We start from the raw sequence: 144,179 nt of genomic DNA, 5'->3' as shown, positions 1-144,179 counted from the left end.
GCTTGTTTCCTCTTTCGTACCTGAGCGGTAACATCTGATTTCTGAGGCCCCTTCCTTTGGGGGACCTTTCCTGGACTACACCACCCCTTGGGGGCCTCACCTTGTCCTGGAATGTAGTCAGAGCCACAGGGCTGACAGGTCTTTCAGGGCCACCTTTTCCTAGAAGCACCCTTATCTCACTGAAGACAAGCCCCTGTCTTTTCCCCACATGGCCACAGTGCCTCGAAGCCAAGCCAGAGCTGGGGGGGGCGGGGCACAGCTGCTGTGTGGGGGGCAGCATTAATGGAGGCCCCTGTATTGCTCCCTCTCTCTGCATCCCCTTAGGTCAGAAGGCAAGGCCAGTGGCATCCCCTGGCTCAGGAGCTCCGACTGCCCTTGGGAGGGTCCCCAAATGGCACTGAGAGTTCCGGGAAGTAAGGCTTGCCTCCAAGGTGGACGACGCTAAGATTAAGGCAGGCCTCCGTCTGCTGTGCATTGCCAGATAAGGCACAGAGCCACTGTGGGCCTCTGCTTCTTCTTCTGCAAACTGCCAACTTTGTACGGTTGTTGTGTGGATGAAATGAGAGAACTTGGCGGGGGGGTACCCTGTACACAACAAGTGGCCCATAAATGCTCAGGTCCCTAGGCAGCCACCCAGCCCGGTGAGCGAGACCCAGATGCAGCCATACCTTGGGGTAGAGCACAGGGTAAAATCGATCCACATTCACATCTTCACACACCAGCTGCAGGGAGAAGGGAGGGGCTGAGGGGAGGGCCTCAGGGCCTCTGGGCCTCCCCGGCCACCATCTGGGGAGCACGGGAGCAGAAAGGAGAGGGAACAGCCAAGTTTGCAGCAGGACTGGGTGGGGGCTCATCATTGCTCAGGATGGGGTGCAGAGCACTGGGGTCTCCTATATCCAAAGATGCTCTAAAGTGACCCCAAAGCACATGGGCCGGGGACAGGAGCCCAGAACACACAGCAGCACGCCAATGACGTGGGACCTTGGAGGCAGGGCTGCGCACGCAGGGCAAGGACCTGGGGGCTAAAGATGACGGTGCACACGGGCAAAGCTGCAGCCAACTGTGCACCCACCTGGGGTGCCCAAACAGGTCTCACCTTTGCCATCTGGACCACATTGGGAAACTCAGTGAGGCAGGAGATGGGGATGACATCATGGTGTGTCCGGCACTTGGTCCTGGGAGGAGAAAGCCCACACTGAGGGGCTAGGCAGTGGGAAAGAGAGGTGGGAGCCCCTCCACACCAGGTAAGACTGGAGGGGACACACCCCGGGGAGGACCAGAGGTGATGATGGGCCCAGGCCTGGCCTGGGGACTAACTTGCTGAGCAACCTGAGGCAAATCCTTGCCCTCGCTGGGCTATAATCAGGACAGTGGGTAAAATGAGATGGGCTTTCAGACTGTAAGACCTCAGCCCTCCCTGCTGTTGCAGGTCCCCACACCCCACCCTCACCTGAGCAACAGCCGTAGATGCTCTTGGTCCCCGATGACATCATACTTGAGTGAGAAGACAAGGTGGCCCAGGGCAGTGTCCAGTGAGTAGTAATTGAAATGCTCCTGTGGTGGGAGGTGGGGGCCAGGAGAGAGGGTAGAGCTGAGCTCGAGGCTTCCAGAAACCAGACCAGAAAGCCAACTCCCTCCCGGATGGGGTCCTTCACCAAGCAGCAGGTGTCATGGCTAACGGCAGACTCTGCATCAGATAGGCCTGCATTCAAATCCCTACTCTGCCACCTGCCAGCTGGGGAGCCTAAGAAGGTCACCTCACCACTCTGTGCCTTAGTGTCCCACTCTGTAAAATGGGAAACCAACTACCTTGTAGGATGGTGGCAGGGACTGAAAGAGATAAACAGCCTAGTGTAGAGTAGGTGATCAATGAATGTTTGTAGTTACTTTGGCCATCTGGGCCCTCACCAAAGTCAGGACCACATTTGTACCTGCATACCTGCCTCCCAGCCCCTGCCCTTAGAGCTGGGAATACAGTAGGTGCTCAATAAAAATATTCTGACTGGTTGCTCAGCTTGTGGCTCTGTGGCCCCTGAAGCCAGGACCCATGAGAAACAGGAAGTGAAACATCTCACAAACACACTGGGCGGCTGGCCGGGCAGGTTCCCACCCTCCTGCCTCACCTGGAGGAGCCCCAGGGCTGGGAACAAATACTACAGAGGGCCCAAGGGGCAGCTGTGGCAGGAATGGTCCCCCCCAGAGAGGAGCCCAGGGCTGGCACCTCCGAATGGGGAAGTCCTGAAGTCAATGGCAGGCCAGGAGCGATAACTTATTCTACCCCTGCCCGGCCCTGGCTCCCTCTGCTGGCCCTGGGAGTGGGCCTGGCTCCCGGCCACACCCGCCCCAGGAGTCATCCTGGAAGTTAAGTCCTGTCAAATGGTGAACACCTGTGCTCAGAGGCCAGGAGGAGAAGGAGGCAGGGGCAAATCCACAGCTCGGGGGTGGTCTGAGTGGACCTGGAGCTGAGGGTTCCCCTGAGTACCCCCTGGGCACAGTGACCGAAATCCTCAAATGCTTGGCACCATCTGCAGATAGGAAATAGCAGGCACTTGGCAACAAGGACTGCACTGAGGTCCTCAAGTCCTTTGAGCTAGGAGCATGAACCCTCCCGGCGTGTCTTAATGGAATGTCAGCCAGGGCTAGTCCAATTCCCAGCTCGGTAACTGTGTGACCGTGACCAAGACATTTGACCTCTATGAGCCTCAGTTTCCTCTTCTGTAGAAACCAGGATGACCCTGATCTCACAGAGTAGCTATACAGATGTAGTAACAGCTGACACTGATTAAGGACTTACTCTGTGCCTGGCATGATTCTCTATGTGCTTTTCTGATCCTTTTTACAGATGAAGAAACAGGCCCAGGAAGGTTAAATAACTTGCCCAAGGTCACACCATCAATAAATGGAAGAGCCCAGACGCACACCCAGGCTGTGAGACTCCAGAGCCACACCCTTCCCCATCACCTGGGCTGTAAACTGGCAGAGATAGAGCACCTGGCGTGGGGCCTGCCAGCATGTGACCTCCCCTCCACCCCCCCAGTCTCACCTGCTAACTCTTGCCAGGGACACTACGGGATGACAGTGACAAGCTGTCACCGGGCAGGGGTTTGCATCGGACCACTGCACTCTTCTCCCAGCCCCAACCTCAAGCTACCCGAGGGCAGGGCCTGGTTTGTTCTGTTCGCTGCTGCATACTTGGTGCCTAGAACAGGGCTGGGCCCGTGGCTGGTGCTCATTATCTGCCAACCTTGACCGAGCACTTGCTTTAGGCCGGACACCATTCTAAACCCCTTATAAGCATCATTCTCATTAAAGTTTTGCAGCAACCCTGGGAGATGGGTGTCATCACCATCTCCGTTTTTATGGATGAAGAGCCAGAGGTGCAGGGAGCGTAAGTGACTTGCCCAATGTGTCATGTAGCAAGTGACAGAGCCAGTGGTAGAGCCTCTGCTGTTAACCACTATGTCATAACACTGCCTTTTGCAATGAACGTTTGTTGAATGAATGTGTGAACCCACCACCAATGTTCTGAGACCCGAGACTATCACCCAGCCCCAGCCAATGGGTTTGGCTGCCTCCCAGGCCCAGCCCCCATCACCAGTGGGCCACCCACCTTGCCAAGAAAGTGCTTCCGGTAGATGCGGGCTGTGGGGTTGCACTCAAGCTTCACCTTGGTCGTGGGTGATTGCAGCGGCTCTGTCTCCGGGATGCTGGTGATTTCGTGGTTGGTGCCTTCAATCCAGTAGCCCCCGAACTGGGGCAGCAGGATGAGGGGGAAAGGTCCTTCTCGCCCTAGGACCTGAAAGAGGACTCAGCTGAAAGCCACCCATGCTGCACCCTACCAGGGCTCCGGGACACCCCCCAATTCAGACCGGGTCACTTCTGCTATGGCTCAGGAGTGCTAGGGAATGAGCCAGAGTCTATGGGGGCCCCAGGCTTGCATCCACCCCCCTCCAGCAGACTTGCTCCGGCCCTCTTCCTCCTACTGCAGGCACAGACCCAGGCTGCATGGAACCCCGTGTTCCTGTTTCTGAGGATGAGGACTTGGGGGAAGGCAGAGTTGGGAGCATGACCTTGACCAAAAAGCTGGAACATTTGGATTAGAGGCCTAAGAGTTCACATGGGCTCTGAAGACGTGGGCCAGTAAGCTGAGGCTCCTGTGCCCACAGCAAGGCCTGCGGTCAGGCTCCTGGCAGGGAGGGGACCTGAGAGTCCAGACTCGCTTTGTGAGTGCTGCTGGGGGTCAGGGTGGGGGTGGGCTCAGGGGGTCCAGCCAGTTACCTCATGGACGCTTGGGTAGGGAATGTAGTCCTCCTCCGTCTACAAAACACAAACAGGGCAGAGACCCAGCTGGGGTGGGTGGGGTCTTCACTCTTTACTTACTTCCAGCCTCCCCAGAAGGCTCTATCGTTCAGCCAGCCACCTGGGCTGGGAGTGTGGGTAGGGCTGTGCCATCTCCCCAGGGCTTGCCTTGGGGTGACCCCACGAGGCAGGGGCTGAGGCAAACTTAGCTCACTGAGTGCTGGCAGCCTCTTCTGGGTCTCTTTCTGCCTGAGGAAAAGGAGGCTCATGGCCTCCCCAGAAGAAACCCTGGGACCAGTGGTTCTCAGCAGCATCAGAATGGCCTGGGGGGGGCTCCAAAAACACATATTGCTGTGCCCTACCCCCAGTTTCTCAGGGTCTGGCTGTAGCCCCAAAATATACAACCTTTTTTTTTTTTTTTTTTTTTTTTAAAGAATTTACATTCTAACAAGCTCCCAGGTAATGCTGACGCTCCTGGTCTGAGGACCACACCCTGAGAACCTCTGCTCTGGACAGAGTATCGGCATATGCAGAAGAACGGCCACTCCAACCTTCCCCTTAAAGCCCTGGGCTCACCTCTCCCTCCCCCGCCAGGCCCAGCCATCAGCCTTCTGGGATTGTTGAGATCCCAAATCAACCACAGAACCATATGCCTATTGGGAGAAGAAGTGCAACACTCGCCCCAAGAAAATCCTGAGTCTAAACAAGAACCTCCTCCCATCTCCTTCCATCCCTGCCTGCCGTCAAACTCCTCACAGCATGGTAGGGTGCAACCCAGCCACCCCCCTATCTCTCCCTCTCCTCCCTGGGGAGCCCCATCAGCCTTCCCAGGCAGAAGCTCCCTGTGTCCTGGGTTTGAGTTTTCCTGCAACTGATGATCACACCTGGGGAGGGAGTCCCCCCACCCCTTCCAGGTCCCAAGCCCTTTGGAGAGGCTGCTCAGGTAAGCAGCCACAGAAAGGTGAGCCAGGCCGTGGTTCCAACCTACCTTGAGGGGTGGTGGGAAGGAGCATCGTTGTTCATCCATCCTGCTTCCCTGCAAAGAGAAGGTGACATGTCCCATTGTGCCCCTCCCATACCTGCTGCCAGCGCTGCCACCCTATGGGAGCTTCACACTCCCAAGGAGGGGAAAGCCTGGCTACTTGGGGGTACTCCCAGGCCAGGGTGCTGGGTGGCTCGGTTGCTCGGGCCTCTGCAGGGTGGGCTGGGGACTCCGTGCGGGAATGCGTGTGCCGCTGGGACCTAGGGCAGGGGTGGCCTGCACACGTTAGTGTGTAAGTGTGGGGGGAGGCCATTGCATCTACACAGATGTGTGTATTTGAGGGGGGGGGACAGAGGGAAAGAGAGAGAAGGAGGGGAGAGGTGGAGACAGAAAGATAAAGAGAGGCTTTGGAGGGCACACCAACATCGACATCAGGGAAAGCTCCTGAGGTTTGCTCAAGCTGCCCCACCCTCTGCGCACCTCCCACACCTACCCATGCACAGACAGAGGCCTGGAAGACCAGGGCTGGGAGTGGAAGGGAGGTGGGCAGGGCTCAGGCAGAGGGGACAGGGCACATCCCCGGCTGAAGCACAGCCTCAGGTTGCCCTGTGCCCTGGCATCTGTCCCTCCTCCCATTCTACATGGGGACGCTACAGAGCCTGTGATGCCTCTTGGGGGATGGGAAATGTGTGTGTATGTGTGGATGTGTGTGTGGGGGGGATGGGAGAGTTGGATAAGGCACTGATCCCAGCCCTGCCAGGGACCTACACAGGGATGGGAGCAGGGGAGACACAAGTGGGGTCTGGGCCCAGGGTTGGACAGGGCACTCCCAGTCTCCATCCTCTTCTCTGACCCCCAGACCGAGAGTTCAGGACAATGAACTGCCACCACCTCCTCCCAGAATAGTCGGCTGAGGGCTCCTGGCCCGTCCTCAGTGAGGGGTAGGGCTAGAGATATAGCAAGGGCCCCCACCCCAGCCCAGCCCCCTCTGTAGCTCCCCAGAATGGGCAACAGAGCCAACCTCACCTGCATCTTCTCAATCATCTCAAACAGATCTGTGTTCTGCAACAGAGATGAAGGATGGCAGGTCAGTCCTCAGGGTTGGCCCAGCTGACCCTGCTATGCCCCCGCAGAGCCTCCACCCTCCCTTGCCCTCCTGGGCCCCCCAACTCTCACCAGTCACTATGGGCCTGTCTGAGCAGCAAGAGGGAGTGGAGAGGGCACTGTAGAAGGGAAATCTGGGCAGAGGACCAGCAGGGCTTGACCAACTGCTTCGTGAAGCCAGCCCAGGGCCCTCCCCAGGCAGCCACCCCACTCAGCCCCCTTCCCAGAGGCTGCTTTCTCAGACATAGACAGATGTGACCCTCAGGGAGAGACTCATCTCCCCCACCTCACTGCAAGTTTGGCAGTGCTAGGATCGGCCAAGTATCCCTGGTTCCTGCCCCAGAGATGGACGGCTGGGATCCTCAGGAAGGTCTGTGGTTCTATCCACCTCTCCTGGAAGAGCACCCTCCCCTGCAAGCAGTATGGGCTGGGGGGGGGGGGGGGGTTGGGGGAGAGAGCGTGGGATGCCCCATTGGCTCAACAGCGGTGCGTGAGTCCACATGCATCCCCTTACCCCTCCCGCTCCAGGCAGCCTCTCCCAAGGCTAGCCAGGGCACACACAGGGTTAATCGGGGCATCTGCCAGCTGTGCTTGGCAGCTCCGGCCTCTCTAGCGCCAACTCCCTACGAGCCTTCCTGGAAGGCGGCATCCTTGCCGGTTGGAGGGGCTGGGGGCTGGGCCTGGGAAGCCCCCAGGGTCTCCACAATTATGCCCCTCCCCCAGCACTTCCAAGGCCTCAACTCATTTGGCTCCTGCTGCCCAGTGGGGGCACCGCCTGAGCTCACACACATGTGCTCTGGGATTGTGCACCAGAAAACACATACTCTTTCTCCCTCTCTTGCTTGAACACACACAGCCTTGTACACCAATATTTAAACACACTCTCACTGTACCAAAGAAAGCAAACACACATAAACCGCCCCCCCCCACAAACCCAGGGGTGGGGGGAGTCTGTGCACACCAATTCTGAGCCTCAGAGCTATACACTAACACACAAATACACATGTCATTGTCCTAAATTACACAACAGCACACCCACTCACATCACACACAGGTCCATGTTCCTGTGCAGATGCGCACATTGAACATAAAGCTACACAAACTCTACAAAGTCACGTTCACATCTGCGTACCAAGAGACACAATAACACGCACTCACATGTTGGCAGCTCTGTTTCTGGAAACTTAACTGCAAAACCCCACTCCCCTGTACAAGCTCACCCTTCTCTAACAGAGTTACTCACCTCTGTCAACAGACATGACAGACCTGACCACAACATTAAGTGAGTTTTTGAGGGGGGAGAAGCACGCCGCAACTGTGGAAGTGGTTAATCAAGGATGAAGGGTAGAGGTCTGACCCTAACACACACACCCTTACACATGATGGGTACATCACATGTGCACACACACAGCTTGAAGACCACAAACCACAAACACCCCATGTGCACACTCGGAGGCCTGCCCACAGAGGCAAAACCCACCTTGCAAATGCACTACGAGAGTTCACGGGAGACACTGACCCAAGGACACCTACGGCCACACCCAACCCTCTGAGAGACAATCCCCCAGGCAGCGGCTACAGCAGAAAACACTGACACACCTGCAGTCCAGGTAGACAAATACACCTGTTAACTCCATATCCTGTACAACAGCAACACGGGGCTCTCTGCCTGGGCAGCACAAGGCCTCGGCCCAGCACAGTCCCAGCAGCGATGTGGGCGCATCAGTGGCCCCCAGAGCACCCGACTCAGGGTGACCTGAGGGGGCAATGGCCAGGAACAATGCCCCGGGAGTCAGAGCCACATCAGCACTGACACATGGTACTGTCACCCAGAGAGCACACACAGCAACAAGTGATGCCCACAGTTGCAGCCTCACAGACGCCCCCACACATGGAAGACCTGAGCTAAGTGGCCCGGAGCACCCCGCAGAGTTACAGGGCGACACTCAGCTCCCAGAGGGGTCCCGAGGCCATCAGAGGCACGGTGTCACCCCGCCACTCGGAGCCCGGCTCTAGGAAGAGCCCGAGGCCAGGGACCCCAGGGCAGGGCTGCGCCCCGGGCCGCCGAGCCGGTGTCAGCCCAGAAGCTCACACGCCCTCCATGGCGGAGCCTCGCACGCCGCCCTGGCTGGGGCAGAGCCCGCGCGGCCCCGAGGAAGTCGGGCTGAGCGGGCTCCGCGGGCGCCCGCGGCCAGGCCGCCCTCGCCCGGGTCCTCACCTGCCAGCTGGCCCCGGCGGGCAGCGAGCCCCTCCGCGGACGGCCGGGGGGCGCCGGGGGCCGCGGCTGCGCCATCCCGAGCCTGGCCCGGCCCGGCCCCCGCCCCGGCTGCGCTCCTGCCGGCCCGGCCGGCCCCCGCCCGCGCGCGCGCCCCAGCCCGGGCCCCGCAGCGCCGAGCTCCGCGCTCCCGGCCCCGGGCTCCCGGCGGCGCGCTGCCTGCGCTGGGCTCGCCGGGTCCCGTCCCGGAGGGGGCGGGGCGCCAGGTACGGGCGGCGCGGGGGCGTGGCCTCGGGGCCGGGGCGGGGACAGCGGAGGCCACGCCCCCGCGCGGCCCGGCCCGCGGCCCCGGACTCTGCGCCTGCGCGCTCCCGCCGTGAGGCTTCCGCGCTCGAGGCCCCCGGGAGCCCCCGGCTGTGCTCAGCGCGCCCCTACCCCCCTTCTCTATCTTCCCAGACTCTGGCTACCCCGCCTCAGGGCCTCAAGAACCAGGTTCTTGGGACGGGCTGCGAAGCTGAGCAGGAGGAGGAGAGGGTTACCCCGCAGACAGGGCTCTCCTGGAGCAGCTAGAATGTTGCACGCTTGGCCAGGATGACCTCTCCCCGCAATGCAGGAGGGAGTAGGAGAGTCAGCCCCCTGCTACGCAGTAGAAAACTGAAGAGGTGAAGTATCATGCTCAGGTTCACACAGCTAGGAAGGGCAGAAACTGGGAATGCAGGGAAAGGCCCCTCCCTCATCCCCCCCCCCCCCCCGCCCCCAATGCCTGCTGGTGGCTGGCCTGTCTCCTTCCTTACCCAGGTCCGATGCCGACCCCGGACCCTAACTGCCCCGACCCTGGGGGAGGGAGGGAACAGACGCTGCCAAGGACTTCAGGACCTGAGGCTTCTAGCACTGGCCTTGCTATAACTTGCTGAGTGGACTTGAGTGAGGCCCTGCCACCTCTGTAGGCTTCTTTCCCCATCTGTAAAATATAAGGCCCTGGGTGTTCCCACCTCTGCAGGCCCTTCCAGCTGACCCTGCATTGCCTCCGCCACTGTACAGTAGGAGCAGGGACCTCGGCACCCCTTCCCCAGACAGATAACTGGGAAAGCAGCAATTGCTTCCTGAGCTGTGTGTGGCCAAGTCAACACCAGCTGCTCTGGACCCTGCAGGGGCAGGGCTGCCCACCAACTCAGCGCACAATCTCTCTTCAGCTTCCCGGAGTAGCTGCCAGCAGCTGCCCACCACCCTCCATCTCCAGGGCCAAGGGCTCCTGAAAGGAAGGCACTGGGCCTTCTTTTCCTCCAGACCTGGCCCTGGGTCAGGCTGGAGCCCCAGGAGCCGGTGGGAACCCTGGAGATGTGTGTTCCAGACACGGTGTAGCTTTGTTTTTAATAATTAACAGCAGCAAATATTGATTTATGCAGGCACTTCCAGGCCTGAGCGCTTCCGGGCACCCATCAAAATGCAGCCAGAGAAACATCCATTCCCACACTGGGAGGAGGTGAGAACTGCTCGCATCACTGGAGACGTCTGTGTGACAGGCAGAGTAGCGAGTGTACACACATGTGCATGCAGCTGTATGTGTGTGACTCTGGGACCAGATGTGGCTGTGTGTGCACAGGCATCCTGTGTATCTGTATTCATGTTTGTGCACGTGTGTCTGTATATACATACGTGTGTACATATGCAAGTCTCTGAATACATTTGCAGACATGTGAGTGTGTCCATGGACACAGGTGTGGGTAGACTGTGCATGTACACATGTGCAGATTTCTGAATCCCTGAGTATAGAAATGCCTACAAGGGGGCCCTCAATACCTCAGTGTCTGTACAAATGTGGTTTTCCAATGAGAGGGGACTGTCCCTCCTGGATGTTCCATCCTGTCCTGGGAGTGTAACATTGCCCATACAGTTCAGCTTCCTGATTTCTACTTTCCAAAGTTAGTTTCATAGTCATTACCCAGCTAGAAGCTGGCAAGGTGGGTAGAGGAGGAACTGTCACCTCTGTTTTACAGATGAGGAAACTGAGGCCCAGAGAGGAGCAGGGACTTGCCCACTGGCACAGGGAGGTGACCTGCCTCCCAGATTGGCTGCATCAACATGATAAATGTGCACAGACTTAGGGGTGCTGGAGGAGGGGCGTGTCCTCAGCCCCACCACTGGTTTGCTGGGCATCCAGGGGGATCACTCAATCTGTCTGTAGTCTGGTTTCCTTCGCTGTCAAAGGAGGATGATCCACAGACAGGGTCTTGCTTCTGCTGGAGTGGGGGTGGGCTGTCAGGATGGAGTGGTTTGGAGCCCGCCGTCTGAGCTGTGTTGGCACAAATGGAGGCTTCTGGCCGACTGGGTGGAGGCCAGGAAGCCTGAGGGGAGGTGGCTCAGAGCTAACCCATGAAAGGCAGCCCCAGGCTGTCTAAGCAGGCAGGACTCAGGACAATGGGTTGTTCCAACCCTCATTTTCCTGATAGGAAGACTTATGACCAGGGAGGGGAAGCGATGGTCCAAGGGCACACAGCCCTTGATGAGAACCAAGAATTTCTCCTGTATGCCTCGGGGGAGATGGGCTGGGGGCCTCATGAACCTAGGTGCCCTCGAGTTGCTCCCTTCCTGCCAAGCCCCATGATCCACATGGCCCTGTCTTGGGCTTTTGTCCAGGCACAGAGCGCGGGAGAGGGTCTCAGGAACCTGCTGATGCTGCCCAAGGACATCCACATGGGACCCCCTTAGAGATGGTGGTCCCCCACAAGGATTATGGTCCCTGGCCATCTGCCTTCCCAGCTGAGGAGAGATACATGGCTCTTGCTTCAGGCCAGAGTGATGGAAAAGGAGCTTGGCCAGCCCTGCATCTCCTAATTCCTAGCTGTGTGGCCTTGGGGAAGCTTCTCTGAACATCTGGATCCTCATCTGGAGAATGCCTATCCCAAGGTTTGATGAAATGACCAAGAGGCATGATGTCTGTCTGTTAGAAACCAAAAAGTGTACTGCAAAAGTGAGGGCTTATTACCTTCTGTATCAGGGAGGCCACAAGGCCAGGCACTCTGGTCACACAGCCCGAGTTCCAGTCCCAGCCCCATCATATCCTAACCTGTGTGTCTTTAAGCAAGTAACTTAACTTCTCTGAGCCTTGATTTTTTTCATCTGCAAAATGGGACTAATGACGGTAGCTATCGCATAATACTTATAGTTTGAGGATGGAATGAAATAATGCCTGTAAAGCATTAGGTGCCCACCTGGCACATAATAAGTCTCAATAAATGCTGGTGGTTGTCACTAGTATTCTGCTAAGTTGTTCGGTTATTTATCTCTCACCTGGATTCTGGCTCCTGGAGGGTCTGTATCAGACTGATTCCTGGCCCCTCAGCACCCAGCACGGAGTCTGACCCAAATCAAATGCCAGGCAAATGTTTGATTCTAATGATCTTATTTATAGGGCTCTTACCTTGTGCCAGATATCATGCAAGGAATGTTTTACTGGCATTTTTTTTCATTTAAACCTCATGATAGCTCTGTGCTAGGTGCTCTCATTATACCTGGTTTACAGATGAGGAAGCTGATGGTGATGTTGATGATGAGGGTGATGAAGAATAGCTGTTTGGCCAATTTATTCGCAGCCATTCTATCCCCTCACCAACAGTGCTACAGACCCCAGACCAACCTACCCAGGGAGGAGGAGTGGTGTCCCATTGGGAGCTAAGCCCTAAGCATCATCTGCGTGAACGTTTTACCACTGTCCAGTGGTCCTTCTTAATGATCTCTCAGTCCCAGGGGTCTCCAGACCAGGGGCAATGGGGAGGGGGCACTGACCTTGGGGTAGCGCGAAGCAGGATGGGAGGGAACCAAGTCCACTCGTGGCAGGTCTAATGCCTGAGGGAAGCGCTGGTTCTGCCCATCACTCCTCCTGGAAGAGAGAAAGAGTCTGTGGTCAGGGAGAGCCCCAAGCTGGGAGGTCAGTGAGCTTGGGGAGAAAGAGAGGCTCTCAGAGCTGGGGGAGAGATTTCATGGTAGGAGAGGAGGGGCTTTGGGAGCAAGGTTGCCAAGCAGGCTCTCCTTTCCCAGAGATCAGAGATGTGGACAGGGTCTCTCCCCACATTCTCCACTGGGCACCCCCCAACACGTACTCCAGCCAAGAGGATATCCACAGCCCATTCTCAAGATGGGTAGACTGAGGCAGGGGGCAGTGAGAGTTGCTATCTAGAAGGCTGAGTCCTCTGACTTCTGTTTTTTTTTTTTTTTTTAAATTTTTATTTATTTATGATAGTCACACAGAGAGAGAGAGGGGGCAGAGACACAGGCAGAGGGAGAAGCAGGCTCCATGCACTAGGAGCCTGACGTGGGATTCGATCCGGGGTCTCCAGGATCGCGCCCTGGGCCAAAGGCAGGCACTAAACCTCTGCGCCACCCAGAGATCCCTGACTTCTGTTTTTAAGCAGGGTGCTGAACCTTTAAAAACCCTCCCTGAGCCTTCAGGGAGACAGCTGAGAGAACACTTGGCCTATTGCTGTTCTTAATGACAATAACAACAGCAGACACCCACTGGGCCTACTGTGTGCTGGGCCCTGTGCCAGCCCCTCTTTCCAGGCCTGAGGGCACAGACTCCTCACCACACTGGTATTCTCACTTAACAGATGAGGACTCAGAGGTATGCAGAGGTCACACAACTGGTCAGGGGCAGAACCAGCATCTCATGAAGCCTGACTCTTTGCCCACACCCACACCCCTCCCTGAGGAAAGGAAGCAGGTCTGGTGAGGGTGAAGTCAGCTCCCGTCACCCCAGAAAGCCTGCTGGGGAGGCCACCTCGAGGGTCAGGGAGAGGAAGTGCCCAGTGGCTCCTGGAACCCAGGAGCCTGGGGCCGGGCGAGCAGGCCTGGCTTCCGCCTGCTGCCTAGGGCCACCCTGACGTGGCTGCACCCCCGCCCCAGTCCCATCCACTGAGGCTGGTCCTGAGAGGGTGAGTCATTCAGGCCCACAGCGGCGGGCTTGAGTCAGGCGGAGCCGGGCCTGCCACACCCTGAAAGGAGAAGAGCCTTCGGAAACCTGGCCCAGAAAGGAGACCCCTTGCCCCCAGGACCCTCCGAGCCCCTATGCTGACTCCCCTCAGCCCAGCCTCTCCGGTAGGAGAAAGGGCCCAGAGGAGCCATCCACAGCCCTGCCGCAGGCACCTGATACCTCTCCGCCTCTCCGGGCTCCTGGCATCCTTAAAGTGGGGCCTACACTAAAAGCAGTGCTTGACCTAGAAAAATAGACATGGTGGCAGTGGCATTTCAAGCCGTGGCATCAGTGTGGCAGTGCGAGGAAGATATTCCCGGACACTTACCTGTTGTGTGACCCTGAGTTGGGGACACACCCCTCCCAGCCTCTGCTTCCAAAAAAACTCACAGAGCCTGGGCAGCCCGTAGGTATTTGCTCAGTGAATTCTTTGGTATTCATTCATTCCTGGTCAACTCTGGCTCCCCAAGTTAGGGTCTCAAGTATTTGTTGAACGGAGAAATGATTGAATGGATCAAGGAATGAATGAAGGTTGGCAGCAGAGAGGCACTGGAGGTTTGTGAGCAAGGGAATAGCCAAACTTAGGTCCCTGCAGGTTGCAAGGTGTGCTGACCTGGGGAGAGATGGGAGCCAGGGGAGTAGAGAGAGGCCCACAGACGTGGTCCAGGCAAATTCCACTGAGGTTGCCCTGAGGACTTTTTGTTGAGACCTGGGTCACGTGCCTGGAACTGTGTCAAGCATTTTTACACCCTCACTTCAGTGCTGGGAGATGAGAGTTATTTATAAAAATAATATCCCCATTTTTATAGATGGAGACACTGAAGCTCAGAGAGGTGAAGCCACTTCCCCCACCAGGTCAGTGCCAAAGCCTGAATTTAAAGTCCCCCCACCCCCGCCAGCCCTGGAGTGAGCAAGGCTAGTGCCAGCGGGGTGGAGAGCAGAGGCTGCCCAGGGGCAGGAAGTGCTGGGGTTGCAGCCCAGGTGAAGCTGGGTCCCCTTAGTGGTGGGGCCACGGGGACAGTGGTCTTGGGTGTGGCCCTGGCTGCCCGGTGGAGCTGTTCGGGTGGTGGTCTTCTATCTGCCCCCTCAGCCCCCAGGCTCGGACAGTGGCTGCTGCAGGTCAGTCTGGCAACAGCTCCCTAACACACTCCCTTTCCAGAACCTCTGGGTCTGAGCTTCTGCATGTCCGGGTACCCATCCCACACACAGGACTGTTCATGCTGGCACAGGACTAGGGAGGCCTCTCAAGGGAATTGGGAAATAGGGGTCTGACTTCTATCAGGGACCCTGCCCCAAGGCCCTCAACTCTCTAGTCCCTGGCTGGCTAGAGTAGGCCCCTCCTAGGCAGTACCCAGTCCCCTCCCCCTGCAAGGCGACTCCTCCACCTACAAGGTCATTGCGAGGCCCTAAAGGGCAGGGGACAAAGCAGGAATTGGAGGCTCTGGCCCTGCCTGCCCCCATCCATCCCAGCCCTAGGGAACAGAAGGATGGCAATCACAAAAGCCACAGCCAGCCTGCCTTGTATGATTTCACTTAATCATCACAGCAACCCAGGGAGGCAGGTGCCCCAAAACTGCCTGCTTTACACATGGGGCGACTGAAGCTGAGCAAGGTATGTTAACTTGCCCAAGGTCACACAGTGAAGGAGGCAGAGCAGGCACTGGAATCCAGGTTTGTCACTCCAGAGCCCAAGATCTGAACTTGGTAACATGGGCGGACCCAGCAGGTCCCATCTGAGAGGCAATGATAACAGTAATAGCAAGGACAGCCACCTCTGATACCGGATGGGCCCTGGGCAGCCTCTGCTCTAACTGCTTTGCTTGGATTCAGTCTCTCAAAGGAGGGCACTAAGACTCAGACAGGTTAAGCAACTTGTCCAAGGTCACGCTGACAGCAGGTGAAACGCAGAGGACCTGAACCCTCAACCATCTGGGTCTAGGTGCCCTAATGCCACAATCTCCTGACTCTGAGTAGATACTAGTTGCTCAATAAATACTTTGGCAGGGATGAGTAAACTCAGCCTGTCTCCTGCCCACCCCCCCCAGCCCAAGTCCTGTTGCCTTCCCTCCCCTTCTCAGCCTCCCGCATCTCATACCCATCTCACCCCCTTCTTTCTGGCTCCCCCATTCCCCTCCTGCCTCTGGCCTCTCCAGACCCCCACCAACTTGGCTGGTTCCCTCCCTCTTGTGAACTTGAACTTCTCCACTACCCCCGGCCCCCCACAGTCTCTGTCCCACCCTGGTCTCCTCCTGGTCTTCACCATTCTGTTCCCACGGGGTCTGTCCCTCCCCACTTCTCTGAAAACCTTCCTGACCCTATGGCCTGGCTCAGCTTAAAATGCTTCGGATTCTCTGCACACACAGCAGCTAGAGGGGTCCTGGGAGCGTGCTGGGACATGGGGAGCTCTCCCCTCTTTTCCCTTCACCCTGCTGTGACCAAAGTCCTATCTGCATATCACTCTACAGTCTATTGTCTCATCTGGGCACCACGGCAACTTCATGAAGTTGGATATTATTCACCTTTACTCCAGATAAGAAAAGTGAGGATCAGCGTGAGGTTAAGTGAGAAGTCCACGGTGCCACCAGGGAAAGGGCAGAGCAGAGGATGAACTCCAGCCCAAGGTTCTTCTACTACACACATCACAGCTGCTCTCAACCCAGTCAGTCTGGTTGCCTAACCTTGACCCCCAGTGGCCACCCCATGGCAGCCCTCCCCGGCTCCAGCAGCCACCACCAAGCATCTTCCCTAGGTCCAGCGCTCCAATCCTGCTCTGTCTGGCCTGAACACCTGCCTCCAGGTACAGGACACTTGTACACAGGAAAAGGTGTCAGTCAGAGAGGAGGTGACTTGCCCAAGGTCACACAGAAAGTCTGAGCCAAGCTGGCGTCTGGACCAGGCACATTCCAGGGTCACCTTCAGGCCCTGGAGGTATGTGGCCGCCAGCCAGCTGGCCCCAGCTCCCCACCCTCCCGGAGCACCCATCTCCCCCAGGGAAAGGGCATAGCAGGGGAGTGGGGGAGGGCCCCGGTGGCCCAGCTCCCGAGTGGGATGGGCCAGGCCGGAAGCCACTTGCTGACAGCTCCCAGGTTTCTTGGCAACTGTCAGTGCACCTCCTCCCATCCCTTATCTCCACATCGAGGTAACAATAATAATCTCACTGTCGTGAGTACAGCTCTTTGTACTTTTCAAAAGTGCTCTTTATCTGCTCACTCCTGGGAGTCTCACCGGAACTGGAGAGGGAGATAAGGCAGTCGCTAGGATCCCCAATTCCCAGAAGGATAAACTGAGGCTTAGAGAGGTTAAACCACCACCCTGGAGGTCTCCCAACAAGGCAGAGGCAGACCGGGGACCAGAAACTAGGCCTTCCCTCCATGAGGGGCTCCAGAGGCCGCACTGGGGCCCGGGGGCATCTCACAGTGTCTCCACCCACTGCCAAACTGCAGATCAGATGCCGGCATGGTGGAAGGAGATGGGTAAGGCTGAGGACAGTTGCCCGGGTGCCTTCCTGGGTTGCCAGCTGGAGAGTTGGTGGGAGGGTCTTGTCTTTTTCCCCCTCTGAAAATGACAGTCGATATACACCCTCATAAGGCTGCTGTGAGCCACGGAGTAAGCACTACAGAAGCGTTTGCTATTGTTATTTTCATCGTTAGCCACTCTCCTGGAGAACTCCACCCTCTCGGGGCACCAGTCAGTGGCTGGGCTGTCCTGTGGGTACGACTTGGCCCTGTGGCCCCCCAAAGATGGGTGCCCTGGGTGGATGGAGGTCCCCAGGGCGCTGTGGCCCCTGTGACTCTCCTAGCCGCATCTCCACACACACCCCCTTCCTGTCCTGCCCCCGTGGCCTTGTCCTAGCCTGGCTGGGCTGCCAGCAGTTTTCCAAAGAAGACACACTGTTTCACTGCTGAGCCTCTGCACAGGCTGTTTCCTCTGCTTGGGGGCTCCCTTTTCATTCTTTGCATCTTGGTAAAAACTATTCGTGCTTTAAAGTTGATTTATTTAAAGATTTTATTTATTTATTTGAGAGACAGAAAGAGCATGAGCAGGGGGAAGGGCAGAGGGAGAGGGAGAAGCAGGCTCCCCGCTGAGCAGGGAGCCTGACACGATATGGGGCTCCATCTCAGGACCCCAGGATCACGACCTGAGCCTAAGGTGGACGCTTAACCGACTGAGCCACCCAGGCGCCCCTAAAGTTCATTTTAAACGGGTGAAACCCTGGTGGCCAGAGCCGGTGACATATGGCCACCAAGGTAGAAAGCCTGTGACGGGGAGCAGGGCACTGGGCAGGTGCTGGACGGCACACACACACACACAAGTTGAGAAATTAGACTTGGGGGGCTGGGAAGGCAGAGCAGCTACTCAGCTAGCCAAAGAACATAGGGCTGAGAAGCACTTGTGGGGGGCTAGCTCAGGACAGGGCCTCGGGGGTCCAGACCAGCTGAGCGCTGGTCATCAGAGGCCAGGATCCCTTCAGTCTCCCTGGTCTCCATGAAAACAACTGGTTCTACCAACCTCATGACTCACGTGGGGGGCAGCAGAGGATACAGACCTCAAGGTGAAACATGGGTGCAGAGGGCCACGCCGGTGGGCCCTCACCCCCTAAGAGAGGCCCCTCTGGGTGGGGCTGGGGGGCTGCCTAGGTCTCCCAGCCATGGTATCAGGTCTGAGGGGACTCTAATCTCCTGAAACTGGAGACTAGAGGCTGCCCTGGGGCTGCCCCCTCCCTCGTGGACCACAGAGGCCCATTGTCTCCAGTGCTCAACCACCCGGCACTGCCGCTGCCCCCCCCACCACCACCACTTGCCCCTGGCTTGCCAAGGTGCCAGGGAAGGTGGCCAGGGCAGCCCGGCGAGCAAGTTTCTGAAGCCAGGCCCAGGGAGCCTGGCCCCCTCCCCCGCAAGGCCCACAGGGAGGGCAGGGACACAGACATGGTCACTCCTGGCTCTCCTTTCCCCAGGTGCCTCTGACCTCTACCAGGACTCCAGAGGGAACCTGGGGGTGGGGGAGCCACATGCTGTGAGGTCATATAGTCCTTACAACAACCCTGACAGGGCTGCCGTTATCAAGCACTGCAGAACGAGGAAGCCGAGGCTCAGTGAGGTTGCAAGATGGGCCAGGGGACCCACAACCACCACACAGTAGAGTTGGCAGGGCCACCCCACCCGGGAGGGGGAGGAGCAGCCCTCAGGCCCCAGGCTGGGCAGAGGGGCTGAGCAGGAAGGCAGCACTGGGGGCCCCCACCCTCACTCCACGCTGGCTGAGCGCCAAGACACCCGGATGCCGGAGCCGGGCCAGGTAGTGGCCTCCTGAGCAAACAACAGGTTGGCAGCCCCGAGAGGAGGTCATGGGACCGGCCCCCACCCGGGGGCATGGCACCTAGGGACTGGGCCTCCTATCCACCTGCTGTATGCCAGGGCCTGCCCTGCCCAGGTGGCTTAGAGCTCTGCTGTGGCCTAGGCCTGACCCCCACCCTCACGCTTCCCTGGAACCAACTCCTCCCTGAAATCGGCGTGGGGGGGAGGGAGTGACACTGAGATGACCTAGCCACGGGGCCTCTTCCCGCTGGGGTTAATGACAACGTGTGCTGACCCAGCCTCGTACTTTACAAACTGCCTTCTTCGTGCTAGGCCTTCCCAACAGCCTCCCAAGGCCCCTAAAGCAGATAACGTTATCTCTGTTCCACCTGGAAGAGAGCTGAGGCCAAGATGGGGATGGTGGCATGCCCGAGGCACGGCACCTGAAGCTCGAGCCCTCTGCTCCACTCCTTCCCCATGGGCAGGACAAGCCCCGCTGACCAGCCTGCCATAGGCCGCCAGCCCCAGCGCAGTGCCCAGGAGGTTGTGAGCAGGGCCCTTCCCAGCACCGCGGCCTGGGGCCCGATGCCACCTACCCCCCAGTCTCCGTCATTAACCTCATTGTCCTTCCCCGCCTCTGCAGCCCAGGGAGTCAGTCTCCCTTTCCCGAGGTCCACACATTCCTTCGCTCACACGCTCCATCAGCTACCCACTCCCCCACTGGCCCTCCTCTCTTACGCTTAGTCACTCATTCAGGGTTCACACCCTGCCGCCTGTTCTGGCCCAGACGGTGGTGTGGGGTGTTGGCATCTGAGCAGGGTGAGCCAGGCCTCCCCCACCTCCAAGCAGCCCCAGGGACACCCTCCCCCCTGCTCTCTAGCTGTTCTCGGCATTCCTTGGGTCCCAACGCCCAGACATGGAACCTTCCAGTGCTTAGACCTTGTGTAATTCATCCCTCTCCCTCTCTAGTTGAGAGGCTCACCAGGTATGGGCCCCAGGCCCAGCTGGTGAGCAGAAGTCCCTGCCAGGCCAAGGTAAAACCCCTCAGAGAGGGACAGGGTTGCCATCTCCTAACCACAAGTGACAAGGAGAAGCCCTGGCTCTGCCTCTAAATCACCACATGGCAGGATTAAGTCACCTCCAAGCAGATTCCACTGGAGACTGGGACTCTGCTTAGATGATGCTAAAGCCCAGCTCTGACATCCTCCAGGAGTCAGCTGAGAACCGGGTGCACCAGCAGCCGGTGGGCTCGCTCTGCCCCCGGGGCGGGGGGGTTGGGAAGGGGGCCTCTGGCTCCTTCGAGCTGCTTCTCTTCTCTGAGCCTGCTTCCTCATCTGCAACATGAAATAGTAAGACCTACTTCACCAGGTGGTTGTGTAGAATAAATCAGAGGTTACATGCACCATCTGACTAGCCTACAGCAGAGTATATAGTAACTGCTCACTAAATCACAGGCTCCTGCCCGGAGAGGCAGTGTAACATCACAGGGGTGGGCTCTGGAGCCAGCTCTGCCATGTAATGGCTGTGTGACCTTGGGCAAGTTACTTAACATCTCTGGGCCTCAATTTCCTAGTCTATATAATGGAGGTAACAACAATGCCTACCTCCAAAGGGCTGTCATGAGGACTGGGTCAGTTCATCCATGCAAAGTATATCAACATTAACCCTGAGCATTTCCTGGCCTTCCCTTCTCGGGAATCTATGCCTCTTGATGGCTCTAGGGTCCCTGTGGTGGGCGGCAGAGGCAGTGAGTAAATTCCCATGACTTTGAGGAAGTGGACTTTTTCTGGTCTGTTGGGGCACATGGATCGTTACCACTTCTCTGCAGGGGTTTTGGCCACTCCTGTTAACAAACGAAAACGTGTCTACTTTTTAGCCCAGCCACTCCATTTCTAGACATTTATACACAAATGCACAAAAATATATGAACAAATGGCATTCACTGCAGCAGCGTTCGCAATAGCCACCATCTGGAAGCCACCCCAACGTCCACTAAAAGGAGGCTGGATAAATGCATCAGGGCCCACGCAAACCATGGACTACCACACAGTGATCGCAAAGGAGGCCTCTTGTCCTGATGGAAAAAGGGGTTTGAGGCATATTGTTAAGTTACAAAAAGCAAGGTTGTACAACAGAAAGCTCACTTGTGAAAATTAAAATTCACATGGGTTATCTCCAGGCAGCAGGACCACAAGGAGCTCCTGCCTTCTACAGGATGTATTTTTCTGCATTGTGTGGAGTTTTACAATGAACACGTATTATTTTTGTAATCGAGACGGTGGGGGGGGTGGAGATTTCTTTAAGAAAATCTGAGCACTTACTATGAGTCAGCTGAGTAGCTGACTCTTAACCTTTCTCAATCATCTTGAGAAGGAGATATTCTTCACTCCTTATTCCGAGGAGGAGAAGCGCACCCTGAGGGAGGTTAAGCATCATGGCCAATGTCACTTAGCCAGGAGTGACAGTACTGGGCTGTGTCCCCGGTTCTGGCCAGCTCTGAAGCCCACGTTCTTTCCCCTACATTAAGCATTAGGCAACCTTCTCTGAGCGTCAGGGAAGAGAGAAGGCCGGAGAAAAGCACCCCAGGCAGCTGGGCACAGGGCCGTGCCCCGGGACCTCAGCTGTCATGTCCCGGGAGCCAGGCCAGCTGGGGTTAGTTAGCCAGTTCAGAGACAGGGCTGTCTGCCTCATTTGCAAATGCAAATGCAGGCCCGACTCCTAGCCTCAGCTCTATGCCCTGCGCTGCCCCAGGCTGGCAGGCTGGCAGGTGCCCAGCCCCACCACCGACCTTACCCCCAGAGGCTGCAGGGTCACTGGGCAGGTGTGCACACACGGCAAGGGGGTGGCTCTAAATAACTTTCCATGTTGATCCACCTGTTTCTGGAAGAATCTGTCATTAAAGGGTCACTTGCTACATCCTCCGTGACAGCCTGGAAAGGGGGCAAGCACATCCACGTGTGCCTGAGTTCAGATGGGCCACTGAACACATCTAGAAGTTCGATGGAGCTGAGTTCAAATCCTGACAATGCCGTACTCTAGCTGTGTGACCTGGGGCCAGTCACTTCACCTCTCTGGAGCCTGTTTCCTCAGCTGTGAAAGGGTGTTGATAAATCTTTCCTGCAGGGTTGCTGGGAGAATTCAGCGGGATAATGCATGTAGAAGTACTCCCTGAGCTAGAAGCCACCTTCCACGTGCAGGGTGCACGTGTGTGCAGGGGGCAGGCACACGGCCGTGCAAATGTGGAGTGAGCCACGGTCAATCCTGGCTGGATCCGAGCCTCCCCCTCCCCCTGCCACACACAATCAACAAGCGGGCGGGGCACACGTCTGACACTTTGCTAGTAGCCTGCTCAGGAGTTTCTGCAGCTCTGCCTGGTGGTACGAAAGGGTGTGTGTCTCTGCGGGGGAGGATGTAGATGGAGGCCTGGCAGGAACGTGAAATGTGGGTGGGAGAGAAAGCGTTCGTGTCTGGGCCGTGTGGGGGTTCGCATCCGAGCTCCGAGCGTGTTTGTATCTGTCGCGTCATCCGCCCGCCTGAAAGCCCTGGGTGGCTTCTCACCGCATGCAGGCCTCACGCGGCCCACGAGACCCCGCGCGCCTGGCCCACCTCCGGGCCTCTGCACGCAGCACACTCCCCACCTGTTACGCTCTCCCTGCCCCCCCATCGCTTCTCCCGTCATCCTGGAGCCCCCACTTCACGCTGGGTCTGGCTGCGCCCACCCTGACGGGCTTCCCCAGAGGCCTTGTCCGGGGCCTGGGCCGTTGTGGACTGACCAGTTTGCTTTGCACATGTCCCGCTGTGACCCAGATCGCTGTCAATCTCTCCTTCTAGAAATGGAGCTCCCTCAGGTGAGGACTGGATCTGTTTGGGGGCCTAGCACATAGTCGAGGGTCAGTTATGCTCTGCTCCAGGAGTGACTGTATGGACAGAACTCGGTTCATGACCAAGCTGTCTGGACATGAGCAAGTCCATATGCATAAGTATGGAAAGTGTGCGTGTGTGCGTGTGTGCGTGTGTGTGTGTGTGTGTGCATGTGCATAGGACAGGGTCATCTCAAAGCACTCTGGCCCTGTGGATGGGCCAGATCTGGGAAAGGCTGAGGCACTCTGTGGCCAGTGCCCAGACCCAGGGTGGCTGGGGTGAGAGAGAAAGTAAGCATAATTTCCCTTGCTCCCCTGCCACGAACCCCTCCCCAAACAGCCAGGCCCAGAGTCTCTGTGCCAGACCCCAGAATACTTCTGGGCGGGAGGGCAGCCAGGTGGGCACCAGGGCTCCACCCCTGCCAGCTCAGAGGACGTCCTGCTCACTCGGGGCCCAACCCAAGCCTGGTCTTGCATGCCGGCCCACAGTGCCCACCCGCTCCTCCAGACCTGCCTCTTGAGCAGCCGTTCTTGATCTGAGAGAAGGTAGGCCTCCATCGCCCCTGGCTGCTCAGCTGCCTTCCACCTGCTGCCAAGAGAGGATCTGGAATGTTCCAGATTTGGGGTAGGGCAAGGGATCTTGTTCCTGCTTCAAAGCCTTTACACTCACTCACTCACTCTGCCCTCTTTCTGGACTACCCTTCCCACGGCCAGCTCCTTCCCACTCAGGCCTTGAGAGACTCTCCCTGATACTCTTAGCAAAAGGGGGACCCTTTCCACCTGCCCCGTCACTCATTACCCATTACTCATATGAAATTACTTAATTTGTCAGCTCATTTTGCATCTGTCTCCTGCACTGGATGGTAACCTGCATGAGGCCAGATACCACGTCCACAAGATTTGCTGCTGTATCCCTAATTCTTAGACACGACCTGGCACATGGTAGGGACTCGATGAATGTTGAACGAACACATGGCTAACGGAAGCCATGAAAGAATTGTGAAGTGAAGACTGTCCCCATTTATAGGTGTGGGAACTGAGGGTCAGAGAGGTTAAGTCTCTAGCCCAAGATCATGCAGCCAACAGTCAAACCAGGTCAAGATTAGGGACTATCTGACTTTGCTAGAAACCCAGCACATCAGAGTGTTTTGTAGCCAATCTTCCCATTTTATAGGTAGGGAAACGAGCCTCAGAGAGTGAGGGTTTCTCCAGGTCACCTGGGCCCAGAATGTTTTGTCCCTCCCGGAGCATGTGGCTTGAATACTAATACCCCCACTGAACAAAGGAAGAAACCACGGATCAGTGACCAGAGGCACCGCAGGGGGTCACCCAGCCAGGACTCGGTGCAGGCCTGTCTGGCTACAGAAGCCAGTGTTCTCAGGCCAATGTGTCAGGTTGGTGCCCTTGGCCAGGGAGCATGCTCATGTGCAGCTCTCACCTCCCGGCAGTTGGTGAGCTTCCAGAGGGCAGAGTCTACCCAAATCTGCCCCTCTGTGGGGCCCAGCAGATAAGGACGACATGGCAATAACCACGATCGCTGGCTTTGCTCCAGGCCCGGCCCTGGTTTTCCACTTTGGCACACGTTATCTCATTTAATATGCACAATAATCTTTGAAGTAGGTGCTTTCGTTTTCTTCATTTTACAGGTGAAAAAAACAAGACCCAGAGAAGGGAACCTACGGTGTACCCAGCACTAGACGTCACAGCACAGAGCAGTTCCAGGAGCGGGAAGGAGAGTGGGTGATGGGGGTCCCAGCAGGCCTCTACCCAGTGGTGGTGGGGGGCAGACCCTGCAAGCCCCATAGGAAGTCCATTGGGGCTTGCAGCAACATGACCTGATGGCCACCCCTCCCACCTGCAGCTGCCAGGTCCAGTTCTGTCCTGTATCTGGCACATGCCATTACATGCTTTTCTCCTCCACATTGAAGCTGGGTCGCTTCCTCCAGGAAGCCCCCCCTGATAACTAGGTGTAGGGGATGAGTCCTCAGAACTCCCCACATCTTTGCAATTGACACTTATCCCCCCACTGGAACCACCTCTATTCTCATTTCCTGCTCTGGACGGGGAACTCTACAAGGGAAGTGGCCCTGTCTGTCATCTCCAGTGCCATGGGTCTGGCTGGCCCTCAGAGGGCATCCCCACACCAAATATTTGTTTGAACTAATTTGCTGAATGAATGAATGAATGACTATCTTGGGGAGGACCCTGAACTGAGGACAGCCTTTAGGGGATTTGGGAATATTAGAAGAGTCCCCTTGATAACCACTGCTCCTCCACCAAACCACCTCAATAGTGCTGAAAATTGTAGTACTAGAATCTTAATGAGTCTCTCTTTGGCTTAATGAGGCTTTTCTCTCAAAATGCAAATGTTCAGAGAGAGGGAAATCATCCACGGAGCACACACACTGGACTTCTTTCATTCTAAGACTCCCGTGGGGTAAGCAAGACAGCTCTCACTGTTGTGGACAATCTGAGATTCGGGGAGGCGGACTGGCAATTTCAAGGCCACACAGCAAGTAAGAGAAACTGAAGTTGGAATCTGAAGTCAAGTCTGCCTAAAAACAGAGCCCAAATCCTTCCATGCACCACCGACGAAGGGACCTGAGGCTGATCACTGCTGGGGATGTAGAGGCAGACAGAGCCCACCAGACTGAGAACCTCAGAGTCCTTAGGGACCCCCTCTGTCCCTTCACTGGGCCAAAGGCAGGCATGGGGGAATGAGCCAGAGATGGGGACTCACTGCCCAAGGTCACACAGGAAAACAGTGGCAGTCCCAGGACCAAAACCCATCTGGAGGGGATCTTCTCTTATCTCCGAAGCTAGAGGGGCTGTTTCCTGGAAGAGGGGGCCTCTCTGGTCTGGGGTCGCTCTCCCCCAGCTGCATCCTCCCCAGAAGGACATGGCCTTCCTTAGAAGGGGGCATTGCCTGGCCCCCTTCTATCTAGGAAGATAAAGCGCTTCGACACCTGTAAGAGTGAGCTGATCAGAGGGTAAACATGAGAAAGGGCTGGGGCAAGTAGCTGTTGAATCCAGAAACAACAGGCTGGTGGAGATATGATCCCTGTCCTTATCTCATCAAAGGGCCATTGTGGGCAATGGGAGGACCCAGAGGCTATATCTAGGCTTAGTCAGCTGGTTTTAAGTATGGAAGAATTTTTGATATCCAGCACTGGAATGGACTACATTGAGGGTAGTGAGCCTCCTGTCATGAGGAGTGAGCAAGGAAGAGCTAGCTAAGGAGCTGCTCAGAGGTCATGATGGTCTCAACCAGGGATGGAGGGCTTCAGGAGGTCTTGAAAATAAAAGTGCATTCTTCTCAGGAGACCCCCCAAAGCCTCATTCCGATCGATACTCAAAGAGATCATGTACCAAGACAAAGGTTCCTTGCTAAGAGGGAGATCATAGGACGGTATCTCAAAGGTCTCTTCCATCTTCAAAGATTCCAGAAGGCCCAAATTCTCTGATTCTAAGATATTACAAAGCCAGGAGTCTGAGACACAATCGTTCTGCACGTCAGTCACTGACATTACATCCATACCCCTACCAGGCAGTGCTCAATCTATCTCCTCCTGCAAACTACCTCTTCCTCTCTGCAAACCCACCCCGGCCTCGTTTTCCCTTGTTTCCCTCCACCAATATGGGCCTCCTCTCTGTCTCCAAGACACGCGAAGCTTGTTCCTGCCTCAGGGCCTTTGCACCTGCTGTTCCCTCTGTCAAGAATGCCTCCTTCCCGCAACTAACTCTTCCCACATCTCCAGCTCATCTTATTCTTCAGGTTTTGGCTCAAATGCTACCTCCTCAGAAAGCCCTTCCATCACTCCCTCGATCATCCTCCCTGCCGTACAGCACCGGGCGATATGCAAACTGGAGCTCAGCTGCTTAGGTTCAAATCTGAGTCTTGCCAAGAGACCTTGAACAGGCTACTTAACCCCTCTACTGCTTCAGTTTCCTCAGCCCTAAACCAGGGGCAGGAACCGTAGCTGCCTCATGAGGTGGTTGTGAGGATTAAAGATCCATCGATCTGTGGAAAGTGTTTTGGAACAGCCCCGCACACAGTAAGACCTAGGTAAGGATCAGCTCTTGGTAGCATGAACCCTTGCTTTAAAATTCAGCACCACCGGGATGCCTGGGTGGCTCAGTTGGTGGGCATGCGACTCTTGACCTCAGGGTTATGGGTTTGACGCCCACACTGGATGCAGAAATTGCCTAAAAATAAAATCCTTAAAATTCAGCACAACCGAGGTTCGTTTCTTATCTATTTATAGACTAGGTCTCCTCTAGTCCCCATTCTAAGGATGAGGAAATTGAGGTTCCAAGTGGTGAAGTTCTGGCCTCGCCAAGCTCTCTGAAGACGGAGACTGTGCCTGTCCCATTTTCTAATGAATCGGAGTCCCTAGAAATGTCCCTGGCATACAGTAGTTGCTCACTAGTTACTTGTGGCTGAATGAATAAATGACCACAACCTTATCGCTCTGAGGTTCTGTGTAGCCAGGAGCCCATGCGCCTAAGATTCTGTTTCAGCCTGCCTCTGCCCACCCTAGCCCCTACTGACCCCCAGCGCAGTCCCAGAAGTGGCTGCTGGGATGGGCAGGCTAACGAGCTGGGGATCAGCACCCATGCCTCCATCCACAGTGGGCCTCCCTCACCCAAGGGGGGCCGGGGCGATGAGGCAGGAGCTGCCTTGGCATGCCTTGGGGGAATCCCTGCCCAGAGGTATGGTGGCAGGTGTGGGCTCAGGAAGCAGCTGCTGGCTCCCCCATCCTGTGCTGTGCCAGCTGCCCGCCGGGGGCCTGCCCACCAGATGCATAATAGATGAGGAGGCCCAGCGGGCTGTGCCTGCCTGGCATTTCAGAGCCACTAATGAGGCCAGCCTCATGCTTCCTGCAGCAGCACACGGGCCCCCAGGGCTTCCAGCTCAGTGGTTACAGAGAGGAGCCACCTGAGGACAGGGGCCACCCACCCCAGCCCCACACGCAGCACACACAGCATCCAGGAGGGCAAGGGCTAAGGTTACGGGCTCAGGCTGACCACACCACCAGTCTTGGATCACCACTCACTGTGTGCCCCTGGGTCAGCCACGTCCCCTCCCTGAGCCTCAGTTTGCTCATCTCTAAAATGGGGAATGAATGTAATAGTCTCTAGCAGTCTCTAGTTTGTAAAGCTGGCATAAGGATGGGATGAATAATTCAGATGAAGAGCTCGGCCCAGGGTCCGAGACCCAGGAAAAGCTTCATGTATGGGAGTAACTGGTACCCTTACTGTCAACGGGAAATATCTGGGTACCAGATGGGCTTTCCTGGTGGGACACATGGGGCTGGGCAGTGACCCCTGTTTTCGGTGTGCTCATTCATCTCATTCCCCTCTCTTCCCTCACCCCATAATCAGAACTTTCCTCATTGCTATGGCTTCCTTGTCTGGCCAACGGCCCTTCCTTGACAGGAGAAAAGGCTGGATTCAAATCCAGCCCTCACCAGTTCTGCTCTGTCTTGGATCTTGTCTCCAAAATGGAGACACTAAGGCCAACCTACAAGACTATCATCACAACTGAGACCACCGTACGAAAGTGCCCGACACGACCCCTGGCACTTAATCCTTGCTGGGTCCTGCCTCCCCCTCCCAGGCTCCCAGCCTCAAGTCCTCTTCCAGAACCCCTCCCCTGCACAACTCTACCTAGCCATTCCCCCACGCTGGCACCGCTCCACCCCCCTTCCTCGACCCAGCATCTGAATCCCCCCTAAATGTCCAATCCTTGTGAGGTCTGCAGAACCAGAGTCACCACCTGTCCCACTAGCTCCTAATCCTGCCGCTGGGCCTCATCCTTTTTTGTTCTGAGCCTCTGCAATGCAGATGACCTGCTGCTCAGGGGCGGAGGGGTAGGGGAATCCAGCCATGATCACATCTGGCCTACACCAGGCCTTGCTGCTCCCCAAGCTAAGCCCCAACTTCTTAATCCTTTTTTAAAAAGGGGTGTAGGAAACCAAATCTCGGGCAGCCTGGGTGGCTCAGGGGTGTAGCGCCGCCTTCAGCCCAGGGCCTGATCCTGGAGACCTGGGATCAAGTCCCACGTCAGGCTCCCTGCATGGAGCCTGCTTCTCCCTCTGCCTGTGTCTCTGCCTCTCTCTCTCTCTCTGTGTGTTTCTCATGAATAAATAAATCAAATCTTAAAAAAAAAAAAAAGGAAACCAAATCTCCTCCAGGAAGCTCTCCCAGCCTACCTGACAAAGTTTCAACTGTTCTACCCTCTGGACCCATTTAGTTCAATTCACAGGCATTTATTAAGCATTTACTGGGCAGCTGTGTAAGACAGTGTGGAAGACAGAGAGACATGAGAAGAATGGAGCCCAACTTTTTGGTGACTCGTGCTAGAAAATGGGCCTAAGTCAAAAGTAACTCAAGGAACCCCTGCTTTCAAAGACCTCAGAGCCTGCCTTATACCACAGCGGTACATGGATACACTCGACTCAGAAATTCAACTCAACACTTACTGAGCATCAAGTGGGGCTCTGAGAGGGGAAGTGACCTGCCCAAAGTCACGCCACTATCATGTGGCAGAGGCAGATCCATGACTCCAGAAACGAGCACGAATGTGTGCTCTACAGGCATGATAAGCAAAGGGAGGTATTTTAAGGAGAGAAAGACAGAGCACGGGAATCGGGAAAGAAAACACTCAACGGACAGCAATAAAGGTAGGCTGGAGGCGTGGTGAGGGTTGTGGAGATGGGAGAGGAGGCCATGCCAAGGGGATGGGGAAATGTGAGCAAAGGTATGGAGATGGTGCTCTCAGGGGCCATAGTCCCTTTGATCAGAAATGCAGCTCACAAGAGAAGTGAGTTCCAGACTGGAAAGGACAAGTGGGTATAGGCCTCGAATCACAGACCAGGAAACCATAATTAATAATCAAAATGACTCCCATTAACAGAGCAGTAACTATGTGCCAGGTACAGGCTGGGAGCTAGGCAACTGGTTTAGAAGGGAGGGCCACTGGGGTTAGCACCTTGGACAGCATCTCCGGGGAGGAGGGCCTGGGGCAAGGCACTGTGGGTAATGGACAAATCCTGGTGATTCCAAAATCTTACTCCAGAAGTTTGTCAACTGAGGCCCAGAGAGGGGAAGGGACTGGCCTATAGTCACACAGCTGAAGTCCCCCGGGCCTTCATCGCTGAAGCTTCATTCAGGGCTCCCTAGAGTAGGCTTTCTGGGTCACCCCCTCCATCTTCAAGTCTTCCTTCAAGTGCTCAGACCCACCGTGTGGTCTGGAGGCCCTGGGACAAAGTGCATGAGACTCTGGGCTCTGCAGAGTCCGGAAGGTTTAGATTCAAATCCCAACTCTGCTCCCGAATAGCTGTATGACCTTGAGCAGGTCACTCACCCCAACTCTGTGCATCCCTGTTCTCATCTGTAATTAGAGATGACAGTCCCTAACTCAGGGATGTGGTAAGGATGACGTGAGATGATACAGTTCAGGCACCTAACAGTACCCGGTATGCAGCAGGTGCTTGACAAGTGGCAGGTCCTAGGAGATTATTAATAAAGTCCTTGAAGAAAAGGATGGCATCTTCCTCGACTTACCCACCTGTATCTCCCCTAGTCCACTCTGCTCTGGGCTTAGCCCATGGTCTTGCACTGGTGGAGGCTCAAACTGGGCACAGCAGCAGGAGATAAAGCCCAGAGAGGGGGAGAAACTGGCCCTAAGCTGCACAGAGAGCATCAAAGGAAGATAAAAGGGCAGGCCCTGAAGCTCAGCCTGGGCACCCATGTGCTTTGCACCCTAGGTGTGGCCTCCTAGAGGGGACAGCGCTGCAGCTGGTGAGGCGATGGTGCCAGACTGGGGTCGTCTAGTAGCTGGGGGGCATACTGTGGGCCCCGGGGACCCCGGGAAGCCCCCAGCAGGGGTGGGAAGCATGAGCTCTCCCGCTGGAGTTGAAGTGGCAGCAGGAGCAGCCAGCTGGGCCCGTGTGATGCTGGTGCTGGGGAAGCTGGGAGGTGCCCGCCTGCAGGGCATCGGGGGTGCTGTGAACCCGGAGGTGAGGCTGCACCTCCACTCACTGCTCTCGGTGTTGAGAAAGCTGTAGACACAGCTGCCCCCTCTTCCTCCAAAGAGAGGGAGGCCTCAGACTTCAGCAATGGGCTGCAGGAAGGGATCCTGAAGGCTACACATGGGGTGGAACTCGGGGACTTGGGGGTCAGCCAAAAGGCGAAGGGCACCCGCAGCCCCCCAGGGGCCATGATGTGGGAAGAGAGAGAGGAAGGAAGCACCTTCGGTGAGGGCGTACAGTATAACAGGCCCTATGTTTGCTTTTTAGGTGTTTCGGGTGTTTTGCAATTCTATACTCTGTCAAGTAGGTTTTTTCATCCCCATTTCACAGATGAGAACACCAAGGGTCAGAGAGGTTAGTGAATCACTAAGATCACGCAGGCACTGGGCCAAGCTAAGATTTAACCTGACTTGCCTGACTCCAAGCTGGAGCTCTAGAGAGAACTGGGGAAGACAGATGGGGGAAGAACCGGTAAGAGGGTCTGCCCACCCCATCACCTGGGGACGGCGGCTGAAAGACTGGTGGGGTCTGGTCTGTGACAGGGGGTGGTAATGATTTGGGAATGTCTGCAGCCAAGCAGCCCAGCCCCTCCTGAGAGCTCCCAGTACTCACCACACGCTCCGGCGAGGGGTGAAAGACTTGTCCACTCTGAAACAGAGCAAGACGGGCAGCAAATGAGGGGGCAGCCCTTTCTCAGCCAGCCTGGCACATCAGGGCAACCCCAACGACCCACCACCCATCCTGAGCGGGCTGCAGGAGGTATTGCCTCTTGGGGGCCCGATGCATTGTCACCATCCCCCAGAGGCTGCAGGGGGGGGCCGATATCAGGTTAGGGACGTGGGAAGGTGTAGAGTGAGACAGTAAGGAAAAAAGGTAGGAGCGGGGGCACAGGGATAGGGGAGCAGGGGCCCATTATGGGGTGCAGCAGAAGGGGGGTCACTGTGGGAGGTTTCGGAACAGGCGAAGTGGGACACTGACTACAGCAGCTTGGGGTCAGAGCAGGGACCTGCGGGTGCAGCAGAGGCCAGCTTAGAGTGTTTTCAGCCAGGATTAAAGGATGTGGGTGTTTACAGTTTATGGTAGGCAGGAAGAAATCAACCCTCCCACCCCCCCCACCCCCCGCCCGCCTTTCCTGGCAGCCTGCCTCCATCCCAGAGCGGGAGCTCACTCATATCCACCCAGGGGATCTGGGAGTAGATCGTGAGGACCCTCCTCTCCCACCCCGCCCCCAGCACACACCCACCCTGGCCCTCAAAGCAGAGCCAGAGGAAGGACGCAAGCCCTGGAGTTCAGGGGCCACCCCCAGGCTTCGTTTTCCCCAAATCCCTCCAAGTCCAGTGTCAGAGAGAGGGGGTGGACATAGTCCTCTGAGGGCACCTTGGGTTTGGGGTAGGAGCTGGAGAGAACTCCACTGTCCCGCCCAGCTGAGGGCCAAGAGGCTGGGCAGCTGTTGGGACAATAAACAAGTCTTGCCTCCTGCCCAGAGGCCAGAGGAGAGTGGGGAAGGGGCCCTGAACCAGACTCTGCCAGCTGGGGAGGCGGGGCTGGGGTGTCCTAGGGACTGCTGTGGACGCTGCAGACAAGGAAAGTGAGGCCAGAGAGGCCAGGGCTTGCCCTGCTCCTACAAGAAGCCAGCCCCACTCCCCCACCCCCTGGGCGGCCTCTCTGTGTCAGTGACCTGCGGTCTCAGGGCATACCCAGCCTCCTCCCATCACCTGGTGGCCGGCAGGGCCCCAGACAGGGAGGGAAGCCTGTCTCCCACCCCACCTGGCCCCTCTGCCAGGGTGCCTTTGGAGGGAGGGCAGTCAGCAATGGGTGGCCCCTTGACACAACCCCTGCACCTCAGAGAGCAGGTATTGTGCAGCAGCAGCAGCAGCAGCAGCACGACATGTGTGTGTGAGCTTCAACCGCTCTGCACCCCGAAGGTGAGTCCTGAGCACCCGGAGGCAGGGCCTAGTGCAAGGTGATCCAACTACCTGGCTGGCCAGGGCAGGGGCTCCCGCGCCCGTCTCTCTACCCAGCCTTCCTCGGACTGACCGAATGTCGGCCCAAGGCAAGAATCCCCCAGCCCTCCTCCTCTGCCCTCCTCGGCGGTGGACACTTGGGGTCGGGAGCGACAGTGGCCCCAAGATGGACCAGCCACCGCTCTGCCCTCCAGGCCCTAGGTCTCCAAGCCCAGGCAGCAAGCAGCCCGGGGGAGGGGGGGATTCTGAGAGTTGGGTGGCAGGAGACAGGGGCGCCCCGGAATTGGGGAGGTGGGCCTGGCCCGCGGCTGGCTTCTAGGTTCCCTCCCTGGAGGGGCCCAGCAGCTGCAGAGGCCGAGCGGGGGCTCCTGCCCGGCCTCCCCCGCCCCAGGAGCGCGCGCACCGGGCACGTGCAGAAGCGCCGCCCCGCGCCCCGCCCGGTGCCCCCGCGCCCCCCCGCGCCCCCGCCCGGTGCCCCCGCGCCCCCGCCCGCCCCCGCCCGGTGCCCCCGCGCCCCCGCCCGCCCCTACCCGCCGTAGGCTCCGAAGGTGAAGCTGCGCTTCCGGCCGCTCATGGTGCCGCCGCCGCCCGCCGCCCGCCTTCCCCGCGCCCGGGTCACCTTGGCAACTCGGGCCGCCCCGCCCCGCCCCGGCCACCAGCCCCGGGACCGTCCGCGCCCCCCCCACCCCGGGCCCGGGGCCAGCTGCCGGGGCGCCGCGCGCAGAAAGGGCCGCTTGTTCGCGCCGCCCGCGGCCGGGGGCGGGGGTTCGCGGGACTTTCCGAGCGGGGCCCCGGGGGCCTCCGTGGGTGAGGGGGGCCCGGGCTGCAGACCCTCTTCGGGGCGACACCCTGTCCCCCCCCCCCCCCCCGCCAGCCCCCTTGGCCAGGGGGAGCACGCAGCGGGCCGGGGCAAGAACTTGGGAACCAGGGTCAGAGTGGGCTGCTCCGTGGGCGAGTCCCTGCCCCCGCCCGTCCCTCAAAATTCTCATTTGTAAAATGGAACAATCCCCCCCACACACACACACACTCGCACACGCACACGCAGGCCCCTGGGGTGATGGCGTTGATCCATGCCGAGCGCTCAGCCCGGGCCTGGCACACAATAAACGCTCAATAAACGGCTGCTGCAAGAGTCTCTCCCTGTAAGTCAAAGCTCCTCTCTTCCGGCAAAGGGACACCCTGCTGTTGCCCACTCTCATCCCCCTCTCTGGGTGCCCCCACAGCCAGGTGAGGAAGCGGAGGAGCAGGGGCGCAGGAATGGAGGTGGCCCACCAGGTGCCCTGGCTCGGCAGCCTCCCCGGGAGGAGGGAGGAGGGAGTTGGAGGAGGAGGAACCGGGCTCTGAGTCCTAGAGCAGGGCACTCACTCGCTCACCCACACTCTGCCCCCCTCCTCCGCTTGCCGCTCACCCAGAGCTGACCCTCCAGTGTTCCACCCTACAGGAAGTCTCTCCCACCCCCAACTGAAGATGTGTCAGGAGACACAGGACCTTGGTCCTGCCCCTAGGTCACCCTCCCCCCGTCCAGAATGCCCACTCTGGCCCCCAAAGAGGAAGGGATTACCCCAGGGAGGCGCTCAGAGCAGTGAGGTTTTCTATGGCATTTTCTAAGGGAATGCACAGAGAACGGAGGCAGGGATGCAGTACGCTGGGGGCGGGGAGGACGACCGAGGGTACACCAGTAGGCCAGGGCGACAGGGCGGCCGGGATTCTTCCGAAGCCTTTCAGGAACTGTTCCACCTGGGCCCTGGGCCAGGGCTCGGCTAGCTCCAGCTTCCCCTGGGAAGTGAGTGTCTGGGTACCGACCTTCACAGTTCACCTCACACAGGCCGAGGGAGGTGATGCCCCGGTCTCCCCATTTCAGACATAAAGAAACCGAGACCTTGGCTCACAGCAATTACATCTCTCTTGGGGGGCCAGCCCCCAGCTCCCCTCCCCGCCTCTGCCCTGGACTCCTTCTCTCCACACACTTTGATGGGTGGAGCCCCTTGTTCCAAGGCTGAGCAGGGCAAGGGAGATCCCCTCCCTCAGGCCTAGAACCAACCCCTTGGTTTGGTTTTTAGAGGAGCGTCTGGCTCCCTCTTGGCAAGGTGCTACCCCGGGCTGGGTCCCTTCTGCGTGGGCAGGGCCAGAGATTCCTGGGTGGAGGGACCAGCCACGCCAGTGTAGGAAGCCCCCTCTTCACAGGGCACTCCAGGAGGCCCCCCGAGGGGCAAGCCCTAGATGCTGGCCTGAGGAGGGGAAAGTCTTCCTTTCCTCAATGATAGCAGCACATGGGTGCCCAGAGAGTTGGGAGAGATGGGGGACCAGGAGCTGGGCCTGGGCCGTGGTTGGGGGGAGGCATACGCAGCGCCAGGACTGGGACCCAAGGCTGCTGCACCCCTTTGGTCATGACACTCAGCCTCCTCAGTCTGTCTTTTCAGTGAGAATGATTCCTGAGTGGGCTCTCCATGTCCACTTGGCAGGGTGGCCAAGTAGTCTCCAATGTGCCAAGTTTCCCAGCCGGGCCTGGCCCCCAGGAGGCCCTGCTGGTGCTGGGACAGTGAGCCCTTGAGAGGGGCTGTGGGGGCTGCAGGATTCCCACCGAAGACAAAGAGCTCAGTGTGGGCTCTGGCCTCTCGAGTTCTGACCAGCTGCAGCTGCCTCACTGGCGAGAGGTGGGGGTGGGGGTCACAGTCCCTCTGCCGGGGATGTGCAGGACACTCCCTGGCCAGCTTCAGGTCCCTCAAGCAACTGCAGAATTTAAATGTGCTGTCTTAACCTGCAGGACCACTTCCAAGAATTTACCCTCTGCCACTTCACAGCAAGGAAGCCCGAAGATGGATGGATGGCCAGGGACAAAGGGACAGGGAGGCAGGTGCTTGTTTCTCCATCCTTCAACTCTCCCAGGGTTCAAGTCCCAGCTCCCCCACTTGTCGGCTGTGTGACCTTGGACAAGTCACTTAACCTTTCTGTGCCTCACTTTCTTCATCTGCAAAATGGGCTGATGACAAAAATAACAGTACCCAGCTCAAAGGGTTTTGCCAAAAATTAACTAAGTTAATAGTTATATAAGTACTGGGAATAGTCTTTGAAGAGCTAGTGCCTGTTGAGTAAAACACTTGCTGCAGCGTCACTGTTCACTAGTCTGAAGAACCTGAAGTCACTATTTTTGTAAAGGTGGTGAAGATTTATTAGTAGGAATTCCAAAAAAAACTGATGGCCATCCAGAGGGAACCGGATAAGTAAATTAAGGTCTATGTATTCCATGCAGTACCATGCAGCTGTTGGGAAGAATGGGGCAGATCTGTGTGTGGGCACGTGGGATGGCCTCCAAGACACACACACACACACACACACACACACACACACACACACACAGAAGCAGCGCAGTAAGGGTGTTGGTGCTGGACCAGGCTCTGACACTTCCTAGCTGTGTGACCCCAAACACATTATGTAACACCCCCCCAGACATCTGGTCTCCACTGAGAACTCAATACTCTGAGGGCAGCACAGAGCCAGTGCTCCCTGACTGAGACCGGAAGGACCTTCCACCTCTGGGGAGGGACAGAGCTCCCTTCTTCCTTTCCCTCCAGCCTCTCGCCTAGAAACCAGAGCCAGGCTCCCCCCTCCCCTCCAAGGTTCAGGCCTTCCCTCCAGGAGGAAGCTTCCACTTCTGGGCCTCCTAGATTTGCACCCAAGTTGTTCAAACAGGTGCCAGACTGTGCGAAGGAGGAGGGATGGGTGCAGGGGTGGAGGGTTGCAGAGCTCCCTTTCCAAGTCCACTCAGGGTTGACCTCTGGGAGTTCCACCTACCTGCTTCCACCTCCCACTTCTCAACCATCAGCAGAGAAATGTAAGGGAATAGGAAGAGGCAGCCTCCTGGGAAGATCTCTAGCCCAGGCTCCAGATGGAGCTGGCGGGGTCCATTCTTGTTTCCCATTCAGGCTATCTGCCTGGAACCTCCTGGGCAGGAGACAGCGCGGTCCTGGGCTTTCTGCCCAGCCAGGCAGCCTCCTGTGTGGCTCTGCATTAATCAGGTTTCCTCCCTCGGCCTCAGTTTGCTCATCTGTTAAAACACCCACTCTCACTTTGATGGGTTAAAGACATAATAATGGAAAAATGCACTTGCCTTGAGAGAATTCCATGGACTCAAGGCATCATTATCCTTAGCTCGAGGCTTTTCTAGCCAAGCCACCCCCACCCAATTCCAAGATGCTCTAAGCCCTGAACTCCCAGAGGAGTCTCCTGGGGGGTCCCCTGGTCCTGGGAAGAGAGAGAAGAGTGTGTGTGGCTTGGCTCACACCCTTTCTCCAAGCAGCTTCCCAGGGAGGTTTCTGACCCAGGCATCCTCTATCCTGGCTTTGTGACCCCGGTCTCATTCAATAGGTTCCTGAGACCCCTGCCTACTCAAAGTGTCCCCATCTGAGACTAGGAAAATCTGGCCTGGCCAGAATGACCAAAATAAATGCCTTCACACAGACCCCCACCATTGAGGATGTGTCCCTGTTCACCCTATGGACCATGTGCCTCGAGGGTCCTGAGAACAAAGTCCTTCTGGAAACACAGGCACACATGAAGGTACCCTTTCCTTTTCCTTCTTTCCTTCTTTCCTTCCTTTCTTAATTCCTTCCTTCCTTCCTTCCTTCCTTCCTTCCTTCCTTCCTTCCATTATTCAGCAAATACACATTGAGCACCTACTGTGTGAGTGACCCTGTTCAGGCACTAGTGATAGTGGATAAGCAAGACAGATAAGATCTGTGGTAAACCTGCATGCACCCCTGCACAGAAATTCCATGAGGTCACATATGCACTTGCCCTTGTACAATGCAAATTAGAGACATCTAACTCACACCTACACAGATCATATCAAGATCAAATGCACGCACATGTGCTAACATAAACATCAGTCTCTATATTGCCAAGCCCCCCCAAACACACACAAGTCAGTGTGCACTCACTTACTGACTATGGCTGCATTTGTATACACATGTGTGTGTTTGTGAACACACACCAATGACAACAGATTCATGCATAGATGTCGCAGGCCCACACACCCTTAGATCACATTCCGCTCGTGTGATATACAGACACACATGCACACAGCACACACACACACATAGTGTGCCCAGCTAACTATTGGGAAGAAATAGAGGTTGGAGAGAGAATGGCTTGCGGGGGGGGGGGGGGCGTGCAACTGCTGCATCCTCAAGGAGAAGGGAGGCTAAGGCCCCTCTCACACATTATAGGCTGGAATCCAGCCAGCCTCCTTCTCCTACCCCCCTGCTAAGGACATTTTCAGGAGCAGGGAGGCTGAACTGGAAGGGAGACTGCTTGATGCCCAGAGCTCCACCCAGGGCAGCTGGGCTGACTGAACCCTGTGCCAGGAGGAGACTTGGGTTGAGCAGCCCCCCCCAGCTCTGCCTAGCAAAACTCCTTCCCACTTGGGACTTCCACTGGTCCCAAGATGGGGGATAGGATGCCCTGATGATTCCCTAAAGTGCCAATCCTCCCCACCGAGCCAGTCTGGGGCTCTGTGAACCCCCCTTCACCTGGCCAAGGTCCCCACGATGACAGTGATTCTCAACAACGGTGGCTCTACCCCCTAAAGAGCGTTAGAGAAATACACAAGGGTGGCTTTGGTCTTTAGCAATTCATTCAGTGGGTAGCAGCCAGGAGAGCTTCGTCAGGAGACTCTCATCTAAAGAAAACCTGTCATGCGTCAAATATCCTTCCAAACATTCATGTGGGTGAAAACCCTGTTTATCTCAGCCTAGAACCTAAGTCCAGTTTACATATGTGTGTGTGTGTATGTGTGTGTGTTTGTGTGTGTGTGCGTTTAAGTAAGTTCTATGCCCAGGGTGGAGCCCAATGTAGGGCTTGAACTCATGGCCCTGAGATCAAGCGAGACCTGAGCTGAGATCAAGTCAGGCTAACTGACTGGACCACCCAGGTGCCCCTACATTTGAGTATTTTTAGTGTGGGTTTAATACATACTGGTCTTCCAAAGATGCAACTACTGAAGCCATTCCGAAATCAAGTATAGCGGTATTTTCTGCCCTTAAATGTAAATACGTATGCATATATTTACACACATGTCTATACCTATACACGCACACACATATATATACTTATCTATCTATATCTACGTCTATACATAAACAGGTGCAAGCATGTGGTTACTTCATTAGGTCCTGTGGTGTGATCATGCCAGAGGACTTATCTATGGAAGTGAGGGCTTTTACTTCTCTTAGGGTAGTATATTGTTTGGCTTTTGAATTAGGCGTGTAGGTAGGCTTATTATCTAGGAATACCATTGCAGGAAAATAAAGGACGCGCTTTTCAATCCTTTTCTAACCAAGCTGGGGTCCTCCGCGGTCCCGGGCGCCCCCAGCTGGCCATCGCAGGAACTGCAGGGCGAGCGCCCGGCGGCCTCCAGCACCAGGGACAGCGCCCCGGGCCCGCACCCGGGGAGCCTCTCCGGGGGCGAGGGGAGACCCTGCAGGCGCCCCGAGCAACGTCTGCGTCCTCGGCTCCGCAGTCGCCACCCCCCGCGCTCCTCGCTCCTCCCCTAGTGCGGAGGTGGCCCCCAGAGACTGCCCTCTCCCGTCCCCCTACCGCGAACCTCCGCGCCTCTCCCGGCCCCCAATGGCACACCTGCCCGCCACAATAGTGGCACCTGTGCCGCCGCCCACCGTGTTCCCGCCGCCCCCTCTCTCCCCGGGACCCGTTCTCTCCGTGTTCAGATCACAGGGCCGCACCTACGCGCCCTGGGACCTCCGGGATCCCCACAAAAGCCCCAGGTTATGCAAGACTTTTATGTCAGCGACGACTGATGGGGAAACTGAGGCTCGCAAACAGAGCGGAGCCGGCTTCTGACGCCCCCCCCCCAAGGCCTCAGCCCCCATCACACATGCATGCACCCCAGCTCAGCAAGAGCAGCGACTAGTCCCAGAGGCCCTGTACCAGGCGCTCTCATTGGTTCAGTCCTCATGAACACTCTGTAAATTAGGTGCAATTATCATCCCTCCGTTCACAGACCAGGAAACCGAGCCCCTGAGGGGCTTGCCCGAGGGTTAATAGAAGCAGAAGTCGACTGTAAAGACTCTCCGAAGTGTGAACTATGCTCTGAGTCACTCTCAGGAACGCTCCTGTCAAGAAGAAAGCCCTTCAAACACCACTTGCTGCCCTGCTGTGACACCCTTGGAGGCCCGAAAACCTCCGGTACCTCAGGGGTTGGGTGGGGTGGTTGCATGGAACCCCCATCCCTCACAGAATAACTCCTATCTCCCCATCCTCACAAAATTTAGCCTCACAAAGCATTTCCCCAAAGCACAGATTAGGTGCTTAATAAATACTCGCTGCTTGGCTGAAGTCCTGCCTTCCAGGAACCAGGTTTCTAAATGCAAAGCCACAACTGCCAGGGCACAGAGCCTGGACACGGAGCAGGGCAGCATGAGCCACGGGGTGGGGGACAGACATGAGAGCCAGAGAGTGGCTCCAGCCCAGTTCTGAGCTGTGCGACTCTAAGCCTCCCTTCTCACATCCAGAGAATGGAGATACACTAGCTGGTAGCTCACAGAGTGCTGATGCACAGTACAAGAGGTGATGCATACTTAGCACTGTGCCTTGTGCCCACAGAGGGCTTGCTAATGCCACTGTCAGCAGGGAGGGTCTTCTTTGGGACGTACAAAATACAGAAACCCCTGCTGAGTCATGTCCCCATTTCCACAGGGTAAATCAGGCTGCCACATACCCCATAGGCAAGTCTGTGGCTGGGTCAGGGGGCAGGAAGTGTGGGGAGAGGAAGCCATCCTACATGGAGGTGGGGGTTTAGGAATGTCTGGAGACCCACAACCTCACTGTCTCATCTCTGACCCTCAACTCCCCACCTCAGACTCCAGATCAGCTCCTGGTCTCCTCAGCATGGTAGGTACTCCATAAATGTTTAGTGAATGAATGAATGATGTCCTACGTTGGCTGCTGAGCAAGAAGAAAGATAAAATCAATTTTATTCCTACCCTATTACATATGGGAATTAACATTGGCATGGGTTGGATGGACCTGTGTTTGAACCCTCGCCTCTGTCACTTTCTGGTTTGTGACTTTGGGCCACATTCACAACCTCTTGAGACCTCATTTTCTCCATCTGTGAAAGAGATGGTAATGATAGTAAAAGTTCTTAATAGGGTCGTTCTTAGGATTCAGTGTAAAGTGCTCAGCCCTGGCATACAGCAGGCATTCAGGAAGTAGGAATTCTCTTTGGTACTGTTGCTGGACATGTGCTAGCACAGCCATACACTGAGTCATGAGACCCGTGCCCAAGGCCCAGCTCTGTCACTGGCTATGGCAGGTCTCTACCCTTCTGGGCCCAGTTTCCTTCTCTGTATAATGAGGGCTCTCCAAGGCACCTTCTGAGTCTGATATTCTGGGGCAGCCTGGCACATTGGCTGGAAGGTCTCTGGGGAACAGCTCTGTCCCTTGGCTTGGAGAAGGAAAGTACGTTCCCATGCAGGGAGGAAGGTGGGCATCACTGCAACTTGTCCTGTCCCCCCTTCCACGCATCTCAGAACAGAACCAGCCACCCCCCTCCAGACACTGCCCCCTGCCCTGCCCCTAATGCAGAGGTTGTCCTCGTACCACATGGGCTCTGGGCCTCGGGGGTCCCAGGATGGTGCAAGGGGCCCAGGGGGAGGAGAGATCTGGGTCTGGAGCACAGGACCAAAGTTAGCTGGGGCCCATCTCTTCGCCTCTCTAAACCTCAGTTTTTCTCGCCTGCCAAGCGGGGAGGTGAATAACAACCACCACCCGAGTTTTGCCAGCCCCAAGGGCTCTGGCGCGCATAAGAGGCAACCCAGATGTGGAAGCCCTTTGTGAATTGCTACCATCGGGCATAATCATAATAATTATTATCTGTAAAACAAGGGGGTTGGACCAGCTGATCCCATGGGCTCCTCTCCAGCTCTGATGCTGAGGATTTCTCGGTTTCCAAGCTGGGAATTTATGCAGACACAGGCCAGGAGAAGCCAGGGAGACACAGGCCAGGAGAAGCCAGGGTCTGTGGGCTTCTGCATACCCTGGAACCTCTGCAAAAGAATCTCCCCATTCATCCTCTTCTCCCAAGCCAGCCTGGGCGCTGAGGGAAGGTCACAGGGAAGGGGAGGAGGAGGTTCAGGGCCATGTCCTCAAAGTGAGGGGACAGCCCCAGAGTGTGAACCCCCTCTCCACCCCTGCCCAGAACTGCTGTCATTCCCTAAGGGCTCAGCCTCTTCCTCCTTACTGCACCCCTCCCCTAACCCCTTCTAATTCTGCATGCAGTAGGCCAAAGTGGTGAAAAGTGGAGTTAGCCCATAATTCAAATAGCTCCAGCCATGCACCAGCTGGTGACCTTGGGCAGGCCATTTAGCCTCTCTGAACCTCGATAGGTCTAATAACAGTTGTTCTGGGGATTCAATGAGATCCACGAGAAGGGCCTAGCATAGAGGCCCACATACTCAAGTACTCAATTAATGCCCCCCCGACCTGTGTTCTATCACTCAGCCTCTATTCTGCTTCTCCTTTGCCAGAACCCTCCAGGTGGTTGTTATGTTATCCCTGAGCTAGCCAGCTAGTTCCCAACAATGGGGCATGGGTATAGGGACAGGAGACAGGTCCCAGGTTTCTCTTGCCCATCAGAGGACCAGAAAAGGTCATACTGCCCCAGCCGGGGAAGTCTGGGGGCCTGCCTGGTGAGGGGGACAGGGGAAGGCTCTGCCGCAAGTGTCTGTCCAGTCCTGTTTCTCGGGGCTTAAGGTCCTGGGGAAGGGACATGTATGTACCTAGAGACGCTCCAGTATCTCAGGTGGAAGCAGGTGGTGAATGGGACAAGGCTGGAGCCCACATACACAGAGCTTTCAGCCCTGGTATCCACAGCCTGCTGCCAGGGCTGGCGGGAGGGCTTGCAGCAGTCTGCCAGGGGTGGATGGACTCTCTCTGGACCTCGAAGAGGCAGAAGGATGGGAAGCTTTCCACTACCAGTGGGCCTCGTCCTGGCAGTCTCCTGCAGGGAGATGACACACCCTATTTTGGGGGAATCAAGGCCCAGCAGTTCTGGCACTGAGCATTGCAAGCAGCAGAAAAGTTCCCAAGGTCACTTCCCATCAGCCACCTCCACCCCACCCTGAAAGCCCCGACTTAGAGGAGCGGGACCTTGGAGAAGGCTGACCTCCGAGCTGGGGTTCAGGGTATCTTTCCCTCACAGACTTGGGGCCAAGAACTCAGGAGCAGGGCAGAGGGCTGAACCCACAAGTCCCACCCTTCCACTTCCCACAACAGCCTAGCAGGCGTGTGGCCCCTGTGGCCTTGAGCAGGTCACAGCCTTTCCAGCCAGTGACCGGAAAATTCAGGAATCCATCCTCGTCCGCTGTCTACCCCAAGTCTTAGCAGCCCCAAATTCTCAGCAGAGCCTGGGGAACAAGTAGTTACAAGAAACAGCATGATTCCCCCAGAGACACAACACACCTGAGCCACATATAGTACCGTCACCAGCTAAGTCTGATCAGACCCACACTACAAAGGCAGAAACTGCATGCACCCATTCCACGGATGGAAAGAGAGGCTTGAAGAGCCCAGTGACCTGCCTGAGGTCACCTAACTAGTGGGGTGGCGTGAGAAGGGGGAAATAAGTCTCCTGATTTCCAGCACAGATGGCAGTCCCCTAGTTCCCTGAGCAGCCGGTGCCTCGGTCCTCTCGCCTGTCCTGCGAATAGAAGACGCTCCTTTGCACACATGAGGAAAAGGAGACTCAGGGAAACAGGCAAAGGAGCCTTTCTTCCATGGTGGGGCAGGGCAGAGAACCGTGCCAGGTTAGCTCCTCCTTCTGCACAGGTGAGCGGGTCCCCAAGGCCTGCCCACAGAGGGTTCAGCTGGTCCCTCTGATGGTCTCCCCACTGGCTTTCAGGGAAAGGCAAACTCCTCAGTTTGGCATTCGAGGCCGTCCAGGAGAGGACTCCAGCTGGTCCCTACACACACCTTGCACCAGAGCCAAGCCAGTGTCGAGATGCCCGCCTCTCACGCTGTCGCCAGCCACGCCACCAGAAGCACCCTCACTCCCCATCACCGCGCAGCTCGTAATCCCACGAAGAGCCCCCATTCCCCCTGTCTGCCGTGTGCCAGGCACTGGCCTCGTCGAGGAGGAAACCACCCATCTCCTGTGATCGCAATGCCAACTGCCTTGGGAATGTGAAGTTACGGGGAAGAAAATCGCCATGACCTCAAAACATTGAAGAAAAAGGCTTATTTTTTTTCTTTCGCGATAATAAAGCATTTGAAGTTTCTCAAATAGATTTTTCTTCATGTTTTTCTGCTGTTTGTTTTTCCTTCTATGCATTCCTATCTCTGAGTGCAGCTCTGTGTTTTGCAAAGCAGCCCCCGGCCATCATGTCTGATCTGCACAGACCGCACTCCCAGGTCGGCAGGCGAACGAGGGCGCATCATGCCTGTTCGATGGAGAAGGAGAAGAGTAAGTGGCTTCTCCAAAGTCATATCTCGGAGACTGGACTTGGATCCCTGACGACTCCCAGCCCATCTCCTTCTGGTCTCTGACAAATCCCCACCACAAGCTGCCTGCTGCCTTGGGTACTTGCCTCCGTGAGCCTCCCAAACCTTTGAAACACCCCCACCAGGCAAATAAAGTAGGGGATCCGCACTTTACAGATCAAGAAACGGAGGCTCAGAGATGATAGAATCATCTGCCCTAAATCGTACAGCTATTTCAGTGGCGAAGTCAAAATTTGAACTCAGGTCTTCTGCTTCCAAAAGGCTGCCCAGGGAGGGTGGCTCGTGTCGGCAGAGGTATGGACTAGGGGGTTGGGCACGTCACTTCACCTCCATGAGCCTCATTCCCTGCCCTGAGATGTGGCCCCAGTAACATCACACTGGGCTGTGGAAGGGACCAAATGATGCCACGCCCAGCTCATCCCTGTTGTCCCTGATGCCTGTCACAGTACAGAGACACACAATATGCTCAACAAATGCTTACCGAGTGTGCCACCAAGGTCCCTGCCATTGTACCAGCACACAGCATGAGCATCATAGGGACCCCTCTGTTTTGGGGAGTCTCTCCACTAGCACCCCTCTGCTTCTCCCTTCCTCCTCTCTGAGTCACTGCCTGTAAGTGCTAGTCTTCAGTCCTAAAAATAGAGCACATTTGGGGGCATAGAAATACCTGCAGATGTTACACTGCGTCAGCGCCCCCTGCCCTCAAGTCCCCCCTCTGATGACCCCAGGGTGGCCATTCGATGAAGTCCCAGGACTGATGGTCACTGCTTCACCTAGTGTGGACTTAGGGTTCTCAACCTGCTGGACATCCTTAGCCAGGAACCACGCTCCTTGCCCCATGATGTGCAGCAGAGCCAAACTTCCTTTCCTCATTGGCACAAGGGCTGCCACCTTACACCTCGCACTTGCTGGCCAGGCTGAGCTGCCTCCCAGAGCTGGAGATGGGCCCAGAGAAGGGAAATGATTTGCCTGTATTGCACAGCCAGGCCTGGACTCAGAACCAGCACTCTGGCAAGCCTAGGATGAATGCCCAAATGAGAATGGCAAAGCCCAGAGCCTCTCGCTGCCCCACTCTAGCATCTGTCAGCCCTGGAGACTTTATCAGAACCCACAGAAGCACCCCTCAGAAGCTGTTTCCCAGCAATACTAGCCTCACAGGGGGTACAGCCAGTACCGCCAGGATGCCAGGGCACAGCCTGGCGGAGGATCTCAGAGATTTCCCTCCCTTCACACCAGCTGGCCCCCAGCCTTGCTGGGAGGGCAAAGCAGAAACCAGGACTTGGTGAGGCCTCCTGGCAAAGTGGCAAAGGAAAGGGAACCCCGGGCTACTTGGGGCTGGGGGGTGTCCTGTGTGGGGAGGGGCCGGTGGAGCAGCACCTCCAGAGACCAGGGGGCAGCAGAGTGGAGAAGCTCCTGTGGCAGCCCCGCAGGTGGTGGGGGGAAGATGGGAGAGGAGGGTCCCGGGAGAGGGGTAACACCAGGCACTTTCCCAGGAGTCTCAGGGTCCACCGAGCTGGGTTCACGTGAAGCAGAACAAGGTGAGGCTTTGCTGGGGGAGGTCAGAGGGGCCTGTGCCACCTCCTCCCAGGGTGAGGAGGAGTTCACGTCCCACACGCAGGAAGCTGATGTAATGCACACGTGTGTGCACTTGTGGTGGCCTGGGTGTGGGTGGGTACAGGTGCATATCTGCCAGGTTAATTTTTAAAAAGGGCGTGGGGCTTTCTTGTGCTCTTTCCTGCATGTGGAGGGGTCACGCGTGTGCCCAGGAACTATCAGTTCAATGAGGGCTTCTGAGGAGGCTCTTCGTGTGGACCACGACCTCCACCTCTGTGCATCCCCGTACTGAGTGGTGTGCGCCTCATTGTCTGTAGCGGGGGTCTCGGCCTGCACGTGCCTGTGTGTGCCTGTGTTTGAGGCTCGGGGTTTTTGTGAGTCGAGCGGTGTTTTCGTCTGTGTCTGGCTGTGCACAGGTCTCGGCTGCTCTTGCAGCATGTGTGGCTGGCTGCTCGGCAGCCTCTGACAGCCAGGACAAAAGCCTCTCTAGACAGACAGGTGGTGTGGAAGACAGACCTGCCTCAGGAGTCCTCAAAGGGCCTCTGAGCTCTGGAACGTGGCAGCCAGGCAAGGGGTGCGGCCGGCGGAGACGGAGCTAAGGCAGGGGCTTCGGGCTCCCTTACTCCAGGCCTGGGCGGAGGCTGCGGGGTCCTGAGGCCTGAGCAGTAAAGATCTCCGAGCCAAGAAGGAGACACTGCGTTTCAAGAGGCCAAAGGAAGAATCCCTCTTGTCTCATAGCGTCATGGCAGGTGGAGGGTGCATAGAGCCAGGAGAGGGGTCTCCCTCGCCGGGGAAGAGGAGTGGCCTTTGCCCAAAGAAAGCTGAGTCCCAGGGTGGGAACTACCATCCTGGCTGTGGGAAGGGGCAGCAAAGCAAGCACGGGGCTCTGGGAGAGGAGGAAGGAAGGTCTGAGCTCTGGACCCTGAAGAGAGGTGGAGGGGTTCTCCTTAACCTGAGTCACCTTCCCCACCTCCACCCAGAGGCACCCTCACCTCCTCAAGCAGCTCAGGGAGCGGGTCACCTGTAGACGGCTCCACTTGTCACAGACCCCCCTCCCCACCCCACAAAGATCTACCTAGATCAGGGGTCCGAGAAGGGATGTTAGCCCCAGCAGAGGGCGGCCCCGTGACCTTGGGCAGTCCACGTAGCCCCTCTAAGCGTCAGTTTCCCCATCTGTGCAATGGAGAGCTCAGTGCGCGTGCACCTGCCCACGCACCCCACCTGAAATACTGTGCGTGGGGAAGGTGCTCATGCCACCTGGGGATTGATCCTTACCTAGGATCCTTTCTGAGGCTGTTCAGGCGCCCCTCCACTCCCCCGGACCCTCCACATGCAAGAGAGGAGCTCAGAGGGCGGCTGGGGCCCTGGATGGAGAAGCGGGGGGACCTCTGTGGCCAGCTGGGCAGGACCACCCCCACTCCCACGCGGCGGCTGCCCCCTCCCCATTCAGGGGCAACTTTGGCTGGTGTTTCCTCCCACTACTAGAAAACACCCGCACCCAAACAGACACACAGGAGGGAGACACCAGTGCCCCCAGCAGGGTGGCTAAGGGCCGGGCCCCAGCTCCCTTTTGGAAGAAAACACCACCTCCCGCTTCATTTCCCCTTTCTCTCCAGCTCTGTCCTGGCCCAGCTCCTCAGTGGCCCTTCCTGGTGGCCCCTGACTACCCGAGGGGGGGAATGACGCTCCAGGACAGACGCCAGTGCGCTGGGTGTGAGGGCTGGGCTGTCCTTCCCGACTCCACCCTCAGGCCTGTGTTGTGACCCCAACAAGGACTTGGGGGTCGCGCACAGGTTGGGGGGTCTAACCCCGGGGGGGCCGGCGCGGGCCTCCGGGGCTGGTGCGCGCGCGCGTGTGCGGGGCGCGGGGACCGCCCTGTGGACTCCCCCGGGGGCTCAGAGCCCGCGGAGCCCGGAGGGAGGCGGCGAGGGGCCCGGCTGCGTGACGCGAGAGCCCCGCTCGGCGCGGTGGGGGCGCGCTCCGTCCCCGTCCCCGTCCCCGTCCCCGTCCCCGTCCCCGTCCCCGGGGAAGCGAGGCCGTCGCCGCCTCTCGGCCGGGTCGCTGCCCCCAGGACCCCCGCGGCGTCCTCCGAGGCCCGGAGCGCCCGGGGCGGGGGGGGGGGTCCCTGCCCGGGGACGGGGACGCGCCCACCTCTCCGCGCCCAGGCGCCCCCGCCCGGGCCTGCGCGCAGGGGGAGGCACCCGCGCCCCCCAGCCCCGGCCCCGAGCGAGCCCCGCGGGGAAGGGGGTGCCCAGGGCTCGGCCCAGGCCTGCCCCCGCCCGCCGCCGCCCCCGCAGCCCCCGGGCGGGGCGGACTCACCGCGGGCCTGCGCCGGGCGTCTGGGCTCCGCGCTCCGGTGCCCGCGGCCGCCGCTGCAGCTCTGCCCGGACGCCGCTCCCGTTCGCCGCCGCCGCCGCCGCAGTTCGGGGGGGGGGGGGGCTCACGTGACCGCGGAGCGCTCCTTCCCGGCGCCGCTCCCCCCGCCACTGCGGAGCCCGGGCCGCGGGCGAGCGGGCGGGAGCGGCGGAGGCCCCCGCCCTGAGGCCCCCGCGCGCCCGCCCGTGCCCCCATTTCACAGGTGGGGAAACTGAGGACCAGCGCGCGCCAGGACGCGCCCCGGGCGAGGACCCAGCGGCCCGGCTATCAGCCTGCGCCCCAAGGGGAGGGAGACAGCTTCTGGGGCAACGGGGGGAGGGGGCGACGCGAAAGGTGGGGGACACGCCCCGGGCCCCCAGGGGCTCCGCGGACCCGCGGGGGCGGCGAGGAAGGAAAAGGCCTGAGCCCCGACTGCGCGCCCCCCCCCGCAGGGGCGCTTGCCGGGTCCTCGCAGGAGCAGGAGCCGCGTCGTGACCACCCCCCCCCCGCGGTCAGCGCCTCTGGACGTGCGCCCCGGGCTGCGGGCTGCGCCGCTGGCTCCCCACTCCCAGCCTAGCCTGGAACGGGGGCGGGGGTGGGGGTGGGGGTGGAGGGACAGCGGCGGGAAGCAGGAGGGTCAGGACAAGAGTCGAAAACCCAGGCCGGAGCCACGGGGATCCCTCCAGCCGGCCTGCTGAGGCCCAGAGAGGGGAAGAGATTTGCCCAAGGTCACACGCAAGCCAGGCGCGGCAGCTCCCCAGCCTCACCGAGGGGGACGCCCTGGGGGTCACACGTCTCCCTTCGTCTCCACGGGGCTCCTCTTCCAGGAGGAAGTGGCCGGGTGTCATCAGGGCCAGAGCTCTGGGCGACAATGGGTGAGGGTATGCTTGGTGGCCCCGTGACCATGTCCCAAGCCACATAGAACATTGATGTTAGAGGGGATCCTTGAGACCTCTGGATCTCACTCCTTTGCTCTAATAACTGGGGAAACAGTCTGCAAAAGAGGTAGAGACAAGCGTCCCATCTAACCAACCCTTGAGAATTAATGGATCAAGCCGGCGGGACCCTCTGAGGTCAGAGTCCAATTGGCCCACTTCACAGACAGGTTACGGAGGACTCAAGCCTCTATTCACTTATTCAGCTTATTTATTAAGCACCTGCTGTGCTCAACAAGGGACTGTCAGATCCGCCTCCCCACCCACCCCCACGCCCTCCCAAACCCCTTCCCAGGCCCCCACCATCCTTCCAGCCACCGGGACTGCATTTCATTAAGGAAAATATCTGGGACCTCAGCAACCCTTACATCAGCCTCTGCAGGAGACATGCGGACCCCTGAGTTTTCAGTGCCGTAGGGCCATGTTTCTCCAAGACTCTCACCCAACCAAGAAGAGCTTCAAATTAAGAGCTTCAAATTAATGGTGAATAACAGGATATGCCTCACCCTCATTCCACCTCCAGCCCCATCTGCAGATTCGAATAGGCAGAGGGGAAGTGTGGATCAGTTCTTTCCAGTCCTTGGGTCAAGTTCTCCCTCCTGCAAGCCCTCGCCAGCCATGGGTGGGAAAGAGGCCCCAGCCTAGGGCTCCTTAAACTCTGAACAGCATAGGAGTGGCCTGATACTGATGCAGAGGGTCTGATGAGCTCCTGCATTTTTTTTTTTTAAGATTTTATTTATTTATTCATGAGAGACACACACACAGAGGCAGAGACACAGGCAGAGGGAGAAGCAGGCTCCATGCAGGGAGCCCGACGCAGGACTCGATCCCGGGTCTCCAGGATCACACCCTGGGCCCAAGGCAGCGCTAAACTGCCGAGCCACCCGGGCTGCCCAGCTCCTGTATTTCTAATAAAGCTATGCGGTGTTGCTGGGCCACAGACTGACTACACTTCTGGCAACACTCTACAATGAGGTTGTCGGGCAGTCAGAAGACAACTGCTGGGACAAAGGCCAGAGGCCAGAAACCTGGAACATCGCCTGCTTACTCTGAGCCATCCCTCACGCCCCCAGCCCCAGGTGCAGGACCCCTTTATTTCCTGCCCAGCATTGGGCCTGGGCCTGGGTCCCCGGGGTATATAGTTGGTTCAAAGCTGTAATGAGAGAAAAGTTAAATGAGGTTGGTCAAGGCACTTCTGGGGATGGTGCAGAAGGGATTTTGTATAGTGCCAACTGCCCCAGACAGGTATGCTCATTAGGGCACTGGTCCTGGGAGATGCTTGGTGGAATAAAATCCCACTTGAGACAGGCTGGCTGAAAGCCTAACAGCCTTCTAGGGCAGCATGCACTCGGCTGGCTTGCCTACAGTAGGCCTGGGCTCACTCATCTCAGGAAGGACACACAAATTCCAGAGCTCCCGGAGGCACATCTCCTCGCATTCTCCTGCTTTTTTGTACGCTGGGCCAAATGGATCCTTGAATTCAATTCGGATCACAATCCCAGTGTCTTTTCCTGCTTCAAATACTTCCACAAAGAGCCCTCTACCCCGACCCCCCATGTTGGGAGGCAGAGACCACAGGCTCCCAACTCTGCCTAATGGTACCACTCCAGGCCGTGAGTGGACACAAAGGGGCCCCAACTGAACCAGAGCAAAAGGGGCAGGCAGAGGCAGCAGTGGCGCGAAAACACACAAAGCAAGCAATCACAGCTGTGACCTTTCATGGTCTGGACTAGCAGACTCCCAAGATCCCCAAGGGCCCAAGGTCCTACTGGCACTGGGGGACTGAACGTGCCCGACCCTGGCTGAGCAGGCCAAAGAACGAAGGCTCTTCCGTGCCAAGCCTCTCTAGTCCTTCTTTATAATCAAGGAGCTTTCGATTACAGCATTTTCCTCTTTACAGAAAACCTCAACGCAAGAGGCTTATAATCTCCAGTGTGTTCTGGGGGGCACCATTCTGAGACTGTCAGGGCTCCTGGGGTGAAGGCAACACGTGCCGTAGGGGGCTGGGCACGCAGCCTGGCATGGAGCCTAGGTACTGAAGGGAAGATTGGACAAAGGCCCCAGAGCTTTACTTCCCCTGGCCTATTTCAATCCAAACCACTCAGGACTGACCGCTCATGCATGGCTGCCTCTGGGCACAAGCCTTTTCTTTTTCAAACACTTAATACGTTGCAACCTAGCCACCACCCCTGCCCTCCCAAGTGCTGAAAAATGAAAGCTGGCTTCAAAAAATCTGACATCTAAGAAGCCTGGAGAATGAATATGTGGGTGGCACAACATTAGACTCAGAATAATGCACGAGGGAGTCCAAATATTGGGCAGCTGCCTCCTGAAAGAACTACTCTCTGTGCTCCCCTATCCTAAAATGCGCCCCCTAAAATGGGGATGGGGTGGCCCAGCAGAAGCAGGGGAAGAAAACTCAAAAGTGGCGGGTCCCCAAGGTCTGCTATCCATGAAGCACCGAGTAAGCTCTAGGAGGGGCTGGGGAACGAGAGGGTGGCCTGCAAGGGTGGCTGGTGGGATAGTTCCAGCCCAGAGAGAACAGACAGGCTGGGTGGAAGGCTGCTATGCTGATGCTAGGCTGCCCTGAGGGACTCAGTGTTGGGTTACAGAAGTCTTTGGATCATGAATGTGAACATAGCTAGGGAGTCCCTCTTTGTGGACAAAAGAGGCAAGCCCAAAAGTGGGGGCAGCCCTGGTCATACCAAAGCACTAGAAAGCTCTCTCAGGGGTCTTACTGTCACAGAAGAGCTTCTAGTGGATCCTGAGCTGTTCATTCATTTTTCCTAGCTGCAAACATTATCATGTGGCTACTGTGGCTACGATGAAGAATAAGGTGGCCAGAGCCCCTAGGAGCCTGGAGTCTGGTACTAACTAGGTTGATGCCTTTTCTGAGAGACTTGAGTGCTTTCTGATGCAGACCTAAGATCCAGCCCAGCTCTAACTCTGGCTCCCAGTAAGACAAAAATAAATGTTTCACTCTAGTTCTAGAATTTGAGATAGTCTGGCATAGTTTTCTCTCTCATCCAGAGAACCAGTGTGTGCTGCAGGTGGGAGAAGATGCGGCAAAAACCACAGGCAGAAACCAACCAAAGAGGTGACATCGCAGACTGATAAAAGGAAACGTCCTTAAAGGCGGCCGAGTTGGGGGATTTTCCAAAAGCACTGCCTAGCGCTTCCTCAAGGGGGTAGGTGGGTGTGGGAGTGGAGCCCAAGAGATGAGGCCCCAGTGTTTCCTTCCGCCTAGTTCATGTTTGACAACTTCTACACATCCAACTTCCTTTCAGAGAGAACACTTGGGCCCAAAGGGGAACATATCTGTCCAGGAACATAAAAAGAGCTCATAGCTGTTAAGTGTTCCCTTGGTTATAAACACAAATAAACCAGAGAATAATGGAGGGGAGGAGGGGAACCAAGATACAAGTGTGCAGAGGTCAATGTGCCAACTAGCAATGATTTAACCCAGGCCGTGGCTGCCTAGGCCTTCTGGTTGCCCTGGGGTGTGTCCCCCACTTCCTGAGGCCCAGGGCCTGCCTCCTCTGGCAGTGCTAACACAGACCTGGAAATCAAGCTGCCATTCCAGCTGCTGTCAGAAGCCTGGCTCCTGCTCTGGCTGAGATGATTTCACTCCACAGGCCCTGACCCAGGCAGTCCTAGCCAAGTCCTGGAAAAGCAGGGATGCCCCCAAGCCCCTTGGGTCTGTTGGGTGGGGGGGAAGGGTGGGACAGATGATGCCCTCTGAGATCAATACAGTAATTATGTTGGACAAGCTCTAAGAACTGACTTCAGGAAAATTCAGACAGCCTCTCATGAATGAGAAAGTGTGAAAACACAGTATGGGAAGAGCCAACATGTCACTTATGCCTGTGGGATGGCGGCCATTTGGCAGTAGGATCTGCCTCTTTGGGGATCATGATCTTGCCTCTCCTGGGTGGGTTACAGCAAAGGCTCGGGCAGTGACGGGAGGTCCCAGTTCTAAAGGTAGACCAGTGTCAACTACAAGAGGTCATACCACTCCTGGCTGGTCACCAGGAGATGAATGCTGCGACCTCCTTCTTCCCAAAATCTCATGAAGAGATACTTGAATCTTACATGAAGAAATGTCACCAAGTTGTCTGAAACGTATGCATTTTTTAAAAAGTGATGTGCTTTGGTTAGCAGTATGCTGTCCTAACGTGATACAACTGGTCCTGTGGTTTATTTGTTAGAGAAGGGGAAGCACAGAAATGCCGGTCTGACATACTCTACTCTTGAATAATATTTTTCACTAAAGTCTCAAGAGGTAAATAAAAAATGAAAAGCACGTGATGCTTCTGCATTGCACCGTGCTCCCCGGGGCCCACAGAGCTCGGCTTCTGGAGCTCATGGCACCTGTTCTTGATGATCCTGGCAATGACAATCAAAACATCGGCAGCTCCCCTCTAGGGCAGGACCTGCCCATCACAAAGCCATAAACCCTCAACACGCATTCTGAACGTGTTTCAAATACCTTTCAACATGACCCTGCAAACAAACGGAATCAAGGCAGCTTACGGTTTGGCCATTAGCTTCATTTTCCTTACCGGCCAACAGGAAAGATTTATGTAACAGGATGATTGAACACCTGTCCAGTCATGATTTTAGCTCTAAGGGTTTCCGGCATAAGGTGCACGCTAAAGTTCCGAGAGAAGGGGTGTGGGTGTGGTTCCATCACCCCTTTTGGGAGACTTGCAGGCAAGGTTCCACGGCGTTCCCTCACAAAGACTGGGGTTTTTCTAATTACAAAGAATGATGTAAAGCATTTTACCCCCAACGACACTTATTACTGCTTGATCTTTGCTGTGGGAGGGTAAACGAGGCAGCAAATACTACCGCCTCCTGAGAGACAAGGAAACTAAGACAAAGCAAAGTAACTTTGCTTAGTTACAAGGTAAATGGCAGAATTATCTGGAACCAGGTGACCTGACGTCTCAAACTTGCCATTTCAACACCCACCCACACACACATGTGCCATACTCAACAGCTGGCGAGCTCCTTAGCCCAATTAACTCAACAGCCAGACTTAAAATCCCCAGCAATATTGGTATCTGCACGATGTCTGGGATTTGGGGGCGGTGAACTGTTAGCCTTCAGGATCAGAGATGTGGCTGGTGACACAACGCTGTGCCTTGGAGATGGGTGTGGGCTCAGGGTGTTGGAAAAAGGGGGAGAATCTCCTTAAAATGAAAATGCTTTCTTGGACTGAACTCTGTTCCCAGTCCCCTGTAACACTGAGCAAACAGAACATTAAAATGCCAAAGAGAAAGGATGGGGTACTCCATGATTCCATAACAGGAAGGACAGGCTTTAACGCTCATTTCACTTCAGCAGCTTGTTTGGACAGAGATAAATCATCCCTCGGGCATTTGAAACAGGTTCTTCAGTACCAGCATCAGCTTCAAATATTAACCAGGGTCTGATCAACAAGGCCGTGACCGCACAGACCACTGCCTGGAAACTGAAGGTAACAAATGCACTCTGGCTTAGGATTTCGTGGAAATAAAGGGACACTCATTTCTTTTTAATTTTGCAGAAAGGTAAGAATAATTCTAAACAACAAGGTTTATTAATACACAGAAATATTTCCCCAGGGAATAATGATGTCCAAATGGCAGGCTGTATTTCAGGTAATGTCAACAAACTGTACCAGCAGGGCTGTAGTACACATGAGATCGGGCTTAAGGAGCGGTCAGAAATATAAGGGGGGGGGGGGGTGGAATTTGAGGCTTCATGTTCCCTTCCACCAAGAATCACTCGTGCATGGCATAAAAAATCTGATGGGAGTCTCTGTGCTTCAATGTGGTCACAGCCCGGACAACTGGTCTCCAAATACTTGTTAAGTACACAGGAAGAATTGGGTTTTACATTATACTTTGCACCTGTTTTCCCTGTGCCAAGTGAGGAGGGGGGCAATACAAGGACACTAACATGCATGTCTCTTGGTAACAATCTCTATTGTGGGTGGGAAAGAGGTCCCAGGACCCAGCCCAAGGTTTCTCAACCCCTAAGACCACAGGAATGGGGGAGGATGCAGGTCTTGTGTGTCTGGGGCCTGCGCTCCTACATTTCTTTTCATACAGAAGTCATCTCTACACCCAATGTGAGCCTGAAATCATGACTGTGAGATCGAGTCGCATGCTCTTCCAACAGAGCCAGCCAGGTGCCACCCTGAGCTCCTGCACTTCTCATAAAGCTTTGCAGCGCTGCTGCTGTGATGAGTAGTGCGGGTCGGATAAGGTAAGTTGTCAGGGCAGGAAGAAGACCGCCGTCTGCATGACTGCTGGCTCCTGCTGGACCTGGCCCACTCCCAATGCTGGGCAGAGTTAATAAAGGAGCCACTACAGCACAGAGTGGATTATTCATATTGAAAGACTCCCCAAAAGTCATATTTTGTATCATAGCATAAGGGGAAAAGACTCAAGTAATATATTTTAAAACTGTTATAAACAGCAAATTGGGGGAAAAATCATTTCTGGGGCTAGACATGTCTCTGTCAGTGTCCAGTAGGAACTTTTTCGGCTGAACAAGTTTCTTTGTAGGTTAAGGCAAACTGCTCTATGAAATATGAAGTGAACTCGCTCACAAGTCTTTACCTCGGGACAAGAATAAGTTGCTTGGTATTAAGTTTTATGCTGCAGCTTCACTTCTTTGGAGTGAAATAAAGGACGGAGACCTAAAACTCACAATTAGCTATCGGCAATCTCAACTGAGTGCCTTCCTTGTGCTGACCGACAAGGCGTTACCAGCTGGTTGCTAGGATGGCGTTCAAGGGTCCTGTGTGCGGCTCTCACTCTCCCACACAGGCTCATTAAACGCCCCCTGGCTCATCAGGGGGCACAGACTGGAGACATTGTAAACAGAGGGGAAACACAAGAAGTTGTAATTTTACCAAACAGCCACAATTATTCTCATAAATGGAGCTATTCACAAAAGGGATCTGCCAAGGTTACCAGTCCTCAAATTGAAACCTGCCACCCCCACACATTTGAGTTTAAATTTTCAGGGGGACAAACGGTGAGAGTATAGCACTGACCCCAAGGCTTTTTTAAAAAGTGTTTACAAGAGAGATGCCAGGAGTCAGCATCTCTGCCATAACATGTACATACTCATTAGAAAACAGTGAAACCAACTCATTTTAGGTTCCATTTAAAAGCACCCCAATAGTCTTAAGAATGTTGGATAAAATACACCTCCACATACTTTTCCTTCTTGTTGAAACAAAGCGATCTGAAAGCTCCTTTCTGGGCATTTCAGAAGAATGCTTTCAAAAAGAGAAGCGAGATCCAAGAAATGGTAGACTCAGAGGATGGGAAGAAATAACTTTTATAAAAACCTCATGTTATCCAAATGTACTTCAGTCCACTTTCCTCTTCTGATAAGGTGGTCAGATTTTTCGCAAGTGCAAGGAGTACTTGATTTCCTGATTCTGAATTAATAGCAAAACTGCATGAGAGGACTGTCACATGTAATACATGTTTGCCATCATTTTGGAATGCATGAAAGCCAAGGCACTGAACCCCAAACTGAGACACAATCCCTCGCTCCCTGGAAGAGACATGCAGGTGCCTCCTCTTGGACCCAACACTAAGAGAGACCATGGGACGGTGTGTAAGGAAGGGTACGCTGGAGCCAACACGGAGAGTCTAATCTGAAGACACTTTTCCACAATTACGGCAAGTTCTTCACTTTCATGCTTTATTGAAAGTAAAATATGAATCAAAGACAGGTATTGGTAAGCAGGTTATGTCTCTAAGAATTACTTTTTAGTTCAGAGCAGAATGTTGTCCCATCTACTGTGATACAAATCCTTTATGGACCAATGCATCTGTTATGAAACTCGAGCAAGGAAATATAACAGAACTTTATTCCCTCCCGTGACTATAAATCTCGTATGTAAACATGATTTACGGTTACTGCTACTAAACTGGTTCCATCTTCACTTGCCCCCCTCCCGCCCACCACCCTCCCTTAAATATAAAATTTGAAACATTTCCTTCAAGTCTGGTGTCCTTCAGTGCAATCTGCTTTATTTGACATAAGGCATTTGGGACAGTCACTTCGGAAATAGTTCTCCGCCTTTTTGGAAGAGTCACAGAATGGTTTGATTCTTAAATCCACCTTTTCGTTATTGTTAATGCCCTAACATGCCAAACTCCTCTCTTCCCTTCTGGTCATTTCTTTAGCAGTCAGCAATTGTTCAAGAGATTAATGTCCAAGTAGACCAGTACCTGGGAAAAGAAACACACGTGGAGGTACAGTTGGGAACCGAAAATTCCATTTGCCAAGAATGCATCATCAACAGGGAACATCCAACTTAATAAATGATCACAGCAGCCCCTTGACGTTGAAGGATAAAAAAAAATATCAGCAGACTCCAGGCTTTCAGCTAAATCACATTTCTGTTGAAAGCCATGTGTTTCCTACGTGGTATCTTCACACATGTTAATCAGATTCTATTGATGCTTTCATTTGATGGCCATTTTTCATAAAGAAATTTTTTGCTTTGTTTTTGTTTTAACCACATCAGGAGTTTCTTTGTAGTAGTAACGTGTAGACAACAAAGCTGCATTGAGAGGAGGGTTTTATTTAGGCCAGTAGCTTTGCTCACTCATTTGCTTTAGCAAATAACCCCTGGTATCTGATTCAAGCTCATTCCTTGGCAGAATCACCACCTGCCTCGGACCTCTGGAGTAGGCCAAAAAGAATCATGATGGCAACAGTTAAATCTGTAGATGTCAAAGGTCTGTATCTGATGAGTTAATAAGTATTGCTGCACCGAACTATAGTGGCCATGATGTGACAACACACCACTGTGTCTCCATCCAAAGTAATAATCCAAGAAATGCCTGCATTCTTAATAGATTAACGAAACCTTTTCATTGTACCAGATATAATTCAGCAAATTCCTTTCCTCTAATTCTTAACAGTGATAGACAATCTGTTTTCCGCTAAGATGGGACTGATTGAAGGAACTGGGAAAAGGTAAATGTAAATGTCAAAACGCCACTAGCTAATCCCTTAAACTCCCACCCCACCCCACCCACCAAATGAGAAAGGGAAAGTAAGACGGACATCTGGCAGTAGATACTTTGAACACACGGCCCTATCTGAGGCCTGAGTGCTGAAAAAGATAATGAAGAAGCTTGAATAAAAAATGCATTTAACTAAAATTAATTTCAGTCATGAGACTCAGATTGAATTAAATTTTAAAATCAAATTACAGCCTTCGCTTTAAGAGAAAATTACAGTAGGACTCTGACATTCATGAGCAAAACATGACAAATGTAACTTACCTTTAAACCCTTCTTCCGGCATACATACTAGAAAAAAAAAAAGAAGAAAAAGAGAAAAAATTCCAAAATGAAAAGACTGTTGGGATACACAACAGTAAGATCACTTCGATGTCTAAAGACAAATATTCACCCATAAGGATTACCTTTGAAGTTTTGGGTGAGAATAAACAGATGATGATTTTTATTTTTATCAAAGCAGCACACGTACCATCATTAAAAAAGTCCAAACACAGTAACTAGAGCCAGTTTTTGCAGGACACTGGGGAGGCCTGGAGAAAACCAGGCGACCCGTGTCCTTGAGAGCGGAGTCTCCGTTTCCTGCCATTTCCACATTCTAGAAGGAACCACTTGTGATTTGGATAGTGCTTTCTTCTGGTTTTTATTTCCAGATAATGTGTTGAGATGACCCTTGAACAACCTGGGGGTGGAGGCACTGATCCAGTGCATGGTTGGAAAGCTACAGAGCTTTGGACTTCCCTAAATTAACAACTAATACCCTACTGTTGACTGGAAGCTTTCCCAAAGATAGTCATTCATCACATATTTTCTATGTTGCACGTATTACAGACAGTATTATAACAATTTAGTAAACTAGAGGAAAAAAAAATGTTTCATTTTAAAGATTTGAGAGAGTGCAGACAAGGAGGGCGGGGGATAGAATCCTGAGCAGACACCCCACTGAGTACAGCTTCATCCCAGGACCCTGAGATGAAATTAAGAGACCCTTAACCAACTAAATCACCGAGGCACCCCAAGAAAAATATTATGAAGAAAATCATAAGAGAAAATACATTTACAGTGCTGTACGTGCACTTAAAGAAAAAAATCCATGTATGAGTGGACCTGCACAATTCAAAGCCATGTTGTTCAAGGGTCAACTGTACTGTTATCTCCTTACTTAGATGCTATCTAATGCCTTCCTCAAAGAAAAGTAAAAATCCAGTTCTTCTACCACGGCTTATATAAGACCTGCCCCCCAGACCATCTATCCTCCTGACAATTATATTCTCTGTTAAGCCAGTCAGGCTCCGATATTCACGTTGTTTTTATTCCATGAACAGTGCTGACAGTCGGGACTCTTTCGTGTGCCTTGGTTATATTTCCTGTCTGGTAGGGCTTGTCTCATCTTTCTGGAGTTTTTAACTGCTGCATTATTTATGTCTTCCATTTTCTCTGTACCATCTCCAAATCAATCATAAGCTCTTTTAAAGATGGGTAAACCTGCAGACAGCCATCCATCACTTCCACTTTGCCCCCATGGACATCCTCTGCCAAAGCCTGTGCCCCTGGCTTCGATCTGGACGTGGGGTGCTCACCTTGCCTACACAGAACTTCTCTTCTGGGATATCCCTTCACCGTCTCCTAGGGCATTTCCCCATGTTGGATCTCTATTAATTGGTTGAACCATTATAATCCATCTTGACTTACACTGTTGTTTAAGAGGAGCACACCCTTCCATAGTATCTTGGCAAATGGTGCATGGGAGAGAAATGTTTTGAGGCCTCACATGTGTTCTCGAAAACCCATCAAGTGTGAGGGTAAAACAAAGTTTATCTAGTTGTAGAATTCGAGACCGGAATTCAATGTTCCTAGAATTCTGTGGATAACAGCTTGAATCCACCAGTCTACCTTTTTATTCATCCTGTGAATGGGACTCTTTCCTTCACCTCTAAGGATGCTTTTAGGATCCTTGAATCCCTAGGTTTTCACTCACTACATCAGGCTCTCCATGTAATCGCTTTTTAATTTTGTGAATCCCTTTCGGTTCCCTGAATGTTCCTTCTATCTAGTTCCCTACCTAGGTGGTATCTCCGTATTATTTATAGTAATACTTAAACTTTCTTATGATTCCGGAATCAACTGCTTTCTCTGGGTTGCTTATTTTAATCTGCTGACAGACACCTTTCAGTTCTGTGCTCTCATTCCATGTCTGGTGGTCTGGAGCTGCCTGTTTCTAACGACTAATGTATGAGGACTATTCAGGGGGCACCAGAGGGCTTCCCTGAAAGGTACCTGCAGGATGAACCACTTAGAAAATTACCCGTCTGTAGGTGACTTTCTTCAATTGGCCAATATTCCCGAGTGGTATTTTCCTCCCTCCTGTGTATGAGGTAGAAGTGGCTGCCAGCATCTGAACAAAAAGCTAAGGGAGCTCTATCTGCTATTAACAGCCTCAATCTCACCTTTGTGGTTTAATTTGTTCAAAGAGCCGGGACACAGGTGTGACAGGAGCAGTGATTGTTGTCGTGGGAGGGGCGGTCTCACTACTTCTGGTCTCAGGCTCTGGAGTCTGAATTAACTTGGGTCCTTGCAGACCTTTTCCATCAGCAGACTTACCTGTACTTCAATTTCCTCAGGGCAGTTAATAATTACTCCTCTTTTCTCCGCTTTCCATTTCCCCCAATTGTTATAGGCCCATTTCTCTTTTTCTGAGCTTCTCTGATAAATGATGTAAGATATCAGGCTATCTATCAATATGTAGAACCTTTTTCAAAGTTAAAAGCTTAGTTAGATGTTAGCTGTTCTAACACATTAAGCAACACATTCCTCAAACATGTTTCTTTACCTTGCATGACGTCATCCATTGCAGCATAATCCGCAATTGGCTCATCAGCCTAGAAAGACAAAGGAAGACAATTCAAAACCTTAAGAAGTGGGAGCCTGGAGCAGGAGCATGCCAGACCCTCACACAGGTCGGACCTGAGTCAATGAGTATTTCACAATCAGACACAGATGTAAGCACTGTCTAGTAGAGAATGGGCTTCAAGCCACAGCCAGTGACGTCCAGGAATAACAGAGGATGCCCATCCCAACAATGACGCACTTGTAGACTCATCACCGCCCAAACTACACATTATCTGTGGCGTTGTTTTCCCACTCCTAAAAACACTTTTCGATGTGGATATGTTTAGATCAACAGAGATTATTTTTTTTTAATTTTTATTTATTTATGATAGTCAGAGAGAGAGAGAGAGAGAGAGAGAGAGGCAGAGACACAGGCAGAGGGAGAAGCAGGCTCCATGCACCGGGAGCCCGACATGCGATTTGATCCCGGGTCTCCAAGATCGCGCCCTGGGCCAAAGGCAGGCGCTAAACCGCTGCGCCACCTAGGGATCCCCCTCAACAGAGATTATTAAACTCAGATTGAATTATAGGAGCTAGGAAGCCAGTGGTGACAGTGAGTGAATTAGGTGGAAACCAAGTCAGGCCGGTCCCCTAAAAACAGGTTAGCTGAAAAAGACATTTTGTTCCCCCTTGCCACAAGAACAAAACACCCATTCCCCTTTCAGGACAGAAGTCAGCAGAGTCCAAGCTTATGGCAGGAGGAGCTGCATGGGCAAAGAGGCCAACAACCAGTGTTGGACTCTACCTGCCTGGTGGCACTGCAAATGCTTGCACTGATAAGAGCTGCTTGGAGAATTTTTGGACGTAGGGTCCTTAAGGACGGGGCAACTTTAGCCTTTATTTATTCATGAGAGAGAGGCAGAGACACAGGCAGAGGGAGAAGCAGGCTCCATGTGGGGAGCCCGATGTGGGACTCAATACCTGGTCCCCAGCATCATGCCCTGGGCTGAAGGATGCATTAAACCGCTGAGCCACAGGGGTGCCCCAACTTTGGGCTTTTAAAAGAATTCCATAGAACTTACAGTTGCCAAGAAAACCAAAAAATGAACACGGGGAGGGGGCAGGTTAGGAGGAGAGGGCATGGATGTGCTTCATTGAGGGGCCTAACTGGATCTGCCACCAGAACTGAGGGTCCAGGGTAGGAAAAGTACATATTGCAGTTCAAATACCTGACAAATATTCTACTGCATGGATGACACTGGAAGCAGTGTGAATTTGATGCAGTAATGTTTGGTACTTCAAAGTGGGGATATTTCTAGCCACCGAGAAACCAATGAGGCAGAGGGAAGCAGCGAAACGCAGCCCCTAATGCAGCCTGCTCAGTGACTCTTCTTTGATGACCTCTCGAAGCCCCTTTCTGAAACACTTCCCACAACTCCTAAATCTAGTCTACCTAAACCCTATTTCCATGCCTTGGACAAAAATCCTATTAAGACAACCAGAAGTATTTTGACTGCTGTAGCCAAACCTCGTGTCTAACATTTATTTCCTAGTTTGACTGGCCCGTACCACTGAGCCAAAGGAAGAAAGAGGATGCTTTAACAGAAGTATGGTTAAGTAATTCTGCTGATCCAGAAGTTTGGGTGGAGGCAACATCTATGAATTTTAACAAATATTATGAAAACCCCACAAGAACCAATGATATCTGGACCTCCTCTCAGTCTCTTGTGGCTCAGCCAGTGCTAGAATCCAGAGGCCAGCAGAAACTCCCGGCATTCACTCATTACCACACCCTGCCGAGGACTAGATGCGATCTTAACCAGCGTCAATAGCAGTCTACACATGCATGGTCTTCAAAACCTTGTAGAATTTCCTCATGTAAGGAGCCGTTACCTACCTTTAACAAAATGACAGATTCAGGAATGACACCAAGGGTTCCGAGAGTGGCACAGTCATCACTTAAAATTTTTCCATCAATCGACAGATTCTGGTCAAAAGGAGCAACTGAAAAGGCATGCATGATCTGTACCAATACAAAAGTAAGTTTGTATAAGGCAAAATACTGATATTTATACCCTATTTGAATAAATGAACACATGGGTTCTTTAAACAAAAAACAAGTCTTCAGAGTACAAAAGACACTACTCTCAGCACACTGGCAACGCTCCCATTGAGAGTTAAGGCCCCCCCCCGCCACCCCCCCCCAACAAAGGGAGTTAATCCCAGCCCCTGTGGCAACATCCTTAGGAGGTCTGGTAGAGAACAATTATACCCACAGAACCTTGGTTCAGCACCTTGCCACCTCCCCAAGAGTGGTGGTGTGGGCTGTCCAAGGAGCAGAAGGTGGACCAGGCTGTTATCTCCTCTGGTTCTAAGATTTGGACAAGGACATCACTATCATTCTCATCATGCCCAGATCCCACATTCTATTATCACGTCGAGTCCAACTTCTTTTATAAAACCATCTTTAAATTAACCAGAAGGACATTTGTTTTCTTCTTTCAGTCTTAATTCCGTCATCAAGCCTGGGCTATATAATTCAGACCTTGGGAACGCTGTAACTTCTCAGTCTTTTTTCCAGGAACCAAATAGGAATTAAGGGAAGGGACCATGTACCCTATTATAAAATGTCTTGCTTCATGTATTTTATTACATGTATGTTTTATTACCCCAATATCCATGATGTTGTAGGAAAACTATTCTAACTTTATACACGCCCTATTCCTCTACTCTTCAGAATGTCGAAGGATTAAGCAGCCCTGAGCCAACTGTGTGAATAATAGGGCTCAAGAGCTTTCCATGCTGAGAAGACTATGACCAAAAAAGTGACTTTAATGATGGCATACAGAAAAATAAGAACCAGGATAACAAACACTGGCCTCTCCTCCCTGTTAGGCGAAAATCTTAACCGGACTTCACAAAATGACATCAGCTCCCACGAAACAAACAGATGGATCTATGGCTAATGTGCATTGATATCAATGATCTGCCTGTGAATCCCTAAAGTATTTCAGCTGAGCAGTTAGTACTAACAGGACATTTCTACCTAAGCCAGGCCGTTGCAAAGGCATCAGGCAAAAGTAACCAGCCCCAGGTTATCAAATGGAACCTGGGAGGAAGAAAGAGTTTCAGTGGACGTGTCTAGTGCCAACTGAATGTGGGCAATGTCATAGCTATTGGACTGTGGGGACACTTTCCAAGTTTCTCCACATCACCTCTATGAGGCTGGATAAAGCAAATAATACCTCCAGACAGCACCCTCACTGTGGGGCTCATGCTCAGTACTTTATGTTTTGAGCATACATACAAGGGCATTTAATTTCTTTCAACAACTACTGAAGCTTTTATTAAGAGGCCACTATGAGTTGGAATGCTTTCCTCAGGCTGGAAATAGGAAAGTCAGGGAGTAAACCCACCCTGGAGGGGGTATAGACGGTAAGGGCAAACCATGTCATGGAGATGGTGACAGAGGAAGGCACCTGTCAGATCTGAGGAGGAGAAGAGGAAAGCATCAGTTCTACAGCTGAAGGCTGAGACAGGTTTGTAGCAGAGGTGCTACGAAAGATACACAAGTCTTCACAAGCAAGGGGAAAACGCTCTTTCAGAATGAGGTACATTAAAGGCCTGGAGGCTTTTGGTAATTCACAAACCATAAAAATGCCCAAGTATAATCACTATTACGTATGTGTGTCTGTGAAGTAGGGGCAGCATCCATGATCTATGGAGCACACCAGGAACGAGACCCGGTTCCCTAAAGGAGAGCAGCTTTGGCCTGCTTGCTATAATGCTGGGGAGCAGGGTGAGGGAGGCGGTGGAGGCTAAAATAAGGAAACACAGAGGCAGCAGCTTCAGCTGGGAGCCGTTTAACCTCGGTGCTAAAGTTTCCTCCTCCATAAGACGCGCATCAACACCCGCTCAAAACCTATCTTTGGGAAAATGAAATAATACAATTAAACACTGAACATCTGTGAAAGGAGATGAATCAATTGTACTTCCATTTACTTTACGGTAGAAGAGGTGGATGAATTAATAATCAGGCAAAGCAAGCGTCTTAAGGTTTTAAGCAACTGTAAATGGGCTTGTCTAGAATAAAACATTTACAATTTTATAAAGGTTGTCCTCTTATTAATTTGGAAATGCAATATCCCTGAGAGGAAAGGCTCCATCAAATATAAAAAGGGCATTACATACTTAAAAAAAAAAAAATCACCCACCACCGCTAACTGAGGGTCACAGGCATACTCAATGCTGGCTAGGCTGCCAGGTAAAAGGCCACATTTAGTGCAAGCATTCAAAGCTACCACTACTAAGAGGCGAGAGAAAATTGTATTGCATGATCCTTTGTATTGAGTCTGGATCGCAGTGACCTCAAAGCCTGGGCGAGGGGCGAGAGGAAGGACACTGAAAGGACCCATCCGAGAAGAGCACATCGGGGGTTTCCTTTGAGCTATTGCTTGCTTCTCATAGCAACTCGGAGCAGGTAACATGCTCCTACACAGAGGAGATTTCTGCTGACTTTTGATTTGTTCTTTAAAAATGGTAGCCCATAATAAAAGCAGAAAGCAGCACAGGCTTTTTGAATGTCTTTATCCACAGGGGCTCTTTTTGTAATTTAAAGGTTTTGAATGTTCGAGGTTTACCACTGACAGGCAAAAGGCCGGTGACAGAAACAAGCTTTCTCAGATGTAAAAGGTACAATAACAGAGTAAAGATATTATGCCAACACGTTTATTTTCAGAGCTACGGGTTCAACCAAGGGAAATACTGTTCCCAGGACAATCTGGAACATATAACACCCTCAAAGGAAGCCTGTACTTTTGCCTCAATTACAATGATAAATATCAGCAAGAAAAAAATGCAGAAACAGTAAACTATGCCACATGAAAGTAGCAAAGAGGGAAATTTGGTCAACTTTTTGGATATATATCAGTGCCTGAAACAGATTAGGAGCCAAATTTTCTTCATGGACATCTTGAACTTATCAGCCCCTCTTGCCTAGGTCTTGAGACATATCGTTGCCATGCTCGTTTATCCTATTCTACTTCAGTATTGATACCAAGGAATTAGAAAATCATGAAGCATTTTCATGATGCCTACACTGCATTCAGTGAACTGATGTGGAAACCAATGCTTGCTTTTGGGGGGGGGGGGTGGAGTATGGAGGTAAATAATCAAAAATGGGTATTTAAAAACACCATTTGGAGAACACCACTGCAAAGAGAGGTAAGGGTTCTATCAATCTTACCCCACTCCCAGTATAATCAATCAATCCAATAAAAATAAAATTCTATCAAGTAGATTTATCTGATACCAAAAATACTGTGACAATTCCAGACTCGTTGGAGTGAATAAACAACGAAGTCGCTGCCTTTTAATTCCCCTTACGTTTCACAGCACATCATGGTAATCAGCTTGATACCTATCAATTGGTCAAAGGAAAACACACAGCATGAGGACTGAGGGACCGACTATCCTGGAAACACATTGTGGGCAGCAAGTGCAAATGACTCTCAATGTTTCTCATGATTTGAAAGCTACTCAGAACTTGTGCAAGTTTTCAGAACTCAAATCACTTTCACCTTCACAGAAAGATTCTTGGCGATTTTGTGTGGTTTAAACAATTTTTTAAATTTTTTCAAGTAATCTCTACACTCAAAGGGCTTGAACTCACGCCTTGAGACCCAGAGTCGCATGCCCGGCACCCTTGATTCTTGGATATTTTTAAAACTTTCTAAAAGAAAGGGTTATTCCAATTTAGGGGCCCTGTAGGCATGATTGTGAAATCAAAAGAACCCCCTTTGAGTGGACTAATACCATGAGCAGACAGAGGTTAACACAGCCAACCGTGAAAGAAAACAGAGAGAAATACGTAAACATAGGGGAAAGCAAGAACTCATGAAGGTCCTCAGGGTCCAGAGCATATTTAAAACAAAAGTTGTATTTTCCTCACCTGAATTTTCAATTCTTTTAACGTTTGATTAGCAGAAACAAGAAGTGCTTTCTCACCACGAACTTTTCTATGTCGCATACTGCGCCGAATGACTTGCTTTTGATAGGCTATATAATTTTGATGGGTGATCTTTTGTCGCTTTGTTCCTCCATTGCTCTGTAATAAAAGATCCAAAACAAACAAAGCACTGAAATTACCCACTCTGTGACCCACGCAGCTAGTTCAACAGCTAAGTTCATTACGTAGGCAAAAGCAGTTTACTTACTGGTCTTGACCATTTGAAATCAGTGTCAACAAGGAGTAGAAACTTACTGGTGGTTTCATACTTAGCCAGCTCACACAAAATTGGAGGGGGAAAAAGTCAAGGGAGATACACCTCACTAAATGTATGCTCCAGGCTATCATTACAAAAAGACATTTAAAAGCAAAATGCCAAACCTGACCTTAAATCAGAAAAACATACATCTGGGGATCCCTGGGTGGCGCAGTGGTTTGGCGCCTGCCTTTGGCCCAGGGCGCGATCCTGGAGACCCGGGATCGAATCCCACATCAGGCTCCCGGTGCATGGAGCGTGCTTCTCCCTCCGCCTGTGTCTCTGCCTCTCTCTCTCTCTCTGTGACTATCATAAATAAATAAAAAAAAATTTAAAAAAAAAAGAAAAACATACATCTGATAAACTAAAGAACCTTTAAGATTATTAAATTTGATTTGTGAATCCTAAACTTGTATCAAAATCTCCTTCCCTTTTGAGAGTGGCATGGAAACTAAGTTTAAACAGCTGAGGACTTGAAAACAAAAGACAGTATTAATAAAGAATCAAACTTAGTTAACTAAAAACAGGATGGCATGTTGTTCCCTGACAGGATCACCAAGTAGCTTTGTCTGTGAAATCATGGAAAATACGAAACCTGAGACTAATCAAACATTTATATTCTGTTGCCAATGGACAGGAAATATAAAGAACAGAGAAATTAACACCAGTGATATAAGGAGGCAATCAGCTGAATCCAGGAAGTGGGACAATCTACAAAAAATGAAACAGATCTACTTAAATAACAAAGAGGAAAACAAAGGAGTTGAGGAGGTAGGACCAATATTCTAGATATAATAAACATATACTTTGGATGCTGGTTTGAAGGGAAAATATTTGTGATAGTTGCAAATATCTGAATATGGGTAATATAGAACACTGGGTTAGTTACAGGTTGATATAAGTATTTAGAAGTTAAAAGTCATGATGAATACCATTTACCCAAAGATATACAAAATGTACAGGTATACATGAGTACAGAATTCAAAATGTAGCAGGCTAAAAAAAATTATAGGTAAAGACTCAACTGTCTTCCTAAAATACTCCCATAAAGAGGTTCATTGTCAAGAGTCTTCTTTTAACCAGGCCAAGGAATGAGAGAAACAAGATTCTTTAAACAAATTTTTTTCCCCTGTTTTAATTAAATCTGGATGAGGTAACCCTCAGGCCATGGCTCTGTTCTTTGCAGTTGTCACTGAGTGTTAGCTGTGCATAAGGAGAGCGGTTTAGGGGTCATTATGGACACACATGCCACATCCTCATCACTAACAGGGCTCCAGAGATTTATAAAGCAGAGGAGGATCAGGAAGCAAGCACAGAAGAGCACTGGCTCAGGGTGACACCCGCTGGCTATTCACTGCACAAAGATAGGTTTGGCTTTGGCCCTAGGTATACAGAGGGTCGCAAATGGTTCTAATATTTGTTAAGAAAAAGTTGTGCAGAAGGGGGAATTAAAAATAAACAAAAAGGTATTATTATTTTCCTCAATCTCAATGGTTGAAAGGAAGCTGCAACTAATCCCACAATTAGGAAGGATAAAAATAGCTGCAACAAAACAAAATTGTACTGTAGACATACAAAACACAACCAAATGACAAATCCCTGGACATTAAGCAAGATATATGCTTTTTTAAAATGGCTCTTTAAACGGGTCTAAAAGCTTTTCCCAGAATTATTTTTTCAAAAAAAACAAACAAAACAAAAAATACCACATAGAATTTAAATCCAACTTATCTGACAAAAAACAGCTGACTGCTTTTAGATGGCTTTCAATTACCTAAGTGATATCCAACCCCGGGTGCATCATTAACCTGAATTGTAGAAAATGTCCAAGTCAAAGGGACTGGGTTGATCTAGCTTAGAAAAAAGGGGAGGGGGATTTGTTTCTCCCCATTAAGGATACACAGAGATGCACCATGTCCTATCATGGGGATTTAAAACAGCAATTGCAGTTACCACGCACTAAGATACTGTAACACGTTACAAAGATAATGTCAGGATGCTGAAGTTCTAAAAGGCATGACATTCTTCTGGGACCATCTCCTCTTCTAAAGGAAGGACACACTTCAGTTTTTATTTTGAGGACTAAAATATTTAAAACATTCCAGAGTATTTACAATATCCAAACAAGGAGAGAGAAGACAGAAGAAAATTATAATGTATATTTAAAAGAAATGCCAGCATAAAAAGCAATGTTTCCCAACATTCTCTGTCTTATTTGTAAATATGAAATCTGTTGTCATCCACAACTGAGAAAAGTAATTCCACATCCACTCTGTAAAAATTGCTGTGGTTATAACCACAATGAACAAAACTAGACATTCAAAAAAACTGGCTTCCCAAAAATCTAAATCACTTGAAAATATAAAGAGTGTTTTAAACAACTCAGGATGAAAAGCAAAGCTTGAAATAACAGAAGCTAAGGACAATGTGAACATTTACCAAGTTTACCAGAAGAACAAAAAATGAGTCACTGACAACGGACTTGGAAAAAAGATGAGATTTCCAAATGATTATTAAACCATACTTCCAAGAGATAATCATTGAAACAGTATCATACTGCCAGCCAAGCAATGCAAGAGAAGATGGATATGTTCATGAACCAACATGCCTATGATTATTTTTTTAAGATTTTATTTATTTATTCATGAGAGAGAGACAGACAGAGAGGCAGAGACACAGGCAGAGGGAAAAGCAGGCTACAAGCAGGGAGCCCGATGTGGAACCTGATCCCGGGTCTCCAGGATCACACCCTGGGCTGAAGGGAGCACCAAACCGCTGAGTCACTGGGGCTGCCCATGCCTATGATTTTAATGTAGCAACTAAAATGAGCAAACAAAAGAGTCTGTGGATCTGTGAATTGCAAGATGGATGGGCTGAGACAATGGGGACATGAGAAGAGTTGATGAAATACACGGTTAGAAGCTGACCACAAAAGATATGTTTCCAAACTCCAATCAAGAAATCAACTCAGGGGGATGCCGGGGTGGCTCAGCGGTTAAGCCTCTGCCTTCAACTCAAGCCCCAGGATCGAGTCCCACATTGGGACTCCTGCCTGGAGCCTAATTCTCCCTCTGTCTATGTCTCTCTCTCTCTGTGTGTGTGTGTGTCTCTCATGAATAAATAAATAATATCTTAAAAAAAAAAGAAATCTCAAAAACCATCCCCAAAAAACTGAAGACATACATCTTCAGTGGTCTGATTAAGCACAGTATTTATAACATGTCGTCAAAATTCGGTCTGCGTTACCGTAAAACGTATGGTTCTGCCTTATTGCTAAAGTAAAGGGGGAGTCCAGTGCTGCCCGCAGCACAAAGGAGACTGGAGTGGCTGGTCCTGGTCAGCAGGGTGATACACAAAGTGCTTGTTACTCTCCTTCCAGAGGTATTCACAGGGAGCATTTTAGGAGCTCCAAAAAGTCGGGAAATAAAAATATGGATACTTCTTTGTACCAGCTGGAAAACTACTAGTAACAAGTACATCACAGAGACCAAGGTTCAAGATAAGAGGGCTTTTCAGGCTTTCTTAAATGTTGAAAATTAAGTAACACGATCAGTATATACAGACAGCACAACAAACCCAGATAGTTCTGCCTCAGGCACAGAGACGGAGATAGCAGATGGCCCGTATAACACTTTTATTCCTTTAGGAAGAAAGTTAATCATAAAGTGACTACTGCATTTTAGCAGTAAATAAAGAAAATTGTCTCATCGGTTAAAACTACACTCTTTTTAGGACAGAAATTCGATGAAATTTAAAGTATCTATAGACACCCTGGAGGGACACCTGAGTATCTCAGTGGTTGAGCGGCTGCCTTCGGCTCAAGGCACCATCCCAGGATCTGTGATTGAGTCCCACACTGGGCTCCCTGTATGGAGCCTGCTTCTTCCTCTGCCTATGTCTCTGCCTCTCTATCTCTCATGAACAAGTAAATCTTAAAAAAAAGAACAACCCGGGCAGCCCAGTGGCTCATTGATTTAGTGTCACCTTCAGCCCAGGGCCTGATCCTGGGGTCCCAGGATAGAGTACCACGACCGACTCCCTGCACAGAGCCTGTTTCTCCCTCTGCCTGTGTCTCTGCCTGTGTGTGTGTGTGTCATGAATAAATAAATAAAATCTTAAAAAAAAAAAGGGACACCATCATCTGAGATGCTGAAACATATCTACACCATATATTAACCATATTCCCATGTTATTTCATGTTTTTAAGATACTTTTCTCCAATATCACTATGAATACACAGAATATAATCAAGCAACCAAATAGGAAAATCATTATAAAAATATTAACAAAATACACAGAAAATAGGCAATTTTAACAGAAAAAAATTTATCATGATGAAATACAAAAATACTAATGCTAAGCTGGTCATTTAACTGACACTTCAGAGACCCAGAATTCCCTTCTATAAACTCCATTAGTAAGATAACAATATATTTTGCTTGTAATGAGAAAACTAAGATAATTTTTTCATACTTCTATAATCCATGGCTGAACAATAAACCGAGATATACATGATTCTCATTTTAGTCTTCTTTTCCAGCTAAAGGACTAATCATTGTATTACACGTTAACCTAACTCAGTGGCAACAAATATATTAATTCTGGAATAATGCAGCTTATAGATGCTTGAGAGAAATCAAGGTTACAACTGTGTGCCATCAAAACGAAGGAAAGACTGGAAACAAAGAAAGGAGTGGAGAATCAAAAGTCCCACGGAAGGTACAGAGAGATGTCTAGGGACACAAAGTGGTTGATTTCAGAATGGCAGAAGGTAGGACAATGAAAAGCAGCTTTGACACATACTTGATTAAAATCTGGATCTTTTTCTCCATCTGGTTTAGCTTCTTCCTTATCCTCCTCTGTTTCGGAACTACTCACATTCAGCTCTGGAGCTGAATCCTTCATCACCTGAATGCAAACAAAGAGAAGATGGGTCAGACACTTGCAGGGTGTGGGAGCTTTATCAATGGTGGGATAATATATCGGGCAAAAGTTCAAGACCCAAGGGCTGGTTCTTGTCTTTTAACATGTTCGTATTTACTTTTTATCCTAGGAATTACTCATGTGTAATGTGGTCACCATAAACAAAAGTAGTATGTGCAAAAGTTATTATTATTATTATTGGGCCATTACAATGTTATTTTGCAGAAGTTCAAAGAAGTCCCCAGCACAGGCACTATCAAACCATTTAGACATTGGGAGCCACAATATTTCAGTAAGATCGAGAAAGGGAAGGATGGAGGAAATACTCATTTATGTTATGAAATACATAACTCAAAATAGGGGTGCCTGGGTGGCTCAGTCACTTAAGCATCTGCCTTGAGCTCAGATCATGATTCAGGGTCCCGGGATCAAGCCCCATGTCGGGCTCCCTGCTCAGTGGGCAGTCTGCTTCTCCCACTACCCACTCTCCCTCCTGCTCATGCTCTCTCTTGGTAGCTCTCTCAAATAAATGCAATCTTTCCCCCAAAGAACTCAAAATAAATAATAAAACCTTTCATAAGTTGGAAATGATTTTAGATACCAATATATACAAGGACTAACAGGCACAAGACTTAAACTTTTAGAGAAAATAGTCATTGACACTAACTTCATTTTCTCAGCAAAGCAGGAAAGAAAGTTCAATGTGTGAAGCAGAACCAAAGAGCTTCAAGAGCACACTTTATGAATTATCCCACTAAAACAATGTGTTTGGTAACAGTCATTAAATACAATATAGTCTAGTCTTGAATTCCATGAATCCTGGAATCAATTAATGACATGCCCAGAGATCTGGGTCAGGATCTACCTAAGATCCATTCTTAATATAATAAAATGTTCCAAATTCGATCCACAGCAAGATTGATTGATTGACTGATTGATTTTTTGATTTATTCAGAGGCAGAGAGAGAGAGAGGCAGGCAGAGAGGCAGAGACACAGGCAGAGGGAGAAGCAGGCTCCATGCAGGGAGCCCAATGTGGGACTTGATCTCCAGGATCACACCCCAGGCTGCAGGGAGCACTAAACTACTGCGCCACGGGGGCTGCCCCACAGCAAGTTTTAACACCCTGGCTCCCCAAAATACACCAAAATCTGTCTACTTCATCTACTCTGAGAGAAGAGTACAAGGGGCTCTAAACTGGCCTTTCTTATTCCTGTTCTGCTCTTGCCAATTACAAACACAGTGAGGGGGACCTCTTTAAAGCACAAAACTATACGCACCACGACGTTCCTTGCAACTTTCCAGTGACTTGAATCTATAACTCAGAATCCTAGAATCCTTGGTATGATGTACAAACTATGATAGCTTTTAGTCCTTGCCCTATTTTACTATCCTTTATTGGAAAAACACTCGTGAATACTAGTGTAATGTAGTGTTGCTTGCGAGAGACAGAACACAGGAGTGGGGAACCATGTGTGGGGGGGTGGGGAGAGACAGTGAAGCAGACTCCCACCTGAGCAAGAAGCCTGATGCTGGGATCAATCCCAAGACCTGAAGATCATAAACCGGGGCAGGCACCTCTGGCTTTTTAAATTTAAATGAATTAAAAATTCAGTTCCTCAGCCACCATAGCCACATTTTCAGTGCTCCACATCACCTGTGGCTATTGCTACCACAGCATACAGCGAAGACACAGAATACTATCACTGCAGAAAGCTTGATTGGACAGTGCTGCTCTACACATAACTCACTCTATTGCTTCAGTACATTAGACTTACCACTCTACCAGAAGTACAGAGGTCCATTAAAGGTACAGAGGGGAAATTATGGAAATGAGTAAAATAACTCTCCCAAGATGCATTTCTTTTCCATTTCCCATCTAACACGGCCACCTTCACCTTGATTAATCTCTCCCCGCTTTACCCTGCTAGATTTCCTTCAAAAACATTCATTCCTGTTTAGTCATCTTATGAGTTTATGAGCATATTCCTGTTTGTTTATTTTAAGGGATGTTCTACATCTTTTTGAAATTGAAGTATAATTAATGTATCAGGCTATACCAGTTCCAGGTGTGACATTTGCGTACACTGTAAAATGATCACCAAAGTAATGGTTACCATTAAAAATTCTTTTATTGTGATAAAAATTTTCTTTCAAGGTTTTATTTATTCATGAGAGACAGACAGAGGGAGGGGGGGAGAGAGAGAGGGAGGGAGGGAGGGAGGGAGATAGGGAGAGGGGGGGAGAGAGAGAGGGAGAGAGAGAGAGAGAGAGAGAGAGAGAGAGAGAGAGAGAGAGAAACAGGCTTCATGTAGGCAGTCTGATGTGAAACTCAATCCTGGGTCTCCAGGATCACCCCCTGCGCGAAAGGGAGGCTCTAAAGATTTACTTTCTAAACAACTTTCAATTATGCAATATTACTGACTATAGCTACCACTATATAAAGATTACATGCTCTATATACACACGACTTATTTTAGAACAGCCATTCTTTTTTAAAGGGAGATTTTTTTTTTTTTTTTAAGATTTATTTGACAGAATGAGAGACAGAGAAAAAGCAGAGGGAGCACTAGGCAGGAGGCGGCGCCACGTGGAGTAGGGAGCCCAAGATGGTGTTTCATACCAAGGCCCCGGGATCATTAAATGAGTCAAAGGCAGAAATTTAACAGACGAGGACATCCAGGTTCCACTGATTTTTTTTTTCCTATGCTCAAGGTAGGGCTTGAATCCACAACTCTGAGATCAAGAGTCACATGGTCTGGAAATGAACCAGGGTAGGTTCTTTGCAACTGATTTTTTTATGTATTAATTTTTGTTTCCTCTGATTTGTTTATAACTTCTAGTACTTATTGGTGAAGACTCTAGGGTTTTCCATATATAAAATCAAATCATGTACAAACAGTGAGTGTAATTTTTTCCTTTCCAGTCTGGATGCTGGATGCTTAAATTTCTTTTGCCACCTCACTGCTCTTGCAAGGACCTTCCATTTTATGTTGAATACAGCCGTGACAATGGACATCCTCGTTCTTGATCTTAAGGCTAACATTTCCCTTCCACCACTGAGTATAATATTAGCTGTGGGCGGGTAATATGGGATCTGTATTATATAGGATTACGTTCCATCTCTAAGGAATTTGTTGAGAGCTTTTAATATAAAGAGAAATTGAATTTTGTCAACTCCTTTTCTGCATATATGGAGATGATCATGATTTTATCCATTTTATTTATTGGTGCTTCATGTTGCGAGATTTGCAGATGAATCATCCTTGGAATAATTCCCATATAATCACAGCGGAAGTTCATTTTAATATACTGTTAAATTTGGTTTGCAGAGCTTTTGTTGGTGATTTCTGTATTGACGTCCACAAGGGATGTTGGCCTGAAACTTTTTTAAGGAGGTACCCATGATGGCCGAAAAGTAAGTTTGGGATCACTCCCTCATTTTCAATTTTTGGAAGAATGTGAGAAGGATTAGTATTAAATCTTCCTGAATGTCTGGTATAATTCAAAAAATTTTTGGGGGGGTGGTGTGCCTGGGTGGCTCAGTCAGTTAAGCATTTGCCTCTAGCTCAAGCTATACTATCAGGGTCCTGGGACTAAACCATGCATTGGGCTCCTTACTCAGCAAGGGTCTGCTTCTCACTCTGCTCCCTGCTTCTGCACATGAATTGTGTCTCTCTCTGAAATTACTAAATAAATCTTAAAAAAAAGTAGAATTCTTGTGGGCAATAGCAAGGTGGAGAAAGTAAAACTAGTCCTGACATGGGGCCCCAGTCCCTGAAGAGTCCCAATGAGCATTTGTGTTTGACAGATAGCTTAAGATTAAAAATGAGGGGCACCTGGGTGGCTCAGTGGTTGAACATCTATCTGCCTTTGGCTCAGTTTGTGATCCTGGGCTTCCGGCATTGAGTCCTGCACCAGGCTCCCTGCAGGGAGCCTGTTTGTCCCTCTGTCTGTGTCTTGGACTCTGCATCTCTCATGAATAAATAAAAACTTTTTAAAAAAATAATAATTTTTAGAAAATGAATTCTCTCTGGTATAGTTCTCACAATGCCTTTTCTCCTCAAGAAGGAGTTCCATATTTCTGAGACCCCTACCCATGGCAGGTTGCTGTGCTAGTAATAGGGGGTGGTGTTTTTGTTGAGATCTCTGCTTCTCCTATCTATCTCGATGTGACTCCTTCATCCTTTGTGGAACAGCTGTATATTCAGTTCAAGTTCTTTTCAGAGATAATTATTCAGTAAATAGCTGTAGATTTGCTGTATCCTGGGAAAAGGTTCTGTTCAGAATCTTCCTATCCTGCCATATTGAACCACCACCCTTTTTTGGGTTTGTTCTTAATCTTACTCATTAGAAACATACATTCTTGAGGTCAGGTATCTGGTGTCTCTGCTTTACCACCATAGTCCCTCAGTATCAAGACTGTTCGTGGCATACAGCTTACATTCTTTGTCATGTGTATCAAATTAATAACTGACCAAATCCACATAAAATCACATAACTTCAGCTTGAATTCTTAAGTCAAGTAGCTCAAAGGAAATAAAAATGTGAGCCCAGGTAGGCCTCAATTATTACTAGTCACGGCCATGAAAGGGACTGGTACCTTTTTGTTATCCACAACTTTATGGACATAGATGGTGGCTTGAGTATATTCACGTAGGTCCCTCTGCTGTTGACACAATAAGCCCTCTCTGCATTCTGGACAGAGTTCTAAAAAACAAAACAGAAGTGGCTGAGGAATTAATTTCACAAAACCAAAAGTCTATAAACACGCAGCAAGGTTACCAGTGAGTATTCAATAATTATTACTCTTATTTTCTATTATTGTTTTATTCCTTTGTATATAAAGAATACCAGTAAAGAAATTCATTTATTATCAAACTAATGAACATACAAATAATAGGATGTCTAATACGTAATTCCTACCAGGGTATATGAGTTTGGACCCACACATGATCTATAATTTTAAGTAGGGAAGACAACAGTGACATACTCTCCTTATGAAAACTTACTTGGTTCAGAAATATACTGTGTTTCTGAAGGGTTTACATCTCCCACTTCAGTTCTTACGATTTTAATTACATGATCCACGACAAAGAGCTTTTGTATCATCTGCCACTCACTGGGCCATATGAGAGCTATACTGTGCAAAAAAACACAACATGCCTTAAGACACATGGAAACTAAGACAACTAACATAATCCATTGGTCTCTTGAGAGCAATCCCAAGTTCCCAAGACCAATATTTAATACAGAAAGTTAAAGATGGATCATCCTCAATAACGAACAGTTTTCTTCATATAAAAGGGTGTCATAGCAGTGAAATGCAAGACTCAAGTTATAGGAATCAACATGGCTAAATCTCAAATATGAAAGTAAACTAAGTTGCAGAATGATAAATACTGTACGATGTCCATTTATAGCAAACATTTTTAATATGCAAAATATTACTTTTTAAGCAGTACTTTCTGGGCAGGATAACCCTCAAATTCAGACTCAGTTATTGTGAGCAGAACATAGGGAGAGAAGAGGAGAAAGAGAAGAAATATTAAGACTAAGGGGCCTTCAGTTTTATCTGAATTGTTTAACTTTTTAAATTAGCTGGCACATACATTTTTCTGAGTATTATAGATATTTTCCTGGTGTCTACCATTTACAACACTCCCTGCAAAGAGGAAGGAAGGGATAAAAAAGAGCTCATGGAGAACTTACAAGGAAAAATTAATGGTAAGCTTCCCTAAATTATGAGACAGTTATCAACATAAATCATAAACACCCAACCTCTGAGCTTAGTCCCAAAGGAATTGTTACTTGCGTTCCAATATTCACTGTTTATAAGCAATGTCAGTTATCAATCATTTGAAAAGGTAAAATGGGAACATCAGGTGACTTTCAGATGTCAGCCCTTTTGGAAGCACTTGAACAGTGGGTGGCACAAATATTTTGACTTTAAGACCCCAGAATTGCAGATGACCATCTCACTGGCTCTGCTCTGCCGGCTGCAGGAAAAGCAAGTACAACGGAGAGCATGGTGATTGCAGGATGCTGCAAAAGGTCCACAACTTGGATGAAGAAAACAAGAGCTCTGGGAAGGTAGAGACCAAGAGCAAAGCTGCCTTGGGCAGCTTCTAGCATTCTATAGGGAAGAGGAGTTGTTTGTTTTTGTTTTTGTTTTTTAGAGAAGTGCTCACTCTAGCAGAGCTTATGAAAGGACAAACCCCACAATTCAGCAAAGGCTTAGATCCCGCACATACACTGTATCAGATGCAACATTACCATTCTAATTCACTAGATAAATCACAAGAGAAGAAACTCACAGTTTAGAATCTTCTTTGGTCATGGAAGCAAATGTAAACATGAGTCCCCCATGGGGGCACAGAAGAGCACTGTTTCCAACCGATGACACTGGACTACATCTTGTAGGTTTTCTACTCAAGTGAGACAAAGAGGAGAAATATTGCTTCACTACAGCAATCACTCAAGATGTTTAAGGTATTTTTAAATAATAAATATATTTAAAAGGATAGTCTAGTAGTTAAATGTGTTTTCTTAAGAGCATTCATTTAATGTAAACAAAAGAAAGCTTTTAGTACATGCTAAAAAAGTAACCAAAGCTACTGTGATCAGAATCCGTAATTCTTAAAAAATCCTAGTATAAACAATAAAAATGGAAAATTTGGGGCTCTACCTAACAAATTTACGCCATTCTTCTACGAAGAATTGTGACACAATGTAGAGGACATCCGTTTCCTGGAACAGAACCACACACAAATGCCCATTAACTCACTGTACCCTTAGCATAAATCTTTTAGGCAAAATGCTTTTTCATATACTATGACTCCCTTATTTCAAGTTTTATAAATTTAGTCCAAATATAGAACTCTGTCAAGAGGCCAGAGTCTAGAATAAATCCCCCAATTAGAAAACTAAACCATGAGAATCAGAGAGATGCTCTTGGTTGTTCTGCAATAGTTCACTGGGAATTTGGCAAGAACCTTCAAAACGTAAAAATGTATTCATTCCATCCTCCTTTGTAAAGATCACTATACCTCTGGCCAGTTACTGAGACAAGGTCTGTTCTTGTCCTGAAACAGATTTGGAAGAGAAGTCTTTTGCTCATTTGCAATCATCTTATGTAAGGCTTCATTTTCTTCCCCTTCTCTTTCTAAAATCTGCAAGAGAATGAAACAAGAAGCAATCAGCCACCCCCTACCGAGATTAAAGGACTTGCCCCCTCCCTACTCCTCCCTACAAAAGCACAATGTCAGTTCTCTGGGGGAAAGTCAATCCAGGGGGCGGCATTTGATTCCTACACAGGGCAGCTCAACATCCAGTACCTTGCACTGTGAACAGCATTCTCTGTAACTTGGAAACTCGGGAGCCTTTGGAAAATACTGCTGCAGTTTGCTCCAAGCCTCTTTAGAAACAAGTCTTCTTTCATTTTCAGATATGCATAACTCCCCTGAGTTAAAAAAAATTTTTAAATAAAACTTCAACAAGGTTAGTATAGACCCTTCTAAAATTTTATTTCCTGTTCCTTTGAACTAAGAAAAAATGTATTCTTTTTCTTTCCTATGATTAGCTTTTTCCTTAGTTTCAAAAATGTCAACACTTCACCTTTAAGGTCCTTAATTCTAAAGAAGTTAGCCATTGCCATAGGTCCTTAATCTACATCTGTGATTGAAAACCAAGCAATTAAAAATACAGGAGACTAGAGCCATGAACTTCCCATCTTTCTTCCTGCCACTGAAGGAAGCAATTAAAGGGGCTTCTGGGGATCCTAGTAACCTTTGCCAGGGCAGAGGTTGTTGTTCAAGAGCAATGTACCTCTAAGTCACACTCAAAATGCCACACTTATCTACACGTTTTCTTTTGTCCCACCTGAGAAATAATTTTTGAGTCCAATCTTACCAGAATCATTGTTGTACATTATCAAAGTTTAATAAAGCAAGCTCCATTCAATCAGAAAACCATCTCTGAATCAAAATCCAATTGGTTTCCTTGCTGCAGCCCTCACCCCAATCCCTAAGGATCTTTAAAAATCCCAGGCCTGGATGCCCCGGTGGCTCAGTTAAGACTCTACCCTTCGGTTTTGGCTCAGGTCATGATCTCATGGGTCACTGGATTGAGCCCGAGTCAGGCTATTCACTCAAGCAGGGAGTCTGTGGGAAACTCTGTCTACCACCCCATGCTCGTTTTTTTTCTTCCTAAAGTAATTCTTTAAAAATGAATAAATAACTTAAATCATAAAAAAAATCCAAGAGGGTCAGAATATTAGTCAGGACCACTCTTCCTCATTTCAGACCACAGCAATGCCCAGGCAGTGGTGACCCACCATCTCATGGGCCCAACGTCGGTTTATAGTTTGCATACTCACATCCAGCTTTCGGGGGTCCATCTCCCTTCTCTACCCTTCTCTCCCTTTATCCTTCTACTTGCTGTTGTTTCAGCTGCTCCCAGTTGATAAATTAGTGAACTGTACTTATGTGCAGTTATTACCTTAAAAACCATCTCTAAGGTTTCAAGGCCATACATTTGTTTCTACCCCTTTAACTAAGAAAAATAAAGCCAGTAATTTTTCAAAATACCATATCATTTTTTACTTTATAGGTTCTATGTAATAAACAAACTGAGTGGGAAAAAAATGACATAATGAGTTCCTACTATAGTTCGTTTATGATGATGCTGGGATACAACCTCAGTTCTGTCTTGTTCAAACCCTCTAACCAAAAAGGCACTGGCTTACCCTCTCTTATTCAGCTTCGAATAATCACAAGATTACTTCGCTTTAGAAAAATTATCAGAGAAAAATAGATCACACAGTAAAAATTAAATTTCTTTCTGAGTAGGCTGTTGACTTCAATTTCAGGAGGTCATGAAGACCAACTCCAATATGTCTATCCTCTGATACAAGCAGGGAACTTTTTTAAGGTTTATTGGATTACCAGATTCTAATTTATTGTATCTTTATGGTGAAATACAATGCCGCCGTAAAAAAAGAGGACAGCAGATTTCCACAATCTGATTTAGAAAGAACTCCGAGGCAATTATAATTTTAAACTGTTTTCTCCCCCCACCTCACCCTACCTGAAAATTACTGAAGAGTATGTATTTGCTATCTCTGTATGTACATGGTACAGAAAAGGTATGTGAACACAGGAAACAGTAACACAAACACACACACTTTAATAGGATTTACTGTCACTAGGGATGTGTTGCCCTTGTGATGAAAGGGTATTTTTACTAGCCTTAATGCTGGATGTATATAAAGAAAAATATAAATTTCTGAAGTCAGAATCACTTTACTGTACTTTCACTGGTAAGAAACAAGGCTCTCCATTGTACTTTTTATCATGATTCTAAATTTAGCATCATAACATTTTAAAAAACACGATGATTGAATATATCTGAAACTTTATATAATCTCATGATCATTAAATATCACTTGTTGTATATTTTAGATGTGTATCCTGTAATTAGTATCACTTTCCTAACTTATAAAAGAAAAAAAAGCCAATCACCTAAATTCATCTCCCAACACTCGATCGAATCAGTCATGAGAGATTAAATTCAAATAGTCCTGGATAACCTAATCCCGAGCTATTCTTCTGCTAAACACAGAAATGTAGTAAACAAGGAGGTTAAATGTGTATAAATACCCTCATTCAAAAAAAACTAGTTCAAACTATAATAAGGTGGGGAACAAAATCTCTGAAGAACACATAAAAACACAAAAACTGCCCAAAGGCTAAGCAAACTGTATAATTAGAAAGGTTTAGGGGCACTTGGGTGGCTCGGTTAACTGTCTGATACCTGACTTCAGTGCAGTCATGATCTCTGGGTCTCGGGATCTACAGTCCCATGGGGCATATAGTGGGGAATTAGTCTGTCCTCGGCAGGGAGTCTGCTTCACTCCCTCTGCCCCTCCCCGGCTCATTAGCCCACATTCTCTCTGAAATCAATACCAAAGTCTGTATCAGTAGTAAATCTCCCAATGCAGTATAATCTGATGATTATTTCACATAAATCTCTGATTTATTAAATATACATAGGGCTTTATAGATACATTGGGATTTACTATGAAAACATCCAAATTGAAAATAAAGGTTTCCAGATAAAAATGACACTTTCAAACTGGAGTTTCAGTGCCTCCTCAAATACCATTAAACCAGAGTAAAGGGGTTTTTAAAAAAGATTTTAGAGAGTGTGCCAGTGGAAGGGGGAGTGACAGAAGAGAATCCCAAGTAGACTCCCTGCCAGAGGCAGAGCCCAACAGTGTCTCTTATCTTACAACCCTGAGATCATGACCTGAACCAAAATCAAGAGTTGGGTGCTTGCTTACATGACAGAGCAACCCAGGTGCCCCCCAGAGTAAAGGGATTTTTAAAAATTTCTAAAATCTAACGATGAAAAAGACAACACAGAAGGAGCAATGCCAACAAAAATTTTTGATACTTAGGAAGAAATGGATGAGACAGAAGAAAATGAATTTAAAAATCAGGTAATAACCAGATTTACTAAATTGCAGAACGGCCCCCACTAGCGCAGGAATTGGGAGCACACAAGTACAGAAGGGATTCAATCACAAGAGAATAGACCAAGTCTGTATTTAGGAGGCTGTTAAAATTCTCACTTCTTTTCTCTAGGCCCTCTAGATAACGGCCTCTCTAACCACAGAATACCATAGGCTTTTGCTGCCTATGGCTTTTTGCATAAAATACCATAGGCTTTTTGCAGGTCACCTCAGGCCTCTGCACCAGGGATGAATACGGTGCATAGATGAATATGGTCAGGAGCTGAGATTGAGTCAAGTACATGTTTCCACACAGAAGGCAGGGACTCCCAAGCACCCTGTCTCTCATGACCCCAGAGCACTTACAGCCCAGTCTGCACTTTCCAAGCAGGAAAATGGAAGATGTTCTGGAGAAATCTGAGTGGCCCAAGGGCAGATAACAGTAGGAACACCCCAGAGGAATGGGCCCGCCAGGGCACCCTAACAGCAAAAAACTCAGCATCAACAGCCTCTGCCACACACACAGCAGCCAAAGAGCATTCAACACAATGCATGAGGTAGAGTCTGCACCAAGGCAGACTGGGGTGAGATGTCACAATGCAGGAGACAAGAATCTTACATGTTGTCAGAAATGGAAGAAAAAATGTATTCTAAAAAGAATAGCTTTAGAGAAATGGTCTACTAAAACACAAAGCATTCTTTATGGTTTTTGAAAAAAAAAATGGTTTCAAACAATTATATACAGAGGCTTTGAGAAACCCTTTAAAAATACTAAAGTGGAGGTGCCTGGATGGCTCAGTTGATGGAGCACGAGACTCTTGATCTCAAGGTCTTGGGTTCAAGCTCCATGCTGACTGTACAAAATTCAGGGAAAAATGATAATAAAATACAAGATAAAGTACAGCCACTAAGTCAAGATCAAGCTAAAGCTCTAAAAAACAGCTCATGCTCAAGTTTTCTGCTGAGGAGCACAGCTCAAGTTCTGAAATCACATTCAGCTCTGCCATGCTTTTTGTCCCAATTGTAATACTGAAATGACAAGATGATACAAGAGGTGGGAAGACAGCACAAGTCAGTGAGGTAAGGAGTAAGATGACAATCTAACACTATTTCAAGCAGCCTCTAGATAGTCACCAGAAAACTCAACATTGTGCCACAGAATCCTCAACTCTCAAAAGGGAGGAATATACCTCACCGTCTATAGCATGCTATGACAGGTAAGGAAAACAAAAAACAAAAAACAGGTATGAAAGCATCGTGAGAAAACCTGATCCACTTTTGGCTAGTCACTTTACCTTCCTGTACCTACTCGATCTGTCTACCGCTCGAGTTCATGTATTCTGTGTGTGGACTTCTTGTGCGCTACCACTGTGGGGGGGCGGGGGGGGGGGGCAAATCGGCCACAGGGTGATGTGACAGGAAGGACACATGAGGTTGGGACCAACAGAGACCCAAATCCACATCCCACCATGATCCCTCCTACCACTGTATGGCCAGTAGGCAAGCAAGCTCACTCAACTATTAAGCTGAAGACAGTGGAATCATGTCCCAAAGATCAGTATACAAGCACCACTCCAGTGAGAGCTATTATCACTACTGACCTCAAGGACTAATGATCTAAAAGGACTAGTGTGCATGAGGGTAGGTGTGAGATACGATGCACAGTTAGTAATTAACTAGTGAAATAAGAATTGGATACAGTAGGGGAGATGGGGATTTAAACAGTTACATGGCTGAGATGTAGATGCCTGTTTGACTTGCAGAGCACAAACAGAATGGAAAAACATGTCACATATACGATGATTCCCCTGCAAAGTTACTTATTAGAAGTGAGCACTCCAAGACAAATAAGAAATACATAACCAATACATAGGATTAATCAAAAACCAGACTTTATTAAGAGTACGCAGCACAAAAAGTAGCTGGTCAATAAATGCCTAAGAAGTGAAACAAGAAATAACCCTGATAATATTAAGAAATATGTAAACAATGTTCTGAAAATTCTTTTCTTATATTAACTGAACAAAACTGAAATAAGTCATATATATTATACATTATATTTATTTATTTATTTATTTTTTAATTTTTATTTATTTATGATAGTCACAGAGAGAGAGAGAGAGAGAGGCAGAGACACAGGCAGAGGGAGAAGCAGGCTCCATGCACCGAGAGCCCGACATGGGATTCGATCCCGGGTCTCCAGGATCGCGCCCTGGGCCAAAGGCAGGCGCTAAACCGCTGCGCCACCCAGGGATCCCTATACATTATATTTATATTCTATATCTTTCTAATATATTAACTGAAGAAAACTGAAATAAGTCAAATACTCAGTCATGAGACATAATTGAAATTCTTGCTTTTAAACACAGTCCTTCAATATGGCAAGTGACAAAAACTTTCTTCTCTAAATATCGAAATATCCTATTTTTTAAACTTTTTTTTGCAAGGAAAGACAAAAAGATATGTGAGGCACTGGGATGAAAACCGGCATTAAGCAGCTAACTGTTAAAAAAGGATAAGAGAACTAACTTCAAAATTCAAGCACAGTTAAGAAAAGTGGACACGCCACATGGCGACCATATCAGGGCCCAATCCCTAAGAAACACATTAAACAATGAACAAAACATTTATGATATGCCAAAGTCAGACTGGCAAACTTAAAAAAAAATACGCTTCTAGCTTACCATGTGGACAAAGAATGTCTTCATTAAAATTTAATTCCTCCTCCTCTTCTTTCCTTTCTTCTTTTGATTCATCTAATCAAAAGAAATACAGATTAGTAATAGCCACTCTAGCTGTTATATTTGAAGTTCAAAGTAGTGGAGACACTACAGTGCATAATTTTGACCAAAGAAAACTTAAAAACATTCTAAAAATTAGACCCACATGATTCCTATTCTCCTGCTAGGAAGTGTTATATTTCTTTCCCTTAAAAGGAAAGAAAAATACTCGAATGGCAAGCTTTACTTTTTCAAGATGTAGATTATGCAAGAAAATGTTCCTTTCGTCTAATTGAAAAATACATCTCCTTCCATTAATTCTAGTCAAGCTATTCAGAATACAGAATCATAAACCAAGTTAATCATCTACATGTCATGTCATTTTCACCCACTGATTCTTTTAAGGGTTGAACAGAAAGCTTCAGAAAAAAACTATTGAGAAATAAGGACTTAACCTTTAACATGGAACATGTATATGAGAATTATTAAAACTTCCCGTTAAAATTCCTTTTCCAATATCCACTTTTCCTATTTGTCTACACTGTGTCACCATGAATTTGTAGTTGTATATACCAGGAAAACAATCAAATGAAAGCCTTAATTAAGTCTAAGGAGAGTAGAATAGTTATCATGGTTTCAGTTTAAGCGCATATTTTTGTTTTTTTTTTCATATAAGATATTTTGAATACACTTAATAGAACATTTAAAGAAAAATATTTACTAATCATTACAAAGCTAAAATAGAAAACCAAGCAAAGAATGGATATGCTCATATACATAAATGAAACTTTAAAAAAAATTTTCATAAATACAACTTCTCAAATAAACAACCATGGTTGATCGATGATTTTGAAAGGCAAAGCCGGGATCCCTGGGTGGCGCAGCGGTTTGGCGCCTGCCTTTGGCCCAGGGCGCGATCCTGGAGACCCAGGATCGAATCCCACATCGGGCTCCCGGTGCATGGGGCCTGCTTTTCCCTCCGCCTATGTCTCTGCCTCTCTCTCTCTCTCTGTGACTATCATAAATAAATAAATAAAAATTAAAAAAAAAAAAAAGGGCAAAGCCTTGCCAGTAAGTCATTTTTCACATGTCAGAATAGTTAAAACTGATGTGAAAAGGATACGCTTTATGTTGGCGAAAGCATACAATAAGAAAACCCCAATATGCCTTCTGGAAAAAAACAATACGTGTCAGGACATAAATAGGTTGAATTGTGTGATCCAACAATTCTTGGGATTTTATGCAAAGAGCTGATACAAGCTTAAGAATATGCTCACTTTATCTTTTCTTATCTAATAACTGAACAAAACTGAAAAGAATCAGTTAAATATAATACCTCCATATGCTGAAATATAGCCACTAAATAAAAAGAACTATTTATTCTAACAGAAAAATGTACAACTGCATCTATAGGAGTACCATTATTTCAAAAAAACAACCCTATTTATAGTGATTATATCTGGTGGAAAGCCTGAAGATTTTACTTTGTTACCTCTGTACTGATTTAGGCTCTTAAAATCTCTGAATGGTGGAAGGGAAACAGAAGCGAAGCATATACCTCTCAAAGCAACATGAAAACTACTTTCAAGCTACGCCAACATCAAAATACTTTCTACTATGGAGCTGATTTTATTTAAAAGGAAGGATTACGGCACCTGGATGGCTTAGTCGTTGATCATCTCCCTTGGGCTCAGGGTCCAGGTTTCCTTAGGGAGCCTGCTTCTCCCTCTTCCTATGAATCTGCCTCTGTGTGTCTCTCTCATAAGTAAACACAATCTTTAAAAGTTGGGTCGAGGATCATTGGGGCACCTGCCCAGCTCATCTGATGGAGCATGAAACTCAGTCTCAGGGTTGTCATTTTGAGCCCCATGTGTTGGTTATAGAGATTACTTGGGCTTTTATTTAAAAGGGGGGGGGGGAGGGGGGGCCACTAATACATAAAGCAGCTTAAAACAGCACCAAGTAAGTATTTAGAAGGATCATATGATGCAGTGTGTTAAACATTTATCTTTTAAATGATTGGTCAGTAACACTGCAACTAACGTAATGTCTGTGAACTGAGCAGCACAGCAAGTTTTTTTTCTTTTTTTAATTTTTCAAAGATTTTATTTATTCATCAGAGACAGAGAGAAACAGGCACAGGCAGAGGGAGAAGCAGGCTCCATGCAGGGAGCCTGACATGGGACTTGATCCCGGGTCTCCAAGATCACACCCTGGGCTGAAGGTGGCACTAAACCGCTAAGCCACCCGGGCTGCCCACAGCGCTCTTCAAATTTAAAAACGTTGAAAATCACAGCTTAAAACAAATAGTGGATTCAGGGTTTATATTTTCTTAACAATTGTCAAATTACTGTGTTGTACAACTGATACTAACTTGATATTGTATGTTAATTATCCTTCAGAAAATAACTATAGTACATTTATTAAAATAAAATACCGGGGATCCCTGGGTGGCTTAGCAGTTTAGAGCCTGCCTTCGAACCAGGGTGTGATCCTGAAGTACAAGGATCAAGTCTCACATCAGGCTCCCTGCGTGGAGCCTGCTTCTCCCTCTGTCTTCGTCTCTGCCTCTCTGTGTATGTCTCTCACGAATAAATAAAATTAGAAAAATTAATAAAATAGGGACACCTGGGTGGTTCAGTGGTTGAATGTCTGCTTTGGCTCAGGGCATGATCCCAGGGTCCTGGGATCGAGTTCCACTTAGGGCTCCCCATAGGGAGCCTGCTTTTCCCTCTACCTGTGTCTCTCCTGAATAAATAAAATCTTAAAATATATATACACATACACACACAATATTAAAAGGTAGTGATCTGGGAAGAGCCAAACCATGAAAATTCAGAATATTTCAGTAAGAAGAATATGTGTGTGTAGATTCTAATTTTTGAATAAGAAAATTAGGTGAAAACAGCAGCTAAATAGACTGATCAAACCACTAGCTTCCATTTTAAACCTAAAATAATTTTAGAGCCCCTAATTTCCACTGTATCTTTAAAACAATGATTATAATATTCAATTTAGTAGTTGACCTATATGCACATAATTTCCTAGCTTCAGAAAATTCCAAAGAATTTATAATCTAAATGTTATTCATAAGCTGCCTTCTCTCCTAGATGAACAATGCAGGACAGGCTCATTTTTTCTGACAAAGGCGGCTTTTCAGTGTTGTGGATAATCTTTAACCAAACACACTAAGCTGACAATATACCGTGTAACTGGCAGCCGACTCACCTTAAAAATTTTTAGCCTAGAGCAGAATTAAACAGAATTTTGGACATGATGAACTAGAGACCGAGCAAAACGGATGCCAGGGTCAAAGGAATTCCTTTGTGTGCCTGCGGACCCTTTGCTCAATTTCAAGAACTTAAAAATCTTATTTGTTCAGACATATGTGGGAGCTTTAATAAAAATGGCCTTTGAAATTGCACAGATGGGAATTCTGCGGCACAGAATTGACCAGACATGACCAAACACACAGGCATTACATGTTACCTTTACTCAAGGTGTTGCCGTTCATTTTCCCGTTGCTTTGGTCTACATCACCATCTTGTTCATCTAACTGTTCAAGAGCGAGCTGGCGCCAACTGCGCAGGGAGGATTTCCCCACCCAAAATCCATCATTGCTGTGGAATAGAGACCGTGTGAAATCATTTCCTAATACCTGCCCTACCCTTCTTTACTTGTAAAGGTCACAACTACAATGAATTAGAAACATTCAATAACTGCTACTGTGCACACAATTTTTAACCCACTCTCTCTTTTGGGCAATTTTTACTCTTCACTACTGAAATGTGGGTATCTCAGATTCTTTTTCCATCCCAAATCTTATCCCATTTCCTAAATTACATTCATGCCAAACACAACTCAATGGGCTACTTTCTTTCAGCTGACTGCTGTTCCTAATGACATACAGCTGTGCCTTCATGCAGACAGGTCCTCGCATACATAGATCCATGCCTACATATAAACATACATTTAAGGAGTCATGAGGCTGTTTGCAGAATGATCAAAAAGCAGTGAACTTAATTGATCTTTATTTGGAAAATATAAAATGTGGGACGCCTGAGTGGCTCAGTGGTTGAGCATCTGCCATTGGCTCAGGGCATGATCCTGAGGTCCAGGACCGAGTCCCACATCGAGTCCCTTGGAGGGAGCCTGCTTCTCCCTCTGCCTCTCTCTGTGTGTTTCTCACAAATAAATAAATAAAATCTTAAAAATATATACATATACAGTGGTGCTTGACATACCTCAAGTATGCTGGGTATTTATGCCAAGGATGCTCCCCTGGATACCATTTGTTAACATACTTCAGCCTTTCTAGAAGGGACACTCCTATGCCAGAACACAAACTAACGTGCAGCCTTGGTCGGAAGCATACCTCTGCTTCTAATTATGGAAGGAATACAGTCACAAAGGCTGGGTGACTCGGCTTTCTTCATCTTTGCCACAGTGGCAATCACTGCAAAAATCTAACCTTCCTGTAGTGCGTGTCATTAATCTTTCTTTGAAAAACACTAACTCCTATGTCCTTTGGTTACTAGCTCTTGCAACCATTTCAGTTTATCATCAACAGTATATACTGTGTAACATACCCCTTTACTGTTGCTTTTAGTAGATTATTAACAGTTTTATAATCTTCATTTAGTTGGCTCTTCAGACGCAACACACGACAGCGCTCTACCACACACTCCTTACACAGGGCTTTCACTAGAGGGGAGAGAGGAGAACAAATGAAGTTCCTGCACACAGATTACCTGTGACGAAACTGTCTAAACCAAAGTCACAAGTTTTAACAAAACAGAAAACTGGTATACATCCTAAATTATTTAATGATACCAATTGCAAGACATCAATGCTGCTATCTGCATAAAGAATAATGAGAGGTGAAATGTCATAATATGCTAAAATTGCTTATGCCTCAGGTATAGTGTTTTACAGGGTTTAGATGCATATTGTGCAAGATTAGAGTTCAATAATTAAGGCTCTAAGGTGGGGGGAGTCAACACGTGACAACTATAAAAATAATGTTAATTGAAATCTTCTTAAGAGTATCAAATATTGGAACAATTCAAAGCACAGTATTATCCACTGTGGGCCAATTTAAAACTCAGTTGTAGGAATCATATGCAATGTGATTCTTTGAAAGATTTTTATCTCTACTTAATTGATCATGAATCAAAAATTTAGAAAGCAAAGTTCCAAATGTGTTTAAGAGAAGGCCTGGATCATACAGTTAAATGCCAGTATTTATGCAGTACGATGTACTTTCAGAAAACAAGATTTAATTTAGGAAAAGATAGGAGGGTGACAGCACCTATAGACTCACCTATAGATTGGAGGTGGGGCTTGTGCTATCAGTTGCTCATTAAAAAGAAAAAGGTTTTGAGGAAAGAAAACCAGAACCAAAGAGACTATGGATACTGGGTGGTTTTATATAACTCTATATTCAAAGTAGAATCAAGTATCTTCCTTTTTATAAGCTAGGTAACAATCTACAATACATGTGCAATTGACCAGACCAAGGTTCAAGTGTTTTTTGTTGTTGCTCATGTACTTTGAAGTTTACTGCACAAAGTAACAAAATACTACCATATGGTTTTCTCAAAAGAAGAAAATTGTCTACTTGGAGAGGGGAAAATAAAAAAACACCAAAATGGAACAAAAATTGGTGTATAATGCTACATAACTTCTTTCCTTAACAAATCCTCTCTGCAAAGTATGCAGAACATTTGGTCTGGCTGGCAGTTTGGTTCAGTCAATTAGAGACTCCAGGGTGAGGACTTGACACGTTACTTTGAAAGCAGAGAAGACACCCAGAATTACCAGTAAGTCTTGGTCCTCCCCCATAACGACTGTAGAAAATGTCTGCTGCATATTCAGATATTCTCTTCATAATTGAGATCTTGTCAGGATGAAGCTTGTCATGGGAACACAGGCAGGCATGATTATCGATAGGCTTGGTGGGTGTCGATTCATCCAACCACTTTTGCAGCCACTCGAGAGACACAAACTCATAGGGCTCTGAGCAAGAAAGCAAATTAAAGAGTCTATGTATTTTTACAGATTTATGACTCAGCGATACATTCAGTTTCCTAAACAACAATGCAAAATGTCCAAAGTTAGCAGAATCAGACGAATCGCTGTTTGGGGAAAATGTTTCAGGAGTACAACAAAGCTCCATTTAACTACTCCTTTTCTGGTTTAAGGAGCAGTGCACGATAGGGACAAGACTGTACAGTGCCCTATGAGATCGGCTGGTATTATTAACCACATTCTACAAAAGAGGCATCCACAGAGAGAAGTGTCTTGCTTGACAGCACAGCAGAGCTCTGATCAGGACACCCACGACCATTAACTATGAGCCATGCTCCACAATGGCTTGCAAATCACATAACCTCTTTCCCTATTATGCTTTTTCATAAATGATTTTCATAAACACTTTTCACGGATTATGTGATACACATCTGGAAATGAAAATGAAAATTCTTGAGTTCCAAGTTAGAATTTAACCTCACATTGGTGTAATCATATTTTTATAAGCCAGTATCAACCACTGAACGTTTTTTCATCCGAGTTAATAATCATGTCAATTAAAACGTATTTGATTTCCCCACCCCAATCTGTATCATGAGCTATTCATTACATTGTTATTTCAAGAAAGTAAGCTATTTAAAACAAATTTCAGGAAGAAGTACAGTATAATTGTTATTGATTTTGAAGTTGCAAAAATTAAGACAAAACCAAGCCACCTCAAATTGAGTTTTCATTTGGGAAAACAGTCCCAGAGTTCCCTAAAAGTCAAAATTAAAGACAAAGGGCCAGCTTTGATTACTTACAAAGATCTCCAGTGAGTCCCAGCATAAAACATAGAAGAAAACATACAGAGATTGAATTTACGTATTTGTATTATGTACTACTTCTGATGAGATCTGAGGGATAGACAATTCAAATCAAAGCCCATTTTGATCACTTTTATACTACACGTCCAGAAAGCTAATTTCCTTTTTTAGTTTGAAACATTTCAATTTTTACAATAACAAAATTCAGCATAGTCATCCCTTATTTGTGCTAAGACTGTACATTGTCAATTGAAAGCCTTCAGAGTGGTCAGCCCTAATAAAGCTGCAGAGGAAGAGCTCATGACTACAAGTTGAGACCAAGGTCTAATCCAAGTTCTGCCACCAAGAAACTGAACTTGAGCAAGTCACTTAAACTCTCTATGCTTCAGGTCTTTAATTTGTAAAATGAAGGTAATAATACCTGCCTTCTACCTACCTCACAGGGATGTTGTTGAATGTAAAAGATAAGATATGTGAAGCATTTTGAGCTTTTTGGAAGAAAAGAGATATAGAAAAGTTAATCATACATTCACATAATATATAAAGAGGAGACCTTAAGATTCAGTATAGGTAACACGGTAATGGCACTTTACAATACATAATGGTGTGGTTAAATTCAAAATACCTCCCAATTTTATTTGCCATTCATCAAGTTTAATCTGCCAGGCATAGAGTACACTGTGTATCTTATGAATGAAAAGATAAACGATCTCTACCCAAGAAAGGAAAATCAAAGTTTCAGCATTACCTAATATCTTCCCAAATACAGTCACATAGATTAAAATTGTTATTAACCTAAAGGCCATCAAAGGAGGCAAAACAGAACTGCGACAAGGAGCAACATTCAAGAATGATTCAGCAGGTGTTCTCATTTCCCCAAGAACCTGGGAATGGGAGCAGAACCGACAACACCTGCCATTGCTAACTGAAAGAAAAAGCAGTAAGGACCCTGACCCTTACAAGAAAAGGAACCTAAGAAAACTGCAAATGCACAAAAGCAAGGGATGGGCTGTCTGCTGGAATTCAAATCCTCAGGTGGCTATGCCTGACAACAATGAAGCTCAAGGCAGTCTGTTCCACACAACATTTTCCAATCCCCTACTAGTGTGCCACAGAAAACTTCCAAGTTAAGCTTATTTGGGCTTTGAGCAATTTCATAGGAATTAAATGTTAAGATACAAGATAGGAAAAATCATGTTTGATTTTATAGTTAAGAGGAGGAAGACAGCAGAGAGCAGGCCTGGGATTCTGATATAATACCATACATATTATTTATTTTGCCATATTTCTAAATTCAGGGTGCCAGTTTTAGCGTGCTAGAGGACGAGTTACTGTGATCACATAGGTCTGTCTCCATTTTTCAATCTCCATTACTGTAAAGAGTTATGTCAACCTCTGACAAGATTTTCCCTGAGTATCAGGATTGAGTTCAAGGCTCAACAGTTAAGGCAGATCTGCTGAGTAGTTTTTACACTATAGATGTTACTGGTCTATAGACAGACTCATGGCAGGTTCTCTAAGACATGTGATCCTGTAAATCACCTGAGCACTGCCTTCTGAAGGCATGAGTAATGAACACCGCAAAGGAATGAGAACTCTATTCACAAATTTGGAGATATCAAAGGGTAAAATATCCCAGCATTTGGTAAAACAGGTAAGCATGTTAAAATATTTATTAAGGAAAATGTACATTTTGATTAAAAGTTACTTGTAACTTTTTAAATGCCTGGGTTGAACATAAGGAATTTACTTTGGTAAAGTTATGAAAACGTACAAAGACTGTGGCATCAAAAATACTTTCAACACTCCACCTACAGATAATTTAAGATTTAGAGAAAATTCATTTCAATAAAAAAGGCTAAAAGTGTTTTTGTTCCCTATGAGGGCTATATTTTAGGATAAGTGAGTCTGCTTTAAATATGTTCACAAACACAGGTAAGATTTAGAAAACGCATCGCAAAGACTTGGATTGGCCGCACAAAACCTTGTTTATCTACTTTGGGATTTTTCAACATCTTGGCATCTTGGCAAGTTTACTTCAAATGGGAAAAAAAATCCTAAGTTCATAGTTGGTAAAAGTATTGCTAACAAAGAGACATAAGCACAGGTTCTTATAGACTGAATAAAAAGCTAAGAAGGCCCAAGTATGTGTTAATCTGAAACATTACATATTTGGGCCATGCCGTAGTCTTAAAGAGTGGTTCAAAAACAGCATTTTAACGTTACATTCAGTAAGTCCCTTCCTCTAGTTCAGTGAATGCAGGAAAACTGGAAATACAGTTCAAAAAATAGATTTCTGGGTCTCAACTTCTTTTAATAAATTTGGAGATTTGAATCATACTCATTTCCAAATCATTTCCGGTAAAAATAAGGTCTAATTTTTTAGAATAACCCCACACCACAGGACAGAGTGACACTAACAGGTTATAAAAAAGATCAAAATGAAATAAGATATACTTCAGAAAGAACTTTTAAGACCTATTCTTACAGATTTAGCAATTTATACTCATATCAGTAATTGATAATATGAAATCGACAAAACAAGTACAGTTATGCTTGAGTATTTATTTTCTAAAATTAGGATTAAATGGCCTCTTTAGGCAGGAATTGGGCATGGGGATTTCTGTCTTTGAAACGAAAAAGAGAGATCCATGGGTGGCTCAGCGGTTTGGCGCCTGCCTTTGGCCCAGGGTGTGATCCTGGAGTCCCGGGATCGAGTCCCACGTGAGGCTCCCGACATGGAACCTGCTTCTCCCTCCTCCTGTGTCTCTGCTTCTCTCTCTCTATGTCTATCATAAATAAATAAATAAATCTAAAAAATAAAGTTTTTAAACGAAAAAGACAGCAGTGTATTGTTACTAATGGCCTAGCAACCTTGAAATGGTTGGGTTTTCGCTAAGGCCCTAGGTAAACTTGAATAAACACACACAGTAACGGGATGAGCTGGCTCATGTGGGATAATTCTTAAGAAATTAGGTGTCAGCAGTAAACTCTCCTATTCTTAGCGTAATATTTGATGTTAAATTTCAAATTAGGGTAATAGTATCATAAAAATAGAATTCACAGAAAACAATGTCTGTTAATACTGTTAGGGCACAAAGTGCAGAAGGAAACAACATAGTGAGCTGCTTCCATAATCCATCAGATTTTTCCTTAAGAACAAATATCTCACAAAATAAAAACATCTATCGGACTCACATATACATAGAGTGCTGACCTAAACCTTGTAATTTATTAAGAGCTTCCCGTTTTTAAAAATGAAAATTATATGGAATGCTACACATCAAATTATTGCTGGTTTACACAATACTTTTGTAGTGCTTAAACTGGCCTTAAGTGGATTATAAGAAAGGGTGGGGGAAAGTTTGTTCATATACGTCTGTGAACATGAAAGAAAAGGCACATCATGGCAACAGTGCTGTCCCAGAATATCTTACAGACCAGCTCCAGCAGGTAACCTTTGGTACAGCTCCTTAACCTCTTCATGTTTTGCTTTTCCTTTGTCCACACTTTGCTTGCGCATCTCGGCCATTTCAATACACCACTCTTCAAACTTGGAATTATCCCGATCTACCAGCTCTTGAAGAAAGGCTATTCAACACAAAGAAAGAAAATAACGTCTTCCTGTTTTCAAAAACACAACCATGCCAATCTCTGAGTTATACCAAAGACTGGCTAGGATTGTGGTGGCAACTTTCTCCTGAAGACTCCCTTTCAGGGACAGACCTCCACCCTGAAGGCAAAAATAAAACTGAAAAAACAGCCACTAGAACAATACCGGGTGATGTCCGACCTGGTTCTCCATGATGTCACCAGCCAACTGGAGCCATCAAATGGCTTAGGAATACCACTCAAAAGAGGAAGCCACAGAGCAAAGAGCAGTATTAGGTAAAATACCAACGAAGATCGCCTTTAGGCCAGTAGCAACTCTATTAGGCTCTACACCCATGGTGGGGCTCAAACTCACGACCATGAGATCAAGAGTCACATGCCCTACCACCTGAGCCAGCAAGGTACCCTGCAACTATTCCTTGAAAAAAATATATATAAAATTAAAAGTGGCTAAAATACATTTGTATGCTTTATAAATAAAACCAAATGGCTCTTTTAAATACATATTTTGCTTACCTACAGAATTTTTTAAATATTTTTGCTTTTCTTTAGGAGGGGACAGCGGAACAGTTCTGTTAAAGCCTCCATTATTGTAATTCTACTGTATTTGCCTTATGTAATCTTGGAAAATTGCTTACCTGGTACCTGAACAGTTGTGTTAGGTTTTTCTTGAGTTTGTAATCTATACACCAACATGTACGCATTTCGAGAGCAATGAGTTCCTTTGCCACACTTGGGTTTACGTGTCTGGGACTTAGAAGGCTCTGCTGAGGTCGAGAAATAAAATAAATTAGAATGCCTATAGTCCACTCATGCTTTTGTTGGGGAGGGACAAGAGGAAGGCCAGAGAACATAATTCCTACAATACACATTTAAGATACTAATTCACTTAACTCTTTTTTAAGTAGGGACCCACACACATTGTGAAGCCCAGCTCGGAGCTTCCACTCATGACCCTGAGATCAAGACCTGAGCCTAGATCAAGTCAGATGCCCAACCAACGGATCCACCCAAGCACCCCACATTCAAGTTATGTTATGAGGGATCTAAAACACCAAAAGGTAATACAAATTCAGGAGGCCGATTAGATGTCTGAATATTTGAACAGGTTTAGTACCCTAACTCCGTTGTGTGCCATAATACGTTTTTAAAAGATGTTACGAAAGTACTATTTTTCACAAAAACAAGGCTAGAAACAGAAAAAAGGTATTACTGATCCATGTATTTTTATGTTGGTCTTAAATTATAAAAATAAATACAGATTATTATAGAAATAAACCTGATGGTTCCCAGAATAGAGCAGAAAGGCAGATGGGTTATTAAAGAGTGCATTGGTGTGATGAGTATTGGGTTTTGTATGAAGTGGTCAATCACTATATTGTGCACCTGAAACTAATAACAAAGTTAACTGGAATTAAAATATTTAATAATTTTTAAAATTTAGATTTAATTGCCCAAACAAAATGGCATGTTCAATAAAGTGAAATGCTAATGACCATAAAGATCAGTCACAAATATCTATGAATTCAGTAGCAAGTAGACATGTTAAGTGTTTCCACGTCAAGTCTGTCCATGAATGTGATCTTCAAAATGGCGCTGTGTATCCCAGAGTAACTTGTGAGGGAGAGGAGTTCCTACTTAGTTCTGGGGAAATCAAGGACCAGACCCTTCGATTCAATAAGTTCTTTTCTAGGGATCCCTGGGTGGCGCAGCGGTTTGGCGCCTGCCTTTGGCCCAGGGCGCGATCCTGGAGACCCAGGATCGAATCCCACGTCGGGCTCCCGGTGCATGGAGCCTGCTTCTCCCTCTGCCTGTGTCTCTGCCTCTCTCTCTCTCTCTCTCTCTGTGACTATCATAAATAAATAAAAATTTAAAAAAAAAAAAATAATAAGTTCTTTTCTAAAATCCATCTGCCTCAAGGGTGAGATTCCACTCATGTTTTGTGCCTTTCTCAGTCATCTGCCCAGTTTACAAAAAAAGACATAACCTCTCACCCAGAAAATAAAAGTTTTTGCTATGTCATTAGAAGAAATATTTACAATAAATTTTTTGCTTTATATTTAAATCAAGTCTATTTACATACTTATATTGGTTGATTATGTGGTGATATTTATAAATTTTTTTAAAAAGCTCAATCCAAAAAAACTAGTTAGAGATTTCTGGTTACAGACATCCTCAGTACATTCCATTAGAACAAAATCCCATATGGTCAGTTATAGTGGAAATACTACCAAGGAAGAAAGGGGAACAGTTAATAATGTCCTGCTCTAAAGAATGACCCATCTATGTGTCTCTGAAAAGTTGGTACTGACTCAAATTTCATTTGGATGTCCTTAAAAAGAGTTATGCTTTAATAGTTTCCCTATTTAAGTCAGAAATCACATTATTTGTAGCTAAAGTTATGATTTAAAAAAAAAACATTGGATTTTAAAGTGCAAGGAGGGACAACCTTAACGGCTCAGTCGGTTAAGCATCTGACTCTTGGTTTCAGCTCAGGTCATGGTCTCAGTGTTCTAAGGTTGAGCCTGGCACTGAGCCAGGTGGAGTGCAGAGCTTGCTTAGAATTCTCTCCTTACTCTCCACTTGTGTATGCGCACCAAGGAACTCAAATTTGTTCAGTATTCTTTAGAGAACAAAGGAGTAAAAAGTTTGAAGACTACCATGGACTTAAAAACCCATGAGCATGTACAGTGAAGAGGAGGTCAGGCATTTCAAACTAAAATATACTAAGATTTACCACGGTTAATATTTTTTAAAAGATTTTTTATGAAGAAAGTAGGCATGTGCAAGCAGGGGGAGGAGCAAAGGGCAGACTCCATGCCGAATACAGAGTCCCATGTGGGGCTTGATCTCACCCCTGAGATCATTACCTGAGCTGAAACCAGGAATTGCAACTCTCAACTGAATGAGCCATAGCAGTGTCCCAACATGTTCAATACTTTGTGTAAGATGGAATATAAAACAATTCAAAGTGCATGATAGAATACAAGAATAAAAGACTTACAGAATTTAATGAACAAGGATTTTCTATTTTTTGGTAAGAAAACGAGAGATAACATTTGTAGTGTATGTTGCATACAGCATGAGAGCCATTAAAAGTATGGAATGGGATCCTGATAGGGAGTCTCTTTCTCCTGAACAGTTTTAAAATTTAGGACTATCTATATGTAGAAGATAAGACCGCCTTAGCAATGCTTTTAATCCTATAGTAAACCTCAGTAGAGAAGACCTAAAGACACATCTGTTTTCTTCTGAGAAATAGTCTAATAAAAATATATAAGAAAATGCTAAGAACCTGATTATTAATGAGGAAATAACATTGCTGAATATCTATAAACACCTAATCATGATTTAAAAATACAAACTCTCTATAAATTACAATACTGTCTCACTTAAACATCTGTGGAAAGGTTCCCTTATACACATCAAAAGCCAACTCCAAAGGCCATGCTCCTCCCTGAAACCTTGGGAAAGTAGCTCTGATCCATCAAGAACATTGGCAGAAGACACATACCTGTTCCCATTCCTTTTCTCTTATTTAGGCCCCATAGTCCAAACCTTACCCAAAAATAAAAGCACGGTAATAAAGTGACAAGAAGCTCAGCTGAGATAGCTCTTACTTGCGTATTCGTTTTTCAGGGAGTAAGTGGGTATTCTGGCTCAAGAACATGGAGAACAGATATTCAAATACTCCTAAGGGTAGACCTCAACACTCCCCAGATACATTGCTCACATTTGAGGAATGGGGTATGATACTTAGCAAGGAGGAGTAGGCACTGTTCTAAGAGCAAAGGACTCCTGCTAAATTATTTCCTCAAAGTATATTTTCTAACTCAAAGAAAAGGATTACAAATCCTACTATGTTAAATCTACTGCTCTGTTCATTTTACACCTAAAATCCACTATCTTCTCCCCATCCCATCCATAATTAAACTGGTAATTGAGTATTTGCCTTTAAACTGCATTGAAACTATTACAAAAATCATCTCTGGGAGAAAAATTCCTTAAGATGTTTTTTATGTGATTAAGAAATGCAAATATCCTTGATAACCCATAACAATCTTGGGCCCTAAGTATTTAGTACCAAGATTTTCATTAAGAAAAATTTATATTTTAAAAGGGCACTCACAACTTAAAGGTTTTACCTAGATCTTCCTCAATCCCTAGTTGTAATTTCTTCCCTTCCATCTTTTCTATGTCTTCGTCATTAAACTTATACCATTCACCGGACTGTGGATCTTTCACATGGGCAATGTAGTGGCCAGAATAAGCACTCACTCCTCTGTGTATGAGGACTGCACTGAGTTCATACACATAGGACCCACCTGGAAAAGAAAAAGGGAGAAAGTGAAAGATGGTTTGCAGAACAATATTTCTTCTTATATCCTCAGTCTGAATTATAATGATTAAAATTGTTTACACATCTCATAGAATTAAAGGCCTGTCACCTTAAAAAGAATGTCACTTAACAACAACAAAAAATCTAGTTTTACACAGTAATATAGCCGACACTGTCTTAAGCAGCTCGCTACCTTAACTCTCCATTTCTTCTCTAAAATATACAGCTGGAAAGCTCTGACATTCTGGGCACCCAAGTCATGATTACAAAGCTATTCTGTTGTAGACTTTGCCTATCAGCAAACTGGCTGAACTATATCCTTAGCAAGTATTGGCTGCTCTTACTTGTTACAAAATTACACAAACTAACCAGATGGGAGAGTAAAACTAAAAAGCTATTGTTTCTAGAATAAAAGAAAATGTTTTAGGAAAAACTGGAGGAACGTCATTAAAGGAGAATTGCTGTCAAAATAGGTACTGGCATAGATAACTAGAAACTATCAGGAGAGAAAACATTAAGAAATCTAGAATGATTCTGCACATGCACATGGAGCCAAAGAGAGTGGTTGAAGTCCATTTGAGAGGAATCTAGCCGGATTCTCCCAGGGTGAAACTAGGGTTCCTCAGTTCAAGAAATGTGGAGAAAACAAACCTGTCAAGCACAGGAAATAGCAGGAAAAAATGATCTGCCTTATAGCTGACACTGGGGAGGAGGAGGAAGGGAGATAAAACCCCAAATATTACACGTTCTTGAGATGCTAGACTCATGTTTCTATCTACCACAATTCATACTACCTACAAAGTTTAAAAAGTGCACAAGAGTTTATTTACATGTGGTCCTGGGATGAGTGACGGTTCTAAGGAAGGTGAATTCGGTCAAACACATGCAGTCACACACTGCAACACAAAACATGCATCACTACAACTGAGAGGCAGCCTACCCAACAGACAGTGAAACAAAACGCATAAGGATTTTCTCCTCAGCTACTGGAAAACACACAAGTGAACACTTAAGTATGTTTAAATAAATAATTAGAAATAAAAGGATAAAACATGACAATCATATGATAAAGAACCAAACTGAAGCAACTCAAAGTCAACACCTGAATGGAGAATCAAAAAAGTAGAAGATGGAGCTGAACAAAGTAGGTGGAACTCAGGAGAAAGCGACAAAACGAGAAAGCAATGACGAGTGAGTCAGGGGACATGGAGAACTGTCTTAACCCACACCTAGCAGAATTTCAGGAGACAAACAAAATGAATAAAACGACATTTTAAGAGGTTATTGTCAAGGAATTGTTTACTGTCCTTCCCAGGAAGAGAAATGCTTTTCAAACCCACCCCAATAACTAAGCGTGACAGTGCAAGACCCCAAAAACCCAAAGGAAGAAAATCAGACAAAACAGGCCACACATCAAGAAGGACTAAGGGGGCACATGGGTGGCTCAATGATTGAGCTGCTCAGTTTGAGATCGTAGGATAGAGTCCTACATCAGGCTCCCCACAGGGAAACTGGTATCACCTTTGCCTATATCTCTGTCTCTCTGTGTAGCTCACAAGAATTAAAAACAAAAACAAAAAACTTAGCGACCAACTCCTTGCCAGCAACAGAAGCCCTGAGAGACAAGTCTTTAATGTCCTGCGTGAAAATAACTGCCCACGTCAGAGGAAATAAATTTTTCAAGAACAAAATACAGACACTTTCAGATAGTGGCATGTGAAAACAATCTGCCATCAGCAGCCCTTTCAATAAGACTTTTATAAGCTCTAATTCAATATTTATAAGTTACTGCAGGGCAGACCCGATGGCCCAGAGGTTTAACGCCACCTTCGGCCCGGGGTGTAATCCTGGAGACCTGGGATCGAGTCCCATGTTGGGCTCCCTGCACACAGCCTGCTTCTCCCACTGCCTGTGTCTCTGCCTCTCTCTCTCTCTCTCTCTCTGTGTCTGTCATGAATAAATAAATAAAATCTTAAAAAAAAGTTACTGCAGATAGGAGGTCTAGAATGCAAATTGGAATGAATGATAAACCCAAAATGCTAAAAAACTGAACACCAACAGTACTACAAACAAGAAGTCCTCCTTTAATTTTTAAGAGCTGAACTAAAAATACATATTAAAAATAATTTAGAAGAAGATTGACTTTTCAGTGGTTTGAGTGCCTTGTTTAAAGTTCCTACTTAAGTAATCTCTACAACCAATGTGGAGTGCATTTGCACAACCCTCAGATCAAAAGTGCATGTGGTCTTTCAAGCAAGCCTGCCAGGCACCCCACAGTACTTGTACTGATTTTTATTTTTAAAGATTTTATTTATCTGTTCATGAGAGAGACACAGAGAGCAAGAGACATAGGCAGAGGGAAAAGCAGGCTCCGAGGGGAGCCCAATGTGGGACTTGATCCCAGTACTCTGGGACCATGCCCTGAGCTAAGGCAGACGGTCACCACTGAGCCACACAGGTGCCCCATGTACTGAATTTAGATGTAGATATTAACTCCAGAGTTAAATGTGCCCATTTTAATTTCTAGGTTAATTAGTGAAAGAATAAAATAGCGATATAAACAGCCCACCTGCATTCGCCTTGTGCGCTGGTCCACAGTCCACATTTTAGGGCTTACGAAGACTCACCTACCTACTTTTTTTTTCCTGCCACAGCCCTCTCCCATTACTTCACAATAAAGGTGAACCAGTAAAGAAAAAAAAAAGCCTTTCCATCTCCCCAACCTCATGAAACCATAAAGAAAACTGATTCGTCATGGACAGAGCAACAGAAAGAGAACTGGGGGGTGTTGTGGTCTTATATTGGTCTTCATATATCAGGTTCTTAAAGATTAGACGAGCAAAGGGACTTCAGCATTGAACCTGAGACTCCAGGATCACGCCCTGGGCCAAAGGGAAGTGCATAACTGCTGAGCCACCCAGGCAACCCAAAGACTGTTCTTTTAAAAAAAATTTTTCTTGAATCATGAGACAGAGAGGGAGGCAGAAACATAGGCAGAGGGAGAAGCAGGCTCCCTGCGGAGATCCTGACACAGGACTCAATCCAAGGACCCCGGGATCACCACCAGAGCCCAAAGGCAGATGCTCAACCACTGAGCCATCCAGGCATCCCCCCAACGATTTCTTTCAACAGTTTTTAAGGTTTTTGTCTATTTTAAGTTGCCTCCAGAAGCTTTTTCTGGAGAGAGACAAAAAACTATGATGTAATTTCTATATTAAATAAATAGGAAGATCAATCTAAGGAAGAGGTGAAGCAGTCCTTCCACATTAGGGCAAGAGACACAAAAGGGCCAAAAGTTTTTCTCTATCAAGCACCGCCCTGTATGGTAAGCTGATGACCATCAAGAGGAATAGGGAATCAATTATTTCTTCTTGAAAATATGTCACACCATCCTAGAATTAATTCATCAATGGTCACAGAGGGGAAGAATTACAGTGTAAGTATTGGAATTATGCCAACAAAAGTTTCTGATAAAAAGTTTAAAAAAAAAACACATGGAGGCAGCTCAAAAAGATTTAATTTTATGACGAATTACAGATATGGCACTGACCTAAGGGACCACTTTTGGGTTCATACAGTATAGTACCTTCTCCCCTTTTTATTCTCTTGTAGATACTGATGAGCCATCTAATCTTTGTGGTATACTTACTCATGGAAAATGGAAGTAACATCTCAGCTCACTTAAAAAGTCTTTGTTCCCAGAGTTTAGCAAAGAATAGTTATAAGCTGCTATTCTGTATAAGTTGATCAAAAGTTACAGTCTCTGAGCATTTTAATTATCACTGCCTGGTAAAAGTTTTACCTTTATGTTCCACATAAGGCTCCATATCCAAAATTTCTGAGAAGCCGATGTACGTATTCAGTTTTTTCTTATGTCCAGTTTGCCTAACCAAGAAGAAAGCTAATTACATTTATATCTAAAACAATCATAAAACAATGTATAAGCTCTATCAGGTATTTTTAATGAACTCAATGGCACCTAGGTAAGTTTCATTCAGCAATCTTACTCAAAAACTTGTATAATTAGAAGTCAACATAATGCTGTGACAATTGGTGGAAAATAGGTTAAAAGTATGAGTTTAAATGGTTTATGCCGAACGTTTCAGAAGTTTTAATTTAATCATGAGAGCCATCAACCTTGCTTTAAGTAATGTGCTCATGCAAACATTTCCTTTAATTATAGTATAAAAATCTATTCCTAGGGGTGGGTTAGGGATGGAGGATTAACAAGTAGGAATTTATTTCTTATATAAACATTGAAGATAATTCACTTCTTACCTATGTTTGTTTTCCTTTGCCGTTTTTGATAGAATTAAAACAACGATTCTTTTATTTTCTAGTCACTAATATATTGGTGGCATCCTTAAGAATTTTGTGATAAAATCAGGAAATATTGGGATTTCAAAATGACAGGTCCCACTTACAACTTTCATTTCCAAATCTAGTCTCAAATTATAAGTGTTCTATTACTTGATCTATGGTAAAATCTGTTCACATTAGTCCATAATAAACAAATACTGCTGCTCAAACATATTTACCTGTCAAAGACAAAACGCATCAGCTGTAAGTTCAAGGTACAGGGAAGGCTAAGGAGTCTGATCTTCCTTGTTGCATTCTGTTTACTTTGACAGTTTTCACAAAAGTATCGATTGTCTCCTTCTAATTTTTCTTCCTGATTACAAATAAAACGTTATATTAAAAGAATTAGAAGATGGAAAGGTTTAAAAAAAAAAATAAATTTAAAAAAAAAAATAAATAAAAAAAGAAAGGTTAGTAAAAAGATCCTAATCTATGATGTAAAGAATAATTTCAAGTAACAGATCCCCCCCACCTGTTGAAGATCAAGCCACTATAAGTAATGAAGGATATAAGATAAAAGGTACTACATAGCAGTGATATTATTAATTTGTATGCAAGGATTTAAAATTGACATGCCTCTTACCAAGATGTAGAATTTTTGTAAATACTTTTGAAAATACTTTTCCCTGATAATCCCACTTTGGGAATTATAAGAACTATAAAGCAGGTTCTACCAAAAACAAAGACCATTATGTACTTTGATGCAACAAAAATAACTTAAGGACAATGAAAAATGGGTTGAAATTACACATGGCCACCAGAATACAAAATTACATATATACAAAAATCACACAGTTAAAATTACTGAATCATGCTGATGAGGTAAAGCTAAAAGACTGTGAGAAATTCAGTGGTATAGCTTGGTGGTTTCTTTTTAAATTTTTCCTCTTAACTCGCTGGCCAGTCCTCCTCCTCCTCAGCTTCCTTTGTCAGCAACTCCTACCTCCCTAAGCCTCTCAGTGTCTGAGGGCTTGATCCTTGGTCCTGGTCTCTCTCAATCCCGATTTCATCCAGCCCCAACTCCCCTGAACCATGTCTCAAATGTAACGCACCCCCAAACAAACTCCCACTCCCTCTCCCAGGCCTATTTCTCCCACAGCCCTTCTTAGAGCAGTTTTGGCAATTCCATCCTACCTAGAACTCAGGCCAAAACTTAGTAATCCTTGACTCACTTCCATGTCCAGTCAGTAAACTATATCAGTTCTTTGAAAATATATCGAAAATACTACTTACTTATCACCTTCTTATCTAGCCCTTGGTCAAAACCAGCATCAACTCCTCTGTCTGCCCCATCCCACCTTCAGCCAATTCTCAAGACAGGCCCTCAGTTCTCCCCTACAGGCAGACCATAAGTCTCCTATGCTTACCATTCCCTGATGGCATTTCACTGCACTCGAAGTCAAGACTCTAGCAAAAGCCCACCAGGCTCCATCTGATATGGTCTTTGGTTACCTCCACAACATATGTCTCCCCTTGCTTATTCACTTCAGCTACACAGATCCTGCTGTTCCTCAAACCACTAGGCACATTCTTGTCTCGAGCAGCTGTACTTCCATTTCCTACAAGGCTCACTCCTTCACTTTCAGTCATTTTATTTCTAACTGCAACCAATCCCAGTCTCACACTACCACATTCTCCATCCCCATTCCCAGATTTATTTTTTTCCACGGCACTTATAATACTTGACACATTAAATATTTTACTTAGATGTATTGTACTGCCTTCCCCGGTCCCCCACAATACTACGTTGTAGGGCAAAAGTTTTCTGTTTCAACCACTAGGGTTATCCCTAACCACTGAATCAGTGGGTGAACACAGTAAGCACTCAACCAATATCTAGCTGACTGAATTCAGTAAATGACTATTTAAAGCAGGCTAACGGTTGTGCTAAGAAAGGAAGCTATAGGATAAGCTCATCTATCATGCCACGTGCCTGTTCCCACTTGGTAAGAGGCTTCCCCCTAAAAGCTTTTCTAACTTAGAAAGAAAGGAAGCCACTCCCCTTCCTCCACATGCATCTACATACACTGAAAGGAGAAATATGGAGTGGAGGATCTGAAGACCACAGTAGTGCTTTAAAAAACACACATTCCACACGTTCTCCTGAAATCAAATTCAAATTAACCTGGTAGTAGTAGAGCTTACATTTCCTAAAACTCTCTGCCACTCCTAATTATACAAGTTTCTTTTCCCTAATTATACAAGTGTTTAACACATAGCTTTACATAACTGAAACTGCCCCAAATTGTTTTTAACACATAGCCTGCTTCAACACTTTAAAATTTACAAAGTTTTCTCCAGATCATTACAGAAATAGACACTTCATATGTAGAAAAGGCTAAAATGATGAATTTGGCCATTAAATAACAAAACCATTCAGAATAGTACTTTACGATTAATGAGCAGAAACAACATATACACCAAAATTTGAATACCTTCAAAAATTCTGAGATGCAATCTGTTAATTGCTTGTGGCCTTGGATATTTAACTCCAGTTCATAAAACTTTGATAAAAGCTTAGACTCTCTGCCACATTGATTGCAACTATAATAAAACAGAGTGATAAAATTAAGATAAGAACGGAAAACAATTAAGTTCCATTGTATTACATTTTAGAACTATGGAAGGACGCATTTATTTCCTTGGTTTTCTTTCAGGGAAATTATTTACGCTACATATTAAAAATAAAAACAAAGTGATTGGTGAGGCATGTAGCTTACGATTAAGAAAAATTTCAAGAGTAATTTTACATTTACTTCAGTATTCCACGGACTCCAATCTCCTTCTCGAACTCACAACACAGTCATAAATTACATGGTGAGAGCTCAACCACACACAGCTCTCAACATCTGAATGAGTTCAACTACATTTAGCACGTCAGCTGTTTACATGTTCCCATGGAAATGAATTACTATAAATATTACAGGCCCCATGACAGCCCACAAGAGCTGTAACATGAACCGAAAAATCAGATAGCAGGCGAGCAACAGTCTTAGAATACAGTATACCTCGGGAAGCTGAAACACACTTACACGGTTACATAAGCATATTCTCCACAGAACTGCTGTTGGACAATGTTCCGCACATCTGGATTTTTTTGTTTAGACAAAGTATCTTCCAACAAAGACATAAACAGCTTTGAAAATTCTTGGGCATCCTACAACACACGTTGGGATTAATAAGAAAAATCATACCTTGCTTTTCGACTTCTGATACAAACAGCAGTAACTGAAATGTTCCAGAAACTCTCCATTTTGAACTTAGCATTTTCATTTTTTTTTTTAAATCTTTAAATTTTTTTTTTATTTTTATTTATGATAGGAACACAGTGAGAGAGAGAGGCAGAGACACAGGCAGAGGGAGAAGCAGGCTCCATGCACCGGGAGCCCGATGTGGGATTCGATCCCGGATCTCCAGGATCGCGCCCTGGGCCAAAGGCAGGCGCCAAACCGCTGCGCCACCCAGGGATCCCGAACTTAGCATTTTCAGATAAGGACTAGAGCTATGCTGAACCAGTTTGTGCCCACGTATGTAATTTTCAGAAATGGGATCAAGTAAAATGTAAAATGGACAGTAAATAAATGCTCTAATTCATGGGACACCTGGGTGGCTCAGTGGTTGAGCATCTGCCTTCAGCTCAGGGCATGATCTTGGGGGTCCTGGGATTGAGTCTTTTATCAAGCTCCCTGCAGGAGGCCTGCTTCTCCCTCTGCGTGTGTGTCTGCCTTTCTCTTTGTGCCTCTAATGAATAAATAAAATCTTTTTATAAAAAAGGCACATTTCACTTAATTTTCTCCTACAAACATTCTAAAGAACACTTTGGTACTTCATATTAAAAAAAAAAAAATTAGTGTCTGGGGTACCTGGGTGGCTGTCAGATAAACATCTAGCTCTTGATTTCGGCTCGGGTCATGATCTCAGGATCCTGAGATTGGACCCTGCATCCTGAGATTGGACCCTGCATCGGGCTCTGCTCTCAGTGGGGAGCCTGCTTGAAGATTCTCTCTCCTTTTCCCTCTGCCCCACCCCTGCTTGTGCTCTCTTACTCTAAAGAGTCTTTAATAAATAAATAAATAAAATTTAAAAGTTCTTACCTGCTGTTGCCCTGTGTCCAATCCCAAGGCTTTAACAAATCCTGATGGATCAATGTACCGCCTATTACTGTTTTGCAACAAGGCAAACAAGTATTGGAGATGCTCACAAATTGTTTGAGGCTCATAATCTATTGGAAAATACATGTTGTTTTTAAAAAACTGCTTTTATTTAAAATATGTATTTCTTCACAGAATATTAAACACCTTATTTTTAAAAACTTTAATAGAAACAAATTAGTAATCACATTTGTTTCGGAAGTAATGATGCCATGGCTCTCCATATACATCCCCTAAAGGCAAGAGTTATATGTACAACAGCAACCAGGACTAGTTTTCTAGTGTCAAATCACACTGAAATGTTCAGTGCAATATAAAAACCGCAGACTATATTTACCATTTATATAAGATGGCCAAATACTTTAATCTCATTAATGTGAACTTGCCACACATTAAGCCAGTGATACGATTCAAACGTGAATGAATAATTTTAAGCTCCTAGTATTTTAGAGTGCCAAGTTTTAGTGGGTCAGGGCAAGGTACTGTAAATAAGAAATGTGCATCTCAAGAGCCCCAAAAGACTTGAGCATTATCTTCTGTGTCAGTCACCACACTGCATTGCCTGCTCTTTGATAACATCCATCAGCTAGGCCCACCTCTTCTCTCCTTTACCAGCCTGCGCAACATTCAGTTGTGTCAGCAGAGGGCACTGGAGGGCTCAGTTGTGCATGTCCCACCAGGCTTGGGCAGCCAACAGCATCTAGCAACTTCCTCCAGCACCTCCTCTGGTGGCACGGTGGTAAGTGGTCTTTTGTGCAGCACCTTCTCTCAAATGACCACTATGTGAATGACCCTGCAGGGACCCTCTTGAGGTCACTTACTATGATGCCTGGTTTCTGACACCTAGGATTTCCCTGTACACACTTTCAAGGAGGGTTCCCCACTGAGGAAACAGCCCAGGACCTTCTCAGCCATCAAGTGAGCCTGTGCAGGGCATTCTTCAGAGGTCATGATTTCAGGCTTGAGCAATGGGGAGTGAGACTCGGCCTTGGGTGTTTGTTCTTTTGCCCTGGAGGTAGCAGCTGCTCCCTGTTATCTGCTATTCTTGTTTTTTTCAATTCCTCTTTAATCCTCACTAACCAATCCCCCATTACTCTAATATATTTAGATAATTATTAATTATTTAATATTTATTATTTATTAATAACTCTGTATTCTTGGTGAGCACCTTGTATATAATTGTCAAACCACTATGCAGTACACCCTAAATGTATTTTGTCAAACTATACTTCAATAAGATTCCTTACAAAGAAATATCCAAGTAATAAATGTTTTTTAAAAATTAATAAAAAAGTCTACCTTGTATGCTATAAAAATCTTAATCCAGGACACCTGGCTGGCTCAGTCAGAACAGCATATGACTCCATCTTGGGAGTCAAGCCCCACACTGCTGTAGAGACTACTTAACAATAATTTAAAAAACTTTAGATACATATATATAAAATAGTAATTCCTTGTTCTTTATGTTCAAACCTATTGTGTTGTTTCTGTCTCCTATTTGGACACTGAATAGTTTATTTCTTTACTACCAACTGTGACTTTCAGGAAGTCAACATTTCATTTATAAAATAAATGTAAAAATATTACTTCCTGGGGTACTAAGGTTTTGTGGACCCTCAATCAATTCAAGTAAATTTATCTCTACTGCAACTCTCTTATATCACAGGTTAGATACTCCATACTTATAACTCCAAAATAACAACTCCTCTGGGGCATCTGAGTGGCTTAGGTGGTTGAGGGTGCAACTCTTGATTTTGGCTCAGATAATGATCTCAGTGTTGTCAGATCAAACCCTGTGACTGGCTTGGCACTTAGTGTGGAGTCTACTTGAGTTTCTCTCTCCCTCTGCACTTCTCCACTCTCATGTTCTCTTAAAATTATAATAATAATATTAATAATAACTACTCCTCTGCTGGCTTTCCTTTATTTTTTAAAGATTTACTTATTTTAAAATGAGAGAGAGGAAGAAAGCGTAAGTATGAGCGTGGGGGTGGAGGTGGGGGAATCTCAAGCTGATTTCACACTCTGCATACAACCTGATGTGGGGCTTGATCTAATAACCAAGAAGATCACAACCTGAGCCAAAACCAAGAGTCAGAATCTTAACCGACTGTACCACCCAAGTGCCCCTGGCTTTCGCATGTATAAAGTAAGGGAGTGACTGAGCTGTGAGCAGAACCCAGATTCCATCATTATCCAACACAAAGCCTTTGCACTCTACTGCACTGTGTCTATTAAAATAGTAGTAGAAATGTGCACTCAGAATGAAGTGAGGGACAATTTTGGTGAAATATTAAAAATCCATGCACTTAGAAATTCAAAAAAAAAGAGAGTTTAAGATTATGTTAAAGCCACAATACCCAAAAGGCCATGACACATCATTTTATAAAACAGAAATTTAGTTTTCACTTGTTATGTAGCTGTCATATCCCTGGTAAATTTATATTTTAGCAAAATAATGCTAAACATCAAAAAGGATCCATTTTACAATAATCATCCTTTACACACAATGTTACCCTAATCTTTAAATCTAGATTTAAGTATTCAAAACTATAAAAATAATGTTTGGGGGAAATAAGAATTTTATGGGGAGGTGGGAAAATACTTTAAGTCCTGTGTTTGCTTTTTATTTAAATAGGCTCCACACCCAACATGGGTCTCTAACCGAGATGAATATTCACATGCTCTATGGCATGCTCTATGCCAGCTGCCCATAAACAACAGTGTTTTTGAAGCAAAGGTCACTATTAACAAGGACCAAAACTCTAACACATTACCCTTGTCTATGGGGCTACCAGAAGATGTGGGGCTTATGAGTCCTCTATCTTTTCTTTCTCAAATACAGGATTTATAGATGGGAGCAAGAGTCAAAGCTCCCAACTTAGAGCTCTCAGACCTACATAATTTCGGACATTTGTTGCCTTCAATCCCGTTTTGAAAAAAGATAGATCTGATTTGTTCCAGGAAAGTTCCACTTAAAAGAGAATCTCTAAATAGATAGTATCTATCAGGAATACTAATTCACATACTGTATGTGAAATAAACTAAGTAATTCCATTAGAAACAGTTTGAAATTGATTCTATCTAAAAACAAACTCTGGGATCCCTGGTTGGCTCAGCAGACAGCGTCTGCCTTCAGCCGAGGGCGTAATCCTGGAGACCCGGGATTGAGTACCACGTCGGGCTCCCTGCATGGAGCCTGCTTCTCCCTCTGCCTGTGTCTCTGCCTCTCTCTCTCTCTTGAATAAATAAATAAAATCTAAAAAAAAAAAAAAAACCAACTCTAAATTTGCAATGAGTGCCTTTGCTATTGGTGATTGATTTTTGCCAAGGTTAGTGAATTTATAGAGGCTATCAATGTAGCCAGCATATTTGGGTATCAAGACAAAAGTCTGTGGTCACAATGAAGTATTAAGTCTCTCAAACTCGTCTGCTTTATTGACTGGTTTTTAATAAATCACTATAAATTAAATGGACTACAATCACAACACATTACATAGAGACACTGTAGTGATAAATTACATAATAATCAAATGTATTTCCTTCAATTGAATATGAACCATTTCAGTGCATAAATAATTTATAGAAAAAAGGGGAAACTATTTTGAATTCTTACAATGTTTATGAAACACCTATCATCATGTCTGGCACATACTGAGCACTCAGAAGTTTGTTTCCTACATTTGCAGAGTGTTCTAGCTGGCAATATGCTGTGAAGTGAGCCCGCACCACATCCACCCCACTAACCTTTCTCTTCCTGGATACCATCTCCCATCATGTAGTCGCTACAGGTACTTGGACATAAGTATAGTGCCTGCCGAAGCTCCAAATTGAGGAACCATACTTGAAGAAATGTGTTGACATAACAAGTAGCGCCAAGGTTAGTGAGGCCCACAAATGAGTTCTATAAAAATACAAAATTTACAATTACAAGATCAATTTCCTTTTACACAAAAAATTATAAAAGGCCATGGGTAGAACATAATTCTACACAATACCCATCTGGGTTGGCTACAGGAGTGGAAAAGTCTTAGGACAGCTCATCTTCAATCTTCTAGTCTTCTCTGGCCTCTTATAGCTAAAACTAAAATGGTGGGCTCAATGACAGATCTGTTCCGAACATGTGTACATAGGGTTTTCATTTGCAATAGTCCTAAAGTCAAGGAGAATGACATAGTAAAACTTCCACAAAAGTTCCTTTTTATCCCATAGATCAGGAAGGAATAGAGCATGGGGATTTGGTTGCAACTTTTTCTAATGACTGAGGATTCTTGAACTTAGAAATCATTCATTTTAATGCACAAAATATCAATGTAGCTACTTCGTTAGACAATATTAGACACCAGGCTTTTTGGTTAGACAATATTAATGTGTACTTTTAAAAAGGCAAAACAATATGTTTTGCTAAATGTTTTGTTAAAATGTATATATGTGTGGTGTGTATACACACACACACACACGTATATAAAAATAAAAGCCTAGGACACCAAAGTAGTATCATGGTAGCTTGTTTCCTTATTTATCACTTCCTTTAAAGAGATTTTTAAAAATGAGTTCAAAATAAACCATGCAGTATGAAAGCAAACATAAAATCCGCATTTAAACTACAACTATCGGGCAGCCCGAGTGGCTCAAGTGGTTTTAGCGCCGCCTTCAGCCCAGGGCCTGATCCTGGAGACCCAGGATCGAGTCCCACGTCAGGCTCCTTGCATGGCGCCTTCTCCTCCCTCTGCCTGTGTCTCTGCTTCTCTCTCTCCTCTCTGTGTATTCTCAGAAATAAATAAATAAAATCTTTAAAAAAAATAAACTACAACTATCAATTGAAGGCTTGCTGGATTACATGGCACCTGTTTTAAAGCATTACCATTAAAAACTGTTCCAATTATAAAACAAAAAAACTGTTCCAATGCAAGCAATTTAAGTTCTATTCCTTATCCTCAAACTGCATAGGATCCTCCAAATCAGTAATAGTTTCTGATGACAGACGCAAAATAAAACAGCAAAACCCCAGAGGAATACCACGTAGTAATCACTTTTAAAAGGATGGCTTACCTTTTTTCTCCTCTCACAGTTGGGATCATCAATGTTATGAAAACTATTCTCATCTATTTCTCCTAACCAAATATGCTCACCAATCCCTACCAAGCAATTCGGATTTCCTTTGCAGTTTCGTCTACAAAAAAAAAAAAAAAAAAAAAAAAAAAAAAAAAAATTGTAGATTAAGAAATGTCTTACTTCCATAAGAAACATGCAGATTAAAGCTGTAATGATATACCAAATTTCATCTATTTCTCAAGTATGTATAAAATTAAAAGAACTGACAAGGTAAAAGGTATAACACCACACTCAATTTGTGCAGCCGTCGGGAAACAACTCATTTACTCCTGAGGGAATACAAACTGGTGGGACTTTTAGGGGCAGGAATTTTGTAATCTGTAACAAAACTAATGCATACCTTTTCACTTAGCAATTCCTTTGAGAATTCACCCTGAAGATACACCACTAAAAGTTCAAACCTATGTATAAATAATGTCTCAGATATTTATTACAGCACTGTTCGTAACTGTCAACAACTGGAAAGCCAAATGACCCCACAGCAGACATGGTTATCTCTCGGCACAACGGAGTACTATGCAAGTCTAAGGTGAAAACCACATGACAAACCTCTGGAGTTGTTTCCAGGATGTATCAGGAAGAAAGCAGTATGCAAAACAGTATAGTAGGCAATTTCTTTTTCTTTTTTTTTTTTTTAGTAGGCGATTTCTGGTATAAGAAAGATGGGAGATAAGAATATATGAATGTATCTGCTCATATGAACAGAAAGAAAGCAAAAGGGTTACCCAGAGACTAAAAGTGGTTACTTTCAGAACACGAGTGGGTTTACATAGAAACTGGAGGGGTGTGTGACACTTTCCTGAATATACCATTCCATACACCGCTGAATGGGGGTGGGGGGGCCTGTGTGAATGTTACACACACACACACACACACACACACACACACCCTTACTTTGGGGACCCTAAGCCCAAAACAAACACATGTGGCGCCACCGGGGCTGCCCAAGAAACACATTTCAATTAAATAACATATCAAATGAAGGGAAGGGGGATGAGGAACTAACAACCAGATCTCAAGTCATTAATCAGCAAGCTCATTCAGAAGTGTCCTCAGGCGAAAGATAAAAGGAATACTAAGTCTTAATTTCCTTTTCACTGAGAATTGAACAATTCTTTTTTTATAATAAATTTATTTTTTATTGGTGTTCAATTTACCAATATACAGAATAACACCCAGTGCTCATCCCGTCAAGTGCCCCCCTCAGTGCCCGTCACCCATTCACCCCCACCCCCGCCCTCCTCCCCTTCCAACACCCCTACTTCATTTCCCAGAGTTAGGAGTCTATGTTCTGTCTCCCTTTCTGATATTTCCCACACATTTCTTCTCCCTTAGAATTGAACAATTCTAAAAAACTTCTTTCTGTATATTCTATATTTAAAAGTAAATATATGGGGGATAAAGGAAACATAGACTTGGAGAATTACAAATAATGGAAGAAAAAATAATCAGGAAAAACAGACCTAAGTCTAAACTTGTAGGCAGATAAACCACAGAACACTAGTTACTTGAATTTCAGAAAAAAGATATATTTACCAAATAATATATGTTGTCTAAAATCAAATTTAATTGGGCAGGCCAACGAGATGGTTCAGCTAAGAGACTATGAGCATTAACATGAGCACTCCTAGCAACCAGGTCTTGATTTCTAAGTATTCCCCAAAGGATCCATGACTCCTTGGAGAAACAGTGGTTCTGAGGCTGGATAGAGTACAGGATGAACCTGGAACATCTTGGTATGCCCCCCAAATAAGGATGTACTCAAAGAATGATGGGGGGGTGGCATGTTAAAAGGATAACTTGAAGGAAATTCCATGTGGCAAAATCTGAAACAATAAGAAACATTAATGATAGAATCCTGATTGATCTACTGAATAAAATAGGAATCCATAGTGAAACGGATGGACATGGGATGGGAAAATTCCATCCTTATACAAAGTCAATTCACAAATTAGAAGTAAATCAGAAAACCACCATTTGTCATCCATCACAATAACACACAGGCACTCTCCTGTGACTTCAACAGACACATTCTCAGAAGATCGTTCTTGCGCAACCATTTGGATTTTAGTCTCCTATTCCCAGCAGGAAAAGAGAAACATGAAAGCAGGCTCTCCTGGGATGCCTGGCTGGCTCAGGAGGAGGAGCTCATGATGTTTGATCTTGGGGTATTAAGTTTGAGCCCCATGTTGGGCACAGTTTACTTAAATAATTTTTAAAAATACCTCAATTTGTCTCCAGAAACATTTTGTGCCTCCAGGCTAAAAATTATTCCTTCTCTTGCTCTGGTGATTCTGAACTTATAAAAAAAAAAAAAAAGTAGTCTTTGTCCCCACCCCAAAATCTTGAACATTCAACTTGGTCCAACATTCAACTTGGCTCCAGCTGTGGCCTAAGAATTCCAGAAAATAGGGTTTAACTTTGAAAAGACTTTCAAAATAGATGGGAGAAGTTGAAAGCAATTTGTATCATTTGGCTCTAGAGTGCTGGCATTATTTGTACACATCTTAAATTAATTGCTGGCTAGTTATTACTGAATTAAGTGTTCAAATACCTAGAACACCATCACCATGTAGATGAGATGAAGCAGTGAAAAAGCACCAGCCCCATGTCTTATGGGTCTCCAGGGCCACACTTTCAGATAAGAACTAAAAAAAACCAGTGGCAGTGCTTTGCAACAAAAGCAGTTAAGCTAATGGATTAAAGCTTTCCAAATAGTGGCTATGCCTTTTGCACATGAGCCCAGTATTGTTTGTTTGTTGTCTTTTTTAGAGAAGTAGAGAATCTATTTAAGAAGTATAAATTGTAAAAACATTTCTAATTACAAGCTATTACTCCCAAGCCAACCTAAGAAGCAGAACAGAATACCATTACAGAAGGCTAGACTCCTCCTACAGAAGAAAACCTCTCCCATTCATCAGTCTCCAATACTGCAAACTTCATTTTATCCACAGGAGGAGTAGGCCACGGGTGTCAAGTATCATTTTTCATCATGTTTGTATCAATTTTCTCACACTGAAAAAACTTCTGCACACTTACTTCTATCAGCCTGTGTAGAAAGAAATCAAGAAGGCTGAGCGTTTTACAATCTAAGACAGGTACACATTTGCCTGGAAAGATTCACCTATTTACTGTGTAAATACCCCAGCCAATTTGACTCATTTATGTTACCTACTTGGCCAAAGAAAGCAGGATGTGCTTCCGCTGACTTAGAAATCAGGTTAACTCTTTTCAAGATCATAAGTGTCCCTAATTTAAACTAGACAGTGATGCCACTTAGATTCTCTGTAACAGAAACTTCTACAACCTTATAACTAACTGTATCCTCTACCCACTAGCCACAGGTCTTCTCAGAAATCCCTCCTGCCTACAGGGGGAACATAGAACGAATCACAAAAACCAAGTAGAGCAAGCAGTCAACCTGGTTCTTCTCTGGCTCTCTCCTACTCTCCCATCTGATTTACACTTCTACATCGGTTGGCTTAAGAACTGGTTTCTAGGGTCGCTCAGTAGAGCGTGTGACTCAACCTCACGCTCTGAGTTTGAGCCCCACACTGGGTCTAGAGACCAAAGAAAAAATAGTTTATTTTATGTGGCAGATGCCTACTGCTGTATTATTGTATGTGCTAAGTTTCTACATTCACCTACCTCTTCCCTATAGTGGCCTCCTAAGAGAACAAACTTCCTCGTATCCTGTGGTTCTGGCAAGAGGACTTCAACTACCTTCATTTTGACCTTGAAATTTCTAATTGATAAAATTCTTCTTTCCATCTATCTCTTTAACTCAGGTAAATGATCTTACGGGAAAAGCATCCCCTGATGGGAACCACAGCCCCTCTCTAAGCAATAAAATCTCACCCCCACTGCAGGTACCCACCAATCTTTGCCTCTTATCTTCCTTACAGAAATTGGGGAGTATTTTTGGTACTTGAGAGACAATTTTTTGAGATGCTAGTCCTCTGTCTTCCCAGTGTTGGCCTCAGTGAAATTCCTTTCTTGTTTCACCATTACTGTCTCTGCCTTTGGATTGTCGGTGGCGAATGGCCAAACCTGGTCTGTCTGGGATTCCCTGCAGCCAGGTGCTCTTGCACCCGTGTCCTGGCTACACTAGCAAGAGCTAAAATGCAGCTCCAATCCATCACCAAAACAAAAATCTCGTAAGATATTCCAAATGGGAAGTGAGGGATGCGAGAAAAACAACAATGGTCCCTCTCAGGTGGCAGCAGACACCTCTGGATGGTGTGGGACTTGGAAAACTTGACTGTGTAAGAAGGAATCAACATGCTGATTTGCTTGAGAAGCAGAAACAGAAGGAAGTTCATGAAACTCTCCTTGGCCCACCTAGATCCCTGCCTTACCATGACTTATTTGTCCAAACTTTCCTGAATTGAAAACAAAAATCATAAAAAACCTCTCTCTAGATCTCTTAACTAAGCTACTTTCCTTTCAGCTATGCTGGTTTCAAGTTCTCTCACTTGTGTCTCAGAGTAACAAACATGAACTAAAGCTTTTCCGGTTAATGCTCCAAAAACCACGTCAGTCTCTGTCAGACCTAATTCTTAAAAGTGGTTGCTCTCTTCCTCTGAACTTTCTTAGACTAGTTAACAAACAGAGGAAGAAAACACTCAGATCCAAAGAAATGCAAGGTTAAAAGTCATGAAGGAGGTTTTCTCTTACGCAATCAGCAAAAACTTTCCAATGATGAGCCAAGATAAAGTGAGAGCCACTGTGCACTCACCAGCTACAGGAAGAGTAAACAACCCTTTTGGAAAAACTTGAGAAAATGTCTCAAAATATTAAATGACACCAATATTTTGTTTCAATAATTCTACTCCTGGCCATATATCCACAGAATACACACCACCACTCTGGCAATTAAACAGAATGATGAATCCCAACAGGTACTTTTTCCAGAAGCATGTGATAGAAGAACACCAAGTGGCTAAAATGGTAGACAAGGGATAGGTTCCAAAATGTTTGGTATGACATGCTAAGCAGCTGTGACAGGACTTGCTGTGATTTTAGGCCAGCAAAACACCTTGGCAGCAATCCTAGTGGAGGATAATGTCCTAAACTAGATTAATGGCAATGAGAATGCAAGAAACCTCAAGTTTATGAGAGGAAATCAACAATACTTTGAGGACCCCTTAGATGGTGGGGGGAAGAAGGGAAAGACAGGGACAGTTGGGTGGCTCAAGTCTTTCAAACGTCTGCCTTTGGCTCAGATAGATCATGATCCCTGGGGCCTGGTATCAAGCCCTAAGTTGGGCTCCCTGCTCAGAGGGGAGCCTGCTTCTCCCTCTGCCCCTCCTGTCACTCGCGTTTGCTCTTTCTCAAATAAATAAAATCTAAAAGGGGTGGGGTGGGGGGATGTTTGCAGTAATGCCCAAAACTGTAAAGAAAGGAAACAATTTTCCACAAATCAAAAACTATTTAGCTAAAGGATTGGAAAAACAGGCTAGGTATCTAAGGTACAAACCACTACGTTCCTTCAGTATTAACCACAGCTAAGAGATGAAGTTTGAGGGCCTGTGGGATGGCTCAGTTCGTAAGTGGCTGCCTTTGGCTGCTCAGGTCGTGATCCCAGGGTCCTGGGATTGACTCCCAGATCGTGCTCCCTGCTCAGTGGGGAGCTGGCTTCTAGCTCTGCCTGCCCCCTTGTGTGTGTGGCTGGAGGGGGGGGGGCGGGGGGGGGGGATATGTGCTCTCTCAAAAATAAATCTTTTTTAAAAGAGTGACATGAAGTTTGAGCTGTTCTGACAGATCTCCAAGGATCTGCCATTTAAGAGTTATCTCACAACACAATGGACAAAAATTCATAACATTTCATAGTTGCTATGCAGTTGAAAGAAAAACCATTATTTGAATGCAAGCGGTAGAGCTCCCAGCCCATTTAAAGAGCTATTCCTTTGCTTTTCCTCATCATCTCTTAGTTTCTTAGCTCTTAGGACTTCGTTTCACACAGATGCCAACTTTCCTGCTTTGAGGGAAGATCTGTCTATACCGAAGCTTTGCTTAAGCAGCACAAGTTTTCTGAAAAACGATTTGAGTATACATATAATACTATAAAAAATAGTGGTCTTCACATCCTTTGACCTAGAACCACCATTTTAAAGAACATATCCTAAGCCAACATAAATATTTTCAAAGGTAATCATCACTATTTAGAAATAAGCTACCTGCCCAAACACAGGAAAGTCATCAGTATTTTCTAGAAGAGAAAATGGCTGGTTTAGATATAAGCCACCTGCACAACCACAGGGACAATGTTCAACCATGGCACAGCGGTACAGTCATATGATGGAATACTATGCAGCCATTAAAACTCTTTTCAAGGGGGTGGTTTGAAAAGAGTGACTCAGCAGTGGCTGAGTGGTTTGGCGCTGCCTTCAGCCCAGGGGGTGATCCTGGAGTCCCAGGGGATCTCACGTTGGGCTCCCTGCAGGGAGCCTGCTTCTCCCTCTGCCTAGGTCTCTGCCTCTCTGTGTGTCTCTCATGAATAAATAAATAAAATCTTTAAAAAAAAATAAAACTCTTTTCAAGCAATACTTTGAGACATATGACCTTGCTCAAGACAACTTTCTATCCTATTGATTTAGAATTCTATTATGACTGATTTTTCGAAAGAGGGAGTGATTTTAAGATTTTATTTATTTATTAATGAGAGATACAGAGAGAGGGAGACATAGGCAGGGGGACAGCAGACTTCCTGCAGGGAGCCTGATATGGAAGTCAATCCCAGGACCCTGGGATCACGACCTGAGCTGAAGGCAGATGCTCAACCACTGAGCAACCCAGGTGCCCCAGGAGTGATATTTTTTATATATTTTTCAAAAAGTTTGAGAAGAGTTCACAAGAGAAATTAGAATATACTTTGAAAACCATTAAACAAAATTGGTGCTTGTAAGGGAAATTATGGCATTTAAAGCTTAGGTAGATAGATAAATAAGTATAGATATATATAAAATCAGCCTCCGGGTCCTTGGCTGGCTCAGACAGTAGAGCATATGATTCTTGACCACAAACAAGGTGGTAGTTACGGCCCATGTGTGGGGTATAGTTTACTTAAAATAAAAAATCAAAACCGGTGTCAAGCCGTATTTACCCCAGTTTTTGTTATCACAAATATCAGGAACACCAAACCAAATTTTGACAGATATTTTATATTTTGGTAATTCATTATTAATTTGAATCCCCTTAGAAATTCATGTTTAGGGGATCCCCGGGTGGCTCAGTGGTTTATTAGCGCCTGCCTTCAGCCCATGGTGTAATCCTGGAGTCCCAGGATTGAGTCCCACATAGGGCTCCCTGCATAGAGCCTGTTTTTCCCTCTGCCTGTGTCTCTGCCTCTCTGTGTCTGTCTCATGAATAAATAAAATCCTTTATAAAAAATAACCTCAGGTTTATAAAACATTTGAGTAATACACATGGCAGTAAGACCATTCTGCTTCTCTAACCTCTAGCCAGAGCAGAAGTTAATGCAAACAAGTTGGAAGAGGCTCTGGGTCCTAGCTGTTGACTGAGACCAGTCTGGATGCTCAAAGGGCTGCTGCATGGCAGTTTCAAACTGCTATCAATAAATGTCTACTAGATAGGTCACAACGAACATGAGTTAACAGTAAACACTATCATTTTATAGAACCCAAACCTACCCTCTCATAAAAGCAACCAGACTTCACAAGGTTGACACATTCTATCACCACAGATGCTTAGATAATTATAGGGCCTAAGCATCCTGAAATGAAAGACCAACTACCAACTCCTAGGCATCAAAAGCAGGCTCACAGCTCATGAGGTGACAGGTAAAAGAGCTTCAGAGACAAATGCAGTGTGGCATGAAGCATGGAGCTCCGCAGCTGAGATGCCACAGGAAGGGAGGCAGTGCTGTGAAGGTGAGCATCTCTGGGGTGCTCAGGAACTCAGTCCATGTGGGAGGAGGACTAAAGATCATTGCAGCAGAGAGCTTTATGGACAAAGAAGGCTGGAGGAGCAAGCCAGAGGACATAAATGCAGGTTCTCCTGCCATGCTCCAGCGTGAAGGAAGTCTTCCTGCCACTGGCAGCTGTGGAGAAGGCAGGAGGAACAATGAGGCTGTAGAAGTCAGGGGCTAGCTCAGTTCATAGAACACCACAAAAAAAATGTGGTAAGAGTTTGGACTTCATCCAGGAAGCAACAAGGAGCCAGCATAAGGTTTTTAAAAGAAAAATAATCGGATTTGCACTTTTTAAAAGATCCTCTAATTATGCCTACTAGTGACTTGTAAGAATCACCTGAGGATTCCCCAAGTTTTGTCAATGAACAACATTCTTTAAAAAAAAAAAAAGAAAAAGAAAGGAAGAGCTTTATAAGATTTTATTTATTCATGAGAGGTATGGAGAGAGGCAGAGACACAGGTAGAGGGAGAAGCAAGCTCCCCAAGGGGAGCCTGATGTGGTACTTGATCCCAGAACTCAGGGATCACATACCCTGAGTGGAAGGCAGACACTCGACCACTGAGCCACCCAAGTGCCCCTCCTCCTGCTGCTTAACAAATTTTAAGCCTCTAAGTTATTTTTCTTTAATAGGAGATTTTTTCAAAGATTTTTTCTTGACTCATGTTCTCATGTACGTGTGTGCATGCACAGCAGCGGGGGCGGGGGGAGGCATCGAGAGAAATTTAAAGGGGATGCTTTTACAATAGAAGAGATAACAAATGAGAATCAGAAATAAGAGGTTAGTACAGGTAAGAATTCAAATCAATAGCACTTGTTACTGATCATTTTTTGGTGCGGGGAGTCAGGGGAAAAAAGAAATCAGGTTTTTATGAATTCAGGATTATTTAAAACTTTTTCTTTTAAAGGAAGAATGGATGGGACACATGGGTTGCTCAGTGGTTGAAGTGTCTGCCTTTGGCTCAAGGTGTGATCCCAGGGTCCAGGGATGGAGTCTGGCATCAGACTGCTGCTCTCTCTGCCTAGGTCTCTGTCTCTCTCATGAATAAATAAAACCTTAAACAAAGGAAGAATGGAAATAAATATTTTGAGAATACTCACATCTAGAAATTTGGGAAATGTTCCCTCATCTAACAATTTTTTTTAAAGATTTTATTTATTCATTAAAAACACACACAGAGAGACGCAGAGACATAGGCAGAGGGAGAAGCAGGCTCCTGCCAGGAGTTCAATGTGAGACTCTGGATCCAGCATCCCGGGATCACGCCCCTCATCTAACAATTTGATATTCATCTGAAATTCTGAAATCTGACCAAAAGGATCCAAGAGATAATCAGCATGCAGCAAACAGGACAGACAAGGCTTCAGTATCCTTGCTCACCATGTTTTGTAATGTGCAGTTACCATTCAAAGGTGAGGTTACTGGCTCTATAGTAGTTTTCCTTTGAGAGTCCTAAGGTTAGACTGTACCCAAAAGTTTTATCTCTTTCATCCCACTAAGATGTAAGCTGCTATTAAATAGCCCATTCATCCAAAGTTTTCAATTTCTCAGGGCAAGTTACAAAAAAAATCCTCAAAGCAAATAATTAAGACAATGTCAGTAAATCTTTTTGTAGGAAGTATAGCTCAGTGTCCAAGCAGAGGGTCAAAAGTCGCCAAAGGGCAGCCTACCAGACCCCTAAAGAGAGCCCTCCTCCTTCCATCATCATGATTTCAAACTGAAAGGCAGTAGGGAGAACCTCAAGGTACTAGCTCCTGCTTGTAAAAAAGAAGAAAAAAAGGGACACCTAGGTGGCTCAGAGGTTGAGCATCTGCCTTCAGCCCAGGGCTTGATCCCAGGATCCGGGGATGGAGTCCCACATTGAGCTCCCCGAAGGGGGTTGCTTCTCCCTCTGCCTGTGTCTCTGCCTCTGTGTCTCTCATGAATAAATAAATAAAATCTTTTAAACTAACTTCATTACACACCTCACCTCCCATTATTCTCAGCCACGGAATACACATGGTGCCTCTTCATGGATTTTAAGTTTTATACAATGATTAGAATTTTATCAAATCAAGCAAACTATGGATTAGAGCAAAAATTCAAAAATGAAACCTCTAAAAGGATAATCAGGAGGGAATTCAAAGAGAGAATTTTTAATAAGTGGTGGCTGGGACAAGCGGTAGCTATCTGGAAGAAGATCAAGTTGGGCACACACTTCACAGCATGCTTCAGTACAAATTCCAAATGACTCAAAGACTTAAATGTTTATTGAAACCACAACACAGAAAACATCAACAAATCTCTTTATAATCTTGGCATGAGAAAGACTTTTCTAGGATTCAAAACTCAGAAGCTATAAAAGTTACATTAACTCAATCTTATAATGTGGGACGCCTGTGTGGCTCAGGGTTGAGCATCTGCCTTTGGCTCAGGGCATGATCCTCAAGTCCTGGGATCGAGTCCCACAATGGGCTCCCCGCACAGAGCCTGCTCTCCCCTCTGTCTGCGTCTCTCATGAATAAAATCTTTAAAAAAAAAAAAAACTTTCTGTATACAAAACATATAAGCAAAGCAGAAAAGGAATAACTGAAAAAGTTTTGCAATTCATGTCACACGCACACAAAAATCTCATTACATAAAGAACTCCTACAAACTGATAAACTAAAAATATAAAAACACAGAAATGACCTAACAGGAAGTTCAAAACTATGCAAATGGCCCTGACATTCAACCTCTGCCGCAAGAGGAACACAAAATGAAACTAGACTGAGACACCTTAATTGGTTACCACCAAGAGCATTTTACCTACCAATCCTCTCCTAGTTACCTTCTGGATCTTTGGTGGGACCAAGAAACAGCTCTGGGCAATGATTTGTGAGCAGAAATGATGTGTGTAATTTTAAGGCTTGCATTTAACTGCAGGACACTGAAACCTTCCAGTGGTACAGAGAGTGTTTCAAATGGCGGCTATTACCCAGTGTCAGTTATCCAAGTGACTAAGAGGAGCCACCTCACCTCCACTCAACCTACTTCCAGTTTGTAATCCACACATAGCTTAGCTCAGATATAAGCCTTTGTTGTTTTAAGTCACTGAGACTGGGGAGTTATATATTCCCACAGCATAATCTAGCTCCATCCCAGATATGTCTCATCTCCCCTATCAGTCTGGCAAAGTCAAAGAGCCTGACGAGGCCATGGGGAAACAGGCAGTTTCTCATACCCTGCTACTGAGTCTAACAAATGGAATGATCTCTATGGAGAACAATTTCCAGCATCTATTGAAATTATTAATGCACTGACCCTTGACAGCCTGCAATCCCATGTGGGTATTTATTCTACAGATTTGTCTACACACATGGAAAATAATTTAAATTAAAAGTAATATATTGAAGCATTGTTATTAACAGCAAGACTGAAAATAAGCCCAGTGTCCTTTATAGGGAACTGGCTGAATAAGCTATGGAAAATCCATATAGTATACAGTGTAAATGTATGTAGAAAGAGGACCCAAAAGAAATGGATGCAAATATCCAAACACTATGCATGAAAATTTATAGGCAATTTTTACTTACACAGTAAAAAGCTGTAGATGATCCAAATGTCCACCAACCGAATATACAAATTAGGATAAATTCTTTTTTTTTTTAAAGATTTTATGTATTTATTCATGAGACACAGAGAGAGGCAGAGACATAGGCAGTGGGAGAAGCAGGCTCTCCACAAGGAGCCCAATGTGGGACTTGATCCCTGACCCCGGGGATCAGGTCCTGAGCCAAAGGCAGCCGCTCAACCACTGAGCCACCCAGGCATCCAAATTATGATAGAATACCCCTCCGCCCCTCACCCTCAAAAAACTACTGACACATGAAACATGGGTGATTCTCAAAAGTGTGATGTTGAGCAAAAGAATCCCAACAAATAAGGTAATAAAGCTAGAGTCCATCAATATGAAGTTCAAGGACAAACAAAACTAATCTATGTAGAAAGAAATCAGAATCATGATTCTGATCCTAAAGGGAGATGGGAACTAGGTGGAAAAGAATTTATGAAGGAACTTTCTGGGGTGATGGAAATGTTCTATTGATTAGGCTGGTGATTACATATTAACTTAGTGAACTCTCTTCACAAAAATTAACTCAAAATGGATCACAGACATAAATAACAAAAAACAAAACTCCTCAGAGATAACTTAGGGAGAAAAATCTATGATCTTGGGTTTCGTGATGATTTTTTAGATATAGCACCACTATAGGATCCATGAAAAGAAATAACCTGGGCTTCATTAAAATTAAAATTTCTATGAAAGACTCTGTCAAGGGAATAAAGACAAGCCTCAGACTGAGAGAAAAATATATGCAAATTAGACTGTCTGCCTTCCACTCAGGGTGTTGATCCGGGATCCGGGATAGAGTCCCTCATATGGCTCTTTGAGGGGAGCTTGCTTCTGTCTCTGCCTGTGTCTCTGCCTCTGTCTCTCATGAATAATTTTTTTTTTAAAAAAGAAAAATATATGCAAAAGACATCTGATAAAGGATGTTGTTCAAAATATACAAAGAACCCTTAAAACTCAAAAATAACGAAAAACAACCCAATTTCAAAAAATGAGCCAAAAATCTTAGACACATCACTATAGATGCTCCCTGTCATGTGACAGCAAGGAAATACGAAGTAAATACCACCATACACTTATTACAAAGGCCAAAATCCGTAACCCTGACAATAGCAAACACTGGTGAGGATGTGGATCAGCAGGAACTTTGGTCTCTGGAAGGAATGCAAATTGATACAGCCACTATGAAAATACAGTCTGGAAAAAAAAAAAAAAGAAAAAAAAAAGAAAATACAGTCTGGTGTTCTGTTCAGTTTTACAAAATGAAACACCCTCTGGGGTGCTCTATGGTCTGTCCCCGCGGACCCACGACTCCACCGATCCCCACACAGTTGAACCCGCCCCACTCTCGCAGGCACCATGTCTGGTTCCTCCAGCATCGCTGCTATGAAAAGTGGTTCAACAGTTCTTTCTGGAGTGAAGGATTCCCACACAGCTTGCAGATTTGAAACAGTTCTGTCTGCAGAATGCCCAACACACCTCCTGCTCTCTGGGTATCTTCAAGTATGAATCCCTTCAGACCTCAGAAAGTCTGTTCCTTTTTGTAGTAAACTGAATCTTCAGATGGTTTTCTACATCACTCTTCATGAAACAGTGAATATCTAAAAGATTTAAATTTGTAGCCTGTACAAAAGCTTATCCTTAGAGGTGCCCAGGTGCCTCAGTCAGTTAAGCATCTGCCTTCAGCTTAGGTCATGATCCCAGAGTCCTGGGATCGAGTCCCATGTCTGACTCCCTGCTTGGTGGGGAGTCTGCTTCTCCCTTTCCCTTTTGTCCTAGTTCTACCCCTGCTTGTGCACTCGCACTATCTCTCTCAAACAACAAAATTTCTTTAAAAAAAATATTTTAAAAAAGCTTATCCCTAGAACACGTGCCATACTATATAAACTTCTATTTTGGAATACCTGGGCGGCTCAGTGGTTGAGCGCCTGCCTTTGGCCCAGGGTGGGATCCTGGAGACCTGGGATCAGAGTCCCACATCGGGCTCCCTGCATGGAACCTGCTCTCTCTGCCTATGTCTCTGCCTCTGTCTGTGTCTCTCATGAATAAATAAATAAAATTTAAAAAATAGAAAAATTATATTTTGTCAGTCCTTAACATCTACCTCTCTGAATTCATTTCACAAATTGCTGTATCACAAAAGCAATTATTTTATATACGTTGGCAGAATACTATAAAATAATTTTAAAAATTCAAACATACTCCTTATGCCATATAAAAATCATGCTCTTTGTGGTCCTGGGTAGGTATCCAAAAGGGTTGAAAACCTGTCCACATAAAAGCCTGCCTGCAAATCTTTACAAGACAGCTTTAGGCTTAATTGCCAAACTCTGAAGTAACTAATAAATCCTTAAGTAGGTGATAATGGGTAAGTGATAACAGATAAACTGTGGTACATCCAATGAAATATGCTACACTAAGAAATGAACTATCCAGCCATGAAAAAAGCTTAACTGCATACTACTAATTGAAAGAAGCCAGTATGAAATGGCTATGTGCTATTTTAAACTATATTACATTTTGGAAAAAGCAAAACTACGGAGACAGTAAAAACATAGTTATGGGATGGCAGGAGGGAGAGATGGATGAATGCTCAAGGCAGAGGATTTTAACCAGTGAAAATTATTCCATGATACTATAATGGGCAATAGGTCATTATACATTTGTCCAAACCCACAGAATGTACACACTCAAGAGCAAATCCTAATGTAAACTACAGACATTGTGAAGGTTACCAGAAAGTTAGGAGGTAGGGGGTGCGGTGGGTTAAATAGGTGATGGGGATAAAGGAGTTCATTTATTTCACTATATTGTACATCTGAAACTAATATTACACTGCATGTTAACTGGAATTTAAATAAAAACCTAAAAAAAAAGTCCAGCAGGAAAGAAGGGAATATTACCATATGCCACATTTTTTTTCCAGTGTTAGAAAACAATACTGGGGCACCTGGTTGGCTCAGTTGGAGGAGCATGTAAATTTTGATCTCTGGGTTTTGGGTTGAGCCCCAAATTGAGTGTAGAGTTTACTATTTTTTGATTTTTATTTTTAAAGATTTATTGATTTATTCATTCATGAGAGAGAGAGAGCGAGAGCGAGAGCGAGAGCGAGAGCGAGAGCGAGAGGAATAAGCAGGCTCCCTGTGGGGAACCCAATGTGGGACTTGATCCTGGAACTCTGGATCAGGCCCTGAGCCAAAGGCAGATGCTCAACTGCTGAGCCACCCAGGTGTCACCAGTTTAAGTAACTGAGTGTTGGAAGAGGGAAAAAAAAACAAAAAACAAACCATAGACATTGGGTGATTAATAAGGAGGGAACAGGTGTTCATGGACTTAAATGTAACCCTCTGGGTGTACCTAAGTGGTTTACTTATGTTACTAAAGTACCTATTTTCCTGAAGCAGTGAAAATAAATGCGGAACAAGATAATCTAAACTCCAGGTTCTAATGACTGAAAATTTTAGTGTTTTTATTCATGGCATTATTGTATCAAGGTCTCAGGGTATTAGACATACACCAGGTAGGCAAAAATAAAAAAAACAAAACAACTATAACCAGGTCCCTTGGTATGTGTGCCCCCCTTCTAGAACTTAGGCAAAAAAAAGTTTGAGATGCAACTAACAAGGTCAATAAAATTCAACACCAAACCTACGTTAAATATTCCAGATAGAAGTTGTCCTATAGTTAGCCATCCTTTAAATAGTTTATTGGATATTTTTTTAAAATTAAGTATGTGTCTAAGTTTTAGAATCCAATCAACCTTTGAGGCTCTGCCACCTAACAAAAGTGAAAAATCTTCCTTTTCCAAACCCTAAGTTATACCTCACTAAATTGGGATTCAAACACTGCACCCCGGGGATCCCTGGGTGGCGCAGCGGTTTGGCGCCTGCCTTTGGCCCAGGGCGCGATCCTGGAGACCTGGGATCGAATACCACGTCGGGCTCCCGGTGCATGGAGCCTGCTTCTCCCTCTGCCTGTGTCTCTGCCTCTCTCTCTATCTCTCTGTGGCTATCATAAATAAATAAAAATTTAAAAAAAAATTTAAAAAAAAAAACACTGCACCCTATAAAAATTACCAATATACCAAATACTCTTATAATAAGCATATTAAATCAGTTGGCCTGAAATTCAAACTTCTATTAGAGAAAGAGATTAGCCAAGCAAAATGGATTTAAAAAGTGAGCCAACTCAGAAATACTATGACTCTACTTACTAATGAATCTACTTTCCGCCTAATTGGTATTAAAGGAAAAACCCTGGAAGGTAAGACAGAGGATGGGCTGACTGGCAAATCAACTCTTTCCCTATGTGGATAGGCTTAGTGAACCATTACAATTCAGAATTTTCCCCTTACAGTGGGATTTAGTTCTCTAAGGAGGATGACTTGAAACATTTCTTTATACAATTTGGGAAATGGCTTCATGTTTGAAAAAAATAATACCTTCCAGGGTGCCTGGGTGGCTCAGCCAGTTAAGCATCTGCCTTTGGCTCAGGTGGTGACCCCAGTGTCCTGGAACCGAGCCCCACATTAGACTCCCTGCTCAGTGGGGCTTCTCCCTTTCCCTCCATCACTGCCCAACTCCCACTTGTGCACACTCTAATAGATAAACAAAATCTTTAAAAAAGAAGAAAAAATACCTTCCAACTTCACTGATACATTATAAAACTCACAAGTCTTTAAAATGTCATACTCGATGGCAAGGACACAAATACAGGGATGTTCAGGTACTGTACAAAGATGGTGGGAGGAAATAAAGAACCTTAAGAATGTTCATCTAACTTTTGGGGTGCCTGGGGGGTTCAGTCAGCTGAGCGTCCAACTCTGGCTTTTGGCTCATGTTCTGATCTCAGGGGTAATAGGATGGAGGCTCTCATTACTGTTTCAGATTCTCTCTCCCTGCTGCTGGCTCACTCTCTCAAATAAATAAAATCTTACCCAAAAAAGGAATCTTCATAAAACTTCTACAATTTTTGTTCTAAGAAAATAAACAAAATAGAAAAAATATTTCCTTATAAGGAAGCTCATGAAGAACTTAAAGAAATTAGTAGAAGGGGAGAAGGAGAATAAGGCAAGTAGGCAAATGCAAATAGGAAAAATACTTTCAGGCTTGTAAAATGGAATATATGCAACGATTAGAAATTAGTATTTTATAAACTCTGTAATGCCCTGGGGACACACTCTTATTATTAAGTTCAAAAGTAACTCTTCGGGATCCCTGGGTGGCGCAGCGGTTTGGCGCCTGCCTTTGGCCCAGGGCGCGATCCTGGAGACCCGGGATCGAATCCCACGTCGGGCTCCCGGTGCATGGAGCCTGCTTCTCCCTCTGCCTGTATCTCTGCCTCTCTCTCTCTCTCTCTCTGTGTGACTATCATAAATAAATAAAAATTAAAAAAAAAAAAAGTAACTCTTCAAAATGCACATAAAACATGATGGCATTGTTTTTTTTTTTTTTGATGGCATTGTTTTTATGTACATGCAGAAAAATCAAAAGGGGATTACTACGAAAATATTACAACATATTTCTCTAGGTGGTGGCTTTTACTTGAGAGGAGTTCAAGTTAGCAGTGAGCTCAGACTCCTTAGAAGCCCAGTGTTAACTACATTTCATTTTAGCTTATCCGTACTTCTCAAATTGGAACTCACATCAGCTAAGGATTAATAAATAAAGCCATAAGAAAAGCATCTTGTGCCATCCTGGACTCTAAATTTCAATTTGTTTTACAAAAAAAAAAGTTAAAGGATTTCTTTTAATGTTACACAGAAAACAAAAGAATTAAATCCATGAATTTTTTCTTCTATTTCCTTTGTAAAATTGTCCCAAATACAAAAAACTTTTTCTTATTAAATCGTTACCTTGTAAACCAAGAGAAATATAGGAGATTCACAAAAAGCACGTCTCGTTTGGTTAATTTTTATTTTTTCCCCTATATATGTCCTCCCTTTCCTTGGAACCTCTACTTTTTCTATCACAGATCTTTACAACTAGTAGTCGTTCAACAAGTCTACATTGCTAAATGACAGGAAACCCTTAAATTCTTCCAGGCCCTTATTACCCAAATGACAAGAATAAAATAATTCCAAACGGACTGTAAATCTCATTCTGAAAGACAATAACAGCTTTGCAGAGGATAGTATCTTTAGGACCTAGGGGAAGGTAAAGATTTCTTAAATAAGATGCACGCAAAAAAAGCAATCACCACAAAGAAAGATACTGATAAACTGGACTATACTGTAATCAGTACTTATGGTTCATTCAAAAGATGCTAGGGCAGCCCTGGTGGCTCAGCGGTTTAAGCACTGCCTTCGGTCCAGGACATGATCCTGGAGACCTGGGGTCGAATCCCAGGTCGGGCTCCCTGCATAGAGCCTGCATCTCCTTCTGCCTGTGTCTCTGCCTCTCTCTCTCTCTGTCATGAATAAATAAATAAGGGCAGCCCTGGTGGCGCAGCGGTTTGTTGCTGCCTGCAGCCTGGGGTGTGATCCTGGAGTCCCAGGATCCAGTCCCACATCGGGCTCCCTGTGTGGAGCCTGCTTCTCCCTCTGCCTGTGTCTCTGCCTCTCTTTCTGTGTGACATGAATAAATGAATAAAATCTTTAAAAAAAGTTAAAATAAAAAAATTAAATTAAAATGATCATAGTGACAATACGTAGCAAATGAACTCTCACATAGTACTCATGAAAGTTGAATGTGATAAATATAATCATTTTGATAAGTTTGGGCATTATCTAATAAGCTAAATATTTATGACCCAGCAAGTCCTCTTTTATCAAAAAAGGCATATACAAAATATATATATATATATAATATATATATTTATATATATAAAAAATATATATATATATATATATATGGCACCAAAATATATGTACCAGAATGCTCACTGCAGCTTTATTCCTCACAGCCAAATACTGGAAAAATTCCAAATGAACATTACCAGCAGAAAGGATAAAGTATACTGTAACACAATGAAATACTGCACAGCATTAAAAATGAGTACATTATTGCTACCTAAAAGGTGGACAAATCACACAATGCTGAGCAAAAGAAGCCAGACACAGAATGAACTACAATGTATAATTAATTGTATACAAAGTTCAAAACAGGCAAAATCTCTGGTGTCCAAAGTAAGGGTAGTGGTTACTTGAGGAGGATGTTAATAACCAGTAAGAGGCAATAAACTCAAGATGGGTGTGTTCTGGAATGCCAGCAACATTTTAATAGCGGTGGTAGATACAGATATGTTCCCCTTGTGATAATTCACCTTGAGTAAGGTTTATGATTTGTGTACTTTTCTGTATGTTAAGAACAGTAGAATAATTCTAAGAGGAATTAAGAGAGTCTTGCCTTCAGATATTTTTAAAATACTAGTAATTTGAACTGGGGTCATAATACCAAGATACTGAGTCAAATCAATAGATGTGAAACAAACCCAAGTACATATAATAAAGGTGGCCTTTTTAACTACGGGGCGAAGACTAGATTATTCAATAAATGGCTTAAATTAATTGAGTAGCCGGGACGCCTGGGTTGCTCAGCGGTTAAGTGTCTGCCTTCTGGAAGCTCAAGGCCTGATCCTGGGGTCCTACCTTGGGCCTGCTTCTCCCTCTGCCTAGGTCTCTGCTTTCTCCCTCTCACGAATAAATAAAAATCTTAAATAAGCAGAGAAAACTGAGTAGCTAATTTGGTTAAAAAGTAAAAATAGGGATCCCTGGGTGGCGCAGCGGTTTGGCGCCTGCCTTTGGCCCAGGGCGCGATCCTGGAGATCCGGGATCGAATCCCACGTCAGGCTCCCGGTGCATGGAGCCTGCTTCTCCCTCTGCCTGTGTCTCTGCCTCTCTCTCTCTCACTGTGTGCCTATCATAAATAAATAAAAAAAAAAATTAAAAAAAAAAAAAAAAGTAAAAATAAAGCTTGATCCAAATCTCACACCCTAAATCAAATTAAACTGTAGAGCACAAAGATTGAATACACAGGATAAAACCGTCAGTATTAAAACATGAGGGCAACCCAGGTGGCTCAGTGGTTTAGTGCTGCCTTCAACCCAGGGCCTGGTCCTGGGGACCCAGGATAGAGTCCCACGTCGGGCTCCCTGCATGGAGCCTGCTTCTCTCTGCCTGTATCTCTGCCTCTCTCACTCATGAATAAATCTTTAATAAATTAAAAAAAAAATGAGTGAATATTTCTATAATCTTGGAATGGGGAAATCCAGCAACCTTAAAAACAATGATAAATCTGACAACATAAACATGAGTTTTAATGTACCAAAAGGAACAAACAAAAACAAAAACACCACGAAGTCAAGTTAAAAAATGTAGGAAAAAGGGCAGCTCCCGTGGCGCAGCGGCTTAGCGCTGCCTGCAAGCTTAGCTCTGCCTGCCCAGGGTGTGATCCCAGGGACCCAGGATCGAGTCCCATGTCCAGCTCCCTGCATGGAGTCTGTTTCTCTCTCTGCCTGTCTCTGCCTCTCTTTCACTCTCTCTGAATAAATAAATAAATCTTAAAAAAAAATATGTAAGAAAAGGATGTTCGGCAGAAATACTCAAACTCTTGATAATTAGTAAGAAAGCGATCAATTCAGACACACAATTCAAAGGAAAAATACAAATGGCCAACATATATAAAGATGCTCAATGCCACTAGCAAAAATTAAAAGGCACATGAAAATAACTTGCTATTTTTCACTATTAACGTTGGTGTTTGCAGTTAAGAATGCCTAGCTAGGGATCCCTGGGTGGCGCAGCGGTTTGGCGCCTGCCTTTGGCCCGGGGCGCGATCCTGAAGACTCGGGATCGAATCCCACGTCGGGCTCCCGGTGCATGGAGCCTGCTTCTCCCTCTGCCTATGTCTCTGCTTCTCTCTCTCTCACTGTGTGCCTATCATAAAATAAATAAAATTAAAAAAAATTTAAAAAAAAAAAAAAAAAAAAAAGAATGCCTAGCTAGAGTGGGAAATAGGGTGAATATAGGATGCAGTGTTAAACAGTATAACCTTTTGCAGCCTACCAAAATTGCATATGGTTACAGTGACCTTTTTCTGTTTTCTCATCTTACAACCTAAGTGAAAACATTCACTCAACCAAGATACATATAGAGGGATGTTCACAGAAGCACTGTCTATATTGTATCAAAACCTGAAAACTCAAAGGTCCATCAACAGGGAAATGGTTAAATTATAATACATCTACAGTTACAGAAAATATTACATACGTATTAAAGATAAGGTAAATTTTCTAGATCCACTAATATGGAAAATGTTATCAAGTAAAAACAAGTTGCACAAAGTATGCAGTGTGACTGCTCTTTTTTCTAAAACAATTACATTGTTTAATCATATTCTGCTTATTTGTAAAATACATGGCACCTGAAAGAAGGAAATGCATCTTCTGGGGCTTTATCCCAGAGCCAGTCTAGACTACTACAACAAGCCCATAGTAAGTGCCAAAATTATTTGTTGAAAAAAAGAATATTTACTCCAGGAAGGTATAACAGTCACTAAATATCTGAATTAAAAAAAAAAATTTTTGAATTTAAAAGATACAAAAAAGCCAATATTTATACTTTTTTAAAAAAAGATTTTTATTTATTCATGAGAGACAGAGAGAGAATGGCAGAGACATAGGCAGAGGAAGAAGCAGGCTCCATGCAGGGAGCCCGATGCAGGACTCGATTCCAGGTCTCCAGGATCAGGACCTGAGCCGAAGGCAGACATGTAACTATAGAGCCACCCAGGTGTCCCTATTTATACTGTTTTAACAATGGTTAGTTAGCCTGAGATTAAGGAGGGGCTTTGACTTTGCACAAAAATTAAGGACTAAGTATTCTCCGAGTGTTAAAATGCTAGCAGAAAAATCTGTAATCATGAACAAAAATAGACTCGAGTTTCACAGAACAAAAAATAACTATTTAAGGGGATCCCTGGGTGGCGCAGCGGTTTGGCGCCTGCCTTTGGCCCAGGGCGCGATCCTGGAGACCCGGGATCGAATCCCACATCGGGCTCCCGGTGCATGGAGCCTGCTTCTCCCTCTGCCTGTGTCTCTGCCTCTCTCTCTCTGTGTGTGACTATCATAAATAAATAAAAATTTAAAAAAAAATAATAACTATTTAAACAAATAAGATGCATAAAATTGGTAATTTTTAGTTTAAAATTGTGAAAATAAAACAAATGATTGAGATCATCAGTTAACAAGTTAAAGCTGGGTAATGAGGGAGAGGGTTCAGGGTACCATCCTCTCAGCTTACTATGCATATTTTAAATTGGCCTCAAAGGCACCTGGGCAGCTCAGGCAGTTGAGCTAATGACTCTCGGTTTCGGCGGAGGTCAAGGGTCAAGATCTTGGGTAGTGGGATGGAGGAGGTTGGGCTCTGCTCAGCTGGAAGTCTGCTCCAGATTCTCCCTCTCCCTCTGCCCCTCCCTGGGCACTCACAAGCACTCTCTTAAGTCTTTAAATGTGAACCAACTAAGAAAGAAGATGCCGCTGAACTGAACATCAATTAAGAACAGGTGAATAGGGATCCCTGGGTGGCGCAGCGGTTTGGCGCCTGCCTTTGGCCCAGGGCGCGATCCTCGAGACCCGAGATCGAATCCCACATCGGGCTCCCGGTGCATGGGACCTGCTTCTCCCTCTGCCTGTGTCTCTGCCTCTCTCTCTCTGTATGACTATCATAAGTAAATAAAATTTTAAAAAATAATAATAATAAAGCTGGTAACAACAACAAAATTAAAAAAAAAGAACAGGTGAATGAAGGAAGCTTCAAAGTGAAAGGTTTCAGACTAGAGCTAGAAGTCAACTGGCATGATACTAGACACTAGAATGCATTACACTTCTGTAATGCTTAATTTTATAAGTCACTGGTACTGCTTCTCTAGTGAGAACAAGACATTGTACGCCTACATACATAAGTAGAAGCTGGTCTAGACTGAAATTTTCACATCAAAATTTCAACTATCACAAAAAGAAACAAATTAACATGAGACCTATCAGATAAAAAGTGATTAATGGGGCACCGGGTAGCTCAAGGGAGTTAAGCAACTGCCTTTGGCACGATCCAGGTCATGATCCCAGGGTCCTGGGACGGAGTCACTCAGCGGGGAGTCTGCTCCTCATCCTCCCTCTACCTCTCCCCCCACTTGTGCTCTCCCTCAGGCTACCTCAAATTTTTTTTGAAGTGTGATTGGGATACCTGGGGGGCTCAGTAGTTGAGCCTCTGCCTTCCGTTCAGGGCATGATCCTGGGGGTCCCCATAAGAAGCCTACTCCCTCTGCCTATGGCTCTGCCCCTGTGTCTCTCATGAATAAATAAAATCTTTTCTTAAAAGAAAAATATTTAAAAACTTAAGTGTGATTAAGGGGCACCTGGGTGGTTCAATGGGTTAAGCTTCTGCCTCGATTTCAGCTCAGATCATGATCTCACCTGAGACTGAGCCCCATGTAGGGCTCCTTGATGTGTGGAGCCTACTTTAAGATTCTCCTTTCACCCTTCCCTGCCTCATATTGTGTTGGGGATGGTTATGAGGAAACAGTAGGTTTATAAAGTATATATATAAAAGTATAAAGTATAAACAGTAGGTTTATTAACCATCATTCTGATGGGTAATATAGCAAGAAGGATCAAAATGAAAAATGCCTCTTTTCCAACCAATTTACTGAAAGGAACTTATTTAACTATTACACTCATTGTTAGCAAAAAAAAAAAAAAAACAAACCACGCTTTTAAGTATTAATATATGTAATATTTGCAGAACTGTTGAGTACTGTATTTAGTACAGATTGCTTTATCATGACTGTACTAATCAGTTTCAGAAATGTAAATATTCTTAATTCATCTACTTTGAGGACGACTAACCCCTCTTTAGCTCTGGAATCTCCTAACAATCATGTATGTAAAATATAAAATGTATACTGATAAACATCACTTGGACATCAGATTATGCACAGTCTCAAAAGTATGAGAAAGAAAAAGACCAGTCTGAAATACAACTAAAAGCTTTTTTACTACAAACAATACCATCAAAAATATGGACCCAGAGAAATGAGAAAGTATTTACAAATATTAGGAATTTGTATCTAATAAAGAACTCTTAAAACTCACAACAAAAACACCTGAAAAACAGAATTTTAAAATGGGCAAAGGACTTTATAACAGAAATTTCTCCAAAAATACATGAAAGGCCAAGAAGCACATGAAAGATGCTGAACTTTATACTCAGCAGGGAAATGTAAATCAAAACCACAATGAGATACCACCTACACCCACTAGCATGGCTGCGAGAAAAAATACAGGAGCAAGAATTTGGAGAAATAGGAATCTTCATACTCTAATAGCACAGCCACTTTGGAAAATAATCTGTCAGTTCCTGAAAATGTTAAACATCGTTTTATGACCCAGCAATCCCACTCCTACATACATACCCAAGATAATAAATGAATACATCCACACAAAAACCCCTACACAAATATTCTTCGCTACATTATTCATAGTAGCCAGAAAGTGGAAACCCAAATGTCCATCAACTGATGAATGGATATATAAATGTGGAAAATACATAAAATGGATTACTCGGCAATAAATGAAAACTGGCCAACATACACATGAAAAGATGTCCAATTCATTAGTCCTTAGGAAAATGCAAACCAAAAACACGAGATGCCACTTCAAATTCACTAGGATGGGGGATTTCCCTGGGTGGCTCAGGGGTTTGGCGCCTGCCTTCAGCTCAGGGTGTGATCGTGGGGTTCCAGGATCAAGTCCTGCATCGGGCTCCCTGCATGGAGCCTTGCTTCTCCCTGTTTCTGTTCCCCACCCCCACCCCCGTCTCTCATGAATAAATAAAATCTTTAAAAAAATTTACTAGGATGGCAAACAGAAAGTATAGCATATGTTGGCAAGGGATGGAGAGAAACTGAAACCCCCATACATTCCTGGTGGGAATTTAAAATGAATGGCACAGCAGCTGTAGAACACAGTGTGGCAGATCCTAAGTTAAACATAATTACCATGACCCAGCAATTTCACTCCTAGGTATACACCCAAAAGAACTGAAAACAAGTATTCTAATAAAAACTTGAGCCAGCACAACAGGCCAAATGGATATAACAAAAATGCTCATCGAGTTTATTTTGTGGTGACATGTGTTTAACCACCCTGATCTTAGTACTCATTCCACTACATAGGTCTATCAAATACACTTTAAAAACAGACAATTCGGGATCCCTGGGTGGCGCAGCGGTTTGGCGCCTGCCTTTGGCCCGGGGCGCGATCCTGGAGACCCGGGATCGAAGCCCACATCGGGCTCCCGGTGCATGGAGCCTGCTTCTCCCTCTGCCTATGTCTCTGCTTCTCTCTCTCTCACTGTGTGCCTATCATAAATAAATAAAATTAAAAAAAAAAAAAAACCAGACAATTCTGGGGGATCCCTGGGTGGCTCAGTGGTTTAGTGCCTGTCTTTGGCCCAGGGCGTGATCCTGGAGTCCCGGATCAAGTCCCACATTAGGCTCCCTCCATGGAACCTGCTTCTCTCTCTGCCTGTGTCTGAGGCCTCTCTCTCTCATGAATAAATAAAATCTTAAAAAAAAAAAAATAGGCAATTCTACTTGTCAACTATTTCTCAGTAAAGGTGGGGGGGGATTTAAGTCCATCAACTGATGAGTAAACAAAATGTGGTATATATTCAAATGGAACGTTATTGAGCCACACAAAGGAATAAAGTACTGATCAATGATACACATGGAAGACAATGGAAAACAGGTTTCGTGAAAGCCAGACCAAAAAAGCTATATTGTAGGATTCCATTTATATTTAGAATACAGAAACCCAGAGATGGAAAGATCAGTGGTTGCCTGGTGTTGCAAGGAGGAAAGGCGAAGTGTAACGGATAGTCTCCTTTTATAGTGATGGAAAAGCCCTAGAACTACACAATGGTGACAACTGTACAACTTGTAATGGTATTTAATGCCACTTAATTATATATTTAGTAAGTTTTGTTGCATATTTTACACACTTTTTAAAAGATTTTATTTATTCATGAGACACAGAGAGGCAGAGACACAGGCAGACGGAGAAGCAGGCTCCATGCTGGGAGCCCGAGGAGGGACTCGATCCTGGGACTCCAGGATCACGCCCTGGGCCAAAGGCAGGTGTGAAACCGCTGAGCCACCCAGGAATCCCCCAAAGTCCACCTGTTTTATGATTCGATTTACATGAGATGTCCAAGACAGGCAAATCTAGAGGCAGAAAGTTGATCAGTGGTTGCTTGGAGCCTGGGGTGGTGCTGCACAGGGATGGGCAAGTGCCAACCTAACGGCTAAAGAGTTAGGCGTGCGGTGGGGGCGGTGTTCTAAACTAAGATTGTGGTGATAGCTGAACCCTGTGGATGAATATACAAATAAACACTGGGCAGTACATTTTAAATGGGTGAATCATACAATATATGAATTCTATCTCAAGGCCAAAACAAAACACACACACACAAAAAAACCTGGCTTGGATATAAACCTTGCAACTGCAACTTAAAACTGACATTATTCTTACAGTGGTCCCAGCCCATTTCTACTCCACCTGTGTTTAAAAAAAAAAAAGAAAGAAAAAAATCAGAATTGCAACAGTGTAAAAGTTTTGTTGTTTTTTTGTTGTTGTCTCTTTGGTTACTCTGGAATCTAATTACGTTGAGAAACTAAATGCAACTTCATACATTCTATTACGCACAGACTCTTGTCATTCCAGTACTTACTGTTGGGGAGTCGGATGCGCCCTCCTAGCGAGCCGGACGCCCAGAGCTCGGAATTACTCGTTTGCCTTATGGAAGCCCCCTAACTGGAATCACTTCCCAAACTCGACTTTATAAATTCCAGAGCCGAGACCTTGGACTTCCACGCCTTCCGGATCCCGCCGCGGAGTGTTAAAAACTCCAGAAAACCTTTGCTAAACGCCTGCTGAAGTGAGGCTACTGAGCATGCCCGGCTTGGCCAAGTCGATTCAACAAAACATTCCAGAACAAAAAAAAAAAAAAATAGTTCCCGCGTGAAAAGAAGGCAGAGAAATCCGAAGACACAAGGAACAATGCCTGAGAATTCCAACTAATAAGGCAAGGCAAAGGTTCAAGGGGGCTGAGCAGAAGTGAAGGGCAGAACTAACACAGCTCAAACTTCGTACTTGGGTCAAGCGGCGCACTCGGAACGCAACCCCCCTCCCCCCCCCCCAAAAAAAAAGAAGAAAAAGAAAAAAGGCCTAAAACAGATGAACGGAGAGAGGGGAGGTCAACTGGGGGTGAAGGGTACCGATGACGTAGGCTGCCCAGACGTTTTTCTAAACCTGCCGTCTCCAAAACTAATACGAAGGTGACCAAGCCCAGCGTCCACAGTAATAAAAGGTACCGGGGGGTGCAACTCGCTTCGAAGTTCCCTCCCTACAACGGGAAAGGCCGAGCCGTGGCCAACATGCAACAGCCAACAACGTCTGCTAGGCTCTCCGCTCCTGCCTGCAACCATTTCCACCGCCATCTTCTAGATAAGAAGCCAGAACCTTTCCCAAAGGGCTTTTCAGCAGCATCACCTCCGAGCGGCGAGCCCGGGTCGCCCGGACGCGTTGAGGAGGAAGGAAGCCTCCGCCTGGCCCCCTCTCCGCGCCCGCTGGAAGCGCACAGCCGCCCGCCGTCCTCTCCTCCCCGGCGAGACCCCCGTGCCCCAGCCCAGTTTTCCAAGGTCCGGAGCCAGACGGGCGCAAGGCCCCGGTGCGCGGGCCTCACCTGCACACGCCGCGGATGCAGGGCTCCAGCCAGATGCGGTAGGCGGTCTCGATGTGCTCCTGCGACACCTCCTCGGGCCGCACCGTCTCCGCCCAGCGCCAGGCCGCCTTCTCCAGCTGCAGCCGTGGGGCCATGGCCTTGGCCCGAGGAGCGCCTCCCGAGCCGGGCCGTCGCCGCTGCCGCCGCTGCCGCCGCCCAAGTGGGCTCCGCCACCTGCCAGCAACCGGGACCGGGCGATTCCTCAGCCAGCTGGCCAGTCAATCACCTGTGCGCGCCACTGCCGCCGCGCCCGCCCGCCCGCGCCCGACCCGCACGACCGGCCGCAAAGCGCCGCCGCCGACACCCGACACCCCCCGCGCCCGGAGACGTTGGAGGTGCACTCTCCGCCGCTGTGAGCGCATGCGCGTTCCCAGCAGCCTTTGCGCCTCCCCGCGCCTCTCGCCGGACGCGCCGAGAGGAAAAGGAAGCGGCCGCTCGAGCTAGTGTTGCCACGTCCTCACCGGCGCTGCTGGGGAAGCAGCGTCTCAGCTCTCGGACAGGCCAGCGTCCTGAGTACCACTATCCTAACGAGTCGGCGCGTCGAGAGCAGAAGGCCGCCTATTCTTGCTCTCTGCTACTTCCCCTTTAACCTTGAAGGAGTCACGCGAGAAGCTACTCAACGCACATAGGGCCGCTGGACTGCGGGGTAGGACCTGAAACCGGGTCACCAAAAAAAAAAAAAAAGAAAGAAAAGAAAACCAGGGCCGGCTCGCTACAAGATGATTAAACTTGAGCCTGGACCGGTTCCGACTCCTTTCCCGAGCCCTCCTGACGTCACGGGACGTTCTGGCCTTTTCCTGAACTAGAGCTGGACTACGTTTCCCGGCGTGCGTTGCGTGCTGTCACTCACTGGACGCTAGGCATGCTGGGATTTATAGTCCTGGAGGTGGAGGGGGCTTTGGGTGAGGGCTCCTGGGTGCGGTCTTTCGGGCTAGGAGGGTCTTCTTTGCAGCTGGCCGACCCTCCCGGCTGCTGTTCTCTTTTTTTTGATGACTGCTTAGTGCTTTCCTGAAGCTCCCGGGTTTAGAAACATTTCCTCTTTACAAGTCTTGCCCCAGGATATGAAGACTAGCCTCATCGAAGTGTTTTGCAAACTATTAAAAGCACTGCTAGAGGGAAGATTTTTGGGGACTTTGCATTTCAATGAGAGCCCGCCGGGGGTTTAAGCACTAATTTCGGACACCGCAGTTTACCAGCTGGATAACCTTGGACTTGATGCTTAAAGTGATAAACATTTGCAGAAAGCATGACGTAGATAAGACGTGGTCCCCGCCTTTGGGGGTGGGCGAGGGGAGCGCAGTAGAAAGAGAGATCCCCTTTCCAGCCTTGGAAGTTTGCAGGACTCGGGAAATGGCTTACCGGAAGACCTTATCTCTAAGTACATCTTTTTTTTTTTTTTTTTTTTGTCTAAGTACATCTTTAAAAGTTGAGTAGAACTTAGCCAGGAAGGGGGGGGGGTGGGGAAGGCACCATTACAAAAGGGAACCACAAAGAGAAAAGGCACAGAAGAAACTTCTTGGTGTGAGAAAACAAATTCTGAGACAGGGAGAGGTAAGCTATGAGAAGCAGGCTGAGACCTTGCTTTTATCTAAGAGATTCCTTGAAATGTTTAAAGCTGGTGAGAGATAAAAGTGCAGATTTGCATTTTGTACGGCTTCCTCAGTCTCAGCCAAGGTCAAGGGCAGAGAAACCTCTACTAAGACTATTGAAGTAACACAGGTCAGAGATAATGAAGGCCTCAACTGGGGAGATGTAACGAGGCTGGGGTTTCAGAACACCTGGGCTCTAGGGGACCCATACAGACCAGGTGCAGCCACTCACCATTGACAAAATCCAAAGCAGGAGCATGAGTAGTGGTGAAATAAGAAAGGAGTTTATATCAGTGAGGCCGGCACCGGGAACACTGTGGACTAGTGTCTCCAAGAATGTCTCCCAAGTGCTGAAAATACGTCCAGGTTTATATAAGGAATATGTGGGACAGTGCTCAATACATCCAGGCGGGCAGTGAAGGTCACATCCATCTTTACCTCGATCACTCTGGATCTTGCTGGCCCAGGGCAGTCCTTGTTGCTTGAGGGGATAGTTTGGCTCACATCAGGGGATGCTTTGCCCTCAGGGTCTTTTGCACGAGTTTAGAGATAAACTGGAACAACTTTGATTAGAAGGTATAGACTAAGGTCAAAATGGAGGTAGTCCTATTTCATAATAGGTATGGCATAAGGAGACAAATTTGAAAGATATTTAGGATGTGGAATTGCTATAGCTTGATGTTGGTCTAATCAGTGTCTAGTCACCTTGTTATTTGACTTTCAATTCTGGGTCATAGCCCTTTCCTTGGCACACGATGAAATAGTGATCTTAGTCACCATGCTGTCACTACTCTATGCAGTTTTCTAACCTGGTAGTTAAGAGTTTATCCCTAGTAAAATAGGAACTACAGAAGCAGCAGCAGGTTTAGAAGAGAGATGGCTTCAATTTTTAATATACAGTAGACCTTTGAACCATGTGCTGTACCTTGACCCCCGGTGGTGTGGAAATTCTGGGTATAACTTCTGACTCTCCAAGAACATAACTACGGATAGCCTGCTTGTGACCAGAAGGCTTATCGATAAAAACACATTTTGTATGTCCTATGTATTTTAGATTGTATTTTTTTATTGTACTTTTTTTTTTAATATTTATTTACGTATGATAGAGAGAGAGAGAGGCAGAGACACAGGAGGAGGGAGAAGCAGGCTCCATCTCAGGAGCCTGACGTGGGACTCGATCCCGGGACTCCAGGATCGCGCCCTGGGCCAAAGGCAGGCGCCAAACCGCTGAGCCACCCAGGGATCCCCTTTTTATTGTATTCTTAAGCTAGAAAAGAAAATGTCACTAAGAAAATCATAAGGAAGAGAAAAATACATTTATAGTACTGTATTCATCGAGAAAAGTATAAATGGACCCACACAGTTCAAATCTGTGTTCAAGAGTCAACTGTATTGCATTTTAGATGTGTTATCGAAAAGCGACTTCCATGATTCAGAGCCAAAATATAACAGGAAGACAGAGTTGGGGATAAAGAGGAACAATAGTTTTATTGCTTTGCCA

At 46.5% G+C, this 144,179-nt stretch overlaps 2 protein-coding genes, 1 long non-coding RNA gene and 1 pseudogene across 20 annotated transcripts in view; 2 read left to right on the top strand and 2 right to left on the bottom strand.

Annotated features, from left to right (window-relative positions):
- Positions 1-48,231, bottom strand: part of LOC121497453 (RAP1 GTPase activating protein) — a 62,845-nt gene extending 14,614 nt beyond the window's left edge. For 11 of the 14 annotated variants that reach the window (XR_005989464.1, XR_005989465.1, XR_005989469.1 and 8 more), the window contains exons 1-10: positions 33,251-33,339; positions 31,369-31,404; positions 12,387-12,480; positions 6,308-6,343; positions 5,288-5,335; positions 4,279-4,317; positions 3,611-3,796; positions 1,451-1,554; positions 1,097-1,175; positions 669-722 (exon numbers count right to left, since the gene is read on the bottom strand). Coding sequence is in view for 5 of the 14 variants with exons in the window: in XM_041767113.1 (XP_041623047.1) it covers positions 669-722; positions 1,097-1,175; positions 1,451-1,554; positions 3,611-3,796; positions 4,279-4,317; positions 5,288-5,335; positions 6,308-6,343; positions 12,387-12,480; positions 31,369-31,404; positions 33,251-33,294 (720 nt within the window). In the remaining 9 variants the exon portion in view is untranslated. Of the gene's footprint in view, positions 1-668; positions 723-1,096; positions 1,176-1,450; positions 1,555-3,610; positions 3,797-4,278; positions 4,318-5,287; positions 5,336-6,307; positions 6,344-8,603; positions 8,727-12,386; positions 12,481-31,368; positions 31,405-33,250; positions 33,340-48,107 lie in introns of those variants that run through there. The other 3 variants (XR_005989472.1, XR_005989471.1, XR_005989467.1) reach the window with 3 other exon arrangements.
- Positions 32,014-44,159, top strand: LOC121497454. Its single transcript, XR_005989473.1, has 3 exons — positions 32,014-32,681; positions 39,736-39,920; positions 43,636-44,159. It is a non-coding gene; the product is annotated as an uncharacterized LOC121497454 (long non-coding RNA).
- An 8,538-nt stretch (positions 48,232-56,769) lies between the features above and the next one.
- Positions 56,770-141,410, bottom strand: USP48 (ubiquitin specific peptidase 48). Of its 5 annotated transcripts, none has more exons than XM_041765807.1 (27): positions 141,051-141,410; positions 113,722-113,842; positions 112,417-112,573; positions 108,613-108,740; positions 107,551-107,675; positions 106,954-107,062; positions 104,698-104,831; positions 103,962-104,044; positions 99,966-100,145; positions 96,459-96,587; positions 95,650-95,799; positions 91,193-91,390; positions 89,962-90,076; positions 88,862-88,992; positions 85,337-85,408; positions 79,477-79,601; positions 79,189-79,311; positions 78,828-78,889; positions 78,457-78,567; positions 77,152-77,282; positions 76,743-76,849; positions 72,021-72,125; positions 66,905-67,060; positions 62,852-62,977; positions 60,956-61,004; positions 58,390-58,416; positions 56,770-57,324 (listed from the first exon to the last, which is right to left on the bottom strand). In XM_041765807.1, exons 1-27 carry the CDS (start codon positions 141,182-141,184, stop codon positions 57,302-57,304), a joined length of 3,111 nt encoding a protein of 1,036 aa, XP_041621741.1. In that variant the 5' UTR covers positions 141,185-141,410; the 3' UTR covers positions 56,770-57,301. The 5 variants fall into 5 exon arrangements, with proteins under 5 accessions (XP_041621741.1, XP_041621742.1, XP_041621743.1 ...); XM_041765808.1 differs by having other exon boundaries at positions 96,459-96,584; XM_041765809.1 differs by lacking the exon at positions 99,966-100,145.
- LOC121496917 lies at positions 126,478-126,855 on the top strand (annotated as a pseudogene).
- Positions 141,411-144,179: the final 2,769 nt, after the last annotated feature.

The sequence above is a fragment of the Vulpes lagopus genome, chromosome 8, assembly GCF_018345385.1.
Source record: "Vulpes lagopus strain Blue_001 chromosome 8, ASM1834538v1, whole genome shotgun sequence".
In the NCBI taxonomy this organism is placed as follows: Eukaryota; Metazoa; Chordata; class Mammalia; order Carnivora; family Canidae; genus Vulpes; species Vulpes lagopus.
This window is presented reverse-complemented; position numbering and strand designations above follow the sequence as displayed.

Excerpts from the sequence above, each read along its gene's own strand:
- USP48 (XM_041765807.1), bottom strand. The coding sequence starts at position 141,184 with ATGGCCCCACGGCTGCAGCTGGAGAAGGCGGCCTGGCGCTGGGCGGAG. Across the intron at positions 112,574-113,721 it reads ACTGTGAGAGGAGAAAAAAG|AACTCATTTGTGGGCCTCAC; the intron begins GTAAGCCATCCT and ends GTATTTTTATAG. Across the intron at positions 72,126-76,742 it reads AAGTTGTGGATAACAAAAAG|GTGATGAAGGATTCAGCTCC; the intron begins GTACCAGTCCCT and ends GTTTGCATTCAG.